Raw genomic sequence first — 140,782 nt, forward strand, 5'->3', positions numbered from 1 at the left:
ACTCCTTGTTTATTCTACGTTCATTCCGGCAAAAACCCTAATAGCTCTTATAAAGAAAAACAAGCTTTTTTTTTTTATCGATAGATGGTAATTTTGAAGTTTTGAATACTCCAACTAAGGTATAAATCAATTGTATAAAAAAAACAAGTTTTTTTTATTTTTTATCGATAGATGGTAATTTTGAAGTTTTGAATACTCCAACTAAGGTATAAATCAATTGTGAAAAAAAAAATCGTTTTATTTCAATTTTTTAGAGTTTAGAAGATGAGTATTTGGATTTCATTTTTTTTCGTCAATCCAGGTTGCGCATAGTTTGTTAAACTTTCTATGGGAAATAGTGCAGATGTTACAAAAGATGTTGCAGACACCAAATTTACTTGATATGAAATCATGTCTGCAACAACCATAGTGAAAGTATTAATAATTTGTTGCAGACATCAAATTTCTTGGATGCTAAACCCTTTCAATGGAAAGTAGAAGTATTAATAATTTGTTTGGCATATTAGAAAGATTTTTTTTTTTTTTTTTTTTTTTTTTGCATTACAATTTGTTGCCGTACTAGTTTGTCCTCCCATATTAAGCAAGCATTAGTTATCATGCTATCATTGACCTTTCATGAATAGGTTGATAGTCCATGAAAATTGAGGGGCCTTTGTTTTACTAGGAAGATTATACAAAAAAGATCAAATAAGATGCACATATAGGAGATGCCATAGTATTGTAAAAAAGCTCCAGTTGGAAATTTGAAACTCAACAAAAAATCAAATAAGATGCAGTGAAGCAATTGATATAAAAATTCAGAGAGAAATTTCAAAAAGCTCAATCACTAGCTAAAAGCTTAAGAGGAGACAAAGGGCTAAAAGCTCTGTTTCAAGGAGCTCAAGGTGGGAGGGGAGACAAAGGACCCAAAAGATTTTTTATTTCGAGTTTCTTTGAATACACAACCTTCGAAGCATCTTCTTTTGCTCAAGAAAATCTATTATTCCTGCATGCAAATAAAATCACGGGTACATGACTATCAAGAAAACAAGAAATTGAAAAGTGTTAGGTACATGGAAGATTCATAAACAAGTAGAAACTTCACCAAATTATTTAATTTTAGATTGTATTTTCTAAATGGGTGTAAAGATAAATTTACATTTTTAATTGGGTTTAGGAGGGTAATTTAGGTAATAATTTTGGGTTTAAAGAGATATTAATTCTGTAATTAAAAATAATAAGGAATTAAAGAGTAAGTTGGGTGTAGAACAAGGTTACATGGGTTCAAATAAAATTTTCCTTATCTATAGGAATTGGATAAGTGTCGGTACATATGTATATGTACATACGTGCACATAGGTACAGAATTATCGGTATGCAAGTGCTGGTACATACGTACACATATAGGTACGAAAGTATTGATACGTTAGCATCGGTACAGAAGTGTCGGTGCGGAAGTGTCGGTGCATACGTACATACAGGTACAAAAGTATTGATACATTAACATCAAAATAAAAAATCGGTAGATTCAATGTATAAGAAGGTAAAAATAAATCATCAACACAAGAAAAAAATGGTAAAAATTAATCATGCGCTATTAGATGTATAAGAAGAAGAAATATTGGATGTGGACGGTAGCCCTAGCCCTCTCTTCTTACATGGTTGAAGATAATTTTTTGAGTTGGACAAAAAGTTTAATTTTTAAGTAGAATCATTTATGTTAGCAATGAAATGAAAAGTTATAAATAAATTAAATATGAGACATTATAATTCACTCAAGGATAATATAGGAAGAATGAAATTACATAAAAGGAATTACGTCTGGCATTAAATATAAGGCAAAATCAGATAAATGATCTCTGTGGTCATAAGGTATTCGGAAGATAGCCCATGTGCTAAAAAAACTCGGATTTAAACCCATATGGTGTACTCCGTTAGCAAATTTAATCTAAAAGTGATTTTTTCCGTTATCTATATGTTAAAAGTGATTTTTTAGGCGCTCTCTCTCCTAAAAAAGTAAGGAGAGAGAAATGAACAGACTCAGAGATGGATATGGGCATGAGCTCAACCCTATCTCTCTCCCTTGTTCTTTTTGTGTAATGACCAAAGTCTCTTCTTCTCCGAAGAAGATGGCTCTGCAAGAAGAACCCTAAGAGCTCCAAAACCCTCCAATGGCGTTCGATCCTTTATTATTCTGCGAAGAAGGATTTGAGGAATATTTGGGAGACAATGGTAGTGAGGAGGAGAGTGAGAACTGTGATGGGTTTTCAAAAAAGCAATCATCTTTCCCTTTGATTTTCCTAGAAAGTGATATGTTCTGGGAAAATGATGAACTTTCCTCTCTAATCTCCAAAGAGGAACAAACCCATGTGCATTTCAGTGGAGAAATCTCAGATAGGTCTTTGATGGCGGCTTGGAATGAGGTGATTAAGTGGATTCTAAGTGTAAAGGCACACTATGGCTTCTCCTCTTTGACAGCCATTTTGGCTGTGAACTACTTTGATAGGTTCATTGCTAGCCGGCCATTTCAAAGAGGCAAGCCGTGGATGAGTTAGCTCATCGCCGTCGCATGCGTCTCGTTGGCCGCCAAAGTGGAGGAGACCCATATGCCTCTTCTCTTAGATTTGCAAGTACGTGTAAATTTCCATTTGTAATTTGAGTGTTTGTGAAATTGTTGGACTGATGTGTTTATTGGATTTCTCGTGATTGTGATTAGGTGGAGGAAACAAAGTGTGTTTTCGGAATGGAGCTTTTGGTGCTATCGACTCTGGGGTGGCGGATGAATTCAATGACCCCAAATTCATACTTTGATAACGGAAAAAAATAACTTTTGAACTAAATTTGCTAACGGAGTACATCACAGGGGTTTAAATCCGAGTTTTTTTAGCACATGGGCTATTTTTCGAATACTTTATGACCACATGGATCATTTATCCGATTTGACCTAAATATAATGCTAACTTGGACATAAGTCAAAGGACTATAATTAGTTTTTTTTTTAATCTTGGTTAAGGTTTTAGTCTAAAGATAATCTTTTTCAAGGATTAATATCTAGGTTTATATATAAGGAAAACTAATGAAAATGGCTTAAAAACTTTGAGTTTTAATGATAAGGACAAAATAAAGGGTAAAGTGAATAGTACCAGGATTGACTTTTTAGTGTAAAAATGTGGTTTTTCATTAAAGTGAACAGTACCGGGAGCTTTTCGTTAAAGTTCCCTTATATATATCATATTGCCATGCCAATCCCCTCATATCATTCGACAACTATTCTAAAAATCCCCGCCTAGCGCCACCTAGGCCCTAAACGGTTGGCCAACGCCCCAATTAATGCCTAGGCGTTTGAAAATTAAGAAATGACGCGCTAGGCCTACTGAGACGCCCGTCTAGCCAACCCAAACCCGCATAGACACATGCCTAGGTTGCGATTCACTTAGACAAAAAATAAATAACTTTCATTTTGCATTTTATTTTTTCAATAAATTGTAAGAGACTTGTAGAATATACTTGTTTCCTATGTTTTCATTATGTTCCAATAGCTCATAATTTATATGTCATTCCATTTTGTAGTTTATGATGAAATCATATATATTTTAAATATAAACAAACACTTATTTACACGAAATATAATAGATTTAATTAAATCCGCCTAATCCGCTTAGACGCCTGCTTAGACCCCGCCTAGACGCTAGGTCCCAACCCACCGCCTAACTAATACTTAGCGTCTTTTAAAACCTTAATCGTACCCCACAAACCAATTTCGCTTGCTTTATAAAAGGCCATCTTCACCATACCCTTTGGTTTGTGGCAACTACACATATATATCCAGGAGAGAAGAAAAGAAAAAGAAAAGAGAGATTAGGTTTTGATTCTTGAAGACAGAAAAATCTATATATATCTATACACACACAGAGATGATGTACCATCATCAGCTGCAGCACCACCACCAAAACGAACACCAACACCAACACCAGCACCAGCACCAAGGAAAGAACATCATCCACTCTTCTGCTTCTTCAAGCAGAATATCGATGCCTAACATCCCTTCTGAAAGGCATTTGTTTCTACAGCAAGGTGACCAAAATAGCCCTGCAGGAGATTCAGGCCTTGTCCTCTCAACCGATGCCAAACCTCGACTCAAATGGACCCTCGATCTCCATGAGCGATTTATCGAAGCAGTTAACCAGCTTGGAGGAGCAGACAGTGAGTACTACGCTATAACTATATATATAACTCTCCCTAAATAATATATTATCTAATACTACATATATAACTCTCCCTAGCTAGCTCCCAGCTGAGAGAGCTGAGCTGATCATTAAATTAATTCGAATTAATTAATTAATGTTATGATGATTTCCCCATGTTATGCAGAGGCTACTCCGAAAACAGTTATGAAACTTATGGGGATTCCAGGGCTTACATTATACCACTTAAAGAGTCATCTTCAGGTACTGTACTCGAATGTTTTTCTAACACCATTAAGTTTAATTGATTTCAAAATCCCCATTTAGTTCTAATTAGAATGCAATTTAAGTGAATCGCAAAATGAAAATGTAACAATCAAGTGGCCATTTTAAAAATAAAAATGTAACAATCAAGTATTAGTTTCATTTTCTTCATCTCCAAGCAACAAAGTGAAACGAATTTTAATCCAGCCATTATAATTGAAATCAATTTTAAGCCAGTCATTTTTTGGTTTATGTCAAACAGAAGTACAGGCTTAGCAAGAATCTGCATGGAGGACATGTTACTAGTGGCCCCACCAAAATTGGTAAGCAGAGACGACTAATCATTTGTTCAATTCCTCCTCTTAAGATATATGTATGTACTTTGACTGGTTTACACTTAATTTACAGCCAATTTTATTTGATACTTTTAATAATTTGGACAATGATATTGTATAGGTACAGGTACAGTTCCAGTTTCAGAGGCAGGAGAAAGATTAATATCCGAAGCAAATGGAAGTCAGATGAGCACTATGAGCATTGGCATTGCACCCCAATCAAACAAGTAAGCTAGCTAGCTGCTACTCATTTCCTCACTTGATCATCTGTTAATTTTTCATTTATTTATCATCTTATAGATTACCTTAATATATGTATGAGATTTAGGCTCACAATGACAATTCTTAATTAATTCCAGAGGCTTACATTTAAATGAAACACTAGAGATGCAAATTGAAGTCCAGAGAAGGCTACATGAGCAACTTGAGGTGAGGGCGTGCGCTTGGTATCACTCAGTCGAGCAAAAGCACTTTCCCATTATAACAGCATTCTGACAATTTGTCCCGATCGAAAACCATGCAGGTTCAGCGGCACTTGCAACTTCGTATAGAGGCTCAAGGAAAATACCTACAGTCTGTGCTGGAGAAAGCCCAGGAGACACTAGGAAGACAAAACTTAGGTACAGTGGGACTTGAAGCTGCCAAAGTTCAACTCTCTGAGCTGGTGTCCAAAGTATCCTTGAACTCTGCTTTCACAGAGCTCAAAGAACTACAGGGATTGTGCCCTCAGAAAACGCAAACAAACCAGCAGCCCACCGATTGCTCAATCGACAGTTGCCTAACTTCCTGCGAAGGATTGAGAAGGGACCAGGACCAGATACACAGCAGTGGAATGCCTCTAAGACCTAATTACAGTGGCAGGGCAGCAGCACTCTTGGAACATAAAGAGGCTGCACAAGATCAGCTGCCAATGCTCCAAAACACCCAACTTAATTTGTGTGATGATCTGAAAGAGAACATGCTTCTTTCCTCCATAAGTAAGGATGCAGAAAAAAGAATGTTCCCTGCCGCAACAAGGTCTAGTGACTTATCCATGAGCATTGGACTACAAGGAGAAAACTGGAATATCGATAGCAAAGGAAGAGACACAGATGGAAGCTTTCTAGGCCGTACGAACAGCAGGGCTGATTCAGCTAAAGTCGAGGGTGCGAAAGTTTCTCAAGGATATAGATCAGTGCCTTACTTTGCAGCAAAACTAGACCTAAATGCTCGTGATGATAATGATACTTCTTCAAGTTGCAGACAGTTTGACTTGAATGGCTTCAGCTGGAGCTAAGTAGGCTTACATTGGGTGAATCAAAGGGATAAAAACACAGCAATTTTCAGCTTCATAACGAAGGATAGACAGAGCATGATAGCATGCTGCGAACAATTTTTTAGATCGAGCTGAAAGGAATAAGTTGCAGGATAAAGATATTCACCTATTAATTTAGATCAATTACATAACAAATAGCTCGGGCAAGCAGGATGTAACATCTTTATATATATGATTGAGAGTTCCAGGACTAGAAAGCAGAATATGTCTTCGATCTCACGTTGGTTCAGTAAGCTCTTATATATGTTCATCCACCCACTCTCCCTGCAGGCTGCAGCATCAAGATGCATCGCCAATACAAATTTGAACTTATTAAAACATACATTCTGCATCAACAGATTCAACACATAACTAGTAAATAATCAAATTCACTGTTTAACATAGATAATTGAAATTGACCAAATTAAGCTAGCTAGGACTATATATAAATACACACACACGCAACATGATATATACTTGTTATCACTTACTTGCAAACTACTGTTATCTTTAGAACTAGCTAGGGTTTAAGTTTTAATTTGTGGTTTATATTGACTGATTAGTGATCAATTGGTGTTCAATTCACTACTTTGGGCTCAAATTAACGTTAGGATTCAAACCATACTACATCTCTCGATAAGAGACCAATTTTGTTGTTTCCGTTCTTCCAAAAGGCCGGTAATGAAAACGCAGTTGGATGGTACACAAGTACAAGACTCCATACGAATATCAATCATATACTACACACAGTACAATACTGCATACGAATATCAAGCATATGCCACATACATCAGTAAACAAAAGCAACAAATTACTCAGAGTGCACATCTTTCGAGCCGGGGGGCAGGGTGGGGATATTCCTATTCCTATTCCTATTCCTATTCCTATTCCAATTCAAATTGCTTGCTAATTAGGATAGAGCAAAGTAAGCACTAATAATGTTTTATGCAATGTTTTATGCTACTAGTTATGATTATTAATAGACAAAAGTGACGGAAAAAGACTAACACTATATTTGGATGATGGAAATAAACTTGGAATTTTGGTAAAAGTCTGAATTTATAAATTAACATGCATCAATTCCCTTATTTGGATTCATAAACAGAGAAATTTAGAATTTCCACGTGAAAAAAAAACTTGGAATTTGGGACCTCCAATTCCCAAGTTCAAATTCCATGTAAATAGGTGTCATTTCCTAATTTTTATGATTTAGAGTTTAAAAATAACAAATTCAGTATTCAATTCCATTATTCTTTTAGATTAACCAAACAAGAAAATTTACAAATTCTTGAAAATAAAATCTTGTCATTTCAATTTCCGTCATTTTAAAATTCCTTAGTAATCTTAAATTTCTTCATCCAAACATAATGTAAATATAACGCATGGCAAAGTTTGAGAAGATCAAATTCAAGGATCAAAATTAGCAAGATATTCAGTATTTTTTTTTAATGTTTTTTGGATTGGTTTGGATTGGATTGGGCCTCTGATCGCATTGGTCTTTTAACATTCTTCGTTTGGACCTTTTTCTCCCATTTTATTTTGGAAGAACATTAATTTAATTCTTTGTTTAGAAATTAGAACGCATCTGAAGTATCGTGAGAAGGACGCCACTGCTAAACAACCTGCCGTTGAAAATTGAAAGCAGACCGGCTGTCTCCGTCTCCGAACAACCCCCACTTGCTCAATCCTCTCAAAATCTGAAACAAGCGAACAAGAAGAAGAAGAAGAAGTTTTTGTTTCTGTTTGTGGTGAAACGTAAACGACAACTGATTTGATTTTCAATTTTGGAAGATCGGTCTCTCTGTTTGTGTTTTTGTTTGTGGTGTCGGTGGAGATGGAGGTGCCGAGCTCATGGGACGCTCTTCGCAAACAGGTACTCCTTTTTCCTCTTCTGCGATGATCAATAATTTCTGTATGATTTCTTCCTTCTCAATTCTCGACTTTCAACTTTCTCGGGTAGCTGACGATTTCCTGATTTCTGTTTTGTTTGCCTTAGATATTAGATATTTCGATTACAGCTTTGAATTCTGCAACTAGACTCGTGCTTATTGCTTTGGTCTTTTCTTTTTGTTCGAGTTGTCGGTAGGTTGTCTTGTATGAGATCAGCTTTTGTTTTTTCCTTCAAAGTTTTATCGTCACTACTGGATTTGTTTGTGATTGGTGAGTTAAATTGATAAATTTCCTTTGTTCTAGCAACAAATTGTTATGTTTTAGCTTCGATCGGAACTGTAATTGCTAGGTGGAGAAATCTGATTGAAGAAAAGAATATGTAAAGTTACAAGACTTGTAATTGAGTGATGCTCAATTGCCCGCGGCAAATAGTTCAATTTGGTTAAAAGAAATCCTTTCAGAAATTTCAAATACCTTAGCATGGGACTCAAAGTTCCTATAGCATTCCTCTTCTGCCACCTGTGTCATTACTTCAATCAGAACGACGATTAGAACTGTGCCGTAATAGATGACCCTCTTCTTGACACTTTCTCTCTGCATACAACTATTCAAAATAATGATATTCCTCTATGGACATCATATAAGAACATCATCTTCAAAGCATAGCCCCAAAATGAAGAGCTACTTTAGTACGGGCCTTTGAATTCCAAACAGACCTAGGAAGCCAACATGAAATCACTACTATGATTTCACCACCACCTCAATTTTCAATCTTGCACACTTTAACAAAAATAGTAGATCATTGAATGTGAGCATCATACTGGTGAGTAATGATGTAATCCTCAGCTAAAGAATATTAAATATGTGCAATTTGAAAAAGTCCCAGGATATGAAAAAACAACAAAGTTTAACTGTGGTAACTAAATCTATTCATCCAGGGATTGCTTATTAATTATTATTAAGCTTGTCTCTTCTAACTTCTAAGTCACGATACTATATTCAAAAATGCTAAGGACTTTGTGAGAAAATTTCAAGATTCAGTTTGTGCAGCTCTTCTTTTCCTATATGCTTCTTGAACTTCTGAATTTGACTCCCTTATTGTGTTGTGAGGTTGAACATTTTGCTATCAGAAAGATACTAGTATTAGGTGAAGCACGAATTTTCACTTGGCTTTCTGATTCCCAGTGTCACTTTTTGAGCATGAATTCTGAAAATTTGGTTTAAGCTACTGGTTTTCTGAATCTTTTAAGCGAAGGTACTTCAGCAAGACATATAGTTTGTTTACATATCATATAATATAATCACATTGGCTTAATCTAAATGAGAATATTAATTTCTGCTTGTCCGTAAAGTGCATGATCATGGATGTGCAATGCTAATTGTTTTCATTTGTTTCCTCTTACATGCAGTTCCCTTGATACTAAATCTGGATAGCTGGGAATTTTGCTTTCTTAAAATGATAATTTTAATCTATTTTAATTTCAGGCAAGGAAACTTGAAGCTCAGTTGGATGAGCAGATGAATTCTTATCGTAAGTTTGTGTCTGCAAAGGGTTCTACAAAAGTTGGTACTGCCGAGAATGATCTTGAATCTGGGATAGATCGACTATTAAAGCAACTCCAACAAGTAAATTCACAAATGCAAGCATGGGTATCATCAGGAGGATCAGAAATGGTTTCTCATACCTTGACTAGACATCAAGAAATTTTCCAAGATATCACTCAGGTATTCTGGCAATCTGGCCTCTATGCTAAGGGGAACATGGGATGATAGTTTTTATTTCTTTGACCCATATATAGTTAAGGTGTCTTGAATCTGCTTTGGGTTGCTCCATAGTTCAACTGGCATGGATGACATGTGTTCTATGCGCTCTCATGCCATCTTATAATTCTCTCGAAGGGAAGACCCCTATGTTTTTAAGATGGAATTTGTATTACAGATCATTATCCAATTCCTTGTTTTTCATTTTTCGTTACTGTTCCAAATTCTCTCTGAAGTTGAAATTGAGAGTTTGAACAGTCAAAATATGGATGAACATGCTCTACTTTAAGTTACAGGTATATTGTTACTATTCCTTTTTTCAGTAAGATGCCTTCAGATTTCGCCTCATGCTATATTCTGGTGAAGAGACTAAAATCTTCAATTCTGTTGAAATTTTTTGTACTTTCTTTGAATCATTTCTGCAGTCTTTGCTATAAAACATATAATTCCTAAGATTAAACCCAGCAGATTTCAACTTTTTGTTAGACATGATTGAAGTGCAGGAGTTCTATCGTCTCCGAAACAGTCTTAGAGCTAAGCAAGAGCATGCTTCACTCCTTGAGGATTTTAGGGAGTTTGATCGAACAAGAGTAGACTTGGAAGATGGTGTTGGCTCTGCGGAAAACGCCCTCCTGAAAGAGCATGTTGCTGTTAGCCGAAGTACAGGACAGGTACGCAAATTAAAGTGATACATTTTTTTGTGCATAGAGATTGTGTTGGGTGATGATGTGTTTTATTAGGACCCAGTCCTCTCCTACATGGCATCTTTTGAGTAAAACCGAATTAATGATTATTTTAGTAAAGAATTAAAGATATATATCATATGGCCTTGACGGAAGGGAAATGGAAACTACCTGCAGCTTTTTTTTGCCTTTATGGTTAGGAAGTAAAACAGAATTTTATTGTACAGGGTAGAACGTCTCTTAGCTGATGATGGTTTAGAGTCCTTGGCCAGGCATTTTGATTTGTTTACATCCCTTTTCTGAGTGTGGCAAATGGAAGAATACAAATTGTGATTTATATTGAATAATATATTCTGTTTCTGCAGGTGGATACTGTGATCTCTCAAGCTCAAGCAACCCTTGGTGCACTTGTCATTCAACGCTCCACTTTTGGTGGTATTAATTCAAAGCTCAGCAATATTGGCAGCCGCCTTCCAACGGTATAAAACTAGTAATTGTGGTCCTTGATGTTTTAGTTATTTCTTTGGCGTTTTGGTGTTACATAGGTCCCTCTTGAATGGAATTGACTGTTTCTCTTTTGTTCTATGAATAAGAGTTAATGCATGCAATAGGTTAATTGCAGAAAAGTATATCACCAGTACAAAGTTCACTGAATTTTTTATGCCAAAACTAGAATGAGTTCTAATATTGCAGTCGTATTGTCGTGTAGACTAAGAAAGTAACCGGTCCGAAATTCTACTGTAAAAAAGATGACTTATATGAAGGGCAATGCAAGAGTGAATAAAAGAAATTAAGGATTTTAATCCCTCGAAATGTGTAAATCGGTCATCTTATTATGTCTGTACTCTGTAGTTCCCTTGATTGACATTCAAAGATTTGATGGTGCAGGTAAATCAAATGCTTTCTGCTATAAAGCGTAAAAAGTCTATGGATACCATCATTCTTTCTCTCGTTGCATCTGTATGCACATTTCTCATATTTATCTACTGGTTGTCAAAGTGAGAATCTATGAGGATCAGGCATTTGTGTGGGGAGTACCATCTGTAAGTGAGAAAGAGAAACAGATGCCATTTTTTCTTTAATTTTTCTCGAACGAACCTGTATTACTGCAAGTGATTTGTTTCATAGGAGTACAAAATACAATGGATGCAGGCATTCCAAGCTATTTCATGTTCTTTCATTGAGCTTGAGTGTCAATTTTAATTTCAAAATTTCAGCAGGGTTACAGCACGCCACCAGCGTAATGATGTAAGTGATTTTGATGTATTAATACATGGTTTGTTTGTTTAATGCATAACCGATCAAAAGAGATGGAAACCACATACTTGTCTCAACTTCTCTTAAATATGTTTTTCTTCACTTTACTAAGACATTTCACGATTAATGATGACCACCAAAAGACTAGAAGTGAATTACAGGCACGGGAAGTTTGATACCATTGTTCGTAATATGTTCTTTTGTTCACAAATCACGTATCTATGTCGATTATCTGTTTTCTTTTTCTCCACATGACACTCCCCTCTTTGGGTGCTGCAACCATGGCAGCGACCGCACCCCCCCCCCCGGGCATCTCTAGTTAAAGTCACACAATCACTTTTGACATAAATGAATTAAGTGAAATTTCGGAAGGGTAGAATGCTATGACGAAGCCATCGGCTGGTCTCCTTCTATAAAAATAAAAATAAAAAACCTAAAAAAAAGTAAAATTTTGGTCTTAGAAATATTTTGTAGATTTTGTTTCCAAGTTATAGAGAGAACTCCCCCAATCATGCCACATTTTATTTCCGCCTTGTGTTTGTCTTGTTTGTTGGCTCCAAACTAAGAACGGCACCATCATCAGTGGGAGTCTGGGAGTGACGACTGAGTGAAAAATTAGGTCCATAATTAACAAAGCCAAGACAAGCAATCTACATGCTGTAATTCCTGAATTAAGCACACCAATGATAGATGGAATATATTAGTGCCTCATCAGTTCAGTTGTTGCAATATTTGGACTAATATTAGACATAAATTTTTTTTTTAAAAAAAACACGTATCTGGATACAAATTTGAATCATTCATGTACAATTGTGAATCAATAAAGAACCTCCAGGCTCCAATATGCTTTTACTGAAATTATCACATCAAACAGCAACTTCATTCTACACTCCTGCTTGTATACCAAAACCCGGGGCTGGCTGAATTCTGGGAACAATGGCACCGCTTGCGTGGTACTCTGCACTCCGTTTTAAGAAACACACGCCGTATGTGTGGCCTAAAGCTGAGTTAACCAACTTTACCTTCACATGACCTGGTTTTGTTGGTTGTGGCCGCGCTAGAAAGGGATGAGACAAGAGCTCTTCAGCAGTTAATCGTTTCCCAGGTTTCGTGGCCAGGCAACTCTTGAGGAAATCCATGGCCATAAATGAGATTCCAGCCGGAATTTTGGAAGTATGCAGATGATCCAACATCTTCACGTCGTAGGAATCGACAAGATCATCAAAACCTGGCTTCAATTCCCAGGGCGACTTGCCCGCTAGCATCTCAAACACTATACAACCAAGAGACCATATATCAGAGGACTGATCTTGCTTCTCATCTTTAAAAGCTTCTGGGGATAGATACCAAGGAGTGCCTCTCCATCCACTGAATTTCTCCTTGCTTTTCTTTGCCAATCCAAAATCTGCAATCTTGGCTACAAAACCAGAACTAGAACAAGTTGCAGCAACAGGCACAAGCAAGATGTTCTCGGGCTTTAGATCGCAGTGAACATATCCACATTTGTGAACATGTTTAACCCCTTCAAGAATCGACCTTGCATACCTTTTAACCTCAGCTTCAGGCAATCCATGACCATTGGATCGTTGGATGAGACCATCAAGGGTTCCTCCTGCAGCAAATTCTAGCAACAAGTTGTAGACCTTGTGACCCTTTTCGGTTATTGTGGTCTCCTCGCCAAAGCGCTCAATAATGAAAGGGCAGCCCTTAATCTCAAAGAGAACCGCAGCCTCGTGCTGAATGGACTCCGAAGCGGAGAGCTCTGCCGATTTCACGGCCATAACTGCAGGCAAATTACCAGTTAACAGACCCCTTGTTCGTTTATTTGGAGTAGCAAGAAAAACAGAAGCAAAGCTACCTTGTCCAATCAACGCTCCTCTCAACCAGCGCTCTCCGTGATTCCACATGCTCTGACTCTGACTTTCTCCTTGTATTTCTTCTTCGGCCTTTCTTTTCGTCATTCCAACTGTCTAACCAGTTGCTTGCTTTATTCACAAGATAATAAGCTAGTAATTAATATTATTCTGAAGAAATTAGCGACTGGAATTTGCCAAATAGGAAGCCCTAATTAACAATCATAGTCCTACTAGGAATTGGATATTTCAAATTACCACAGCAGAATTCTGAATCAAATAGGAAAAATCAAACCAAACCCTAAAACGGAAGAAGCCCTAAATATTTCATAAAGAAAATTCAAACGTATCTGAGTCGACCGTTGCGGAGGGCTCGTATTTCTCTGCACGGAGGGCAGCAACAGTGGAAGCGAGAACCGGCGGCCGGAACTGAAGACGACGTCGTCGCTTTGGAGGAGAGGGAAAACACCAAGTGGAAGAACGGAATAGAAGAGACTACAGAATTGATGTTGATTGTTGAGGAAGGAAGAAGAAAGAGAACAGCAATATGGGGGGAAACACAAATGCGATTTGGTGGAGTAAAGCTCACGCAAAGCTCTATGTATATTCCCAAAAACGAATGGGAAGCGAACCAAAGCAAATGGCCGATAAATACATTTGCTGCAGGTACGAAGCAAAAAATTATTCGACCAAAAAACAGAAAATTAAGACTTGTATTTTTTATCAATAAGAAATAAATACGTTAATGAATATTTAATAATTTAATTATTAAGAAATACATCATTGTTGTGGTCTATTTTTATCTAACAAAATAGAGAGGGCCGGCTACATTGTGCCTCCTACATTGTTATCCCTCCTACATTGTGCCCTTTATTTATAGTAGTAAAGGGAGAGAAGATATTCCTTCTCCTCCAAGTAATACAAGTTGTAATAGGAAATGATAACTAGAATCAAATCTAATCTAGGATTTACACAATCGTACTTATTCTAGGAATGTTTACAACACTCCCCCTTGAGTGTGCAAATACTTAAGGTAGATTTAGCATCATGCAGAAGTTAAGGAAGTCGACTCGTCGGCACTGATTCCAAGGAACAACGCTTATTCTCAATAAGGTAGGAATTTGCATAAGTAGTAAGTCTCACTAAAAAAAAACCCTAAGGCTATGGCAAAAACCCAAGTAGGGACAAAATCCATAGTCTAAGGAAAAAAGCGTGAGAAATGCAAAGTCAAAAGAAACGTCTACAGGACGTCATCAGGGATATGACCAGCCCAAGGTGGGTGCCTCGTTAAAACCTAGTTAGGTAGCAAAAACCCAGTGGGGAAAATGCTCCTAATCGTAGGGAAAAAGAGTACATTAAGATCAAGCAAGTATCCAGAAGATACTCCCCCTGAGTTTGACATAATTCCAAAGAGAAATAGCAAAGTTACAACTCAGAATGTTTACGCATACCAATTCCATGAACAAGCTTTTGAAACGTCGCCTTCGGTAGTGATTTGGTGAAGAGGTCGGCCAGATTGTCTTGTGATCGGATTTGCGTGACTTCAATCTTCTGATGCTCTTGTTGTTGATGTGTAAAGAAGAACTTCGGCGCAATATGCTTGGTGTTGTCTCCTTTGATGTAACCCTTCTTGAGCTGTTCGATGCAAGCTGCGTTGTCTTCAAAAATCGTCGTCGGGGCATTAACGGCGGGATGAAGATCACAGGAGCTTCGAATATGGCCCATTACTGCTCTCAACCAAAAGCATTCCCGAGTTGCTTCATGTAAGGCGAGAATTTCAGCATGGTTAGACGAAGTGGCAACTAAGGTCTGTTTAGTTGACCTCCAAGATATTGCGGTGCCTCCAACAGTAAAGACATAACCCGTTTGAGAACGCGTCTTGTGCGGATCAGATAAGTATCCAGCGTCGGCATAACCAATAAGGCGAGAATCAACCCAATGAGCATAGGGTGCGGCATCATTCGAGGATTCGTATGGATAGAATAAGCCCAAATCCGTAGTACCCTTAAGGTAACGGAAAATGTCTTTCACGCCAGTCCAATGTCTGCGTGTTGGTGCATTGCTGTATCTTGCCAAAAGATTAACAACGAAGGAGATGTCGGGTCTAGTGCATTGAGCTAAGTACAATAAAGCGCCTATCGCACTTAGATAAGGAACTTCAGGCTCCAAAATCTCTTCATCATCCTCCTTCGGATGGAAGGGATCTTGTTTTGCATCTAGCGTACGAACGACCATAGGAGTACTCGAAGACTTCACTTTATCCTCATTAAAACGGCGCAACACCTTCTGGGTGTAGTTCGATTGATGTACTAAGATTCCATCCGAACAATGCTCTATCTCGAGACCGAGACAGTATCTAGTCTTTCCTAGATCTTTCATCTCAAATTCCGACTTGAGGTGCGAAGCAGTTCTCGCGAGCTCTTCAGGAGTTCCGATGAGATTCATGTCATCGACATATACTGCAACAATCGCAAATCCGGAATGTGACTTCTTAATGAACACACAAGGGCATAGTTCGTTGTTCACATATCCCTGACTAGTCAAATACTCACTCAGACGGTTATACCACATTCTTCCGGATTGTTTCAAACCGTATAGTGAACGCCTCAGCCGAATTGAGAGCGTGTACCAGGGTTTGGAAATATTTGAACCAGTCAATGTAAGTCCTTCGGGAACTTTCATATAAATTTCCGTATCAAGATCCTCATAGAGATACGCGGTTACTACGTCCATCAGCTGCATATCCAGTTTTGCAGAAACTACCAAACTGATAAGGTATCGAAAAGTAATCACATCCATAACGGGTGAGTAAGTTTCATCATAGTCAATCCCGGGGCGTTGTGAGAAACCTTGTGCTACAAGACGAGCTTTGTAACGCACAATTTCGTTCTTCTCATTACGCTTCCGAACGAAAACCCACTTGTAGCCAACGGGTTTCACATGTGGAGGAGTAGGAACTACAGGTCCAAACACCTTACGTTTCGCAAGTGAATCAAGTTCGACTTGGATTGCTTGTTTCCAGTTTAACCAATCAGCTCTACGTCGACATTCATCAACGGAACGCGGTTCAATGTCATCGCTCAACATGATCTCAGTAGCTACTGCAAATGCTAATGCATCGTCGACAATCATCTCATTTCTACGCCACACATCATCTAAGCTAGCATAATAGACCGAAATCTCACGATTCTCGGGAGGAGGATTCGTCTCTTCAAGGATGCTTCCATAATCTAGAATTTCCTCATGAGTTGGGTAAAATGAGTAAGCGATAGTCGGATTCACGGTAGGCTCTTCAGGACCTTGTGCCGTGGTTTTCCTCTTCCGGGGGTGTGAATCCTTTGAACCAAGGGGTTTGCCACGCTTTTGTGTAGGGGTAGATGATTGGCTAGCCGCTAATGTACGTGGATCACCAGAATTGACGTCCCGGGCTTCCAGGAGGGTAGTCCGTCGTACATTTGATACATCTATCTTTGCAGGCGTATTCACAGCTGGAATATGTGATCTTGTCACGCGCGCTAGATCGGTGAAAGCATCTGGCATGCTCTGAGCTATGCTCTGGAGATCTAATATGCGTTGTACTTCAGCTTCAGACTGAGCAGTGCAGGGATCTAAATGAGACAAAGTGGGAGTCGTCCACGATAATTGGCGTCGTTCATTCAGAACGTTGACGTTCTTATCTCCCCCTAACAGCGGGAAGACTGTCTCATAGAAGTGACAATCCGCGAAACGAGCGGTAAACAGATCGCCTGTCAAAGGTTCTAAGTAACGAATAATCGAAGGAGAATCATATCCGACATAGATTCTCATCCTTCGCTGATGCCCCATTTTTGTACGTAAGGGCGGCGAAATCGGCACATAGACCGCACAACCAAAAACGCGCAGATGCGATATGTCGGGTTCGCATCCGGTGACCAACTAAAGGGCACTAAATGGTTGTGTCGCAACAGGCCTCAAGCAGACCAACTTTGCTGCGTGCAATATTGCATGGCCCCAAGCAGCGATCGGGAGCTTGGTACGTATGACCAATGATCGAGCAATCATTTGTAAACGCTTAATGAAAGCCTCTGCCAGGCCGTTCTGGGTGTGAACATGGGGTATAGGATGTTCAACTTCAACCCCAACCGACATGCAATAGTCATCAAAAGTTTTAGATGTGAATTCTCCAGCATTATCCAATCGAATAGATTTGATCGGATAATCAGGATGGTGAGCCTTGAGCTTGATAACCTGAGCCAACAGTTTGGAGAATGCAGCATTCCTTGTGGACAACAAACACACGTGTGACCAACGTGTAGAAGCGTCAACCAAAACCATAAAATATCTAAATGGTCCGCAGGGAGGTTAAATCGGTCCACAAATGTCCCCCTGAATCCGTTGTAGAAAAATGGGAGGATTCAAACGAATCTTGTCATAAGAAGGCTTAGTAATAAGTTTTCTCATAGAACATGTTTGACATGCGATTTCATGGATCGAACCTAAGCTTCGGGTTAGTGGATGCCCGTGTGAAGTTTTGAGGATACGGTGCATCGCTATTCGTCCAGGATGTCCCAAACGATCATGCCAAAGTGTAATTTCGTGCGCGGTCCCTGTGGTAGGGCCGGCCACATAGTGGCATTCGATGGGGCGTATGGTCGTAGTATACAGACCACTCGGGTGACGCTCCATCTTCTCTAGAATACGCTTTTGGCCATATTCGTAGAAAGTTACGCACATAAATTCAACTCCGTTTTCTACGTGGGTTTCAGCGTGGTAATTGTTATCTCTAATGTCCTTGAAACTTAGTAACGTTTTTCCGGAACGTGGAGAATAGAGTGCCTCAGCAATGGTCAAAATTGTACCATTGGACAACATTATACGTGCCTTACCGTATCCTTCTATCAGGTTGGATGGGCCTAAGAGGGTTGTCAGAGGTGCATTCTTAGGTACGAAGTTAGTGAAATAGATGCGTTCACGCAAAACAGTATGCGTGGTTGCACTATCTGCCAGACAACTAACTTTCCCACTAGTCATACCTAGAATGAAAAATTAATTTGAATTGGTCACATGCATAAAAGTTTATAAAAACAAGTATCAATTCAAAATAATTTCATTTATTCAAGGATTAAAACTGAATATCCAAAATAAATCGCCAACTAATAATCCAAAACATGAAGGAAAATTGTTCAAAATCAACCAAAAAAACAAGGTGGGGTGCGGCCACTATGTGGAATTCGGCCCCAATTGTCTTATTTCAACTAAAAAAAAGTCTATGTCTAAGATTCTAATCTTCCATAGGAGTGGTATCATCCTGAAAGTCAGAAACCTCCATCTTTGTAGTCTCCGGTTCGTCCACTTGCATGAAGTTTGATTCAAACTTCTTACGATGAGAATGATATTCATCTACAACCTTCTTGAGAGCACGGCAAATACGGGACCAATGGTCCTTTGAACCACAACGATAGCACATATCGTCATTCATTGTGGCAAGTGCTTTGCCCTTATTCTTGAAGTTCGGGGCCTTAGGAGCGAGGTTTGGGCGCTTCTGGGCTTTGTTTCCTCCCTTGGATAAGCCTTGACTCTGTTGACCTTGGTGGGATGGCTTCTGGCCGCCCTTACCACGCCTCTTTTGGCGTTTTTGGTGCTGATTAGTGCTATATTGTGTTTCAGGCACAGCAGTAGCCCCAGTAGGTCGAGCTTGATGATTCTTCATCAACAGCTGGTTCTGCTTTTCAGCAAGAAGTAAAACAGAGATCAAATCTGATAACTTAGTGAACTTCTGAGCTCTATATTGTTGCTGCAGGACAATATTAGAAGCAGAGAAGGTCGAGTAGGTATTCTCCAGGAGATCCTCTTCAGTCAAAGTTTCATTGCAAAACTTGAGAAGTGATCGGATTCGACAAACTTCAGAATTATATTCATTCATAGACTTAAAGTCTTGGAAGCGCAAGTGCTGCCAGTTGTGTCTTGCTTCAGGCAAGAATATGTCCTTTTGGTGATCGAAACGATCAGCCAAAGCGACCCATAATGCACGTGGATCCTCCTCAGCAAGGTACTCAGTTTGCAGAGCGTCATGAATATGTCTTCGAATGAAGATCATAGCAGTGGCTTTTTCAGCTTCGCCAACAGGTTCAGTTGTTGCTTCTTCAATAGCAGGACGCAAGTTCTTGGCAGTGAGGTGGAGCTTCATATCTTGAACCCACTTGAGGTAGTTCCTTCCAGAGACCTCCAAAGCGGTGAAGTCGAGTTTGTTCAAATTCGACATGTTCCTATCACAAATAGATGGACAAGATGTGGTTAGTGTAATGGAGAAAAATCAATCCATTCACATAGAAGTAGAACATACAGGTTCTAATAGACATGTATTGGTTTAATTTTGCATGAAAAACTTCGGGTTTTCATGGGTGATATGTTTAAGAGAAAACTTCAGGTTTTCAAACAAGGCATGTTTATAAGAAACTTCGGGTTTCAAAGTAATTATGAACTTCAGGTTCATATATTCCTGCAGGCAAACACAAATATATATGCAAACAAATATGCAACAAATATATGCAAAAATATTGTATAATGATAATTGAATTAATTTATTTGGTCTTCGGGGCCAAATTAAAGTGTGGGTGAAAATATAAAAACCCATATTATTTAAAAATATTAAATAATAAAATCTCGGGGCCTAAAAATATAGGCAAAGCCCACAGGTGGCACATGGAGCTCACGGGGAGACATGGGCAAGGGGAATGGGCTGCTGTGTGCAGCCCCAAAAAAAAATTTCTTTTTTTTTTCTCACGGGTCGCTTCAGGCGAGCCAAAAAAAAATTTGTTTTTTTTTTTTCTTTTCTCGCATGGGCTGGGCCGTGACATCTCAGAGCAGCAGCAAGCCCAAAGGGCGCTGATGCAGGCCGAAGGACAGGAGCCCACTAGGGCTCGGGTTTTTGGGATCAAACACCCCATCGAGTGCTGGGTGTGTGTCGCCGGAGAATAACACCGGACCTGGCGCTTCTGGCGTCGATCGGGGTGTTGTTTAAGACTCGACTTGAGTCATGGTGACCATGGGGGTGACCGAAGATTTGAAAAAATCTCGATATTCATTGTAAAACCCTAGAAATTCGATTGTAATTTCAAAAAAAATTGAATTTTCAGACAAAAATTCGTCGGGGACGACTGCAGGTCGTCGGGGGTAACTGGGCATGACTGCAGGCCATGTTGGTTGACGATTTCATGGGTGGCGACGCCTTCTAGGCGTCGGGTCTGGGTGTTGGGCCTGGAGCCGTGGCTCCAGGATTGGTTCTCGGCTCGGGAAAGCATGGGGGATGAGTTGGGCCATCGCAGGCTGCGGGCCTGGTGGCTTGTGGCTTGCATGGTGCAAGTGCACGGGTTCAAACAAAACCCTAATTCCCCAATCGCAATTTTTTTTTTTTAATTTTTAATTCAATTATATTATATGCATGTATAATTCTAATGAATCACATATTTACGTTGATGCATATGCAAATAATAGTTTCAATGCATGTACATATGTAAGATTCAATTCATGGCAAATATCAAATTCACATAATTGTAGCAATTTTGGTTATGAAGCATACACAATTTATGTAGAATCTAAAATACGTTAAACGTAAAGTTGGGTCATGCATCATGGTGAATGTTCATGCTATCAGGGCTTGCAAAATATCGAGTTAAAAGCCGTTGTTTGGAAAGAACCTGATTGCGTGATGATATGGATGAACTGGTTTGATGCAGAAAAAATCTCCAACGTCAGATTCCTAAGCGCAGCGGTAGGAGTGTGCTGATAACGTGTTGTGGTCTATTTTTATCTAACAAAATAGAGAGGGCCGGCGGTAGTGGGAGAGAGAAGAGAGATGTGTGTTTGTAGAATTGTAGGGGAATGTGTGTGTTTTGTTATCCCTCCTATATTGTGCCTTTATTTATAGTAGTAAAGGGAGAGAAGATATTCCTTCTCCTCCAAGTAATACAAGTTGTAATAGGAAAGGATAACTAGAATCAAATCTAATCTAGGATTTACACAATCATACTTATTCTAGGAATGTTTACAACAATCATTTAGTTTACAAAGTTGATTTAAAATTTTGATCTCCTTCCATTATCCTCGCACTAAATAATACTAAAACACATATTTCACTATAATATAGTACTTTTGAATCCAAGTATCAATTCATCAATTTCCTCACGATCATGAATGTTTTTTAGTGTTTGAATATTGGTTAATTGTTTTTAGTGTTCATTAATGATTTTCAATTTGTCCGGTGTTTTAATATCATAAACCTTTTTATGGATAAGAATTACGTTGGTATATTGCTCGATCTGCAATTCGAGACAATATTTGTCTTAGTCGGACCAGACTGATGAGCGGTCCAGTATAGCACTCAGACATGCCTCCTTTTAATTGCATTGGGCCTTGGGCTCCTTGTTCTTCTTTGGGCTTTGACCTTTCTTGAGCTTATCGAGGATTTTTTTCAGGCCTAAACTATCTTGAGGGTCAAAATAGACCCTAAGTTAACAAGTGTAAAGAGCCAATATCATATCAACTGTTATGAGGCGGTGTTGATTGAATCTGGCAAGAACAACAATTGAGATTACTACTCGAGAGTAATGCATGCAATCATGTAAGATTTTTAAGCAATCATTTTCGGACCAAAAATTTATTTTCAAGTTTTGATTGATTGCTTTCCTTCTTGTCTTGCGGGCAAGATAGATGGTGAAGAAAAGAAAAGGAAAACAATCTTCACTCTTGGCCCTGATAAAGAGATATTTTTATTTATAATAAGGCCCATAACCATACCAAAAAGGAATATCGTTTATCCTAAATATTGTGATTCTTCACCCAGATAATACCAAAAAGGAAAATTTCAATCCAACTTTTGTTCTGTCAAGTGTCAACACACACGCCACACACCACACGCCTTTATCATTTTCTTTTGACTGGAATTGCGAGAGAAGCAGAAAAGTCGCAACACTTATTATCGTGTCGACTTGAGATAGAAATTTCACAAGCTACTAAATCATGTTTTTATTTCAATCCTTTCTCAAGTTGTCCATGAAAATTAAGAAAGTAAAAAGTGCTCCATAATTGTTTTAATATAGAGTATTCTTAGTATTTCTCGTGAATGAGTTTTATAAATACGAAATATTATCTTAATATTGAAACATGTTATGTTACATTGTTATCTTTTACAATGTTGTGTTCAAAATCGTGAAGATAGATTTTTAAAACGGAACCTCAAAAATTATCTTACTGGATTGTGATGTTTATTTTTTATATACTGGCCCAAATTGAAATTGAAGTTTTCTTAATGTTTGCTAAAAATTATTTTATAGAATTATTATATGAACATTTTACTGTGACCATAGAAAAATAAAAGAAAACAGTAGTTTCTATCAGGGTTTATCCCAATCTCAAAAAGATTGGAAGGCATCTTATTATCGCAATGACCGACCAAGACCATGTAAAGTTAAAATGGCCAATTACTTCCTTCAACTTCACGTTCACATTTTTAAATGACGGTACTATCCTCCACGTTGGGACTTGCCCTTTGGATTAGCGGCTTGGCCAAGGGTCGTGATCATGAGAAGTTTTTAGTGTTGCAAAACTTGGATACAGTAAATATCATAATACAATTAATTATTTAAAAAAAAAATTTAAACTAATTTTAGGGATGTACTATCCACATATCCCAAATTACTTCTCACACATTTCTTGTTAATTTTTGTCTATTGATCTTCTTTAATTTATCCGATCCGATGATCGAAAATTAGAAGAGTATGTGAGAAATAAAATGGGATGTGTAGATATCACATCTCTAATTTTATTACCTAACTATGTTTCCGTACCTCTGTGAGCATAACAGAAAATTGGTAGTGGTAGTGCGAAACAACGTGGATGTCGGCCGGAGTCAAAATAAGTGGACCACGTCATCACTGACCTGTAACTTAACTTTTAGATTTCACGAAATTTAATTTGTATGACATGAAAAAAATGAAATTTAATTTAATTGACGTTTTTTTCCCTTTGTATTTTGTTTATCTTAATTGATACTAGTATTTACCTACACATTTTATGTGTATGAACCTATTTTTTTAGAAAATGAGAAGAAGAGAGGGAGAGAGAGAGAACGTGGGCGAGTGAGAGGTTTTTGTTTTTGTTTTTTAAATATTGGAGGTATTTTTAATATCATTTGTAGGTGATGCTTTAATAAAAAACAGTAAAATTTGAACATGTGAAATTATATTATTGCCAATTATTTTTTTTATGACGGAATATTAAGTTGTATTTTCACTCTCTTTTAATTGACAAAGACGATTTTATTATTTAGTAGAGATCAGTGACTTTTTTTATTCTTTTTTTAGAAGATTAGGATATTTTATCTTGATAAAGAACATTACAAATACATAAATATTATTAAGAAACTCAATCTCGAAAAGATTCTATAGCAAACTAGACCAAAAACATTACAGTAAAGAGTCATTAATCGCAAAATAATAAATAGCGCAGGTCCGGGCTTATCGAGAACAAAAGAAAAAGGGTTAACTTGTTCGGATTCTGACAGGAGTTTGAAAGTTGCAATTCCTGGAATCGAAAAGCCAAAAGAAAGAGAAGAAGACAAGAGCTTATTGTTCTGAATTCTGATACATCAAAAGGTCGCTTTGCTAATGAGAAACGAAAGAAGAAAGAAAGAAACGAAAGAAAGAAACCCAAGAGACGGACACGTTGCAACTCACTATTATTAAAGAAACTCAACCCAAGAGACAGACACGTTGCAACGCACTATTATTTCCTTCAAAATCTCTTCAGGACTTTATTGACTTTTTTGAAGATATTGATTACTAGTAATAATTTATTCTAGTGCTCTGAAAGTCTGGGGAGGAGTTTGTAGGGGAGGTTTTCACTTTTCACAAATCAAAATCAATTTCTAGCCGTTAGAATTGCGAATTTGAAATTGAGAAGTGTGACAGAGACAGACTGACACACTCTCCCGGGGCTCATAACCAGAAATTGGGTTTTTGTCCTTGTCGTTTCATCATGCATTGATTGCGATACATAATACATCAGCTGCATAAGGGGAGAGAGAAGAGAGAGAATATAACGTCGGCCTCTAAAAGTGAGGTTGGTCGACTAGGCAGACAAGCCAAAGCCAGAGTCGGTGGTGGTGGCTGGTGGGTGTTATCTGGATTGGCAGTCACTTTACTGAAACGTGTGGAGTGGTGACTTACCTTTATATACCCTCCCTCCCTCCCTCCTCACTAATTTTATTATTGTTATTATTATTCTCAATTCCTATTCCTCTTCAGCTTTCCTTTGTTTTATTCCTTGCTAATATTTGTATTTGATCGGATTGGATTACCCCTCTTTCTCCACTATCCCCATCTCATTTTCGTGGGAAAAATGAAAGCACTGGAATATCGCTGATTCTCCGACCCACCTGCAACTCTGTCCCTCTTTTTGCTCTTCAGTTAGCATAAAGGAAACTCATTTTTTCCCTCTTAATCTTTCTTCTCTTATTTATCTTCCTATTTACACTATAAAGCCTTTTGCTTTTGTTCCCCTCCCTCCTCCCCGCCTTTTCCCGGCAAAAGAAACATGGAAAGGATGATGTGGGTTTTGGTTGGGGTGGCTGTGTTGTGTGTTTACGGCGGTGGTGGTGGTGTGGAAGGTCTTGGTGTGAATTGGGGAACGATGGCAACCCACGAGTTGCCGCCGGATACGGTGATTCAGATTCTAAAGGACAATGGGATTCCGAAGGTGAAGCTTTTTGATGCAGACGAGTCGACCATGAGTGCCTTAACTGGCAGTGGTCTTGAGGTCATGGTTGCTATTCCTAATGATCAGCTTGCTGTCATGACCAGCTACAAACGTGCCAAAGAATGGGTCCGCCGCAACGTCACTCGCTACAATTTCAACGGAGGAGTTAACATCAAGTATGACTTCAATTTGCTTTCGATCCTTTTGTAGTCCTGATTGATTTCATTGCTCTTGCTATCAAATTTGCTTTTGTGACCAACACTTACATGATACGACTGTCCTACTCTGTTTTTAGATATATTATTTTCACAGCACACGAAAAGAAAATAATTTGCATCTAAAGTTTGTCACTTGTATGCACTTAGAAATACTTTGGAATTGCTTGTTGGTTGACTTGAAATTTCTGAATAGGATTTGTTCATGGGCCCTTTTGAATTGATGATTCCACAATTTATGTTCGTCGAATGTGTTTTGATTTTCTTCTTATAAGTTTCTATGGAAATCCTATCCGATATCCGGTTAGTTTAGTTGATTCATCTTTCTGTTTCGGTCCAGTTTGTAGCTTTTCTTTTTTCTTGTCTGCTGTTATCTTTGAATGATGGGTGAAATTTGTTAGACATGTATCCCTTCTTGGAGGCAAGTTGACCGGAACTACTAAAACAGCACAATAACTTAGCGGTAACTTTTTGCAAGGATCTAAGAAGTTAAACAAGGAAATTGTTGTTTTAAGTTTTCTCTTCTTTTCTGCATTACTATGTCATTGGAGTGAGGAATTATCATACTGATGTGCTGTATCAATGTTCTTACTACTGTGTGACCGGGCTTCATTTCAAGGTTGCGGCTTTGTTGAAAACAAAGTCCTGCTACAAGCTCTTCTGTTATCTTATTGTTTTTGTTACGTTTTCACAGATATGTAGCAGTTGGGAATGAGCCTTTCCTCTCATCGTACAATGGTTCATTCCTGAATGTTACGTTCCCAGCACTTCAGAACATTCAAAATGCCCTTAATGAAGCCGGAGTTGGAGATTCGGTAAAGGCTACTGTGCCCTTAAATGCTGATGTCTACGACTCACCAGTAGACAACCCTGTGCCATCTGCAGGAAGGTTCCGGACTGATATTCTTCAACTGATGACCGAGATTGTCCAGTTCCTAGACAAAAATAAGGCGCCTTTCACCATAAACATCTACCCTTTCCTGAGTTTATATGGCAATGACGGCTTCCCATTCAACTATGCCTTCTTTGATGGGGATACCACTCCCATTGTTGACACAGGCACTGGGATTCAGTACACCAATGTTTTCGATGCTAATTTTGATACCTTGGTCTCTTCCTTGAAAGCAGTGGGATTTGGGAATATGCCCATTGTGGTTGGGGAGGTGGGATGGCCGACAGACGGGGACAAGAATGCCAATGTAGGGAATGCTTTTAGATTTTATAACGGGCTTCTAACAAGACTTGGAACCAACAAAGGCACCCCACTGCGAACTGGATACATTGAAGTTTACTTGTTTGGACTTATTGATGAGGATGCAAAGAGCATTGCTCCCGGAAGTTTTGAGCGTCATTGGGGAATTTTCAGTTACGATGGACAGCCCAAGTTCCCGGTCGATCTTTCTGGTCAGGGTCAAAACAAGTTACTAGTGCCTGCAAAGAATGTGCTGTATCTTTCGAAAAAATGGTGCATGTTTAACCCGAACGCCAAAGATGTGAGCAATCTGGCAGATAAAATAAATTATGCTTGCACCTATGCGGATTGCACGGCATTGGAATATGGTTCTTCTTGCAACAATTTGGATGCGAACGGGAATGCTTCGTATGCGTTTAATATGTACTACCAGGTTCAGGATCAGGATGATCAGTCGTGTAGCTTCCAAGGTTTGGCTACGTTGACGACACAGAACATCTCACAAGGGAATTGCAATTTCATAATTCAGATGGCAACAACTTCATCTGCATTTTCTCTAAGACCCTCTGCCGCCGCCGCCTCACTGGTAACCTTGCTGGTTTTGTTACCGTCCGCTTTGCTGTTGCTATAGGATTTTGTAGATAGCTCGGATGTACTACTTTGTTTTTCTTTTGGCTTGGTGCATTCTTATGTGGCCTTGTGGGATTATTTTAGTTTACAGATCAATTTAATAAAATTGATATCTTAAAAGCTTCAAATTCTGCCTTGTACTTCCACACCCATAATAATGCATATGTTATTGGATTTTCTGTTATCTTCCTTCCTTTATTTCCACAAATACTCTTGTTTAGGCCCTTTTAGGCGATATCCGATAACATGAACCAACAAAACAAATACAAAGTTAAGCAACCAGCACCACCGTCCATAGCCGTTGCAATTTCGTCATTCACAACCATGGATTTCATGGATTTTGGGAGCAATTCAAGAGAAAAGGATTGAGATGTTGGCTGCTATAAATCTAATTTACATTATTGGGTGTGTAATTATCAAGAAGTAAAGTGGGCAATTTTTTACGCATTCAGTTTTGCCGATGTGCCTCTTAATTTTATGATCACTTTCAACTTGTGTCCTAAATTAATTTGTTGACCATTTTGGTACATGAACCATGCAAATTGTGTTAGATACATCAAATTTAAAAGTCTCACACTACATATTGGTGTTGGATTTTATTTTATGGCTAACATTGGTACGAAAAAGGTTAATTTCATATGTGTCTAACACTTGACATTGTTATATAAAAAATTAGATGAAATTCGTACAAATTTAACAAGAAAAATAAATTTGTTTAATTAAAATAGTTCCAAGTCCCAAATCTTTCAAAAATTTTGAAATTCACCAATCCAAACTTTTTTGGTCGGTTTATTTTGATTTTTAAAAACCAAATCGACCATATATTTTTCAGTTATTAATTTTATTTATTTAACACATCTCAACATATTTTAGGTTATTTGGTGATTATTATACACATATTTTTTAGTTGTAGTTACCATTAACAATTATGATATTTGTTTGTACATTTTGCCTAGATTGTAACTAATAAGTCGCTTACCAACATGAAATTTTATTTAATTGAAACTTTTAAAAATTTGTTAAATAAAAACTTTTAAAAGTTTGGACGCTTTTATTGATATGTTGGATAGACATAAATTGACCAAACCAAACTATAATTTTAAGGGAGTTTTAACGAAAAGTTCACAGTACTGTTTACTTTAACGAAAAATCATATTTTTACACTAAAAGTCAAATATGGTACTATTTACTTTACCTTTTATTTTGTCCTTATCATTAAAACTCAAAGTTTTCAAACCCTTTTCATTAGTTTTCATTAATTTTAATCATGGTATTGCTAATACCAAATCAAACTGAACTATTAAATACTAATTGGTTTGATTATGAGCTCGTTTGGATATGTTTTTAAAATGACTGAAAACGCTTTTGATGAATATTTTTTTGGGAAAAATCCTTAGTAAAAATGCTAATAAATCATGGAAAAACATTTAAAGTGCTTCATGGAAGAAGCATATAACTGATACTTCTTGTAAAAAGCACTTAAAGTATTTTTGGAACCCAAGAACCTTTTCTCAAAACGCTTTAAAGATTCACCAATGGAATTGGGGTGAAAATTGAAACCATACAATATTAGGAAAACTAATGAAAAAGGCTTGAAAACTTTGAATTTTAATGATAAGGACAAAATAAAGGGTAAAGTGAATAGTAACAGGATTGACTTTTTAGTGTAAAAAATATGATTTTTCGTTAAAGTAAACAGTACCGGTGCTTAGTTCCCTACAATATTAGAACATAAAGGCAAATTAGAAGATTCGCCAATGGAATTGGGTTGAAAATTGAAATGTGAAAAAATGGTATCTCACTCCATTGCTCACTTCCTGCTTTTTGGTCCCAAAGAAAAGAACTTCCTCTCAGCTCACCTCAATCACTCCACCACCACCTGCGTCGCGCACGGCCACCGTACCTCCTCAACTGACCCCACAAGACACCCTGATGGTGAAGAGTCTTGGTCCCAGTCCAAATACCAGAGTTTCAATGTTGTTTACTTACTGTGCTGCTTGAGTTTTCTCAATCTTGTTCGTCTTCCCTGATCATTTTACTGCCGCTTCCACGATGGCGAAGAAGTATGTGACAACAGAGAATGCGCCCCTCTCTCAGTTCGGTGTACTGGTAGCGCAATTGGAGTCCATAGTCGCCTCAGCATCCCATAAGCCTCCGGAGCCACTTCTATGCTTTGATCTCCTCTCCGATCTCATCTCCGCCATTAACGAAGAGCCCAAGGTCCCTCTCACTCCATTCTCTTTCCACTTTTACTCAGTTTTTAGTACATTCTATTCTGCACCCCAATTACGATTTGATTTGGTATATATGTAGAGCTTCCTTCGGAATTAGACTTGATATTTTCCTTCCTTGTTTGCCCATAGTACTGGCGACTGATGAGTCCGCTTCTTAATTAGATTGTTTAGATCCTGAATTCTTGTAAATAGTTCAAATTGTAGGGGCTGAGTTATACATATCAGCACTTGGATTGATTAGATCCTTAGTACATTATAGTATTTGTAATGAGTAATGGATAAATTTCTGTACGTGTAAACTGTTAACGGTCGGCGTGGAAATGATGACTTGCAGGAATCCATTTTGTTGTGGCAAAGGAGATGCGAGGACGCATTATATTCCTTGCTTATTCTTGGTGCTCGGCGACCTGTCCGCCATCTGGCTTCAGTTGCTATGGCGAGGGTTATATCTAAGGGAGATGGCATTTCTATATATTCTAGAGCGAGCAGTCTCCAAGGCTTTCTCTCTGATGGGAGGAGGAGTGAACCGCAAAGACTTGCTGGTTAGTCGAAATGACCGGCAGTTTCCACTTTTATGTGTATTTTGTGTAAACTGGTAATGGACCTCTTTGGTACGTAGGTTATCTGGTCTAACTCATAACCTGCTTCTATTTGTTTATATTTATGGTTTAACTCAGGCATTTTCCTGATTTAGTGCACTTAACATTTTCCTTTTTCTGTTTTGTGTGTGTTTTGTTTTAACATTAATAATTATCGTTTTGAAAACTATGATGTAGGTGCTGCACAATGCTTAGGAGAATTATATAGACATTTTGGGAGGCGAATCACATCGGGTTTACTTGAAACGACTATCATTGCCATGAAACTTTTCAAGTTTAATGAGGTAGTTTCATTGTATCTGCAATTTTGCTCTAATATTTTTAGCTTTTTTCCTTGTATTCTGTAAACTTTCATTATGAAAGAAGTGGAAAGGATGAAGTGTCTTTGTCATTTTCTGCACCAACTGAACAATGCTGCTTTCGGGAACTCTATGTTCACACTAACATTTTTTCTGCTTCAACTAGTATATAGGACCCTAGAGGTCGCACTTGGTGCGATGGCAAGTGCCTTTGCCCATGAGCGGTAGGTCTCGGGTTCGAGACTTGGGAGCAGCCTCTCCATAAATGGGGGTAAGGTTAGCCGACATTCACCTCTCCCAGACCCTGCGTAAAGCGGGAGCCTTGTGCACTGGGTACGACCTTTTTAACTAGTATATAGGACCCTATGGTCATTCCAAAATAGTTGGAAGTACTGGTCAAGACTCAAAATACTTTGAATAAGTATTCTCCCCCAAGTATCTCGTAGGCTTACCATATGATTGAATATTGAATATACCTTATGTTTTCTTTTTGGGTTCTTGTTTTTTCTTGTTTGTTGCGCCTCTAAGTTGAACTGCATGTAACTCAGGAATTTGTGAGACAAGAAGCTTTATATATGCTTCAAAATGCTTTGGAAGGCTCTGGTGGAAATGCAACAGCTTCAGCATATACAGAGGCATTTCGTCTCATCATGCGGTTTGCTGTTGGTGATAAATCATTTCTTGTTAGAATTGCTGCTGCCAGATGTCTGAAGGCATTTGCCATTATCGGAGGACCGGGTCTAGGGGTGGGAGAACTAGACAGTTCAGCTTCTTATTGTGTCAAGGTAGATGCTTTTTATTGCCAAGTTTTCCTTGTTGGTCTTGTACTTCTGAGTGTTTCAAATTTCAGTCTTAAAGATGCCAATGTTATAGTTCTTTGCTTACCCATTTGGCCGGTATAGTAGGCCCTTGAAGATCCTGTTTCATCTGTCCGTGATGCATTTGCTGAAGCATTGGGTTCGTTGCTTGCTCTTGGAATGAATCCTCATGCACTGGTTTGCATATGTTTCTGTGATATTTTTCCTTTTCTCTTTGAAGTTTCATCTACCTAGGTCAACAATCTAACTGTGATGTGTTAAATTGCTCCTAGGTTCAACCAAGGGGGAAAGGACCTTTTCCTCCAGCAAAGAAACTGGAAGGTGGTTTGCATAGGCATTTAGCTTTGCCTTTCACAAAAGGTATTTTTGTAGTTTTCCTGCCAGTGTGAGTGCCCACTGCCCCTACATTAAGACTTTTCCTGCTACTGAACTTGAAAGATGTTCATAATTCATGGGATTAGTGAAACAACAATTTTTCCAATGTGTAGTTGGAGCACGGTCAAAGGACGTGCGAGTTGGCATAACCTTGTCTTGGGTATTCTTTTTACAGGTAGATGCTGATATTGATTTCCTCTCCTCTTTCTTTCCCATCTCCTTTTGTTGTTCTGGTGAATCTTGAGTTGAATTCCATGGAACAAAACCATCTTGAATAAGGATAATTTATTTGACAAAAAAGTGTTATCATTTAACAATATTTCTGCTGTTATCTTGGTTTCACTGCATTTAACATCTGTTTTGTCTGGTGTTTTCCCCCTAAACCAGTCTGCCCTCTGACAGCCCTAGGTTGGAGTGGAGTATGCAGTTATTGTACATTTTGCCTGGGTAGTAGTGCGTGCTTATCTATTATTGGATTGTATATTGCAGGCTATTCGTCTAAAATACATGCATCCAGATAATGAGCTACAAAACTATGCAATTCAGGTTATGGAAATGCTTTGTTCTGATAATTCTGTTGATGCCTATGCACTGGTATTCTTCTACAAATTCATGGCCTTCCAACTCTTTAACATTATGTAGATTCTCTTTTAAGCTGTCTTTGTAAAAAAAATGATAAAATTGTTTCTCAAAAAAAAAAAAAAAAAAAAAAACCAAAAACCAAAGCTTAGAGGCTACATTCTTTGCATGAGTTCAATAACTTCAATTACAGGCTGCTTTATGCTGCCAGCATGAACAATGTGATATGTTTTCTTTAGCATTTTTGAGAAATAATTACCAGTGCATGCCTAGATGTTCTGGAACTTGAAGGATGAAAGTATACTCAGGTTCCAAGGCTGTGATGCTATTTTTTTCTCTTTAGCTGCTGAATAAGGATGAACTTATCAGTATATGAAGCATTACAAGTTTGATGCATCATGCATTGAAAAATAAGACAGTTAATCCGTTATGTACATGACCAAGCTTGTTATTACCTAAATCTGATGGATCCATAGTATGAGTTACTGTAACAACTTCATTGATTGCTAATGTTGTCATGAATCTTCTTATTCTCTAATTTAAAGAACTGACCATTATCCCTCATTTGCTTTACTCAAGGCTTGTGTTCTTTATATCCTTCGTGTTGGTGTTACTGATCAAATGACAGAGCCTACGCAAAGGAGTTTTTTGGGTTTTCTTGGGAATCAGGTTATCTAAAATTATTTCCATTTTTGTTGTCATGGAGGTTTTCCTTCAATTAAATCATCTGATGGCTACCCGTTGTTCTATGCTATCTGTTGGTAATTGAATGTTTTTATGAAACTTGCAGCTTATGTCTCTAGATGCCAGTCCTTCCATGAAAATTGCTGCCCTACGTACTGCATCATATACCCTGAAAACGCTGGGAGAGGTAAGTGTCTCTTCAATGATATATATAATCAATGATGACTTTTAATTTTTGTGTGGTCATACCGTTATTAACATATTGATCATCTGAGGAATTATTCCATTAAAATATTAATGTGGTATGTTCACATTATCAGTTATATCCATGGAAGAAAATGCCGATAATATCGGCGAAATATCGCCGATATTATCGGTTTTTCGGGGTATGGATATTCTAAGTGGTATCCGAGTGGTTTTCGGCCAAATATCGCGATAATATCGCTAATATCGATAATATCGCGATATTAGCCATAATATCGTCGAGGATCCTCCGTCGTCGTCGTCGCAACGACAGCCGAAGAAGAAATGGGGGGGGGGGGAGAACCGAAGAAGAAACAAGGAGAAGTCGGCTTCCGGAGGCAGAACGTCGACGAGGGCTTCCGGAGGCAGAACGTCGGCTTCAGATTCTTGAGGCGGCTGTACAGATCGTCCTCGTCGGAGGCCTGGATCTGTTTGGTGTAGCCCTGGAGGTCGGATCTGATGGAGGGGATCGATGCCGGTGGCTCCGGCGAGGGCTTCGTGTCTTCGTGTGTGTGTGTGGTCTGTGTGGTCTGCGTGTGTCGTCGGAGAGGGAGAGGGTATGGATGTTGCTCACGGGTAGAGAGGGAGAGGGTGAGGGCGACTTGAGGGAGAGAGAGCTCGGGGAGCTTCGAAGAGCAGAAGAGGGAGTGAAGGGAGAAAGGAAGAGAGATGAGAGAGGGAGTACGGGAGAAAGGGCGCGTGGGTCCTTAGGCTCAAGAATTAAGACCCAAAAACTATTTTTAATTAGGAGTGGGGTGTGACATCACGTGTAGACTTGTTTTTATTAATACATTATGAACGTTGTAACTTGTTTGTATTAATACATTACGAACGACACTTAAATTTTTTACTATATAAAAGGATTTTGTTGTCTACATATTGTATTAATTCATTATATATAAATGATTACGGTGTGTTTAAATTTCTTTTATTAATTACTACATATTTTCTACACTCACAATGTTTGCCAGCTCTCTATATAATCAACTTGATAATGTTAAATCCATCATGCAATGCATTTCCTTTCAATTTTTTGTGATAAACTAATAGATAATTGACTAAATAAACATCCTGCAAAGTTTCAATAAAAATTTCCAAGTTTTTCTTACAATTTCCGTAGTTTCCATGTAATTTTTATCGATATCGATATTATCCCGATATTTCCATCGATATTTCCGTGATTTCGGACTACCGATATTTCCGATATTACCGATATTTAATACCTTGGTTATATCTTGAACATTTTTCTTGCTGATTAACATCATAGAATGGAAGAACACCATAATGTTAGTTGTTTCTCTTGTAGTTAACTAGGTACGTTGTGCTTGCTCCATCTATTTGCAGGTTCCTGTTGAATTCAAGGAAGTTCTTGACAACACTGTTGTTGCAGCAGTATCTCATTCTTCACAACTTGTAAGCTCATGATTTCTTTCTTACTTGAAGGCAAACGTCTTTGGTAGATTAAAAATTATTATGCTCCTTTCATTTCTCTTAGTTGAATTTTGATTGATAATCTTTTGTCAGGTTCGAATTGAGGCTGCTTTGACATTACATGCACTGGCTGAAGTTGATCCCACCTGTGTTGGTGGGTTAATTTCTTATGGAGTGACCATGCTAAATGCTTTGAGAGAAAATTTGGCATTTGAGAAGGTGCGGTTTGATGTTGACTGTTATGCCTTCTCGACTTCATTTTATTGATTTCTGGTCAATTTATTTGTCTTATGATAATATACGTAGCTTATGCATTCATTTGCAAGTTTTGAAAGCTTTTGTTGGTGGTAGTAGTAGCTGTTGTTGCTTGTTTGTTTTGTTTTGTTTGTTCTTTTACCAGCATGCCTATGTCAGTCATAGTGCCTTATCAAACTGTTCCTGTTTATCTTGATGGTAATTGCCCGGATTTTCTCGCTTCCTGTTTTCTGCTTTCCAGTAGTGGCTTCATATTCTAGCTGCTATATGTTCTTTTTGCCTATGCCACAGTTTCTCATGCTGTCATCAAGTGCAATTGGCTTTATTGGCATTGTCCAATGGGGATGGGTTAATAGAGTCCAGAATTGCGGGTAGCCAGATAAACTGATACCAGCAAATATTTAGGAAATAGAGCCAGCAAGGAAAAGGAAGAGGCAACTATGGTCTCAAATCCTCAATTATTTGGAAGTGCCGATTGTATTGCTTAATTTTTGACCTTTGACATATTTTGTGATTACCATTTGAAGACAAGGGTCTGGTAACCTGAGCTGGTGGTATCTCTTCCGGTTGATGCTTCTACATATAGTCTCCCACGTAAATTACTTCTTTTTGCCATGTTTTATTGGTCCTTCTCATGAAGCATCCAACTTTTTGCAATTTCTTTTTTGAAATATGAATGTTTTTTAGAGCACAGTTTGAGGTTAGCAAACCACTTTTAGGAATCTTGGGCCAGTGGAATGATGACAAACTTTTCATTGTCATTTTCTGTTTGTTGATTGTAAGCATTCTGTGGAATGTTTCCTATTAACTATGGCATCTGTTAAGTAAATTGCTCTTATTTATGTTTCTCAGGGGAGCACTTTGCAATTAGAGCTTGATTCTTTGCATGGACAAGCTACTGTCTTGGCAGCTCTGGTGTCCATTTCCCCAAAATTACCTCTCGGTTTTCCTGCCAGGTAATGGTGTAATCTTATTTTGTGTGTCCACAAGGAACAAATAAGATTTAGATATCTATAGGAGATACCAGTCATTGGTGGTGTAGTTTAGCTGTAATAGAAGAAAAAGTAGTAGATACGTTGGTTATTTATCACTTTTTTTCTTAGCATCACTTGTTAGAGCAAATTCATTCTTTTTGTTTCCTTATCTCTACTTTGTTTTCTTTATGTCATATGTGCCACTGGGGGCTGTTGGATTCCACTGTTTTGTATTTGGCGTAAATTTATGTTGTTATGGCCATTGTTACATTCAACCTGTTTTTTTTTTTTTTCCGGTCACTGTGAACTGTTGGTTTCTTAAAGCTAGTTTTTACATGTTACTATCCCAGATTGCCCAGGTCAATCCTTGAAGTTTCAAAGAAGATGCTGACTGAATCTAGTCGGAACCCTCAGGCAGCTACAATTGAAAAAGAAGCTGGGTGGTTACTTTTGTCATCCCTGTTAGCTTCTATGCCAAAGGAGGTAGAAGATAATCCCTGTTTCTTTTAATCTACTTTTACCTTTCAAGTCACAGGCCAAGGAGCTTGTATTATTGAATTAAAAGAGAGATTATTTCTATGTTAAGGGATTTTCTTCATGCAAGCAGGAACTTGAAGACCAGGTTTTTGATATTCTTTCCTTGTGGGCTTCCCTCTTTACTGGAAATCCAGAAGATGAAACTAACCATACTGGAAATTTGATAAGTAGGATTTGGTTAGTATGTACTGTATGATTTCTGTAAACAGGCTTATGTTCTTATTTTCCTCAAACTCTCAGTTTACTGCACTTTCCTGCTTCTGTTTTTAAACTTTTGAGATTCTCTAGGTATTTAATGCATCAGTCATTGCAGTACTATTGAACTATCTGATAAAAGTTAGGGCTAGAGCATACATGACTAATGTCTTTTTCGGTGGTTAACACTTTCATCTTGCTGCCTTGCAGCATGTGGTCTGCGGCAGTTGATGCACTTACTGCATTTTTAAGATGCTTTCTTTCTCCTAATGATGGGAATAATGGGATTTTGCTTCAACCTGTACTTGTATACCTGAGTAGGTAAGTTTGTTCTATCTTGATTTTGTTCTCTAATTTGTTCAATTCATGGTTGGTTCTAGTCGCTGCGTGTCTTGCTGTTACAAGGACAAGTTTCATATGCTCAGTTTAAGTCAGAAGCTGTGGTACTTTAGATCATGCTCAAAACTATTTTCTGAGATGAGATGGAATGCAGGGCTTTATCGTATATATCACTGATAGCCGCCAAGCAACTGCCAAATGTGAAGCCTGCTTTGGATATATTTATCGTCAGGACATTAATAGCTTACCAGTCTCTTCCTGATCCAACAGCATATAAGAAAGACCACCGCATGGTTCTTCAAATTTGCACAAGTCCATTCATGTAAAGTTAGCTGCCTATTTTACTGTCCCATCACCTTGCATTCGACTTTTATTTTCTTTGTGTCATAAAGAAAAGGGCATTAAATCAACTGTCAAGTCTTATTTAAATGTTATTTTGTGTCTGACTTGGATGTTTTTTTCCTTGTTGCTGACATGAAAGAGAGGCTTCTGGATGTGAAGAAAGTACATGCTTGAGGTTTCTGTTAGACAAAAGAGATGCATGGTTGGGTCCCTGGATTCCTGGAAGGTGTCTACCTTTCCACCGGCTTTGTCTTAAACTATTACTGAACATTGTACTTTAATTTGGTCAGAGCTTCAGAGCTTTCAGTCGTTTTCTCAGCTTCTTTTTCAATTCTGGTGATATATGTTTATTGGTAATTGTGTTTATTCAGAGATTGGTTTGAAGATGAACTTCGTGCTTTTCAAGGTGGAAAAGATGGCCTTATTCCTTGTGTCTGGGAGAATGAAATTTGTAGCTTTCCTCAGGTACAGTTTTTTAACTGTTGTAAGTCAGATATGTTTATTTTAGCTTCTGCTAATGTGTTGAAGCTATTTAAGTCAGCTCCTGTACTTCATGTTAATAGAGACATGCTTCTGTCAATATTGATGTTTACTTTTTAACTTGCCAATGAAGCCGGAACCAGTAAACAAGACATTGGTGAACCAGATGCTCCTCTGCTTTGGCGTCTTGTTTGCCTCGCAGGTAGGGAAATTTGTCATATTTGGACTTCTCTTACAAGTGACTGGTAGTTAACATCAGTTGGGTCTAACATCCCAGGATAGTGGTGGGATGCTCTCACTTCTTGGAACGATTGAGCAGTGCCTGAAAGCTGGAAAAAAGCAACCATGGCATGCAGGGAGCATAACTAATATATGTGTGGGGTTACTTTCAGGATTTAAGGTGCTGGATTTTCTTTTCTTATCGACTATATCTTGTTTTGCAATGTCTGACATCAACTCATATTTAAATGCTTTCCCCAGGCTTTGCTTTCCTTGCGTCCCCAACCATTATCACTTGAGATACTAAACTCAGCACAGGCTATATTTCAGGTGTCTAATTTTATAAAGATGTGTTATTTTTCAGGAAGTGTGGTTCTCACACACCATGTGTACTGACATTTGTTGTCCTAATTTAACAGAGCATTCTGGCAGAGGGAGATATCTGTCCTTCACAGCGTAGGGCTTCATCAGAATGTCTGGGTCTTTTAGCTCGTCTTGGAAATGATATCTTTACAGCAAGAATGGTAGTTCAAACATATCAATGTCAAACATCACCTTTGTTCTTTGAATTTCAGTCGTGCTGCTGACTCTGCAGCTTTCCTTTTCTCGTTCTCCCTCTGCCCACGTCTTTCCTTCCCACTCTGATTCATTGTTTGGGTGACACACAGACTAGATCTCTGCTTGGTGACTTAACTGGGGCAACAGATTCAAACTATGCTGGATCAATTGCTTTTGCTCTTGGCTGCATTCATCGCAGGTGACATATTGAACTTCCTTTCAAGTTTGTTATGAATATTTACAGGAATATTCTTAGTGGTACTCTTGAATCTTAAGTAGCATATAGAAAGTCTATTATATAGCTCTCTTTTGCTACCTCTTTCTATAAAGCAGATACATGCCTGAAGGCGGGTGTTGTAGTGTCACACTTGCATTGCACCTCCCTTGGTATTGAATTTAAAATTTTCCTCAGGATCAGGTTGCAAGTCACAACTCATGAATCATTTGCAGTTGATATCTAGTTCATATCCAGGGGAGACAAGTCTGATAATCACTTGAATTAAGTCTTTATATAGTTAAACTATTGTCTGTTTATCACATCACATGCAGATTTTAGGATGAGTTGTTCACTCGTGGAGTCCTGCTATCATCTGATATCTTTGCTAATCTATTTTTTTCCTTTGATTTTTAAATTTTCAATTAGTGATCCTTTTGATGGGGATCTTAAGTAGATGTTATACTTTATCTCAATGTCCTTGCATATTATGCCTGCAGTGCTGGAGGCATGGCATTGTCAACTTTAGTGCCTTCAACTGTGAGCTCAATCTCGCTGCTTTCTAAAAGTTCAATAGCTGGTTTACAGATCTGGTCTTTGCATGGGCTTCTGTTAACCATTGAAGCTGCTGGCTTGTCCTATGTATCTCAAGTCCAGGTAACTCATGTTTTTAATGGTTGTAGTGTGTTAAGTAATGCTGTTTACATTGGCATAATCGGAATACAAATCTTGGCAATAGATGAAAAGAAATTTGCAACTGTTGTGGTATCTTTTTATGTTAGATTCACTTCGGCGCTCTTGTGAGATGGTAATGTCTTTGTTACTAATTGCTTTGTTAACTTGGATAAGTATGTTGTCATTGATTTAGACCTTGAAGTGATTTTAAAGAAACTGTTGGCATTCTTTGACCTTTGTATCTCTGAGGTAACGTGATACTATCAGGCCCTATGACTGATTAATTTGTAGACTATCAAGGGTATTGGTTATGGATAAATGACATTTGTTTGAATTAAGCTGTTGCCTTGTTTAACTGATACATTTGTGAGCAGTATTGATCTTTCTTGTATTGTGTACTGAAAAGTAATTGCCCTTGTATGAAGTATATAACTGATAGTGTTTTCACTGATAACCTCGAAGTTCTAACTCTGCATATTTTGGTAGGTTTTGTTGTTAGAGCAGACTATCATCTTAGATTTGTACCTCTTAGCAGATGAATTATTAGTTTTTACTTGACTGAACAACGTTCTCTCGTCACATTTCTTCTCTGTAGGCAACACTTGGCCTTGCTCTGGACATTCTTTTGTCCGAGGAGAATGGATGGGTTGCACTTCAGCAAGGTGTTGGCCGTCTTATAAATGCTATTGTTGCTGTTCTTGGTCCTGAACTTGCCCCTGGCAGTATTTTCTTTTCACGTTGCAAGGTATTGTTATCGAAGTTTTCCACTGCCTCTGAGCTTCTGCTGTAATACTAATATGTTTTATCATGTTAAGAATTGGCATATTTCAGTACTTACTTATTAAGTTTTTAATTATTTTTTGATGAAATTTCAACAGACTTACTTTCATCTCTTTCCATTTATATTATAGTTAATTGAATTCACAGACTGGTGTCCATTTGTTGATTTTTTTTTCTAATTTTGATTTTTGTAGTCTGTTGTTTCCGAGATAAGCTCTGGGCAAGAAACAGCAACGATGCTTGAGTACGTATTCCAATTTATTCAACCCTTGTTTAGTTTTCATGTAATATGTTCTCTTCTACAATTGTTTGTTTTGTTTTTGTGTTAGAAAATAGAAATTGGCTCCATTCAAAAGCTATTATTGTTGCAGGAGTGTACGCTTTACCCAGCAACTTGTTCTTTTTGCACCACAAGCTGTATCCGTGCACACCCATGTGCAAACTCTTCTACCTACTTTGTCCTCAAGACAGGTTTTGTTTCTGTGACTGGAGAAGTTCATATACTTATATATTTCTGCTCCTTTCCATAATATGAAGTTACCCTTTTTTTTCTTTCCATTTTCAAGCAGCCAGTGTTAAGGCATCTAGCTGTTTCCACTCTACAACATCTGATTGAAAAAGATCCGGTATGCCCTTTTGTTACTTTCCATCTTCAAATATAAGTCTCATCACAATAAATCAGATCATTCACTGATTTTCTATCATACAGGTTTCCATTGTTGTCGAGCAAATAGAAGAGAAGTTATTTCACATGCTGGATGAAGAAACAGATTCCGAGTATTTACTTCACTTTTAGCCTGGTTTCTTGTTGACATTTATCTTCAGAGAGAGAGAGAGAGAGAGAGATGCAAGATAACTTATCTCCCCTTATTTTTATCCTTGTAGGATAGGGGATCTGGTGCGCACCACAATCATGCGATTGCTCTATGCATCATGCCCTTCCTGTCCATCCCATTGGATATCAATTTGTCGTAATGTGGTAAGCTTGTTTAGTCTGTTCTCTTTTCATCCAGAATGTTATACAGATAGTATGTTTTGGATGTAAATTTTGAAAGAAAAAAAAAAGACAAACTATTTGGAATACTTGAATACTTCTATCCATTGAGCTTGGTTTCTTCTTGTTAATAGAATTATAGTACTTTGTAAATCAGTTTAATCCCCAATTTTCTGATAGATAAGCATGTTTTTGTTGATGGAAGAAGGCTTTGTATATGCTTATTATACGCATTAACTGTCCTGTCTTGGAAAGGACAATTACTAATTCAGTGAATTGTCAAAATCTTTCTCAGATTCTTGCCACATCAATGCGAAGAAATGCTGATAGTAGTAACAGCTTAGAAAATTATCCCTCAAAGAGTACAGAGGGTGACCCAAGTGTAAATTTTGGAGAAGACGATGAGAACATGGTTTCTAGCACCATAGGCCCCCATGGTATTCTGAATAGAGATAAACACCTCAGATACCGAACCAGAGTTTTTGCTGCTGAGTATGTGATGATATTTTCCATGCATGACCTGAAATGATGCATTAAATCTACTGCACACAGGCACACCCACAAAAGTGCCCAGAGTTCACATGTGTTGAAGACTGCAGCCTGTGTTTGTGTTGGGCAAGATTCCACAAGGCAGAACATAAACTTTGTATAAAAATGAAACAATCAAGTGCAAGATTATTATGTCATGGACCTCAAGAAAATAATAATCAATGAAGCTTGGGATTGATTTTTAAGTAGCAATTCAAATATCAGATGAAAGAAATTTCATTGAGCATAAAATTAGTTTTAGTATGCATACATTAGTGTACGAGCTAGAAGAAAGGTGTAAATGTGCATAGCCCGTGCCTTTAGAAACCCTTTTGTGTTTGACACTTACCAAGGCACAAGCGCCCTCATCCCTTTCAAAGAACTAGTCATGAACTTTTGTCTTAACTTGTGGTATTCTTCGTTTAATTGATTTAGTAATTTGTTGCTTTGTAGGTGTTTGAGTTACCTACCTAGAGCTGTTGGAAAGAATCCAGCTCATTTTGATCTTTGTACTGCTAGGAGCCAACCTACTAATGGACAGGCCTCTAGTGATTGGCTCGTCCTCCATATACAAGAACTTATAGCCCTTGCATACCAGGTGCGGATGTCAAGTTTGTTTGTTCTTTTAAATTTTTACTATATCCTATCAAATGCCTGAGGAATACATGTTAGAGCTGACATTTCTTGTTAATTTTCATAGATAAGCACGATCCAGTTGGAAAACTTGCAGCCAATTGGTGTGGGACTTCTGAGTACCATTACAGATAAGGTGAGTTTATATAAGACACGCTAATTCTACTAGTTTATATGATATCGCAGCCGCACCACTTGGTTGGGTAGATTTAGGACTTCTTTAAATGTTTTATTTTATTTTTCATTTTTTCATTATGTTTCTTAATTACTAATTGAGCAAAAACAGCTCAGTCCTTTCGACCGTACAAGTGCTACATGTACACTGTAAGACTAGAGAAATTTGTAAAATAGTGTCATGTGTCATGCTTGACCTCCTAAAATCCAAGCCTTGCTCGTATTCTTATATCTAATTGAATGTGATATGTTTCCTATATAGATCTTAATAGCTCTTCTTCACATCATATTTTCTTATACATACTTGACTTTTATTTTCATTTTACCTAAATCTTTGAAATGGGAAGTATAGTTTCTACTAATTACTACTCCCCTTTCATGTCTTGCTGCCTTTTAATTTACACCCCCTCTTTTTCTACTTCAACATACTCATTGGGCTGATACAGGTGAGCACCCTATTGTCCATTCTATACTGGTAGCTTATATGTCACTGCTATCTAGCTGGGCAAAGTCTTATAATTTAGATATTTCTTGATTCTTATATCATGTATTTCGTTTTGGTCATATATATTTCTGTCTTGTGATGCTGGGAACAGTTTGAAAAGATACCTGACCCGGAGCTTCCAGGGCACCTCCTACTGGAACAGTATCAGGTATGTCAGAAGTGCAGCAAGTGCTTGCGATTTTCTTTCACTTGCTTCTATTAGATTCCTTGACAGAGATTTGAAATTGCAAAAAGATGTCCATTATCTCTGTTAAAGCTCCTTGGAGGGATTTGACAGATAGTTTCAGTTTCAGTTTCGCTTTTACTGGTGGGAAATGGGGGTGTTTTTAATAATTGAGGCTGTATGAAATTCAGGCCCAGTTAGTATCTGCTGTCCGCACTGCCTTAGACTCGTCCTCTGGCCCTATTCTATTGGAAGCAGGCTTCCTGCTCGCTACAAAGGTTCTTTAATAAAGACAAATCTAACTTTATCTTTTCCTTGGTTTCTTCCTATTTATTTAGTTTTTTTTGCATGTAAGTGACAACGTGATATGAATTGTCATTACAGATACTGACTAGTGGAATTATTAAGGGCGATCAAATTTCTGTTAAACGCATATATTCATTGATTTCGCGACCACTGACTGAATTTAAGGACCTGTATTATCCTTCATTTGCAGAATGGGTCTCATGCAAGGTATATAAAAGTCATTGTTCAACTCTTGTTTTAATGTTTTCTTGATTAAAGGAATCCATTTTACTTTTTAAATGGAAAACTAATTTATTAATTGTGATGTAGATCAAGATAAGACTTCTTGCTGCTCATGCCTCTCTCAAATGTTATACATATGCATTCTTGAGGAGACACCATAGTGGGGTTCCCGATGAATATCTAGCATTGTTACCATTATTTTCAAAGAGTTCAAGTATGCTTGGGAAGTACTGGATTAATGTTTTGAAGGATTACAGTTATGTATTCTTGTGCTTGCATCTCAAGACAAAGGTCAGCTAAATGATAGGAAAACTGCTAGCTTTCGTCCCTTGCATTTGTGCTTTGTTTTCACTAATAATTTCTTTCTTCTTACAGTGGAATCCATTTCTTGATGGAATTCAGTCACCTCTGGTATCATCAAAGTTGCAACCTTGCTTAGAAGAATCCTGGCCAGTAATATTGCAGGCAATTGCATTGGATGCAGTTCCTGTGAATATTGAAGAGGAGGAGTATTCAAACTCCACTACTCAAAATAAATCAAGAAATAGCTTATTGTCCGGACATCGCATGGTTGAACTGGAATCCGAAGAATATCAGTTTCTTTGGGGATTTGCTCTACTTGTCTTATTTCAGGGCCAATATTCTACCCTTGGTGAACTGAAAAGTCCAATTTATTTCATTAAAGCTAGTAACGGTGGAGATTCAGCTAGTCAAGAATTATCTTTCCCAGGAATTAAGTTATATGAAATTGCATTACCGGTTTTCCAGTTTCTGGCGTCCAAAAGGTTTGCCAGTGCGGGATTTCTCACTGTGGACATATGCAGAGAACTGCTACAGGTGGCTATCCGTTTCCTTTTCTCTTTCTCTTATTAACTCCTTAATGCTCTAATGTGTGCATAGGCATCCTGTGAAAAGAGCCACATGTTGTCATATGCAGTTTTACGTAGGAAGTGATCATTTTCAATGCAGAAGCGTCTGAATGATTCATTTCACTAATCAACAACAACAACAACAACAAAGCCTTTTCCCACTAAGTGGGGTCGGTTATATGAATCCTAGAACGCCATTGCGCTCAGTTCTGTGTCGCATCTTCCGTTAGATCCAAGTACTCTAAGTCTTTTCTTAGAGTCTCTACCAAAGTCCTTCTAGGTCTTCCTCTACCCCTTCAGCCCTGAACCTCTGTCCCGTAATCGCATCTTCTAACCGGAGCGTCAGTGAACCTTCGTTTCACGTGTCCAAACCACCGTAATCGATTTTCTCTCATCTTTCCTTCAATTTCGGCTACTCCTACTTTACCTCGGATATCCTCATTCCTAGTCTTATCCTTTCTCGTGTGCCCACACATCCAATGAAGCATTCTCATCTCCGCTACACCCATTTTATGTACGTGTTGATGCTTCACTGCCCAACATTCCGTGCCATAAAGCATTGCTGACCTTATTGCCATCCTATAATTAAAAAAAGAAGACTGTCAGATAAAATTATTAATTGTTTCTTCAAATCCTTGGATCCCTATATTTCTGCTTATTATTGTTTTCTTTCCTTTTAAAGTCATCATCTAATTTTAATCTGTTTATCAGTTACAAGTAACGTAAGGGAGTTAAATGAGTTTGCAAGTCAAATAGAATAAGTTGTATTCTCTGCAATAGAAAATCTAGTGCATCACACATACATTGGACAACTGACATCTTTAATAAAAAATTCCTCTCTTTATATATTTATAATTTGTAACATTTTCTAAAGATGCAGCATTACAAAGTTTATCAGCGTGGTGCGATGTGGTAGATTGCTTTAAGAGTTAATTGATTTGTATTCATTATTTGTGCTGTTGAGTATTCACGATGCCATATGCTTCTTAACAATGAAACAAGTTTTTGTTAAGAGAAATTAAGCACCAATTCTGTGTCACCGTCTCTGAAATTCAAATTGTATAATTAAGAAAAGGAAAAGTTTTGGGATATGACATTGCTATCTGACATGTATCTTATGTTTTCCCTTTCCTTATTACTCGTGCAGTCACCAGTTTTGGTCTTTCTAGTACTACCCTAACCATGCACAGGGCACCTGTTGACTTTGATATTCGTGTAGTAATTCTTTATTTTATATTTGACTGGTGCAGGTTTTCTCATATTCTATGTGCATGGATAATTCTTGGGATAGTCTTTCAGTGTCTGTTATATCACAGGTAATTATAAAACAATGGATAATTTAAGGCCTTTTTTTAGGTATTATGATGAGTATCTATGCTGTTTTTTCACGTTGATCTTTCATATTCTAAGACAATACACGTGAAGAAGTTCTTACCAATTAATTGAGGCTGAATTATGTTTGGATTTTGAGTTGTTACCTCAGAATGTTATGATTCGTTCATTCAGTTACTAACTATTCCAGTTTCTTCAGTAGCGTCCACCTGCAGGCTGCAACAGCCAACATGCCTGTTTACACTCCTACTGATATTATGAGCCATTTGCACTTTGCTAAACTTAAGCTCTTTTATAAAAGATTGTATGTGGATTTGCAGAACAATAATTTGATCTGCATAACACTAAATTGCTTTTTATTTACTTATATTTTCTTTCATTTTAGTGCGTTAGTTTGGTAGGAATCATTTGGCTGCATATTTATGTGTTTAGAAAACTGTGGACCGGAGATTCCGAGTTGTAATGTCAAAAAGATTTCTGTATGTAAAGACCTTATAAGAGACTAGTTGTCTGTGTGTAATGTCAGTCATAGATTGTGAATTTTGGTTTTATTTTGATTATTCAATTGTGAAGAACTTCCCTGAATCTTTTCATGAAGTGGACAATTTTACTTCTTTGGCCAGGGAACCTTCCATTCAAAGGACTTTATAAGAGATTAGTTCTCTGTGCATATTGTCTTTGTCACAGATCCTGAATTGGTGTTTTATTTTAATTCTTTCAATAGATTGTGAAGAACTGCCCTGAATCTTTTTATGAAGTGGACAACTTTGCGTATTTGGCAATGGAACTTTGTTTGGCTTATCTTTACAAAGTATTTCAAAGGTAATGGAATCTATCAATCTACGAATTTATTTTACTTTTTTTATTTTTTTTATTTTAAACCTCTGATATCACTCTCAATCAGCTGAAGGGTCATATTTTTGTGTTCTGTAGTAAGGCAATATCTTTGGACAAACCCTCGGAGGATTTGATATCCACATTATTTATCACTGCTAAAACACTTGTAAACCGTTTTCAACCAAAGGTCAGTAAGGTGTGTTCATTGTTACTAGTTTATTTATATTGAATGGGAATTATTTCTAATTTATATAATTGCCGTGCAGTTTTTCATAACTATGCTTTTTACAAAATTCTGAACAACTGTATTAACCACTAATTTGTATCTTTTCGCTGAACTGCATGTTTTGGCACGCAGACACAGCTAATCTCTGCTGCATTGGCGTTTCTTTTAATTGGTTACAAGGGAATCAGAGAAGCCTCAACTGAGTTTTGTTTCTCCAAGGTGGATGATTTTTTCAAGTGCACAGGTCTATTATTGAAAAGATTTATTGGTGGTGAGCACTGTGACAATAAAACTGATCTGACCAGTCTATTTATCTAATTTGAATAAAAACCAAAATTCTTCCATAGCCTCCATTTTCTTAGTTGTCAACTTACCGTCCAGCATAATTTCTACACATATACATCCAGTTGAGGCCTATTTTGCTTCTTTCCTTCTATATTCATGTTAAAGATTATGCCAAATTTTATTAAAACAGTGGCTTCTTGATTAATAAATTTGGGCTAATCAAAATTCACTTTGCAGATAAATCCGGTGTTGGTGAAGATGGTCTTCTTCATATGCAAAAATTATTGGGAACTTGTCTGAATGTGATAACTGATTTGACCGGGGATTGCATTAAGTCCATTCATCTGCAGGAAAATAAGAGATCTGACTTGCACATACTACTGCAAACAAAGCTTGCTTTCTCTCTTGAACAAACTATATCATTTGCCAAGTTGGGTTACGAAATAAATTATCTTGAAGAGAATAGAGATGGTGATTCCGTCTATTATACTATGTTTAAATACTGCACAAAATGTGTCCAAACTGTACTTACCGATTCAAATATACAGGTACATTCATATGCATTCTCTGTACTATTATGGTCATTTTTTCCAAGAATGTGACAACTGATATAATATTTTTTTGTATTGTGCACAGGTTCAATCAATTGGCTTACAAGTGCTAAAAAGTTTGGTACAGAAAACCCCAAGTGTGGAAGGCAACAATTTTTTAATGCTCTTTGTTGGGGAGCTTACTGCAGATTTTTTTGTGATAATCCAGAATGCTTTAAAGGTGTTTCAGACTATCCTTTTAGATAATTATAACCCCGATTCCCTTTTTGTCTTTGGTATTTGTCGTTCTGAAGGTCTTTTGTTGACAGAAACCTGTAACTGAAAAATCAGCAACTGTTGCTGGCGAATGCTTAAGACTCTTAGTAGTGCTGCAGACACTTTCAAAACCTAGTGAATGTCAGAGAGGTTTTATGAATTTACTCCTGGAAGCCGTAATCGTGGTTTTCAAGGCTTCAGAAGAAGGTTCTTCACTGGTAATAAAATAAGCAGCCTCTAAAATTCAAAGTTTCAAACTGCCTTTTAATCACTTGTTTGACTGATGGTTTTATCATTGACAGGAAGTCGATACATTAAGAAGCACTGCTGTAAGGCTTGTTTCTCATCTTGCTCAGCTTCCTTCGTCAGCAGTTCACTTCAAGGATATATTGCTGTCTATGCCTGGAACACACCGACAGCAACTTCAGGTCTCTTTTTCTTCTCTTTGTTGGTTGCTCTTGCTATTGCAGATTCAAGAATGGTATTCTATGCCGTTTATTGGATATGTCTTTCAAAAGTATTTTGCTATTGTTTTGGAACGAACTGGAATACTTGGGAGTCTCAGGCTCTACTTTTTATGGATGCTTACAAACAGAACTTTAAATCCCTTTGTCTTTTCAGGGGTTCATCCGTGCGTCTGTGACACAAGAGTCTGTGACACAAGAGCATAATGCAACCCAGCTGAAGCCCACAACTCCATCATTAGAGATAAAATTACCAGTTCCAACAGAGGCAAGCAAAGAGAAACCTCCACCACCAGCCACCACAGCGCATTCTCTTTCTGATGACCAAGAAATCGAAGAGGATGAAGATGATTGGGATGCTTTCCAATCTTTTCCTGCCACTTTAAAAGCAGCTGAAAGTGAATCAAAAGGAGAAAGCACAGCGGAAGAACCTGACTTGGAAGTAAATACACAGAGTGATTACACTCATGGAGATTCTATTTCGCAACCTATCAACAACGTAGATGCAGTCGACGATACAGACCATCAAGAGGCTGGTGAAAGGGAGGTGATATCAGATGCCCCTGATGGTCTAAAATCCCCACAGGGTAACGTACCAACCAACAGTACTGAGGCTGAAGAACCCCATGATCTCCAAACTAAGAGCGGTGTTAGTGGACCATGTGATGATCAGCAATTGGAGAGAGACGAGGAAGTGGTTTCCAGACAGGTGGGAATGACATCAGGGTCGAACCAAGTTACTGTGTGCATGCCATCCGAACTTCATCCTACTGATACAGAGGCTGAAGAAACCCATGATCTCCAAACTAATAGCGGCTTTGTCCCACCATGTGATGATCAGCATTTGAAGAGAAACAAGGAAGTCGTTTCCAGACAAGAGGGAATGGCAGCAGGGTTGAACCAAGTGAATGCTGAGCGTATGCCATCTGAACATCCTACTGGAGATGCTGAACATATGCCAGTTGAAGTGAATTTAGACCATCATTTGCAGGGGAAAAAAGAGAACCCTGGCAATAAACCAGGCCAGGTATCATCGGATCCTCTACCACTTGATGAGGAAGTATCTGATAAAAGACAAGACAAGGAAGAGGCAGCTATCGAAAAGTCTTGCCTCGAGCTGCCTGGAGAGAGCAGTAAGGTTAAAGATTCATCGGAAACCTGGACTGATGGCGCCAAGATAAATTGAGAATTGTAATACTCTCTTTAAGTTAATGACAGTATCGTACTACTTGTGAGGAGTGCAGAATAAGATTTTTGAAATGCTAATAACAGTTTCCATAATTTTAATCATATTTCAAATATCATAAACATTCAAACTCATAGCGAAATTGGTACCATTTAGTTTGAACGTTAAGCTGTTATTGTTCAACTATAACATAATACCTTAAGGGCGTGTTTGTTTGACCTTCTTAGGGGGGACTGGACTGGACTACACTAATTGGTATTGTAGTCTGATGTTTGGTAGGGGCAAGGATTAGGTTTAATGGGATTAGATCCGACTCGCACGGATTAAACCCCTCGCTAGGAGTTCTTAGCGAACCACCCCAAAAACGTCCGGATTCGTAAGACCTCCTCCCTCACGTCGTCCTCCTTATCCGATTGCGCTCTTGCGAGAAAGAACCTCGGTCATCCTAGGAGAGAGTGTCGTCGACGTCCTCCTCCCTCACGTCGTCCTCCTCATCCTCATCTCTGCGTCCTGCTCGCCGTCAGCTGCATCCTGGTCGCCCTCATCTGCATCCTGCTCCTCATCTGTTCCTCTCGTCGTCCGCTCCCTCGTCTTCACGTAACAGATTTGCTCGCCCTCATCTGCCTCCAGTTGTCTGGTAAGCTTCGATTGTTCGATTTTTTTCGTCGATTTGGGTCGATTTGGGTGGATTTTTTTCGTCGATTTGGGCGGATTTGTTTTGGGTTTGAGCTTTATTTGATTCTGTAGTTGAACAAATTTTAGGGTTTTGATATTTAGGTGAAATTGAGATTAGAAATTGGGGTTTTCATAAAGCTTGGAATTTGGGGTTTGAAATTGAGATTAGAAATTTGGAATTTGGGGTTTGAAATTTGGAATTTGGGGTTTTCATAAAGCAGTGTGTGTGTGTGTATGTAAGTATGCAGTTGAAATTTGGAATTTGGGGTTTGGAATTTGGGGTTTTCATAAAGCTTGGAATTTGAGGTTTGAAATTGAGATTAGAAATTTGGAATTTGGGGTTTCAAATTTGGAATTTAGGGTTTTCATAAAGCAGTGTGTGTGTGTGTGTATGCAGTGTGTGTGCGTGTGTATGTATGTATGCAGTGTGTGTGTGTGTGTGTATGCAGTGTGTGTGTGTGTGTATGTATGCAGGGTGTGTGTGTATGTATGCAGGGTGTGTGTGAGTGTATGTCAGTGTGTGAGAGTGTGTATGTCCGTGTGAGTGCAGTGTGTGCATCTGACCAGTGTGTGTGTGTGTGTGTGTATGTATGCCATGTGTGTGTGTATGTATGCAGTGTGTGTGTGTGTGTGTGTATGTATGCAGTGTGTGTGTGTGTGTATGTATGCAGTGTGTGTGTGTGTGTGTGTGTATGTATGTATGTATGCAGGGTGTGTGTGAGTGTATGTCCGTGTGTGAGAGTGTGTATGTCCGTGTGAGTATGTGTGTGAGTGTGTATGCAGTGTGTGAGTGTGTATGCAGTGTGTGAGTGTGTATGCAGTGTGTGTGTGTGTATGCAGTGTGTGCATCTGACCAGTATGTGTGCAGTGTGTGCATCTGACCAGTGTGTGTGTGTGTGTATGTATGTCGTGTGTGTGTGTGTGTATGTATGCAGTGTGTGTGTGTGTGTGTGTATGTATGCAGTGTGTGTGTGTGTGTGTGTGTATGTATGCAGTGTGTGTGTGTGTGTGTGTGTGTGTGTGTGTGTGTGTGTGTATGTATGCAGGGTGTGTGTGAGTGTATGTCCGTGTGTGAGAGTGTGTATGTCCGTGTGAGTATGTGTGTGAGTGTGTATGCAGTGTGTGTGTGTGTGTGTATGTATGCAGTGTGTGTGTGTGTGTGTATGTCCGTGTGTGAGAGTGTGTATGTCCGTGTGAGTATGTGTGTGAGTGTGTATGCAGTGTGTGAGTGTGTATGCAGTGTGTGCATCTGACCAGTATGTGTGCAGTGTGTGGATCTGACCAGTGTGTGTGTGTGTGTGTATGTATGCCGTGTGTGTGTGTGTGTATGTATGCAGTGTGTGTGTGTGTGTGTGTGTATGTATGTATGCAGTGTGTGTGTGTGTGTATGTATGTATGCAGTGTGTGTGTGTGTGTGTGTGTGTGTGTGTGTGTGTGTGTATGCAGGGTGTGTGTGAGTGTATGTCCGTGTGTGAGAGTGTGTATGTCCGTGTGAGTATGTGTGTGAGTGTGTATGCAGTGTGTGTGTGTGTGTGTATGCAGTGTGTGTGTGTGAGTGTATGTCCGTGTGTGAGTGTGAGTATGTCCGTGTGTGTGTGTTAGTGTGAGTGTGAGTGTGAGTATGTATGTGTATTTTGCACATTTGTCCATGAGTGTGTGTGTGTGTACTTGGTTTATAACCATGATATTACAATGTGAATGTTTTGTATTGTGTGGGGTTGATGCTGAATTGCAATTTTTTGTGGTTGTTGGTTGCAGAGAAGAGGAGCATAAACGGAAGGCTAAGGCTAAGGCTACTGCATTACAGGTGTCCTTTAATTTCCCTCTTCACATGCAATGCCTAGCAATGATAGCAATCCTCATACTAGTGTTCTTAGACACATGTTTATAGATGTATAAGAGTAGAACATTTTGAATATGATGCCTCGGGTTAATGATAACTTTTTTCTTTTCAACGCCACCTGTATATTTGTTGCCTCGGGTTAATGATAACTTTTTTTTTTTCCAACACCACCCGTATATTTGATGCCTCGGATTGTGACTTCGCTAGTTACTTTGATCTAGTTCATTTCGTATCATAATCACTTCATTTCCATCACCCTTAATAACAGTAAATATTACATATATAATGTCCTTAATTTGTTTTTTGTTTTTTTTTTTGTTTGGATAGATATGGATTGAAGGAAGCTTTTATTGATCTTATTGTTAGAGATGTCTTATTTGGAGACAATTTGCATTTGTACGATTCTTGTGTTGATGATGCTACGTGGCAAACAGAGACATGTTGAACGACCCACATTGACTAACCGTTCACTTATTAGACGAGAGATTAGTTTGTGTTATCTGAATGGTATAATAGGTTCATATCCTATTTTATTTATACATTAGTTATATTATTGCTGCTATATTTGTTACGCATGCTAAATTTTAGTTTTGCTATGTTGATATAATCTTAGAGAAATAAAGAAGCCGATGGATGGAGAAGCAAACCTTTTCCACTGTTTGATAGATTTGCATATATATTTGGAAAAGATCGGGCTACGGGTAATGTAGCCGAAACCCCTGCTTAAAGGAACAAAGTCATGATCATGTTGGTGAAAGTGATATTGGAGGTGAAAATTTTGTTTCTTCAATGACCCAACAAAGCCAACAAAGCACCCCATCTGAAAATAGCCAAAGAAAGAGGAAAAGAGCTGTGGGAAGTTCAAGTGATGGAACCGAGGCAATTATCAGTGGACTGAAAGATTTTTATGTTGAAAGTGGGAAGAGGATGCAAATGGTAACTGAAGCTTTAGTTCAAGGTACTGCAGATCATACTGACATAGCTAATGAACTTGAAGCAATGGGTCTCTCTCCTATGGATCAAATTGATGCATTGTCTCTTATTTTGGATAAACCAAAAAATGTGGGAGTGTTCAGGGCAATCAAACCGGAACTCAAGAAAGTGTTCGTCCAAAGGCTTTTAAGCGACAACGCAAGCGAATGAGGATTTTGGCTAATGTTAACATGGATGTATTTTATTAATGTTAACATGGATGTATTTTATTAATCATACAATCTTATGTTATGGCTTATAACTTAGCTTTGCACTAGTATTTTGGCTTATGTTAACTAGCCATTTTGTAAATTATGGAGATCTATTTTGGCTAATGTTAACTAATGTTAACTAGGATTTTCTAAATTATGGAGATCTTCTTATGTACTTGTATTTGTTGAAGTTGCATGTATTGGGCACTATTATTTTTCTTCTGTTGGGTGATAGAGTTTAAACCAAGCTACATTTGCAAATTAAACCCAATTCTATTAGCAGGTAATAGAAACAAAACAATTGTCAATTTTTTTTAAGATTCATAATATACATGGCAAACATATGCTCCAATTAACCCATATCATGAGATTTGTAGCATTACTCTATTACACAATGGCAAAAATTTGTAGTCCTAGTCTAAGCAAACACAAATCTGGTGAACAGTACTGTTTTTCTTATCCTGCTTCTTAGTCCGACATTACACCAAACGCTTCACTAAGTTAGTCCAGCTTAGTCCAATCTAAGCCAGTCTAGCTTAGTCCCGGCAGCTAGTCCAGTCCGAGACAGTCCGGCGAACAAACGCACCCTAATAGTGTAATCTAACGTCTACATCGTAAAGGGTAACAATGGTATAACGTTAAGGTAATTATGTATAATATTCAGATAATTAATTAACTTTGGAGTGTAAATTTGAATGATCACGGTGTAACCTAATGTCCACAATGTAAAGGGCAGCCTTGGTATAGTAATACTAGCGTCCTTTGGTGTAATTAAATATAAAGTTAAGATAACTATGTAACCTTAGAGTCTAAATTTGAATGATTACAATGTAACCTTATTTAGACATTGTATGTTGACGTCTTGTTGTAACCAAATTAAGACGTCATGTAAAGTCATAATGTTTCATAGTAGTAACATACGTATATGTTGTTTTTGTATGTGAATGATGTAATAATAAACGTTAATATTGTAATTCAATTATGTTGAAGTACAAAAAGTTACCTTGATAATGTAATAGAACGTCCACAATGTAACTGTCAACCTTGTTATAATAATAATCACGTCATTCTTTATTATTAACATGAATCTTATCATAATTATGTAACATTGGAGTGTAATTCTAAATAATTATAGTGTATGCTAAATGATACCGATGCCTTATTTTTTTTTAATAAGGCAATCTCTCTAAATTCAAACTTATAGTTATGGGAGATAATATAAGTGGATTGTATTTAACAATATATCATAAAATGGGACATGTTAATTATGTTTATTTATAATGACACATGGTACAACACATTATGTTCCAGTTACAAATTTCTTGTTGGGTAGTGTTTTGTTCATGCAAATCTTGTTGCAATTATTTTTTATGGAAATTTTTAAACAAAAAAAAAATGTTAGAAATAAAATTATAAAAGGTGGGTGAATTTTTTTTTTGTAACACATGATTAAATTAATCCGGGCAAAGATGCCAAAGGAAAACAAGAAGGCCTACAGAGAGGCAAACAACCAAACATGGCAGCAGAAAATAGGTAGAGGAAGGAATTACAAGGAGATCGACGCCGCACCTAATGCAAAACATCCCTCCTCACACTACCCAAACAAACCTAGTGTGGACAAGGAAGTCCATCATTACAAAGAACATGAACTAGGAAAGATGGAGGTCTGTCCATCCAAACCACATTGCACATTTCCCTACTTCGCCGTAACGCCAAGAGATGTGTAGCTTTGTTGGCCGATCTTGGAATCCAAGACCAACGACAGTCATGGAAAGTCTCTCCCAATCTAGCACACTATGAAAGTATAGGGAAAGCGTCCCACCTGCCCTTTGAGAGCGAATCTCGCAGACATGAGATTGCAAAAGAGGAATCAGATTCAATTATCACTGAATTGCAACCCAACTGGTGACCCAACTTGCAGCCAAGCTTAATAGTCAGCGCCTCCACCATAACCACACTCCCAGCCTTCACAGGATACCTACCTGCACCCAAAAAATGCTCCACATGGTCCAGTGCAACCACCCCAGCAAAACCCCCAAATTTGCATCTCAACTAGCATCCACATTAATCTTAATGACCCCCGAGTTTGGAGGAATCCAAGTCATGGGAATCGTCGGTGCTCGAGAACCAGGTATTATACAAGTGTTGGATGACTGGGTAGCTACCAAGAAAGCCCCCATGGAAGTGGAAATGGTTAGGAGTACCTGCCTAGGATTAATTGGTTGATGGTTGAAAAGAAAGTTGCACCGTGGCTTCCAAATGTACCAACATGTAAAAGCAATATAAGAAAAAACCCGTCGCTTATCAGACTTCAACCCAGGAATCGCCTCAAGGCAAGAAATTAGCCAAGCCAGCCATGTTGTGACTTCACACCACTATAGCTTTATACCCAAATCTCCCCCAAACCACACCAATTCCACCCACGGACAAAGTAAGAGAAGATGCTCAATTGATTCTTCCTGAGCATTGCAAATAGGACACATAGGAGATGGAGAAGATCATTTGAGAAATAAATGTGCCATGGTGGGAACAGCCACATTAAGAGTCTTCCACAGAAAGCACTTGATTTTGGGTAAAGCCTTCATACTCCACACCCATTTCCAAATAGACTTTGGAATAGTAGCTGAAGTCGATGCACTCACAATCCTTGGTGGTCCCTGGCGGGCATGAGCCCAATGGTAACCCGAGCGAACTGTATAGGTGCCATGTTTCTCAAAAGGCGAGACCAATCGATCATGACACAATAGGTCACCAATGGGTGTATCCAAGATCGCCTCATAGTCTCGCTACGACACAAAAGATTTCAAGAATTCAATATCCCATTGCCGAGTCACCGAATTAATCAAAGAGCTCACCATCAATGTTCTAGTGACAGGCACCACACTCATTGGTTCCGGTCTACCCAGTGGGACGTGTGGGAGCCATCGATCTTTCCAAACCTGGAAGCTCGTCCTCCCCGCTTAGTTTCAAGGAAAGAACAATTGAGAAAATATCAAGCTTTAAGAACTTGTGCCCACAATGTATGCGGCTTCTGTATCAGTCTCCAACATTGTTTGGCCAGCAGAGCGTCATTAAAAAATTCAAAATTCCTAAAACCAAGTCCACCTTCAGCCTTAGCGCTACATAACCTCAACTTGGAGACCCAATGGATGCGGTTTTCTCCACTCCTTTGCCCCCACCAAAATTTAGAAGTCATGACATCAAATTCATTACATAATGTCTTAGGGAATTTAAACAAGTTCATCGGGTATGTTGGGATTGCTTGTGCCACGGCCTTGATCAAGACCCCCCGCCCCGCTTGTGAGAGCGTTGATTGTTGCCAACCTTGCAGTTTCCCCAAAAGTCGTCCTATAAAAGGTGGGTGATTGGTCCAGTAATGGCACCCAAATTGTTTTTCAAACACCCAATTCTTTTCCCAGTGTCTCCATCCTCATCAATACCTCTTCAACCACCAGTCTCCTCCGGTATTCTGATTAACAGAGCAAACGCACAAGAAGAAAAAAAGGCTAAAGATTCAATCTTGAAAGAAGCATAACCTTGGCGGGACTCCCAATCAACCCCGTTGGCGGGGGAGTGGAGCTCTAGTTTTGGAAGACATAGGCGTATGTCGGTCTAGAGGAGTCTGGTGATTGACGGGTGCCCAGTCTTGGACGGTCGAGATACTAACTTTCTAGGATTTCAGCTCCACCCACCTTTTAATTTGTTTACTTTTCGCGCGACGAATATCCTGTTGTGGTTGTAGCATGCATTCGGACAATACCACTTTCCCTTGAATCTCGTCTCCGGTGTCAGCCCAACACACGCATAATGGAACCATTCACCTCCTTGGCACTGTCAGCAAATAAAAATCACCATAATAAAGAAATATAACATTGCATAATTAAGATTAACCTTGCTTATTTTTAGTTTTAGTAGGGCTATTGACAACCAATACGGTCTTTGTAGCCAAGCCGGAAAAGGATATGCAACTAGCAAACCACCAGAATTCTCAGAGTTACTAGTTTTAAATCTAGGATCTTCTCCATTAATTTCCCAGGGAGGGGGAATTCATAGGCACTCTTAAAGAATCATAAGGCATAGAGAACCCTAAGAAATTAATGCATAGATGCATTCCATTCAAAATAAAAACATGAAGGATAATTAACCAGATAATGAAGAGAGAAAAGGAAGAAAAAAACAATCAAGCCAGAAGGACTTGCGTTTCATTGTCACAAGCAATCGTGTCTCTGAAAGAGACCTGAAAAATCACGATAGTTCCTTTACTTCAAAACATGCGGCAGAGATTTTCAACATAACTGAAGAATGTAGCACAAACTGAAAATAAAGGTGTAAATAAACAGGCAAAACCTGATGGCAAACGCAGTAGGTAGGTTTGTTTGGATATTCCTTTTTATAGCTTCCTGCATGAGCTCATTGTCCCTACGATAATCAAGCCTTTTTTATTGAGGTGTTCGGTGTTCCATAGATATATAGACTTGCGCTTTTCATTTTTAGGAAATATCGATAATGGAGGAAGAATTCATCTGGTGTTATATATTTTTCGTTCTGAGAATATCAGAAAGCACATATTCAAAATCAACGAGTCAAAACATTTATTAACTACTGTCGAGCAGTATGGCTTAAACGAGTTCAACTCATTTCAGCTTTGATATTGTTCAAATTTCTAACCATTGTCTTCATATCCGTGCTCTATTTAGCCTTCAAGTGGCTAAATATACTCTAGTTCCAAAATTCATTAAATGGTTTACAATCCCTTCAAAATATATTGCACACTAGACTTTTACAGACTGCTGTACCATGCTTCAAATCTTCCGCAAAGTAATTCAGATCCGCATTTGCAGACGTTTGATTGCAGAAATGGTTTTATATAAAATGGTTGTATAAATTTCATTGTTTAACTTTTGTTTTAATATTTTCTTGATTGAAGGAATCCATTTTACTTCTTAAATGGCAAACTAATTTATTGATTGTAATGTAGATCGAGATAAGACTTCTTGCTGCTCATGCCTCTCTCAAATGTTAATTATGTTATACGTATGCATTCTCGAGGAGACACCACGGTGGGGTTCCAGATGAATATCTAGCATTGTTACCATTATTTCAAAGAGTTCAAGCATGCTTGGGAAGTACTGGATTAGTGTGTTGAAGGATTACGGTGAAATCCATTTCTTGATGGAATTCAGTCACCTCTGGTACCATCAAAGTTGCAACCTTGCTTAGAAGAATCCTGGCCAGTAATATTGCAGGCAATTGCATTGGATGCAGTTCCTGTGAATATTGAAGAGAACGAGTATTCAAACTCCACTCCTCAAAATAAATCAAGAAGTAGCTTATTGTCCGGACATCGCATGGTTGAACTGGAATCCGAAGAATATCAGTTTCTTTGGGGATTTGCTCTACTTGTCTTATTTCAGGGCCAAATTCTACCCTTGGTGAACTGAAAAGTTTAATTTTTTTCATTAAAGCTAGTAACGGTGAAGATTCAGCTAGTGAAGAATTATCTTCTCCTAATTACTTTCTTAGTAATTTGAAAGAGAATCTGAGAAGAGGGAGAGAGATTTTAAAACGTGACTGACGTCTGGGCCTTCATGGTTAGCCCTCTATACTAGATTTGTCCGGATTGATCCTGGGCTGGGGTTTTTGATTTTTCACAAACATTATGCATTATTGTCATGGAGATTTGGGGCCAGATCTGTTGACAACAAAACAAAGCTTCTGGAGTTTGGTGAGTGTCACGACTTCACCTACTTAAAAGGTCTAGTAATTTTTTTTTTTACCTATAAATGAGAGGTCTTAGGTTCAAGTCTCGTAATTGCATTTATCATCAACAAAGATGCTGCAAATATAGGTTGTTGACCTTTCATGTTTATGCAAATGAAGGCCTAAACCAAGGTAGAGATTATATACATGAAATGTGTTACAATGCATGATATGCATAGAAATAAGCACAATTAGTTAGTGCCTAGTGCCTAGTGATGGTGTCATGGCTCTGAAGAAGGCGGGGGCTTGGAATTTGATAGATATTGGAGCCACTCTTCTGGAGTTCCCTTTCTCATTTTCAGCATTTTAATTGCTGCACTTGTTAGTGGTATTGCAAGTATGTCATAGTCTTTTGGAGCCTGCGAAATCAATTCAATTCAATTCAATTGTATGCATCTTAATTTGTAGCCAGGCTCACTCACTCATGCCATTAACATGTAAAAGAAAGAAAAAACAAACAAACAAATCGAAATAAATTACCTTGGGGACTTTCATCAGCTTCATATTTGCTTCTTCCAACGTCTTCTGACCTTTCTTCGAGTTGCACCTTGCACATGCGGTGACCTGCATGTTAAGCGTTCACAAGAGAATTCAACCACAACAGTACCTAAACACATGTACCTGCCATATATCCCAGTTTCATAATTGATGTTACAACTTGTATGGTAGCAGCATGACGAATGTATTTAGCACTTTCTGTGCAATAATTGCATTCAATTTATGCCATCAAGGTCTTATTTTCTCCTTCGAAGTAAAGGGTTTCCAGAGGAATCAGATGGACAATGAACAAAAAACAGCTACAGAATGCTACTCCATTTCAGTGATCATTCGTTCATGGAGCATCCATTATACAAGTCGATGGAAATGAGCATCCTTTCTCCTAATCTTAGTGAGGTTTTGGATAATCCCAACTGTTGTACATCTCTTTACTGAAAGTTGGAGCTATTTTATTCGATAGCTAATGCCCACATCGCATAATGATAATACTGCATCTTGCTATCATACTCAGGAAAGAGAATTAAGCACCGCTACGGAGTCTGATTTATGCATCAAGAAATCAAATCTTCAAATGGAACTGGTTATCTTACCAGATTATCCCACTTCCACTGTCCACCGCGTGCAATTGGGAAAACATGATCAATGGTCAAGTTTTCACGTGAAGAGCAGTATCTGTTAAGAGAATAGATATAGAAATAAGTCAGTATTCAATTCCAAATGAATAACCCTTGCCCTCGTGGAACTGGAACTGGAAATAAAAAAAATTATCTAGAATTTCATGGTCATTAAAGTTCTGTTGTTGGTTACTTCCCAGAGAACAGATCACTTAATTCTAAGCTACATACGTCAGTCAGGATGCAGACAGGTTTTCCAGACGTCCAAAGGCAAAACCAGTAGCGAAGATTCTGAAGCCTAATAATGTGTGCTATGAATTTCAACTGTTTGATATCAGATATTGTGAAAAATCGTCTCTAATACACAATAAAAAGAAAATACAATGAATACTTTTCTTTAAAGTGTAAGAACTTATAAAGATTTTAATTCCTCGGCTTTTACGCATTGTCCAAAACTGATTAATGCCACATTAATCAGTTTACCTGTCTAGATCTGTAACTCTTAAACCAGTACCTGCAGCTGGTGATCAAGTGATAATAAATTGTGTTGGTTGAGGGATGCAACTCCGAAACTCTTGGGTAACCCTGCATTACCTGATGCATCAGGTCTCCTGCAACTTTCTATTCCTCATCTTTACACTGCCTGATTGAATGGGGCCTTCTTCACTGAAATATGTTTGAAGATTCCCTCATTCTTACTACTTGATGAATTTTTCTCCTTTCATTATCACAGCCAACACAATTCTTTCACCTCTCAACCTTCTCTTTCCACAGTGTTAACAATGTAAATACCTCATGTTTACAGGCACAAGTAAAACCATGCCATTTTGGAGTATTTAATAGTATCAAGAAACTGATGAAATAAGTAAAACCGCCACCAGAAGAAACAAGAGATATGTCTCCACAAATTCATATAGACTTAATCCGAAACACCTTGCAAGATGTCATATCCTGCAACAAATCTCTTTGCGATACCATCATTGATATCTGAGATCAATGTAGACACATAACACTGTATTCCTTTTTCTCCTGAAGGTACACCACTAGAGGTCTATTGGTCCTATAGGCTACATAGAGAAAACCTATCTCATCTCATAACATCTCACATCCCTAGTTAAGGTGAGATTCAGTTCCAGGTCTTTGGTATGACTACAAGAGACTGTATGAGCCAATCTAGCTTGCAACGTTCATTAATTAGCCTCCTAAGACGCATGTGCTTAATCCAACTCTCATCTAATAAGAAGCAATTGTGTAATCAAACTAAGCACAAAAGAGATTATCTGTACTTAATTCAGCAACTTTAACTTGACTAAAAGGGTAATCTACTTACTGACAAGTGAAACTGTCCCGACATAGTATATTTTTACGACTGAGACTGTTCTTAATTCTTCTTCTCTTTACAATCTGCAGTAAATGGGGAACCTGGAACCAGAAGCAAACAAATGTACTCAGTCCAAATGGATAAGAAGAAACAAGGGGAAAATGCAAATGAGGATGTCAATCCCATGCAAAAACACAATGCAATGAGTTAACAAAGTACCCTTAGGACAGCCGGGATGTAGTAGGATCCGCTTGGGGAATTTACAGTCTGGTCATAGTATTCAAGTACATCAGCCTGGTACAAGAGAAAATTTGAACCCATTAAATCCATGTATTGTAATTTGTAAGCAGGCAGAATATTCAATAGGAGCCTGTCCTGAGAATGGCAGGTACATTTGGTTTTGAAGAATATTTCTCTGTTTTATCATCTTTGATGACAAATGCCATCACAAATTAATAACTGTAGAACAACTCATCCTTTTATTACTGTTGGAAAATTGCTAAGATGAACAACTGAGCAGCGGCAGTCCCACCTTCTCCATGAATTCCAAGCAAATAGCACGCTTCCAGCATACAACATTAACCGGCCTGCCACAGTAGAACAACAATCTCAATCAGAAGTATTGTAAAGTGGTAGAGAAGAAACAGGGAAAGAAACTCAAGAATCAACAGTTTTCGGCTTATGAATTTCTTACAGCATAAATACAAAGAAATCAAACACAAACTGAGAAACTGTTATCAAGGAATCTAATGAGAAGATAGTACTCCATGACAAGAGCAATGTCAGCAATGAAATTCAGGCCCTCAGGCCTCGATAATCGACATAGCCAACAAGACCACGAGATGGCTATTATATTGTACAATAAGCGTATCCTGTAGATGAGCTTGATGCTAAGCATCCACTAATCTTTCCCTTTGAAAGTATAAAGAAAACAAGCACGGGGACGCAGTAAATGTACAAGTATAATCCAATTCAAAAATACTTTGAGTTTAAAGCAATATCGTACATGTAATCACTGTACTGTAGCAGTAGCACTAATGAAATGAAATTCTTCCAGTTTAGACACAAGAAAGAAGAAACCAAAATTTAATTATTTATTAGCTTGAAAATTAAAAACAAAAACTTGGTATTACAGAATTAACCACGATATTAGTTAAATGCAAATGATGAACGTCAGTACCAAATAGTCCAGAGTGCAGTGCAGCTGTGCAGGTAAAGTGAAGTGAGAGGTGAGCAGACCTGTAGGAGATATCCAAGACGAGACCTCTGAAGCAAGACAAGTCATCGTCCCTTTCATAGTACTCAACATGACCACCATCGTCGTCACCGCCATAAACACCGTCTCCCTCATTATGATCACCACCACCGACAAACAAATGGGCCTCGGAGTTGAAGCGTTTCGCCTTGTTCCTAGAAGAAGAAGAAGAAGAAGAAGAAGAAGAAGACGAAGAGTAAAGCCTGGTAGAATCCAATGATCTGAGGCAGCGCCTGCGCCTGAGAAGCTTGTGGGGTTGGATTGATGTGAAGAGCTGCATGTTTTGATCCAACCCCAACCCCAGCCCCCAACCCCAACTACAGGCCAACTTCACTCGTCGTCCTCCTCCTCCTTGTGCTGTCGACGACAACTGTGCAGCCATTTCCAAATTAAGTAATTGATCAGTGGTTAATTCTGGTATTGCAAATGTTGTGTATTGGTTGGTTTATTTCTTCTCCTCCTCCTCCAAATGACGAGTCTAAATGAAAGTCTTTATTTCGCATTTTTCATGTTTTTGACGCTTACGCAAAAATGCGTCGCCACATATTTTTGCACACGCTCCCTGTCTTCCACTCGGAATATCTTCTTCTAGGGTCATGCAATTGACCAATCTGCCCTTACATTATTTGCTAGCCTTTGCTTCGTGCAACATGATTGCATACGTAATACATACATACATACATACATGCATACATGCATACGTAAATACATACATACATACATATTCTGGATTCCGAAGCAGAGAGACAGTCAGTCCTTGGCAAATTTCATTCAATTATCTAAACTACATATTAATGAAACTCACTGTGTCAACCAAAAGCGGATGAAAAGACATTTTTGCCTTCTATCACAACAAAAAAGTTAAAGACAACAACGTAATTTCACAAAACAAAATTTTATTGTTTTTATTTAAACCTTACTTACAAATGATTTTATCATCTCTAAATTAAAAAATAAAAAATATAAATATAAATCTCTCTCCCATTCTCCGCACTTGCCCGGTCTCTCCCACTCTCTTCCTCACTCCTTCAATTTTAAGAACAAAAGTAAAGAATTTCATACACATTTTGTGTGTGGGCATGTACTAGTATTAATAAACGAAAGGCATCTTATCACAAGTCACAATATCCGTCCCCAAAAGTCGACGTAGAACTAGAAGAGAATAGTACAAGAGTTTTGATTCGACACTCGAAACCAAACCTCCATCAAGCATTCAAGCCTTGATTTGTTTATCCGGAGAAGAAACTGTAAGAGTTTCATCCGAAAGCAATTGAGCTTCAAATTAGCAGAAAAGAAATTGCAAATAGAATTTGTCCACTATCACCACGTCTTTCTTTCTTTTACAATTGAATTCACAATGATTGAATCAAGATACAACCACAAACCAAACATACGTACAAGCAGTAAAATTACCAACAAACAATCAGCATTGAACAGTCTTTTGCTGTTTCATGCACTACTTATGTTCCACTTCTACCACAATAACACAATTCCTAATTCCCAAAAGCAGGTCCAAACTCTCTCTGATGTCTCAGAAATCGGAGAATCAGGACTCGTAGATCGAAGCTGTTATCCATGAGATTTCTCTCTCTTTTTCCATAAAGAATAGGAAAAGCTCCTCCTCATCCTCATGCTTATCAAATCCAATTGGTTTGATGGTCTCCAAGTGTTAAAGAACCCCTTGTCACAAAAGAAAAAATATGAAAATGAAAACTAATATTGTAGCTTTCAATACAAGAATGAAAAGTTAAAGAACCTTGAGAATCCGACTTACCTATCCACTATCCAGGGCTTCAATATTAAGAAAGGCAAAGGCAATCCTCACCTGGAGTAACCAATCGCTACCAAGTCCTTAAACATTCAAATTCCAGAAAGAAGCAGTAGCTACCAGAAATTGGACACGGCAGAGCAAGTGCACACTGCTGAAGTTTGGTTTTGGCCGCCTGAGAAAGTAAATGAAGAGCTAATGTGAGATTTCAGATGACAGATTTCTGCATATTACAAGGCTAGCTAACAGAGTCACATAAGATTAACAAGCCATGGTCCCTAAAATTCTGTACAAACAACAGTAAAAGGAAATTGCTGGTTTCAGTTCGTACCGGTAATTCTATAAAAGGAAACTTCAGTAGGGGGCTCAATCATATGAAGTGATTGAAATCCTCCGTGCAAACAATGATTTCCTCCTCATAACCTTTTGACCGTCTTACCAGTAATCTCTACAAGAACAAGCACCATCTTTGAAATGATGAAAACGATAAGCATCTCGTACTATGATAGTTCGATTACAAATCTTCGACGTGTACTTGATCCAATTATGGCAATCATTGCAAACACGAAGATTCTTCATTACACGTATAGGAACAGCATTAGATAAGTTGAGTAGGCCAAAAGAAATTGCCAATTTCTCACTGTGGATATATACTGTTGGATCCTTCTGCTTCTGTTCCATATCATTCCAAAGGTTGGAACGATCCTCAACATAACCAATTTCAGCTGCCCGCTCATTCAAATCCCCTAAGAATTCATAAATCGTATCTGCAAGTGGGTGCAGTCGGTCACCGACAAAGAAGGCATGAACTGAATTCTTGACCTCAATCCAGCTACGACCGGGCTCTTTCTTCACACCCCTTTCCTTCATCAATTGCCTCGTCTGATCCCTACGATCCCACATTCCTGACACTGCGTACATATTGGATAGCAGCACGTACGTTGCTGAGTCTTCAGGTTCCAGTTCTAGAAGATGGTTGGCAGAAAACTCTCCAATTTCAGTGTTCTTGCGAGTTATGCAAGCACTTAAAAGAGTCCTCCAAATCATTGCATCTGGTTTCACTGGCATCTCCTCTATAAACTTTCTGGCACGGCTCAGAGAACCAGCTCTACCTAGAAGATCAACAACGCAAGCATAGTGTTCAGGCTTAGGCACTAACCCATGCTCTTTTCTCATGGATTCAAAGTAGCCAAGCCCTTCATTTACCAAGCCTATATGGCTACAGGCTGTAAGTACCCCCACAAATGTGACATGGCTTGGTGCTATACCAAGTTGTTTCATCTGCTCAAATAGGTGTATTGATTCAATACCACGCCCATGTTGAGAATAGCCAGTGATCATGGCATTCCAAGAAATCTCATTTTTTTCAGGCATTTCAGAAAACTCTCTCTTGGCATCATCAATGCTACCACACTTTGAATACAATGTGATTAACGCATTGGAAACCTCCGTTTCGGAATTGCTGCCAGTTTTTATAATTGTGGCATGAATCTGCTGCCCTTGTTTTATATTTGTTAAGTTAGCAGCAGCGCTAACTGCAGAGCCAAATGTGAACATGTTAGCTTCTATTCCAGCTTTATTCATCCGCGTAAATACCTGCAGTGCTTCCTCATAGTTCCCACTCTGTGCAAACCCAGATATCAATCCATTCCATGACATATTATCTTTAGAATCAGTTGCCTCAAATGCTCGGTACGCTTCCTGTATTCTACCACATCTAGCGTAAAGGGTAACAAGTGCATTTCCAACTGAAAGATCATCTGAATAACCAAAGACACACGACTGAGCATGAATTTGTCTTCCTTGACGAAGTGCTTGAATACCAGCACATGCACTTATTGCACTTGAAAATCCTATGTTGTCAGACTGAATCCCTCGCCTTTGCATTTCTTCAAAAAGTATCAGAGATTCAGAAAATAGATCATGCTGTGCATACCCGGCTATCATAGCTGTCCATGAGACGACGTCATCTGCAGTGAGTCGTCTGAGAATTCTCAGGGCGGTATCCAGCTCCCCATGCTTAGCATACATATCAATGAGCACACTACAGACATAAACATTAAAATGAAAACCAGTTTTTATGACTTGAGTATGTATCTGCTCTCCCAAATTGAGAGCTCCAACAGAGGTACAGGTTCTTAGGATACTAGGGTAGGTGTACTGATTAGGAATCATGCCCTCAACATGCATTTGCCTAAATATCCGAAATGATTGATCCAGATCATCCAACTGACCATAAGCAACTAGCATTACATTCCACAGGACCACATTTTCTGTCTCTGTTGTAAGGAAAAAATCATAGGCAGTTTGCACATCTGAGCATTTCACATAAAGATCAAGCAGAGAACCTTCAAGGATAATATCTGATGACATTCCCGCTTTTATTGCAAGTGAGTGGAGTTGTTTTCCCTTCTGCAGAGCACCAATTTCGGCACATGCGCTCAAAAGACTAGCAATTGTAACACAGTCTGGTCTCAAACAATCAATCTGCATTCTTTTGAACAATTCCAATGCTCTATCACTAAATCCGCACTGAGCTAACCCAGAGATCAGTGAGTTATAAGATACTGCATCCCTGTGCCACATTGTTTTGAAAATTTGTTCAGCAGATATAAAGTTCCCTGAGCGGGAATATAACGTCACAAGTGCATTGCATACATATGTTTCACAAGAAAAACCCCCCTTGAAAATAAGTCCATGCAGTTGCTCTCCCATCTTAAATAACTCTATTTTGGCGCAGGCACTTAGCACGCTGGAGAACACATAAGGAGTGGGTAAAATATCTGACGTTTGCATCTCAATGAATAAGAGAATTGCTTCTTTTTCGCGTCCATTCTGAGATAAACCAGAAATCATGGCAACCCAGGAAACGCTATCCCTTATATACAATTTATCAAAGACCTTTTTAGCAGCATCTACAGACCCGTTTTTGGCATACAAATCAATCAAGGGATTACACACAAGCAAACTAGTACCAAAACCATGACAGATAACCCTAGCGTGAATCTGTTTGACATATTGAAGATGAACATTACTGCCACCACATGCCCTTAAAACCCTGGAAAACGTGGTCTCATCAGGATGCACATTATCTGCTAACATTCGGGAAAAGAAATCCAATACTTGACTGGTCAACTTGTTTGCAAGAAACACTTGAATTATGTTATTCCATGAAAACAAACTTCTGTAGGGCACATCATCAAAAACCCTAACTGCGCCATCTAAATCACCAGCGGCAAGGTAAGCATCAATAAGGCCATCGCATATTACATGTTCAGCATCAAAACCCAGCTTCAGAATCCTAGAGTGAAGCTTTTTAGAATCTAACAAGGAACCGGAATTGGAGCAGCCTTTTAAAAGCCAAATATATGTCTGACAATTAGCACGAACACTACGTGTTTCCATGGAATGCAGGAATTCAATCCCCTTTGGATTATTACCTTCATTTTGATGAAGTAGAGAGTCGTCGAGGACATGGGCATTGGCTGCTGCTGCATTACTAGTATATTCTTCTGGCGAGCTCAACCGGATGACACTCCCACGAAAGCGCTGCAGAAAATTTAAAGCATTAAAGAGCCAGAACAAATCAAGGTGGCGGTGCACAAGAGAAAGAGAATTAAGAAAGAGTGATTACTACAACCTTGTGAAGATTGAAACTTGAGGTGGGTTTGGGTTTGGTTGTGAAATGAAGCGGCGGGAAGCGATGGAAGAAGAGGGGGTCGGGGAATTGGTGGAGAGTCAGAGCGAGCATCAAAGATTTGAGACAGCCAGAGCCACTCATCTGTCGACAGTCTTTCACTGAACGGAACTCAACTGCTGATATCTGTTGAATTCCACTTGTGACTTGTCGGAGAAAAACAATCGGCCGGCGGGATTAGTTTACTTTTTGGCGGCGGCTCTGCAAGTCAAGTCACAGCGAGCGGCTATGTATGTATCGTATGTATGTATGTATGCTTGAGCGAGAGTGTGTGTTTTGGGGTCCTCACCTCAATAGTCAAAAGATAACAGGGAACTTGTTTGTTTTGGGCGGCGTGAAGAAGGCCCGGCCGTCGCAGCGAACTTGTTTGTTTGTTTCAGTTCAGCCTTCAGCCTTCAGCCTTCAGCCTTCAGCGGCAGCGGCCTAATTAATTGTAATTTAATTTGCACGTGGAATTGAGGAATTCTTCTAGGTCATTTTTATTTCTTACGATTACTTGCCAATTACCATCGACAGACATTATTTTGAATCATGCTTGCTTTATTAAACAAACTCAAATCATACTCTATCTAACCATTTTTTTTTTTTTTGAAAAAAAAGGAGACCAGATGGGCAGTCCAGCCTTCCAAGGGACGGAAAGACTCACAGAAACATTTCAACCTCACAACATGCCGCGTAAAATGCAAACTTAAAATTCATCCCAACCACTAATCCATCCCATAATGATTATGCTATAATATTATAGTTGATTACAACTTAAATAGTAGCAGCACTAGCCAGTCAGTCATTCATTCATTCTAAATTTGTTATTGAGTTGATTTGACAAGCAGAGCACGCTTGAATCACTGAATGGTGTTTCTCATTAACCAACCATTCATTCAAAATGACTTGTTCGACTCAAAAGTCGTTAGATTAGACACTGACTGAATCAGAAGGGTAAGAAACACAATACCATTGAGATTCAATCAAAATGTTTCTACTATCAAAACTGCAACGTTTTATTTATAAATTCCTCCGACATCACAAACAATCCCATCAACCCTGCCCTGGTGCATCATCTTGCCGCACCAAGTTACCAAACAACTACAACAACAACAAAGCTGCTTTTCCAGTTACATATTCACACCTAAGCGCTAACCCCTTCGCTACCCAACCAGAAATAACCAAAAATATGTCGCACCAGCACCACAAGGGATTGCCTACGACAGCACCGCAAGCTACCTTCAGAGATGCGTGTCTGCCTCCCAGCAAACGCTAACGTCGTCTGGTATAAGTAAGTAGGATCTAAAACAAGATATAACAGAAATCAATTAGCAATATGTTGCTGTTAAGAGAAACAACCACCCTAAATTAATTTGGGGAGTTACGGAGGGAAGGGAGGGCGCACCATTGCTGGACCTTCCTGAACTCTGTAAGGACAGGGTATATGTTTTCAAAGGCCTTGTATGTGTCATCCCTCACCTAACTCATCAAATTAAACAAAATGTTAGCAAATCGTCCAAACGCAAAAGCATGAGTAATTAAATAGCAACCGAACAACATAGACAAACAACAAATCACCTTTGCACCCGTAATAACAATTTTCCCCGACACAAATATAAGAAGAACAATCTTCGGCTGCTTCATTCGATATATCAGCCCCGGGAAAAGCTCTGGCTCATACTGCACCAGCATAACACAGGATAACACTATTTCTTTGCAAAAACCACTACGAAGCATACAAGTGGGCAGCCAGTACAATGTGTTCACAAGTCTTAGAAACAAAGGAAAGAGGACAAAATCCGTACAAGGCCTTACTTTGTACACCAAACTAAAAATTCAAAACTGCAGAATTTTGTTAATGCGCTCATACCCAAACTAAAATTTTAATCTCAATGAGCTCGATATTTTAGCCTAATAGGTCTATCCATTGTCCTATCACAATGTTCATACAAAGTAAGTGTTCTGTCTACGATTATTGCGTATATACGGCCCTTGTATTGGTCAAATGTATGTTCATAGCATTGATTAATTGAATGTGGGTCCATTGTATGTCTGGAGTCTTGAAGAAAGAAATACACCCAGTTTCAGCAAACTTTCTATGAAGTTCGCTTTGAGTTTAAAGTATTTTCCAGAAAGTATTTTAAGCAATGGACTCCTAGTTTCATAAAACCTTCGGAGGCATGCAAAATACGTGGATCTCGTTGACCATAAGCCCGTAAAATGAAAAACGCCCACATAAGAATTTAACTTGATCATATAAACATTGACATTAAATCATAAAACAAATCTAAAATCAATAAAAAAATATTATGAAACAGAAAAGAAAAAACAAAAAAACTATAATCATATTGAATCATATTAGGGTTATGAAATGCTAAAGCCTGGGATAAATGGTTCTCACTTACACTTGAAAAGGCACCGTGGGAGTATGCAAGACCCTCAAGTCTTATCGGAAATTTAACATCACAGGAGCCAACAATATTTTGAATCTTGAAATCCTGATGCCCAGAAAAGTATGTATTAAAAGAAGTAAGATACTCTTTAAGGGTTGAACACCTAATAGAGAGAGAGAGAGAGAGAGAGAGAGAGAGAGAGACCTTAAATTTAGCATTAAACCCAAGCTTTTGAATGATTCGAGCATACTGGGAACCAAAAATATCAAATCAGATGAAAGAACTCTTGACACTATTCCTTGCAACCTAATTAAGATTCACTTTTCTAACTAAATGAAAAGATAATTATGGAAAGAATAATCATCAATAGTAAAACCACCCCCACTCCTGATAGTGACCAATAACAATTGAAAAAATATTTAAGTTGCAATACTTAAGGCTGATGCTCCAAAGCATGGGTAAAAGTCCACTTACACTCTACTCCAGAATTAAAATGCCTAAGATCGGGTCAAAACTTGTGAAACTCACATATAAAACTATGTTTGAATTAAAATGCCTAAAATTGGATCAAAACTTACGAAACTCACATATACCACTATGTTTTGCTATGTTAATAACAATCTGTAAGCATTCAACAGATACCTTCCTCGCTGCCAGTTTTGATTGATGTTCACTTTTTGCACCTGTGCATACCTGAAGTACCATAGACATTCAAAATTTAAATCTCTTAACCAGATGCCTCCAAGGTATGATGGGTGCATAACTCAAGATTTAAAATCATAAATAAGGGAGAGCGGGGAAAGTAGACGGTTATATCAAGTTGAAAAAGGATCGTCAAAATGCAATGCAATGCTTACCAGGGTTGTGGCATGAGGTAAACTTAAAAAGGTCGTACCCAGTGCATAAGGCTCCCGCTTTACGCAGGGTCTGGGAGAGGTCAATGTCGGCTAGCCTTACCCCCATTTATGGAGAGGCTGCTCCCAAGTCTCGAACCCGAGACCTACCGCTCATGGGCGAAGGCACTTGCCATCGCACCAAGTGCGATGAGGTAAACTTAAAGCCAAATTTATTACCATAGAAGTTCAGTATATAAACATGCAATTCAGCCATCTATGAAAATAAAACTCATAAAAGGATCAGTCCGTCACCAAATATATATCTTGAGCATCAAAATTTGTGAATTTAAGCATCAACATACTGTACATTTTCGACAAGACAAGCAATTCAGAATGACCATAACCAATCAAACATACACTTTAATTCAGATTCAAATCATTCAATAGTCAAAACTAGCAAGAAAAAAACATGCTCCCCTTCTAAGGATATTCTCTGAATTAAGCAATATCATTACTTGACTGCACCCGACAATTGACACACTCATGGATGTAGGATTCCAAACACATTTCGACAAATACATAATCATCTTTGAATATGATGCCAACAGCGGCATCACCAGATAACAGAGCCATCAATTGGAGTACAATTCAAGTAAGATAAACTGTTTTATCAAATCTCACTAACAGGCATAGATTTAAAGAACAAAGTCATTTTCCACAAAAGAAGGGACCAAACAGGAGCAAAAAGATTCAAAAGCAAATTGCTTTCAATAATGATATTACAACAATACAAACAGCTGAAATGAAATCATATCATTGTCAGCAAATAGAATCCCAAAAATTTTTGGGAGGGCTCACCATCTTCCCAGAGGCAAAAATCAAAGCTGTAGTTTTTGGCTCCCTTATTCTCATAATTACAGCAGCAAAACGCTGAAAGACCATTGAATTAAAAAGAAGTTAGTATTCAGTACTCCAAAATGTCTAAAGAGACAGAAAATATGCTAACAAAGCCAGACTTTATTGTCAGTATAGTTTCAGGTAAAAACAATGGCCCAAGCAAGACCATTTTGGTAAAGTGAGCTAGCACCACTAAGAACCCTCTATAAAGTATTTTAGAAAAGTGAGCAAGCACCACTAAGATTACCAACATACTACAACAACAACAACAACAAAGCCTTTTCCCACTAAGTGGGGTCGGCTATATGAATCCTAGAACGCCATTGCGCTCGGTTTTGTGTCATGTTCTCCGTTAGATCCAAGTACATTACCAACATACTACTGAAATAAATTATAGTCAAGCTTACAAAAAGCCTTGCATACCTTGGGGTTGTATTCTGCATTTCGAGCTTGCAACGCAATTTGCTTAAGATCCAATTTACAATCCAAGTTAACTGTAGATACGATATTCCTACAAACACAACCAAAACAAGAATAAAGCATGAAACTTCGAAAAACAGAACGTTATTGCTCACAGAACGTTATTGCTCACAGAAGGGAGGCCTATAGGGTTGATTAAAATGTCTTGATATTATGCATGGGAATAGTCCAAGTTTTATTTTCTTAGGAAAAGAGAACTACTTTAGCTAACAAACAATAGAACTGCAAAAAGAAGACCAGTGATCAAGAAGACCACCATAGAACAAACAAAAAAGAGACTTAACTAAAAACTCTCCAAAATGCAAAGACTACCAAACAGCAGCTTCTGATGACAAGCTCTAACCATAGCTTCATTTCCAATAAGAGACTAATATTTAATGAAATGTTTCTTAGCAAATAAAACTCCAGTCCTACAAGCTTTAGACAAAGAACACAAACACACACAACAAAAAATTCATATAGGTTTGGCTTAAAAAAGAGTCAACTTCCACCTCAAAATTTGAAGAATTTCAATTTTTCAAAAACACAAAAACATCTCACGGATAGAAATGAAACAGTTGAACCCATAAATTTTCATCTCCCCTACCGAAAACCACCATAACCCCATAAAGTGATGATCCGAACATAAGCTTGCGAAACCAATCAGATCGAAACAAACCCACTACGCAAAACTCAATTCAGAAGCCTTGGACATGGATATTGACACGAGAAAACGAAATTAGAACTTCAAACGAAAGGGGGGAGAGAGAGAGAGAGAGAGAGAGAGAGAGAGACTTACTGGAGAGTGGGAACGATGCCAGAGGGGTGAATGGAAAGATCTACAGGTTGGCTCTCTTCTAATCCACTTTGATCCCCCATTTCCAGTATCCCACTATAAAGGGCTCCGTCGATTTCACAAAAATACTACTTTACAATAAGCAAATAAATCAAATCAAAGTTTAATTCTTTAATTATTCTTGCGGGTTCCAGGCAATTGGTCTATTGATCATCCTGAATCAGATCTGCACAACCTCCTTTGCTCACAATTTCTGAGCTTTAAACAATCTAGGGTTTCGAAAATACTCGGGAAAGAAAATGAGAAGTTGGGAAATTGAAATCGGAGAGAAGTCGCGGGAAAGTTGGGAAATGGGGGTGGGAAATTTTCAAAACAGATGTTCTTTTATAGGTTTTGATAGAAGAAATTGGGGAGAGATGGGTTTGGTTTTGTATCTCTGAGGAGGAAATGCGAATGCGGGATCATGTGAGAGTTGTGAGAGGAAGGCCTTTCCCTTTTGTTGTCTGGCTCGGCTTCGCCACTTTTTGTCGTTTTCCTATATATAAGGTCCACAGGCTGATTCTTACATTGCCAGTCAATCCCTTGCCATTACCGGAAATTGCCGGTTTGGTCTTGTCCTTGTCTAAGCAAGATAACTGGATAAGGGGTGGCAATTTGAATTATCGAAAATGTTATTCACACATCGATTTTTACATCTCAGGCTCTCACATATTTTTTTTTAATTTTTGATATTAATCTTCTTCAATCTATTCAATCTTGATGGCCGAAAATAAAGAAGAATATGTGAGAAATATAAATAGGTGTGCATATAGTACAAATAGGGTTGGCCATTTGAATTATCGAAACTGTTATTCACACATTTATTTTTAATCTCATATTTTCACATTTTTTTTTAATTTTTGATACTGATCTTCTTTAATCTATTCAATCCAATGACTGAAAGTTAAGAAGAATATGCGAGAAATGATCTTCTTTAATCTATTCAATCCGATAGCTAAAAGTTAAGAAGAATATGCGAGAAATCATATTGTTCACAAGTTAGCAAGGTTTGGTCTTTAGCAGCACTCAGTTAATGCCATTTGGTTCAAAGAGCCATAGGATGTCATAACAGATGTCTAAATGACAGATAGGTCTAGTGGTTAACGCTATATATTGTGTTTCTTTGTAGCAAGACACTCTTTTTTTTTACCTTAAACTCGGGTTGAATGTCCGACAAGATTTATTTCGCATAGTCACTCTATTTTGTAGTATTTACCTTCTTTTTCGCATAGTACTCCCATAACCTTTCCTTTTTATCCCTCATTTTTATGTGTACTTAGTTTGCTCATATCTAAAACTTAAAAAGTAAAAATGAAAATGAAAAAACGAAATGGTAATGAACCGAGCACTTACAAATTACAATCAATTTCAATTACGTTAACACTTAAGAATGAATCCAATACATTAGCACTTAGAAGTTACCCCCTTAATAAAGTCTCTTACAAAATGTGACCAATTGTATACAGCAAGAACTTGCCTCGTCTCTTTTATTTAGTCATTGACTCAAACACCACATGCCTTACAGTTGTTAACTTGTTATTATAAACATAAAAAAAACATAACACCAAGTCTTTGTTTATAACTATGTCAATAGCTATTATATAGGATGCGCGTATCTTCTGCTTCCTTGTTCCTTCTTATAATCTCCTCCTCTTTTTTTCCATCCTCACACATCCATCTTCTGCTCTTCATTCAATCTGCTCTTCTTATATTTTCAGGTTTCTAATTGCTTCCATATATATGAGCATGGATAATACTTTTATACGCAATTTATTGGGGGGGGCCGCTGCTAAGATTGCTTCCCAGATGCCATTGGCTGCCGGGTTTCTTACTTTTGTGTGCATTGAGTGCTTTGTGGATCAACTGGTTGCTCCGATCAAACCCTTAATCGGCCAGTACTTGGCCAAGTATTTACTTGCCTGCAGTGGCCCCGTGGTCTCGAGATACTTGGACATTTACGTTGTTTACATCCTAAGCTACAAATCCAACGTCGACAACCTACTGAAACAGCTCAAGAAGCTTAAGGCCACACGAGATATGGTGATCCAAGTCGTCGAAGATGCAAAAAGGAAGGGAGAAGTGGCGGTCACAGCTGAAGTCGAGAAGTGGTTGAGCAGTGTCGATAGGCTGACCGAAGAAGCCGCCCGGTTTTTCGTATACAAAGGGGACGAAAACAGCGGGTGGTTCCGTTGGTTGTACGGTCTGTTGATGTCGAGATTCCAATTGAGCAAGAAAGCAAAGAAGATGATAGAGCTTCTCGTTCAGCTTCAAGCAGATGGAATTTTTGCTACTGTTTCTAATTAATTGCTTGAATTATTATTTTTGTTTGTAGTAGTGATTGCCCAAAACAATTTGAATTTAAGCGTTTGTGGATGTGATTCAACAAATAATATTCAGTCTCGAGAAATTATAATGGCGTGTTTACTAATCCGTAATAAAAAAATCAAAATCTGATTCCGAAATTCACAAAAGTTATTGGAATCACAAGACAAGCAGCCAATAAACACAAAATGCTTGAGTTGATATGACAAATCCACAGTTGATCCGCACAGCATCCTTATCACCTTTTTCTCCTGCTAAACACATGGATTATTCATCTTCTAATTACCCTACTTCTTGTTGTAGTTTGCTGCAGCACTAGTACAAAACTATTAGTGTTCGGGTGAAGATTTCTCAGACGGCTCCTTGGCTCTCAGCACAGCTCCACAAGGGTTCGTTACTTTGGATGTGTAGTCGGGCTCTTGTTTGTTAATGTGCTACAAGAAGATGACAAAGTTAGTTCCAAAATGTGCCTTTGTCGAGCCTTAAGTGTAGGCATTGAGGTTCACAATCAAAACTAACTAAGAGCTAGGCGTACCATTGCTATCTTAGTATAGCAGATGTACAACAAGAGTGTGTTTAGTCAATTACTTGCGCCCCAAGTTACTCGGACTTCTTGTTATCAAAGGATTGTCGTGGATGGGTTAAGTTCACATTAAGTTCTTTTTCTTGCCTTGTGACCAAGGACTTTTAGTTCATAGTCTTGTATGTTTGAATGAAGGGAGTCCATATCTGCTTTAAACCATTTAGCCATTTGCTTGGTTCTTGATTGATTTTAAGGATAACATATCTATTAAACTAACCAGATCTAGACATAATTGACACTCTTAAAGTAGGAAAATAGGTGGATATGACTTGAATACATACTGAAGAATGCATTACGTAATAGATCTATAAATTCATAAAACAAACAAAGAGTTTCGGGCAAGATTTCACCTTGTCTGTCAAGGTTGAACTTCTTATAGTCACTTCTCTTTGTGATTACAAAGGTTTATATGTTAAAAAGGGATGGATGGTAAACAAGTTTACACAAGGGAATCGATACTACACTATTGAGGGAGGTAGCAGAGTTTTTAAATTAGAGAAAGATAGGCTTTCTAAGGAGATCTAAACAAGAGATAGCGTGTTGCTAAAAAATCTAAGATTTGGGCTGATTATAGCTTTTGGATGCAAATCTAGCTTGAGAGCAAAGTTTGTAAGTTTGTTGTTTGATTGGTTGAGTGTTCTTGTCTATGTGCCTTTTCCTCCTTTGATAGGCGAATTAGCCCGACTGCTGTGACCTTGCTCTTGTCCGAAAGCATTTGGAGGGTAGTGACTCATCATATTTTTACTTGTATTGCCACTAAAAAATGTTTTTTGGTTGATTGTGAGTTAGTTTTCATCACTTGACATTTAAATCATAGATACATGGTCTATGCATTAATGGGGAGGCGCCAATTTATCTCTGGACTTGGTGCTAAGCTTCGGGCAAGTCTTCCTTTAATTGGCATCTCTGTGCTTCCTCACACTTGCAGCTCAAAGTTCAAATATTAACCCAAACAATTAGTAATAGTAATAATAATAGCCGCAAGAACAAGGAGAGAATTCCTAGTTGCAGTAGTGGCTTCAAGTTCAATCTCACTCCCCTACCAATTACTATCATCGGATGCAACTTATGCTATTGGTTTGGAAAGATCAGATTTCTTTACCAGGTTGCCAAATTTTGTCAAGTTTAGGGATCATTCCTCCCGACTTTAGTGTGAAAAACGAATCTCAAATCAGTAAATTATGGCAGCAAGTGGCTGGCTGGAGACCGAAAAATCAAAACATTGGCAACCAAGCAGATACAACTCAGAGAAAATATTGAAGAAGAAATGGAGGGTGAAGAAGATGACAACTATAGGCATTTAAGAGACCAAATGAGTCGAATATACATCAGTGCACCTACCGATTTCACAATCATTGACAGGGTACTACTTTCACTAGCTAAATTCCTCCTATATTTCACTTATTCAGTTTTTGGTAGCAAGTTCATATATTTATGAATTGTGATGAAGCAGAGTAGAAGAAACTCAGTTGTAGTAGGAACAGATGGGTTTGATTAACTATACATGTTCAGTCCTTCCTCAAGCCATGAAGACTATGGCAAGTAGGCCTACATGTGTCGACCAATCTGCAGTGCTCAAACTAGTAATCGAGCGTCCTAATGAATCATGGAGGGGCGGACAGCGCTTACACAACCCCAGTCTGCATATTTTCTTGGTATGACTATGCTCTCATATTCTAAGCTTTGGTGTAACAAACGAATATGCTAGGGACTCTTGAGATTGTGTATTAAACATATAAAAAGTAGCTCTTGCTTATGTTGGTTTGAATTTCGAAACTCCAATTTGTCTCAGAATGCGAAAGATTACAACTTTCAAATACCCTCATGAAAGACATTGCTAGCCACAAAAATATAGGCTTAATTGGAAGAAAAGAACACAATTTTCAAAAGCAATCAAGTATACAAGCAAAAGCAATGAATAAGCATTTCCTCAATAACAAAAATTCTTCAGTTCTCTTCTGTACATTAATCATCCACATCTGGCTGGAATGGTTAAATTCTAGGGTTACAGAACATACAGAGAGATTCTCCTGTCTACAACCATTTTTCACTTCATCAAAAGAAATTGATCCGTCAGATTGTTTAGACTAAGTTCGAACAAGAGAATGAGTACATTAAACTGGAACTAGATGGTAACCATGTCATTCGCCTTGATCATTAATCCAAAGGAGTGGCATAGCTACTGCAAGTAGAGCAAAAGAAACACCACAAAACAATTTAACAGCAGCCTTTTGACAGGGACTTTTTATGTTTTATTTTCTGGAACCGCCTCATGAGATATTTTGTTTTCTGGAACCACCTCATGAGACACCTGCAAATCAGCATCTGCTGGAATGCCATCTGTTGATGACACTGATTCAGGACCACCTTCAAACTTCTCACCGCTGCCATAGAAGCTACCATGCTTTCCGTCATCATAATTTGCACCATATGAATAACCATTTTGACCGTATCTGGCATTTGGGCTCCAATCAAACTCGTTCATGGATAAACTTCTAGATCTTCTCGCTGGTTTCTTGGAGAACTTTGAGTCGGCATTATTTGGTTCCTGAAGAGAGTGAACAAGCCTTCTCGGAGTATTGAAGATGATGCTGTCCACATTGAGTGGAGTGCGAGACCTCTGAGAGTCTGAAGCATAGGAGAGGCAATATTGGTCAAAATCAAGACCATAACATGCAATACCATCCCAAGATTAATAACAAACAAGAAAATCATAAAATTGGCAGATTTGAATAAAAGTAAAGTTTCAGTCGAGTAAGCACCATTCCTTTGTCGGAAATAAAACATTCATTGGACAAATTAACTACTTAAGCTGTTACGAATAGCGGTAACCAACACATTTTATGGAATTAGATCAGGAAATTATGAGTTTGAATCCCTATAATTTCCTCCTCTCAGCATAAGTTGAATTCCACATCTTGGGCTCTAATGGCGAGAAGCGAACCACCTGTGAGGGGGAAGACATAAAACGAGTGCTGGTTCATGTCCTTTGCTTAAGGTTTTGGGATATAAATTCCCCCAACAAACTTTGTCGACTATGACATACCATGCCATCCCAAAGATTGGCACTCTTTTCTGAAATGCAAAGCTTTTTAGCAGAGATAAGTTTCCAAAGAGTTAAACACGATAAGCATTTTGGGCTATCAATACTACTTTTACAATCCAGCAAGCAATTTATTCACTCTGTTGCTGCATTACTTTTAGTTAAACTTTTTACCCATACTCCAAATTTAGTTGGTAACTACTTCTACCCCATAACAATCAAATCAGAAATTGCAACTTCAAATCAGAAGAAAAATAATACCAAATGTACATGTGAAACTTACCCAAAGACTAGTTGTGGTGCTTCTTGATACTCCATTTTTAGGATTTGTTTGCTGGAACCCGTAAATTCCTCATTGCTATCTCCTTCACATTTCACGAATTCATTAATCCCAGGGTTACCTGGATATCCATTTGAGTAGGCACTACCCTGAGCAATCTCCGAGAAGAAACCATCCTTGAGAGACACATCAACTCCTCCATTCTCATGACTCCAAAGCTTCCGGTTTACACTTCTACAATCATAAATTGAGTTTCGGCTACACTGACAACTCATTGTTATAGGTGTCTCAACAAATGAGTCGTATTCAGCAAAGGAATCTAAAGTCTGTGATTCGGATGACATTGATGCAGGAGAATGGTCGCTGGCACTTGATAAGTTTCGCTTCCTGCTATGGTCTCTCCAACTAAAATTTGACCCACTGGTCGAACCAGGAGCCTTTTCAAGTTTTGAACCTTTACCTGCAGCTATTCGCCTTGCCGTTTGCAGAGCTTCAAAGGCAGCCCTTGAGACATAAGCCATCCGAACAGACTGACACTTCCCCATTTCTTCAATTATCAACTCATAAAAAATCAGAGATAATGCTCCAAGGATCCAGGCACTTCATCAAGAAATTCACCATTTCGATAGCTGACAGCCGTTTCTAAGAATTCCCCTCCTCTACACCAGTATCCAATATCCGGATTCCAGCTTGAATCCTCAACATAGCATATGGTTCAACAATTACTGCATTATGCTTCGCAAGGGACATGACCACACGGTCCAGACCCATGTGTGCATTTGTCTGAGTGGACTTCTCCTCCAAAGCTCCAGAAACATTCTGACAGACCCTATTTACCATCTCATCCAAAGAAAAACGCCAATTATCTGAATCAACAAGGGCCCTCTTAAGCAAAGGGCAGCTCCAGAAGTGAAGCTCTCTTGAGAATCCAAGAGGGAATCCGAAAGAGGAGTGCAAAGTGAATGAATAATGTGCCTCTTCCTGTCTTCAGGGTTGGTTGGGTCAATCCCATATAGAGCAATAGCTCGGACAACCTTTGAGCATGCCTGTTGAAGAGGGAAAGACCCTGCACTTGAAGCCAAGGTCTTCATTATGGTGGTCATGATGCTATTTATTAGAGGGACTTGTAGACATCGAAATTTCGGTAAGTAAATGTTGACCGATAAATCAAAGTTTCAACGCTCATGTATTACATAAATTTTACACGTAGCGAGTGTCTAAACAAAAAAATCAAAATAAGTTGGAAAAGTCATCAAACAGGACACGTGTCAACACCTGGCAGAAACGACTTATTTCATCTGGAATATTATATTCAAAATTAGGCCTTGAAAATTTCTATAAATAGAAGGCTAAATCATTCATTTGAGAGAACCAAAATCATTAAGCAAGCTCTGAAGCTCTGAAACTCCGAAGCTCTCAAGCATCCAGGTTCCCGAAGAATCAAGAAAGCTCTCTTCGTTCTTCATGCTTCGTTCATCGTTCATCCTAAGATCAAGCCCCAACGGCCCTTTGGATCAACAATCATCCACCAATTCAAGATCAAGCCCCGACGGCCCTTGAAGAAAGTGTTCTTCGTTCTTCGTTCTTCGTTCTTCGTTCTTCGTTCATCGTTCTTCGTTCATCGTTCTTCCAAGATCAAGCCCCGACGACCCTTAGATCAACCATCCACCAATTCAAGATCAAGCCCCAAAGGCCCTTGAAGAACTTCCACCAATTCAAGATCAAGCCCCGACGGCCCTTAAAGAAAGCACCATCGTTCATCATCCGTTCATCCAAGATCAAGCCCCAACGGCCCTTTGGATCAACAACGTTGACAAATCCACACATCCAACCGTTCTTCAAGATTAAGCCCAAAAGCCCTTGAAGATCCGTTCATCACTGTTCTTCAAGATCAAGCCCAAAAGCCTTTGAAAATCCGTTCATCACCGTTATTCAAGATCAAGCTTTAACGGCCCTTCAAGAAACATTCGTCCTCAAGATCAAGCCCCAACGGCTCCTTGAAGATCCACTCAAATCCACCTTCAAAGATCAAGCCCACGGCCCCTTGAAGAAACTTCCAACAGTTCATCCAAGATCAAGCCTCAACGGCCCTTGGATCAACGAAACATCCACAAATCAACACCTTACAGAGATCGAATCAGAGGATCAAAATAGAGAGAGATTGTAACCCAAAATCATCAAATACAAATATTTGTTTGTGCACGTTGTTCTTGTCTCTTTCGTTTCAGGAATTTTCAGTGTTCACAAGACTATTTTAACACCGTGAACATGAGCAAGAACTTCTTACAGTGAAATAGTGCAGTCTCCAGATAAAGAACCAGTAAATCTAGCCTCCACAAGAAATAGATCAACACCTACAAATATTTTACGACCGTAAATAGCTATACGCGATGTATAAATGACCATGGTGAAAATAAATCACCAATATGGATAAAGCAATTATAAGTGTTAAAGGAAAGAAAATCCCATGATCTGATTGTGAGCTATTCTAGCATTTGGTGATTGGTCAACTCTTGGGCTAGAGCAATTGTAGGATGTAAATACAATTAGCTTGATTGTATACTCTGTTTACCTAATATAGCTTATAGCTTCTGTATAAATCGATCTCCATATATCTCAATATTTATATCAATGAAATATACAATTCCACAATTTATCTTGGCATCAGAGAACCGATCTTGGTGACTCTATTACGCTTCCGCCACAATAAGCTTTCCTCAAACACCATAGCCACCACAATGGCAGAACCAACCAAACCTGAAATCAAATCAGCCGAGAATTCCATGGAGTTCTCAGACCCGTATACCTTACACCACTCGGATCATCCGGGACTGATCCTAGTTTCCAAAACACTTGACGGAAACAATTACGGACAATGGAGCCGTGCTATGCGCATGGGTCTTAGCGCAAAGAACAAGATCGGATTTATCAATGGAACCATTAAGGCTCCAGCACCCTCAGACGCGAAACATGCAGCCTGGAAGAGATCTAATGACATGGTCACACTGTGGATTGTAAACTCAGTCCACTCAGACATAGCAGGCAGCATCATGTACACTGAAACCGCAGTTGCAGTTTGGAACGATCTGAGGGACAGATTCTCACAAAGCAGCGACTCAAGAATCTATCAAATTCGACAAGAAATTGTCGAGAACCGCCAAGGGCAGCTCACTGTTTCTGCCTATTACACCAAGATGAAAGCATTATGGGACGAGTTAGCGTCCTACCATGACCCATTCACCTGCACTTGTGAAGGTTTGAAAGGGCTTGCTGAGCGAGAAGAGAAGGAAAAAGTTATGCAATTCCTAATGGGATTGAATGACTCTTACTCAGTCGTACGAGGCTCGATTTTGATGATGAGTCCACTTCCGGATACACGCCGAGTTCATGGCCTAATTCTCCAACACGAACGACAAATGGATGTGGCAAGCCGTCGTGAATTGGGGACGAGTTCTCATGCAATGCAAGTTCAGCGCCCTCCAGCGCCGTCATCATCTAATGACAGGTTTCCTAGCCCTTCTGCAGGTTCATTCTCACGCAAATCACTTAAGTGCACTTACTGTGATGGAGATGGGCACTTGGTGGACAGATGCTATTACATCATTGGGTTTCCAGTGGGCCACAAGTGGCATGGCAAAAATGTGAAGCCTAAGAACAGGAAAGCAGCAGCCCATAATGCCGAGATCACCAAGCCTGCTGCGACCACCGAACCAACCACTTCCAACGGTCCAACTTTCACTACCGAGGAATATAATCAGATAATTGCCATGCTCCGCAACGGTAATGGTCAACCACTCGCAAATGCGAAAGGTATTTACTCACCCAAATGCAATATAGCACAAAAGGATGCACACTCAACTTTATATTGGATTGTTGATAGCGGAGCTACCGACCATATATCTCATTCACCACCAACTCACAATATCATTGCTACTCAGCATGACTTTGTCGGTTTACCAAATGGGGGGCAAGCGGAAATACAAAATATTGGCTCAATAAAATTGTCGCATGACTTATCCCTTGATAAAGTTCTTTATGTACCAAAGTTCCGCGTCAATTTGTTGTCTGTTAGTAAGTTGACAAGAGCTTTGCGGTGTATAGTGACATTTTATCCTGATTTTTGTGTTGTGCAGGACATGGATACGAAGAGGATGATTGGCCTGGGCAAGCATTTTGATGGGCTATACTACCTTACACCAAGTCAAAATCCTCACCTCGCCAACCATATTACTCACACCACAAGTCTTTGGCATCGGCGCCTCGGGCATCCCTCATCCGCACCCTTACTCTCGCTAGCTAAGAATAATACTGAAATAATGTTTGATTCCAAACACCTTTGTGAAGTTTGTCCTTTAGCCAAACAAACTCGATTACCTTTTTCTACTAGTACTATTAAATCTACTGCACCGTTTGATTTAATTCATTGCGACATTTGGGGACCTCACAAAATTCAAACACATTCCGGGGCACGCTATTTCCTTACTATTGTGGATGATTTCACTCGTTTCACGTGGGTACATCTTATGAATTTTAAGTCAGACACACAAATGTTATTGCAATCATTTTTTTCTTGGGTGAAGACTCAGTTCCACACCAACATTAAGGCTCTTCGTGCCGATAATGGTGGTGAATTCCTTTCCATGCGTTCTTACCTAGACTCTTGTGGCACTATTTTACAACATTCTTGTCCTTACGCACCACAACAAAACGGGGTAGTCGAACGTAAACATAGGCATCTTTTAAATGTAGGTCGTGCTCTCCGTTTTCAGGCCAACTTACCTTTAAAATTTTGGGGGGAAAGTATTCAAACCGCTTGTTATCTCATAAATCGCCTACCTACACCCTTGCTTTCTCACAAGTCTCCCCACGAGATTTTACATGGCAAACCACCCTCTTATGAGCACTTGCGAGTTTTTGGATGCCTTTGTTACGCCACCAACCTCACACCCACCCACAAATTCGACATTCGTGCTAGACGTTGTGTTTTCATTGGATACCCTCTTAACCACAAGGGTTATACAGTATATGATCTAGCCACCCAGAAATTTTTCGTGTCCCGCGACGTTACATTCCATGAACACATTTTCCCTTATACCACTTCACCACCCACGGACCAAAATGATTTTCCCATTTTACCAATCCTTTATTCACCACATTACCCAAATGAACCCATCCTTCCCAATGCACCTGAATCTCACGGCCCACATGCAACCAATGGCCCATCTGACCCACATGCAAACCATGGCCCATCTGACACCACAAATACCACCCCTTTACCTGCTACCCCCACTGCCCCGATTCCCATTACCCTTAGCCTTCCAGCAAATCCTGATCCCTTATCTGTTCCTGCTACCGCCGACCTACCTTCTGACACTGTGCCCACACCGACCCACCCCCCACCACCTCTCCGTCACTCTAATCGCTCCACGCACCCACCCGCTCATTTCAAAGACTATGTGGCTCATCATTCCGTCTTGCTCACGCCCCCGGCTTCCTCTCGCTCCATGTCCAGCACTCGGTATCCTTTACATCAGTACGTCTCTTATTCATGTTTATCTCCTGGATATCGACAATTTGTTTCTCACATTTCCCATCTAGTGGAGCCAAATACTTATGAACAGGCCTGTCAAGATCCTCAGTGGGTTGCGGCAATGCAAGCTGAAATTATTGCTCTCGAGAACAACAAAACTTGGAGTTTTGTCCCTCTTCCGCCTGGACAACGTCCCATTGGCTGCAAATGGGTTTTCAAACTCAAGTACCACTCCGATGGCACCTTGGAGCGTTACAAGGCCCGGCTCGTCGCCAAGGGCTTCACCCAACGCGAAGGCATCGACTACAAAGAGACTTTCGCACCGGTCGCTAAACTTATCACTGTGCGCTGCTTATTAACTGTGGCTGCTGTTCGACACTGGCCTTTACATCAAATGGACGTCCAAAACGCCTTCTTACATGGCGCACTTCAGGAGGAGGTATATATGCTGCCACCTCCGGGTTTTAGTCGACAGGGGGAGAACGTCGTGTGTCGACTTCACAAATCCTTATATGGTCTCAAACAGGCATCGAGAAGTTGGTTTCGTGAATTCTCCACAGCTATATGTGACATTGGTTTTTGTCAATCTAAGGCAGATTACTCTTTGTTCACTCAAGTCAAGGGCAATTCTCTCACTATTGTGCTGTTATATGTTGATGATATGGTCATTACAGGAAACAATGAGGTTGAAATCAACAACCTGAAGGCATTTCTCAGCAGTCGATTTCGAATTAAGGATCTCGGACCCTTGAAATATTTTCTTGGAGTTGAGGTTGCGCGTTCGAAAGCCGGAGTCACGATTTGCCAAAGAAAATATACACTAGACATATTGGAGGAGGCTGGATTACTTGGTGCTAAGCCTGCGAAGGTCCCCATGGAACCTGAGTTGGTGTTAACACCCACAGGTAGTGCTTCACTTCATGAACCTGCTCGATATAGACGCTTGGTTGGAAAATTAATTTATCTAACAATCACGCGGCCAGAAATTGCATATACCGTCAACACCTTGAGCCAGTTTATGCAAGATCCTCAACGACACCACCTTGATGCAGCATATCGACTTCTTCGATATCTCAAAGAGGCTCCTGGACAAGGTTTGATGTTTTCTTCACAAAGCAACTTACAATTAACTGGTTATTGTGACGCAGATTGGGCTCGTTGTCCCACTACGCGTCGATCAGTGACCGGTTATTGTATCTTTCTTGGTAAATCACTAGTGTCCTGGAAGAGTAAGAAGCAAGTCACGGTGGCTCGTTCATCTGCAGAAGCAGAGTATCGATCGATGGCTACAGTCACTTGTGAATTAAGCTGGTTGCGGTATTTGTTGGAGGATTTACATGTTAAGCATCCCCAACCAGCAAAGTTATTTTGTGACAATCAAGCAGCCTTATACATTGCTGCAAATCCTGTGTACCACGAGCGTACAAAGCACATTGAGATCGATTGTCACACTGTTCATGAACGAATCCAAAAAGGAGAAATCAAGACTGCCCATGTTCGAACAGGGGAACAAGTCGCTGACTTGTTTACTAAACCACTACGCGTGTCTGTTTTCCATTCGCATCTAGGCAAGTTGGGTGTCATCGACATCCACACTCCAACTTGAGGGGGAGTGTTAAAGGAAAGAAAATCCCATGATCTGATTGTGAGCTATTCTAGCATTTGGTGATTGGTCAACTCTTGGGCTAGAGCAATTGTAGGATGTAAATACAATTAGCTTGATTGTATACTCTGTTTACCTAATATAGCTTATAGCTTCTGTATAAATCGATCTCCATATATCTCAATATTTATATCAATGAAATATACAATTCCACAATTTATCTATAAGGTTACCTAACCAATTTCTACTTAAGTCTCATGCAAGACTACTTAAAAACAGTTTAATAAAAAAAAGTTGAGCTTTGAAGGGATCCTCACAGAGATCATGAGTGCATGTCTCTATTAATTAAATAGGAGCATTGCCTTTGTCCAAGTTGTTCAGTAGGTGGTGGTGGTTGGTCACGGTGGAGTTAGAGAGCGTGAGAGATCTCTAGAGTTAGAGAGAAGGAGAGCATGCAGAAATGAGGAAGGAGGACGAAAGTGCAACCGTGAGTGGGATGTTAACCTACTTAAAAATTCCCCCATGGAAATTACCATTTTCCATTCGCTTCTCAAAATTTATAACTCTGACTCTCGTTACTCCGAATTCGATTCTGCTTTCGCCTATGCATTCGTGAGTATGAAAACTAATTTAGTAAAATAGAAAAGCATGAGAAATTGAAGTTAAACTCAGAGGTCACCATGATAGGGGCATTTTGGTCATTTCACACTCTTGAACAAATACAACATGTATAAATAGGACCTCACTCTTCCATCCACAAAACCCCCGACCTAAATACAAAGGAAGATCATCGTAGCCAAAATGTCATGGCAGGCCTTCACTTACCTGACCTTGTTACGCACAAAATCATCCAAATTCTCCCCACCAAAGCAGCGGTTCGAATGAGTTTTATTTCCAAGCAATGGGCAGGTGTGTGGTGTTCAAGCTCCGTATTAGATTTCAACGAGGGTGGTTATGAGGAAAGCCTTGATTGTCAAGACAACCTAGGTGATCAACATAGAAAGTTCATCAACAACATCTTGAAAAGATATTTGAAATTTTGCGGGCATGATTAGCAAAAGAAACTGAGGTTAGATAAATTGAGGCTTCATATGACGGGGTACTTGGTAACAGAAGACACTACCATTGTAGATGAGTTATTGAGTTGTTCGTTTGAGAGAAATGTCAAAGAGTTAGATATCAACCTTCGGCTTTGTAGATTAGTTCAGAGGAATTGGCATGAGAAGAAAAACTACTATTGCTTATCTCAAACGACCTTTCTTGATGCAAAATCTATAACTACCCTTTGTTTGGAGGCCACGATCAATACTCCGAATCTGAATTCTGTACATTTCATTGGTTACTTAATGTCCAAGATTTCTTTGAAAGCTCCAAATTTATGCAAGGCTACCATCTTACTGTGTGACTTTTGGGACGTACAATTTCCGACCGCCTTTAATGGGGCATGGAAACATTTACCTGTACTGGCAGGGTTTTTTTAAAGAATTTGGTCGCTCCAAGAATCTAGACCTCATTGTTGCTGCTTTTAAGAATGTTATATTTCCAACAGAATTCAGAAGCACCAGCTCTTGTGCAATATTGCCTGGTCTCAACAACAATCTTGCGCTCAAGGTATCAAATTATCTTGAAACGGATTAGATATTTCTGAATTGGAGGACTCTTTGGCTTGGATTGCACCTTCTGCATGGGATATTTCTGTCAACAAAATCTTTGGAACGATACTTTTTGAATAGTGAATAGATAGAAAACATGAGTTGCCTCAGAGTTCTCGTGAGTGCAGCTTCACCAAGGACAATTAAGATGTTTAGACCTGATTTTGTTGGAGCAATATTAGAAAATATGAAAAATAACAATATAATTCCAATGATAATAATCATAAAGAAATTCACAACATCAATTATATATGAGATTAATATAAACAACTAGAGTGAAAGTTAGAAAAACTGACAAACTTAGAGATTGAGGCTTGCATAAATGCAATGTCCCAAAGATAGAATTTCGCCCCTACTCTTGTGCTTGTAGTTCAATAGGCGTCTATCTCCCAGGATTCAACAATCTATAATCCGAAGTCAAAGCACTTCAATCTTCGGACTCTGGCGAACTTCATATATTCCATACTCTCAAGACACGACTCGGAATTTGACACACGGAGCATGAAAGAAACAAAGTGGGGAAACCCTATTTCTCAAGAGTAAAAATTAACTCTAATTTTTCTATCTAATGATGATGGTTTCGTAAGTTTATATAGAACCCAAGTACTTCTTGTTAAAGTGATGTAACTTTTCATCTATAAGTATACATCATTTAACAAGGGAATGCACCTAAATAACATAACCTTTCTAAAAAATATGGTTAACACTTTTTCATTCAATTATTAAAATTATATATTACAATATTTCATATTATAATATATAATTTCTAACAATCCCCCACATGAATGAAAAATTAGGAAGAATTTGAGAGTACAGGCGGACAAGAGATGCATCGGGAGAGGTGTCTTTTGGACTTGAACCTACCCTAGTGAATACTTATCGGATTTACTTGGTGACGCAGTGAATATAGAATCTTGAACTGTTCACTGCAGCAGTAAACCGAGACAATAAGCAACACACATCACTAATCCTAATATATTACAGTTCATACGGTTGTGTTCATTTTGGTCCTGAACAAATCCCGGATTCATAAGAGCTTTAGAGAATTTAGCCATCTCATTCTCATAGAAGCGACCCACTTCTACTCTCACATAGGTGACCACTGATTAAGAATAGTCTGCTCTATTCCTCTTATTTATAAGATATCATTGTCATTAAGTATAAATATACAACCTAAAACTTCTGCAGACAACACATTTCTTCCACCATAGGAATGAGGTATATAGTGTGTTAATTTCTTTGAATCATGCCCAACCAGTTTGCCTATTGAACTTAGACTATGGGATCTCCAATCAACTAAGTTAGGTTTCCGCTCGGCTGATTCATTAGTTATGTTGGCTTTAGCCTCATTTCCCTCGATGATCAACTTACTCTCTAGTCTAACCTTTAAAAATTGGATCCACCACTAGGTTGACTGTCATTAATGGTGTGCACAATTCATCTTATGAAATTATATTTCATACGAGAGTAGTTGTTTGACATTGTTTGAAAATGTCAAGTCCTCAAAATTATATTAGGACTTAATTACTGAGTAATTCACTAACACTTGGGTAAATGCCCCCACATTTAAGGTACTTTCCAGAAGGTCTCTAACCTTTCAATGCCTTAAAATACCATTGTAAGAGATAATCTTTATCTCTCTCTATATGCAAATTACTTTGTCATTCTTCTTAAGTTGACATATTATCCAAAGATGACTATGTCATTCCCCCACAATTTACTTACATTGGGTTCTGTCACTAGCCCTTATGTAGAATATTTAAAGTTCTTTTGGCTAGTGCCTTACTATAGGATGCTTTATCCTTACGAAGTAGGTCTTGACGTCCACGATTCAATCGTCAATGTTTCAAGTCAAACTCTATGATTGACAAAGAACCACAACCTTTTTTGTTATGCAACTCAAGTCAAATTCATTGACTTTCCGATTACTAACATAGATCAGGACTTTCAGTCTACGGGCATTGCATACTTTTTATTAGAAAATATAGATAACTATATTTCTGTCAATTGAATATGAATGTGTGTAACTGCAATGTTGTGCAATTACTTGCACCATCTCAGAAAGCAATGTACTCGGGATTTATGCAGACCTTGATTTCTGCAAACAGAGTGGCAATTCTTTGCACTTTCTGGAACAGCTACCATGTAGTGGCCTGATCACACCACTCTCTTCCGAACAGCACCACATTTGTGATGGAATGGTTACACTATGGAAATCGCACCAAATGATACATACGAAGTGATCATGCCTTTTCGTTAAATCATTACGAACCCACCGCTCCTTGATACTTTCAGTTACATGAGTATCAAAGAGTCTATGCATCTGCACGTGCACTTTGGAACATACATGATTGTTCTTTACAAACTAAATCCAAAAATTTATGCGTTTGCTTATGACGAATAAACTTTTCTGGAAAACTGAAATTTCCAAAACTTGGTGCAGGAATCCCAACAACACTTATGTGGCTAAGACAATTTTAATGTCTAAAACAGTATAACAAACTGATTTCACAAGCCATGGTTGCAGCCTTCCAAGGGACAGATCTTTCCAAATAAAGAATTCCAATAACCGTATCCGGTGTCCCACCAATTATCCCATTAGTTTCATGTTGATATTAAATCACATATAATAACAAACTCAAAGATATATACGGATCATTATATTGATCACAACAGAAATAGATGAAAACTACATCTCACTGCAGCCAAACATGTTGCATATGCAGATTAATCATCAATCCATTTGATTGGTTCAAAAATTTCGTTTTCTAAACTTGACAATAGTGCTTCGCAACAGATATTCTTTCAAATAAACCACGTGTGGTTTCGATCAACCACCAAAACTCACCAATCAGAACTGATTGTCTTGGTAACTGATTGTCTTGGTTAAAGGCACCGAATCCCATTTCATTTTCTTTTCCAGTAAAAATTAAACATCAGCCAAACATTAGCCTGGAATATCAAGCCCATATATGGCTTCGTCAAAATATATGCAATGTTTTGCATCTCCCAATCAAGACATGCCTTTCCTGATCATAAAGCCACTTCATCTTCCATTTTTAAACAAATGGGATATAATCATACTAATAAACTAATGAAATACTGCATATCAATTAAATGCAATTCAAATGAATTTCCTTCCTTATAAAGGAACTAATCCCACGAACTAGTACTAGTAGTCTGCACTATGAACTATTATACCATATGGCGCATATTTATGTTCAGTTTTATCATGTTCATCTGTGTCTCTTAGTCATTCTTTGACAGGAGGCACTTACTTTTGCCATAATTACTGTCAAGTTTTAAACATCCTACAATGCAAAAGGCACGAATCAAGTAAACACTAATGCTTACGTTTTCCCTCTGCTTTTCTCCTATACTGCATAAACATCTTACAAACACATCATCACATTTTCTAATTATTGCATTGAGATAAAATTCTATCTTTAGATTGTTGGAGCAATATTAGAAAATATGAAAAATAACAATATAATTCCAATGATAATAATCATAAAGAAATTCACAACATCAATTATATATGAGATTAATATAAACAACTAGAGTGAAAGTTAGAAAAACTGACAAACTTGGAGATTGAGGCTTGCATAAATGCAATGTCCTAAAGATAGAATTTCGCCCCTACTCTTGTGCTTGTAGTTCAATAGGCGTCTATCTCCCAGGATTCAACAATCTATAATCCGAAGTCAAAGCACTTCAATCTTCGGACTCTGGCGAACTTCATATATTCCATACTCTCAAGACACGACTCGGAATTTGACACACGGAGCATGAAAGAAACAAAGTGGGGAAACCCTATTTCTCAAGAGTAAAAATTAACTCTAATTTTTCTATCTAATGATGATGGTTTCGTAAGTTTATATAGAACCCAAGTACTTCTTGTTAAAGTGATGTAACTTTTCATCTATAAGTATACATCATTTAACAAGGGAATGCACCTAAATAACATAACCTTTCTAAAAAATATGGTTAACACTTTTTCATTCAATTATTAAAATTATATATTACAATATTTCATATTATAATATATAATTTCTAACAATTTCATATATATATATATATGTATATATATATATATATACATATATATATATATGTATATATATATGTAGGAATTGCTTAAGGGGAGGGATCCCCATTTTTTCAAAAAAATGGGGACACGCTCCCCACCGTTGAATTTGAATTAAATGAAATCCTGTGGTTGAGATTCTATGGCCTGTGTTTTAATCTCAACCACACAATTTCATTAAAGTCAATCTAACGGTGGGGAGCGTGTCCCCATTTTTTTAAAAAAAATGGGGATCCCTCCCCTTAAGCTCCCTGTATATATGTATATGTATATATATGTATATGTATATGTATATGTATATATATATATATGTATATGTATATGTATATATATATATGTATATATATATATAGGGATCCCCATTTTTTCAAAAAAATTGGGACACGCTCCCCACCGTTGGATTTGAATTAAATGAAATCCTGTGGTTGAGATTTTATGGCCTGTGTTTTAATCTCAACCACACAATTTCATTAAAGTCAATCTAACGGTGGGGAGCGTGTCCCCATTTTTTTTGAAAAAATAGGGATCCCTCCCCTTAAGCTCCCTGTATGTGTATATATATATATATATATATATATATGTATGTATGTATGTATGTTTATTTAATAATTTTAAGACACTAGCTAGTCAGTGTTTCCGTTTGATATTACAGTATTTTGCTCCCTTTCGTTGTTATATGTATTACTAGAAAATGTGCCCGCGCTTTGCTACGGGTGTTGAATATATTATCCATGACAGGCATGAGTAATTTTCGCACATGTCCTCATTAAGATACGATGAGGCCTAAATTTAGAAATTCATATTCAAAGTCATAAAAAATGAAACAATCTTCTATTCTTCTTGGACTATTTGAATAGAATAAGGAGTAACAAAAAAGATACCTCAACAGTTGCAAATTTCTTTCCTTCTATTGCCAAGATTGGTATTCAGATTATGCCAATGTAAACAGAGGTACTCAAAGAGTCCGAACAAACATTTATTAACCGTCCTTGACTATGTCCTAAACTCTTTAAAACCATCTCCAACCCCTGGCCTAAAACCTAAAATTTTTAGCTCAGAAAATTTAGGTTTTAATTCAAAAATAGCTTTTCTAGTCCAACTCTTCTAGCCTAAAATTTTAGACCCCTATTATTAAAGAATGAATTTAAGCTTTTTTTTTTATAATTAACTTTTAAAAAAAAATTATGTAGACTATCCTAAATTAATTTTATGAACATTTTAACTTAAAAATATTTAAATTTCGATAAATATTGAAAAATCATTATATCAATACATGAAACTCATGAAACGCTATGGAAGAATATGAATATCATGATAGAGATGTATAAACACAAAATACATGAAACACACAAGACACACAGAACACATATGAAACACATACAAAACACATGATAGAGATGTATAACACACCAAACACGTGACACACACGAAACACATACCAAATACATACAAAACACATGAAACGCATGAAACACAAACCTACACACATGAAACGCAAATCGTCAATCATCCTCTATATAATCATATGTTGAATATATGGGTGCGTTTGGTACGTGGGACAGGACGGGACGGAACGGGACGAGGCGTTCCGTCCCGCGTTTGGTGCGCCAAAAATGGGTGGAACGGGCTGTTCCACGGGACAGATTTTGGGTGTTTTTGCATCCCACCTGCCCCCCCTGGAACGGGTTTGTTCCACGTCTGTGGAACACAATGTTTTACCATTTTAAGACAAATATACCCCATGTCTTTTTCAAAAATTACACCTTCGTTCCGTCCCGTCCCGTCCCGTCCCGTTCCGTCCCGTCTGCGTACCAAACGCACCCTATAACTATCACACAACATATTCACCAATCTTCCAACTTTCAAAGTGTTTTTGTTTCCTCAAAATCATCAATATCTCATCGATAGGTAATAAAAGAAGGCGTCATTTGGCAATGCAGATGGCACAATTCCAAGCAAGCCTTGCAACTGCGGATGCAAAAATGAACAACGAAGAAACCAAATTTGCTAACTCATTTATGCAATATGAGGACCATGCCGAATCTAGTTATCGTGGTTCTGTCCCGGGGCGTTCATTTGTGCAGCGTGATAGAGAAGAGTGTCATGATCGGATGATGAAAGATTATTTCATCGAACGTCCGACATATCCTCCTCATGATTTTCGGAGGTGGTATTGGATGAGGAGAGAGCTTTTTTTGAAAGCAACGCAGTTGTCCATCATGATCACTACTTTGCAAGGAAGATAGATGTCGTAAGCCGACAAAGTCTATCATCTCATCAGCAGCTCACAGTTGCATTTCGGATGCTAGCTAATGGGTGTTATTTTATTGCATCCAAATTCATCCCTTTTTTATGGTTAAACCTGTTTTAATGAAAAGTTGTTCCCTTTTTATTTTCAGCTTAATTGGAGTACGAGGTGTTGTTACATATGTTTTTATGCAAGGCAAGGGCACTGGAACCAGTATTGACAGATATATTGAGGCGTTTGTGATGTTCAGAGAAGATGGAATGGTTGATTTCATAATGGGGGACAAACTGGTAGTAGAGTTACTCATCTTCAAAACCAAGATCCATGCGAAGAGGTCCAGACATGCTTAGAGTTTAGGACATAGTCGAGACTTCCTGTCATGCCAGGGAAGCCTCTTTTGTCTGCCTTGTGTAGAAGCCTCTTCAAGTTTTCACGATTTTCCTTGCGGACGTATGTGGCTCCATATATGTCTTCAATTGCCTCCAGCTTAATTGGATCAAAATTTAATCAAAATTTATACATGGAATCTCTATAAATCAGTTAAACTCCATAAAAATCCATAGATTTATAAATTCATTAAAATCTCTTAAACTTCCAATTGAATACACCCCTTGAGGGCCTCAACGTCCAGACTCCGTCGGCGATAAGACGTTCGTACGCGCCTGTTGTCAAAAGCTTGGGCTCCCCTCTACACCAAGGTATGGTTCATTTCTAGGAAATTCCAGCACTCCACCTCTATCATATGAATCTGCTGTCAAATGCTCGGGCTCCCCCTCTACACCGACGAGCACTCCCTCTCGTTTTTCTCTACCTGACACTCCCCTTGCAACGTCCAACCACACTCGTCCCGTCACAACATCCAGCTAAAGTCCCCCCGGTTGTGAGTCCGGTTACTTTTATTTTTTTATCTCCATTAATCTTTGATTATTAAGGCTAATTTGGGATTTTGGGAGTTTGCCTGAGGATTTGGCAAATTTGGGGTTTTAACATTTTACTGTCTTTTTCAGGGCAAAGAAAAGCAAAAGATTGGAAAAGCATGCATTTAGTACTGTAGTTTCTCATACTGGGGTCCGGGGATTGGTTCCGCTGAAATTCAAGAATACTTTAATACGTATTTGACTGAATCCAAATTCATCCCTTTTTATGGTTAAACATGTTTTAATTAGAAGTTGTTCCCTAATTTTTAGCTTAATTGGAGTACGAGGTGTTGTTACAGATGTTTTTATGCAAGGCAGGGGCACTGAAACCAATATTGACGGATATATTGAGGCGTTTGTGACGTTTAAAGAAGATGGAATGGTCAATTTCATAATGGGGGACAAGCTAGTAGTAGAGTTACTCATCTTCAAAATTGAGGTCCATGAGAAGAGGTCCAGACATGCTTAGAGTTTAGGACATAGTCAAGGACGAAAGCACATAGTCGAGACTTCCTATCATGCCAGCGAATCCTCTTTTGTCTACCCTGGCATGATAGGAAGTCTCGACTTTGTGCTTTCGTCCTTGACTATATACTAAACTCTAAGCATGTCTGGACCTCTTCGCATGGACCTCAGTTTTGAAGATGAGTAACTCTACTACCAGCTTGTCCCCCATTATGAAATTGACCATTTCATCTTCTCTAAACGTCACAAACGCCTCAATATATCCGTCAATACTGGTTCCAGTGCCCCTGCCTTGCATAAAAACATCTGTAACAACACCTCGTACTCCAATTAAGCTAAAAATTAGGGAACAACTTTTAATTAAAACATGTTTAACCATAAAAAAAGGGATGGATTTGGATTCAATCAAATACCTATTAAAGTATTCTTGAATTTCAGCGGAACCAATCTGCGGACCCCAGTATGAGAAACTACAGTACAAAATGCATGCTTTTCCAATCTTTTGCTTTTCTTTGCCCTGAAAAAGATAGTAAAATGTTAAAACCCCAAAACTACCAAATCCCCATGCAAACTCCCAAAATCCCAAATTAACCCTAATAATCAAAGATTAACGAAGATAAAAAAAATAAAAGTAACCGGACTCACAACCGGGGGACTGTAGCTGGACGTTGCGACGGGACGAGTGTGGTTGGACGTTGCAAGGGGAGTGTCAGGCAGAGAAAAACGAGAGGGAGTGCTCGTCGGTGTAGAGGGGGAGCCCGAGCATTTGACAGCAGATGCATATGATAGAGGTGGAGTGCTGGAATTTCCCAGAATTGAACCATACCTCGGTGTAGAGGGGAGCCCAAGCTTTTGACAACAGGCGTGTACGAATGTATTATCGCCAGCGGAGTCTGGACGTTAAGGCCCTCAATGGGTGTATTCAATTGGAAATTTGAGAGATTTTAATGAATGTATAAATCCATGGATTTTTATGGAGTTTAACTGATTGTAGAGATTCCATGTATAAATTTTGATTCAATTCCCTTGAAATCTCATGAGGAGATGTGAGATTTATGGATGCTTAAAATACACTACAAAATCTCTCAAATTCTCTATAATTCCTCAACTTTTCCAAATTCTTTAAATTAAAATTTTAATTGAATATACCTTGAATGTTATAAACTCCTTTAAAATTCTAATTTAATACACCCGATTTATAGGGATTTTAATAAACTATCTTAAAATCCTGATTGAATACACATTGAATTTTAGAGAATCACTTAAAATCCTAATTGAATACCCTTTGATTTATTAAAAGAATTAAAATCCCTCAAAATCCCAATTGAATACACCCATTTGGTCTTGGGCAGTCTAAATATAAGCCAAAAATTAAAGAATAAAAAAATAATAAATAATAAAGCATGAAAACAATTAATTTTAAAGAAATACCTCCGCAGCCGCTCCAACCGACCCCGTTGCCGGACGAGTCTGGAGGTTGAGGCCCTTGAGGATACTCGGCAAGTCTTGTGACAGGGAAGCTTGGGCTTGGGCTTGGGCCAGCACGTCCGTTGAGTCTTGGGACTCTTGAGCTTGGATGATCTAATATCACAAAACAATAAAAAAAGAATCGTTATTGGCACTTTAAAATTCACATTTTACACTTCTAACCTTCTATATTTAGTAAGAAAAATACACTTGTGAGGAGTGTAGAATGAGATTTTTAATGTGCCAACAACACTTCCCTAAAAAAATTATTAAAAAAACATTAAAAGACAAAAAAATAATCAAGTTGAGCATGTAAGTTTTTTGGAGTTACCTCTGGGGCCGATGCCGGAGAAGAACGAAGGCAGGTGGAGCGGCTGTTTTGCATGTCATACCAGTATCTCGATGCCTTCTAGCGGTTGAGGTGGGAGTTTGTTGGGGACTGGGAGTCCATTTCTTATTTTGGAAACGGAGGAGGGTGGAGTGTCACCGGTTGGCAATAGGGGTAGTTGATGCCTGGTGATCACTTTCTTATTTGAACTGAAAGGGATATTGGAGTGAGGGCTTTATAGGGGTTTACATAAACTATTGGGGCAACCAATTCAGTTACATTGGGGTCAGAGGGGGGCGTTGGGGGTGTGCAAAAGGTGCAGTGGCACATGATCCCGAATTTTTTAGGGTCCCAAAATTTATTACTCTCCTATATATTACATGTAAGTATAAATTTTCTAATTAAAAGGTTTTTAGAAAATTATCATTATATGATTTTATATGTATTACAATTGATTAACTAGAGCTTAAACTTAATATATTAATTTTCTACTTTTTTCTAGCAAAAAAATAACATTGTGTATTACTTTCTTTCACTTTTCTTTAGCAATAAAAAACTGATTTGTGTATTATTTTCTTTCACAAACACAAGCATATTTTCATATCTCTCTTTCAGTTGTGTTCCATTTTTTATGGGCGAACCCGAAATCATAAGTTCATGGCAATTGAACATTTTTCAATTAGTAAGAGTGAAATGTTGATTTTTATTAAATTCGCACAGAGCCCCTAAAATGTTAGAGACGGCCTTGATTGGCGCCAATTTCTATTACTTGGAGGCCTATTTGGTTCTGTTAGTTGAAGGTCTGTTTGGTTAGTGGATTAGTGGGAGAGCCTGTGTTTGATTACTGCTCCACCTGCAATGTTTACTATTGATCATATGCTCCTAACCCCAAGTGAAAATGCTCTTAGTGACCTGCTCAACGACAGGACTTCATTCACCAACTTATGCCAATTTGCCAATTTTGTTGAGTTTCGAAATCATTCCTCCCGACTTTGACACGAAAAACGAAATTTAAATTAACAAACTGTGGCAGCAAATGGCTGCCTGGGACCAAAAATAAAAACATTGGGAACCAAGCAGATACAAATGAGAGAGGGTACTTTTAACATAGAAAATGAGTCGAAAATACACCAGGGCACCTACCGACTTCACAATCATTGACAGGGTACTTTCATTATGGGTTTGATGATACATGAGATTGTGTAAAACAGTCGGAAACTTAGAGGTAGCACTTGCTTGTGTTGGTTTGAATTTCGAAACTCCAATCTATCTCAGCATGAGAAAGATTACAACTTTCAAATACCCTCACAAAAGACATTGCTAGCCACAAAAATATAGGATTAATTGGAAGAAAAGAACACAATTCAAAAGCAATCAAGGATATAAGCAAAAGCAATGAATAAGCATTTCCACAAGAACACAAATGCTTCAATTCTCTTCAGTAAATTAATAATCCACATCTGGCTAGGATGGTTAAATTCTAGTGTTAGAAAACGTACAGAGAGATTCTCCTGTCTACTACGATTGTTCATTGTGGATGCAAATTTCCGCCTTCTTCTTCTTAGACAAAATTGCACCTACAAAACAATTAACACCTTAGGTCAAGGCCAAGATCCTCACGCGCCCACAATGAATGGGGGGGCTTTAACCGAAAAAGCTCTGATGCCAAAGTTAGAATTTAGAGAGAAAGAGTGTTTAGAGAATTTTGGGATTTTTGCCAAAGTGTTGGAATTGGCTTTTTGGTGAGAATGAGAGTATTTTATAGGGATAAGAGGTGGCTAGGGTTTTTTGGGTTTAATTTAGATTTAATTAGGAGTTACAAAATAATTAGCCAATAACTCCCTAATTAACTTGGCTAATTATTTGTCATACAAAGGAAAAAAGGTAGAAGGAAAGGCTGATTTCTTTTGGGGATGAAAGTTAACCAGCCTTTTTGTGGGAGTTAGGGTAAAGTGAATGGTCTAAATGCTAATTAAGGGAATAATTAGCTAATTAACCCATTAATTAGCTATTTATCATTATTTTAGAAGGAATGTTTTAGGAATTATGGAATAAGTATAGTATTTAGCTAATTGATTAGCTAAATAATGAAATAGGAAATATATGAATAAATTAGGTTTTAAGTTGATACCTATTTTGGGCACTTTTGACTTGGTTGAGGGATAATTGCCCGCTGCTTGCGCGTAGGAATCCTGGTATGCCCCAAGGGTAGTTTTGTCTTCTTATGTCAAAAATCCACGTGTCGCCTTATGAATATTTTTAGCTCCACAAATGCCCCCACACATGTTGGGCTGCTCGCAAAAAATGGCAGCAGGTGTAGAGATCTTCTTGCTTTAGGAAACTTAGGACTGCTTCCTATTTTGATGTAGATTTTCTCTTTAATAGGAAATTAGATCCTTCTAGGAAAGGGAAATAAATTTCTCTCAAAGCCTATTTAAGTCCACCTTAAGTGGGTTATTAAATCAACTTTGGAGAGCGATTTATTCTACCCTACAAGAGAGAGATAGCTTAGAGGATATTTGTTCCCTCTCCTCTAGCAATTTTCTACATCTTGCCCGTGCAAAGGACCGTCTTTCGTTGCTTTCTTCGTCTTTTTCGTGCCGCACTGAGGTAAGAAAAAATTAATTTTCCTTATCTTCTTCTTGGATGGTGCTACCTCGGGGCAGCCGTCGGGGTGGTGCGGCATGTCGGCTCGGCATAGGCCGAGGAGGTATTGTGGCAAGGACCACTGCTTTAAGCTGCTCGACTTGGCTAGAACCAAGGGCAGCTTGTTTGGATGGGGCCACGGATTGTGACGCTGTGGCGCAGTGCTAGGCGAGTCACATGGCTCATGTCCTTTTGGGCTTTTGGACATAACGCGAGCTAGGCCAGTGATTGAAAGAAATGAAGAGGTTGCGAGCCTCATGAGCTGCTGGAATGTTGGGTTGAACTCACCTGCTAGGTACCACGAATGGCTTTGGCTACTTTAACTCTCTTCGTCAGGAGAAACGTGGGCTGCTTCCAAAATAAGAGGTGAATAGGAACAAGGCGGATGCATTGGCTTGTCCAATCACCGTTGTGGATCCTGCTGCAAGTGAAGGTGGGAAAAGGGATCTTCCCTGCCTGCTCAAGAGATGCCGGCTGAGAAAAAACCAAAGACTTCTTTCGCTGCTTATGCAAAGGATGAAAAGTTAAGTGCTGCTTATAATCAGGTGATCCACTTCAAGAGAATCATCGATAGGCTTAAACCCCAAGTGTTGGAACTTCAAGGTGTACTGAAGATCAACGAAAGTTTGAAGAAAGAAGTGGATGAGATGCAGCGCGTCCATGTTGGTATTGGTGAAGTAGTTGGAGAAGTTGGTGCCCAGGCTGGAGCAGTCGAGGGTGATGCCGCTGCTAAGAGCTTTGTGGCTACTGAAGGTGTGGCGACCGAATAGTCGTGGGATGTCCAGGCTGCTAAAGTGTAGTCATCTAGGTAACCTTTAAGATTTTCTTTGTTTTTCCTTATAGCTCTTGTTTTGCTTGAACTCATTCGGCCTTTGCTAGTTGTTTATAAACATGTTTTCCTTAGCTTTTCTTCATTTTTGCTTCTTTTGTTCATGCCCTAACCTTTAGACTTGATAGACCAGTGGCAAGTATGCTACTTTTTTATAAGCAAACAAGCTCGCGTAGCCTATGCAGCCGTAGGTGTTAGTGTAGAACTTTGCAAAGTTGTTAGCCATTGGGTTGGCAGCCGGATGCCTTACTTACAGAAGCAGAAACGTCTGCGTAACCACTAGGTTGTTAACCTTGACTTTCTCCAATTCCGTAGGTTGCGTAGCAAGTATCATAACACTTTAGGACTTGGTGTAGGTTGTTCCGCGCTTGGCAGATGTGAAGCTTATCGACTACGTAGCATGTCGACAGTGGATAAAACTTCGTATATGTGTGCTAGCTTGTTTAACCTTTCACAAGAATGTGCAGTTGTATAAGTCTAGTGTGGCTTTACTGCTCGAAGGGCAAGCCGTAGGCAGTTTTCCGGAATCCGTAGGCTACCTTAGTGCACTCGGTAGCAGCTTTAGGATTCCTGGACAGCCGTCCATCGGATGTACTGCGTAATGTGCCCTCTCCGTCTCTAGGGCCCGGTTCCCCACGGATTAGGCCAAGAGACCAAAAATCCTTTAGTTAGCTAAGCCTTGAAAAAGACTATTGCGGCTACTTCTAGGAATCCCAGCGCAAGCCATCGTGCATCTAGTTATACTAGGGCAACCCAGCTCATCCACGTCTGGATATTCGGAGTGTAGAGTTTATCCTCCCGTTCTTGGAGAGCTGACCCATGTAGGTGTTGGGGAATTGGTTTACCCTCTCGCGTTGGAGAGCAATTAGTTTACCCTCTCGCACTAGAGAGCATGGTTGGTTCCTCGGGGGGGCGCAATTCCTGCGGTAAGTCCCTAAGAATGGCGCAGTCTTCTTTTGAAGTGCAGAAGTGATCAGTTGTTATAAGCATGCAGCCAAGCCAAGTCGTGATTACTTCTGAATTCCTCATTGAAAAACGAGTTAAACGAATGAGAACTTAGATGTAAGGTAAGAACTGCATAACAACTAGATAATCCTCGGTTGGTGAGGTAGTGCCTGTCAAGCTGCTTGAGTCTTCAGGCTTTGATGTAGCGAGAGGTCACACATGGTACTTCCTCAGATTGTAGGCGTTCCACTATTTTTCGATCTTTTTGTCGTTTTATGGTGGCGAGGGTGTAATTGTTCTTGCCACCTACTATACTGATCTTGTACGAACTTTCCCATATGGGATCCATATTTTTGGAGCCTTTTCTGCTGGCAGTGATGAAGGTTTTTCTTATGACCAGATCTCCGGGCTGGAACTGTCGGATCTTGGTCCTTTTGTTGTAGCTGGAGAGGAGCTGATGCTGGTAGGCTGCGATGCGAGTGATAGTCTGTTCGCGCCTCTCTTCTGCTAGATCTAAGCTTGTGGCCATCTCCTTTCGGTTGCTCATCTTTTGGTTGTGCGATATGCCCATAGACATCATTGGAGTTCGTCTGGCCATTTTCTTTTCTTATTGGTGGGGGATTTCTTGTGGCAGTTGACGATCATCTTAGTGGATGCTTTGGCCCGCCTATTACCTTGAGGATATCTTGGCGTAGACATGTGCTGCTTGATGCCATATTTTTGGAAGAACTTCGCCAAATCTTTACCTACGAATTACGGGCCGTTGTCGGTGACGATGGATTAAGGAATGCCAAATCGAAAAATGATACTCCTTCATATGAAGCGCTCTATGTCCATCTGAACCATGATCATCATGGGCTCTGCTTCTACTTATTTGGTGAAGTAGTCGGTTGTCACGATCATCATACCTTTGCCCCTAGTAGTCTAGCTGGTGATTAGCTAGGACTCGGAATGAATTGAAAGCTTTTTCGCCACCAAGTCTTTTGTCATTCGAAGGCCTGCTAGTGGGGTTTCGTACTCTGCTTCGTTGTTAGATGCTTTGAAGCTTAGAGTGATCGCCTGCTTGAGCATTGAAACGTTTGGCTAAAGTGTGCTCGGCTGCCTTAGAGGCGTCGTTGGGCCGAGTTGTTGCGTTCGTCAGAAAACTTTGCATCTGCCAGGGTCTACGCTTTTATCGTCGCCAATTTGGATTCAGGGAATAGTGCGTCATGATGATGACTGCGTGCATTTGAAGGTAAAACTTAAGCTTTTGGGTTACAACAATTATCGCCAAAGTTAGCTTTTGAATTTTTAATAGCATCGAGAAGAGCTTTTGAACTGTAGAATACAGGTAGTTGGGCCCCTAGCTCTTCTCACATGATGGTAGAGCTCATTGGTACTTTAGATACCGTCAAACATACGAATAAGTCATCCGTTGCTTCTAGAGAGGTGATGTCAGGTACTTCTTCAAGTCCTTAAATGTGCATTAGCGAGCCTCATCCCAAAGTGCATGCTTCTCTGCCAAAGAAAAAGAGTCTGCCAGAGTTAGATCTTCTTTCATGATCAATTTTCCGAATAGCGGGTGGCCTGCTGGAAGTCCTTTTTGGAAGGCTGCTCTAGCTATCGAGTCGTTGCATTCGACTATTTTTGCCTTCTCTACTTTGAACCTCCACACATAGTCGCCAAGCGACTCCTTTGGGTTCTTCTTGACGTCGAACAAATGGTCAGACTTCTTTTTAATCGAGCGATATGATGAATATTCTTTGGTGAAAACTAAAGAAAGTTCGTAGAAATTCCGGATGGATTGTGGCGGCAGGGTGTAGAACCAATCTTGCGCCTCGCCTTGTACAGTGGTGGCGAATATCTTGCACATGAGATCATCGTTGTTTCGATAAAGGATCATTGCGCTTCGGTAGCACTTTAAGTGTCTATCCGGGTCTTCATCCCCTTTGAAAGATGTGAAATGTGGCATGCTAAACTCGCGTAGAGGCTCTGCCTGCTCGATCTCGTCTGTGAATGATGACCTGCTTATGTTGGTCATGTTCCGTCGTAGTGCCTCGTCGGTGACCTGGTTACGTTGGAAATCATGCAATCGCTTGGTCAAAAGTCTCTATACTTCTTCCTGAATTTACCTTTGTTGAGGTAGCGGAGCTCTCGGCTGCCCCCAGCCATGACTTGCTTGTCTAGGCTGCTCTTCCATGTGTTTGGCTCGTCTATGCCGCGGATACAGTGCATGTGGTGCGTTCCTAGCAGGCGAGCGAGTTCTTCGCAGGCTGCTGGTTGAACTTGAGCTGGATTGAGTGACTGCTTCTCTCCGTCCGTCATGCTGCCTACTTTGATATGAAGTGGATGATGCTCCTTGTGGGCTTAGCTACGAATGGACACTTTGCCCGGAATGTTGCTCATGTTGACTATCGGAGTATGACCCCAACCGTGAATGTATGCTCATCCGTGGGCCTAGTCGAGAGTGCATGCTCCTCCGCGCGCTAAGACGGGAATGTACACTGCCCAAACGTTCAACTTGTAGCTGGTCGAGTGGCTGCTTGCCGAGACGTTGCTGGAAAGGTTCGTCTGCCCTTATCCTACTTCGGGATACCTCGTCTGGGGCACATTGGATCCCGATGTGTTGCAAAAGTTGATTCACCAAGGTTGTCTGTTGTGCAAGGGCGCTCGTCAACTCTATGACTTGTCGAGACAAGTGTTGTTCGCCATTTGGATTAGAAGAGCTTGGAAGGAATGCGCCTCATTTGGCAGTGGAATGGTGGTAGACTACGAGCGCTAGATTTGAGTTGGGAAATGTTAAATCCACGAAAAATGTGGTGAGAATGCCCCCAGCTCGATGGTAGGTCCAGATGGTTGAGATAATCTTGGGCCGACTTGGGCTGCTTGGAAAGCCACAGGATCAGGCTGGGCCACGAGAGCAGGCTGGGCCGTGAGAGTGGGCTACTCGACTGAAGTTGGCTGGGCCACGGGAGTGGGCTGCTCGTATGGAGCAGGCTGGGTCACGAGAGCAGGCTGCTCGGCAGGAGCAAGTTGGGCCGTGAGAGTGGACTGCTCGACGGGAGCAGGCTGGGCCACGAGAGTGGGCTGCTCGACGAAAGCAGGCTGGACCACGGGAATGGGCTGCTCGTCGGGAGCAGGCTGGGTCACGAGAGTAGGCTGCTTGGCTGGAACAGGCTGGGCCGCGAGAGCAGGTTGCTTGGCGAGGCTTGGGTCACGAGAGTGGGCTGCTCGACGGAAGCAGGCTGCTTAGTATGTGATGCATGCGAATGCGAGGCTTGGGCCTGGGCCCGTGCAAACTTGGATGGCACGACTTGGGCCGTGGCCTTGGTGCCGTGAGCCTTGGATGGCATGGCTCGAGCCGTGGTGAAGGCACCATGGACCTCGCCACGGGTGGCTACCGAGGTAGCCACCGTGGTGGTTCCCATGGTGGAAACTCGTGGTGGTGGTGCTGCTCCATTTATTGTCGCATTTAGCCTCACGGATCTCCGCAATCACATTTCTTGAACATTAGAATTTTCACTTGTGGAATTTTCTAAATTTCTAGCCATTATATTTTGCTTATACGTTTTATCAAAAAACCTTTGCAAATAATAAATTCTAATAATAAGAACGTATGAAAAATATTCAAATGGACTAGAAAATAAAGAAAAAACCTTTTTGTGCGAGAGTCTTCTACGAGTATGGATTTCAACTCTCAATGAAAGCACCAATTTGTGGATGCAAATTTCCGCCTTCTTCTTCTTGGACAAAATTGCACCTACAAAACAATTAACACCTTAGGTCAAGGCCAAAAGCCTCACGCGCCCACAATGAATGGGGGGCTTTAGCCGAAGAACCTCCGATGCCAAAGTTAGAATTTAGAGAGAAAGAGTGTTTAGAGAATTTTGAGATTTTTGCCAAAGTGTTGGAATTGGCTTTTTGGTGAGAATGAGAGTATATTTATAGGGATAGGAGGTGGCTAGGGTTTTTTGGGTTTAATTTAGATTTAATTAGGAGTTACAAAATAATTAGCCAATAACTCCCTAATTAACTTGGCTAATTATTTGTCATACAAAGGAAAAAAGGTAGAAGGAAAAGCTGATTTCTTTTGGGGATGAAAGTTAACCGGCCTTTTTGTGGGAGTTAAGGTAAAGTGAATGGTCTAAATGCTAATTAAGGGAATAATTAGCTAATTAACCCATTAATTAGCTATTTATCATTATTTTAGAAGGAATGTTTTCGGAATTATGGAATAAGTATAGTATTTAGCTAATTGATTAGCTAAATAATGAAATAGGAAATATATGAATAAATTAGGTTTTAAGTTGATACCTATTTTGGGCACTTTTGACTTGGTTAAGGGATAATTGCCCGTTGCTTGCGCGTAGGAATCTCGGTATGCCCCAAGGGTAGTTTTGTCTTCTTTTGTCAAAAATCCACGTGTCGCCTTGTGAATATTTTTAGCTCCACATTCATTTCATCAAAAGAAATTGATCCATCAGAATGATTAGACTAACCCTATTGACCATCTGAGTAGACTTCTCCTCCAAAGCTCCAGAAACGTTCTGACAGACCCTATTAACCATCTCATCTGAAGAAAATCGCCAATTATCTGAATCAACAAGGGCCATCTTAAGAAAAAGGCAGCTTCAGAAGTGAAGCTCTCTTGAGAGTCCAAGAGAGAATCCGAGAGAGGAGTGCAAAGTGAATGAATAATGTGCCTCTTCTTGTCTTCAGGGGTGGTTGGGTCAATCCCATATAGAACAATAGATGGGACAACCTTTGAGCATGCCTGTTGAAGAGGGAAAGACCATGCACTCGAAGCCAAGGACCAAGGTCTTCATTATGGTGATCATGATGCTATTTATCAGATGGATTATTTTAACACTGTCAACACGTGCAAGAACTTCGTACAGCGAAATAATGCATTCTTCAGACAAAGAACCAGTTTCTTTAGTCTGAGAAACTTGAGCAAGAAACATGAGAATTGCAGTGGAATCCAAATCCTTTACATTAGATTTCAACACTTTCATTGCTGATCTACGACTGTCAGCATCTTTATCCAGATTTTCCAACTCACGCCGCAGTATCGGGCTTAAACTTGTACCCATTGTTGGCCTGCATCCAATTCACCAAAGGTTTATAGAAATGATTAGTGCCTAATAAATATGGTTTCATGAGATGGATTTTTCAAGTTTTGCAAGAGAAACATAGAATGAAACACACAATCCATGAAAATCCTAGACTTTGGAAATGTTTGGAACTTTCCCAAGTCACAAGAATTGAAAAAAAATATGAGTTTTTGAGCATTTTGGACGGCTATAATTGATAGAAAAGTTATATTTTCATATCTTTATCAATAAGATTACAACCTTTGGTATTTATACATTTTCATCACCACACAGATGATTAACAGCTCACTTATAACCAATCCTAACTGTTCAAACAATATTAACAAAGACTCTAATTGACTATAGCAACATTTACAAACTAATACTTCTATGTCCTATCTTTTACACTATAGTCCTTAATATCCCCCTTCAAACTGATCTGAGGGAACCGAAGAGAGAGTTTGTCTCGGATAAGCAGAAATTTGGGCTTCGGCAAGGACTTTGTACAGATATCTGCAACTTGGTCTTGAGAACAGATGAAATGAACAGAAATAGCACGACAAAGCACTTTCTCCCGAATATAGTGATAATCGATTTCAACATGCTTAGTCCTAGCATGGAATATAGGATTTTTAGCTAAAGACAAAGCAGAAATATTATCACACCACAGTTGGGGAGAACAAGGAAGAACCAAGTGAACATCAACCAAAAGTTTACACAACCAGGTAAGCTCAGCTGCCGTATTGGCTAAAGATCGGTACTCAGCTTCAGTGGATGACCGAGCCACTGTGGGTTGTTTCTTTACACTCCAGCTAAGGAGAGAAGTGCCCAGAAAGATGCAATATCCACCGGTTGATCGTCGGTCTAAAGCACAGCCAACCCAATCGGCCTCAGAGAATGCATTAAGACTAAGAGGTGTGGCACATTTGGAGAACCATAGCCCCAAATCAATAGAGCCCTTAAGATATCTCAGAATTCGTTTGACAGCTTGAAGATGAGATTCTCTAGGACTGTGCATATATTGACAGACAAGATTAACCGCAAAGGACAGATCAGGACGTGTCCAGGTTAAGTATTGCAAACCACCCACAAGAGACCTATATTCTTCGGGATTAGATAACAGATGAGAAGTGTGATCCAATGTGGAAGTGCTCAAATGTGTGGGACAAGGCTTGGCACCATCCAATTTAGCCTTCTTGAGTAATTCCAGTATATACTTGGTCTGAGAAAGCAGAATGCCAGAGGATGACCTTTTGACTTCGATGCCAAGAAAGAAGTGTAATGGGCCAAGATCTTTGATCGAGAATAAGGCACTGAGTTGAGCAATATTATCCTTACAGGTCTGTGAAGATGGTCATGTAACCAGGATGTCATCTACATAAACCAAAACAAATACCAAGGTAGGAGCTTTCCTAACAAACAAAGAATGGTCATTTTGAGAACCAACGAAACCTATAGAAGAGAGGGCAGCTTGCAGCTTTTCATACCAAGCTCGAGGAGCCTATTTTACACCATAAAGTGACTTATGAAGATGACAAACATGTGTAGGCCGAGTAGGATCCTGAAACTAGTTGGTTGTTGCATGAAAACATTTTTAAACAGAGATCCATGAAGAAAAGCATTGCTGACATCTAATTGGTTAAGAAACCAATCAAACTGGACAGCTAAAGTAAGAAGAAGCCGAATGGTAACAGGCTTGGCAACAGAACTGAAAGTATCAGTATAATCTAAGCCTGCTTGCTGATGAAACCCCTTAGCAATCAGCCGAGCTTTATACCGATCTATAGTGCCATAAGCTTTTCTTTTAATCCGAAAAACCCATTTGCAACCCACAAGATTCTGTGAATGATGGGAAGGAACAAGAGACCAAGTGCCAGTAGTGAGAAGAGCATTATATTCCTCTTGCATAGCCTGTCTCCAATGAGAGTGTTTTGAAGCCTGTAAGTAGGTAGTAAGTAGGAAATCCGCAGTGAGATGAGAAGGAAGGGGATGTTTAGTGGCTGCATAAGCGTTGGGTTTGAATATACCTGACTTAGATCTAGTTTGCATAGCATGAGTGTTTGTGGGAGGAACAGAGAGTGCAGGACTAGATGAACTGACAGGGTGTAATAGAGGTTCAGAAGACAGTACATCGGCAGAATTAGAAGAAGTAGCAGGGTATAATATAGGTGCAAGAAGAGATGAAGAAAATGGAGATGGTGGGGAAGAACCTAGAATAGGAAATACTAAGGTAGATGGGATTGAAGAGGGTGAGGAGGCTGGGGAAGTAGATGGAGAAGAGATGGCAGTAATGTGCTGAAAAGGGAAATTGGATTCATCAAAGATAACATGGCAAGATATGTAAACTCGATTGGTTACAAGATCAAGACATCTATATCCTTTATGGTTCAAACTATAACCAAGAAAGACACAAGGTTTACTTCGAGGTTCTAATTTGGATGTGGTATAGGGTTTAAGCCAGGGAAAGCATCGGCAACCAAACACTTTGAGAGTGACATATGATGGCGGTTTGTGAAATAACTGTTCCCAAGGAAAAGACCTGAGCATAGTAGGCAGTCGGTTAATAAGATACACTGCTGTGGAAAAAGCTTCAACCCAATAAATGTGAGGGACATGAGATGCAGTCAGAAGAGTCCGAGCAATCTGAACCAAATGACGATGTTTGCGTTCAACACAGCCATTTTGCTCTAGTATGTGAGGGTAACTGAGTTGGTGATAAATGTCATGAGTTTTGAGAAACTGAGTAAAGTCAGAACTTAAAAACTCTCCACCAGAATCTGATCTCAAAACAGCAATAGAAGTATGCAACATATTCTCAACCAATGCTTTGAATTCAATAAAGGTTTGAAAAACCTTAGATTTACACTTGAGAGGAAAAAACCAGCAATACTTTGTATAATCAGCAACAACAATGAGATAGTATCTATAACCTGATACAGACATAACAGATGAAGGCCCCCATACATCTGTATGTAAAAGTTGCAGAGGTCGAGTGGTGGTAGGAGAACTAGATACAAAAGGAAGTTTGGTACTTTTGCCCATTGCACAATTTGAACAAAAAGACTTAGTCATGCTAGTAGAAACAGGAAGACTAGACTTAGAGACTATTTTATTTAAAAGCTGAAAGGATGGATGGCCCAGCCGTTGGTGCCATATTTGAGAAGAAGCTTTGATTGTTGTAGCAAAAAGGTGATGATGACCAGTGGTTGGACTAGAGGCAGTGAAGGGATAAAAGCCATTCCTCACAGGGCCTTTAAAAAGCATCATCCCCGAAGAAAGATCCTTCACAGTAAAGTGAAAAGGATAGAGAGTAATTGAGCACCAGTTATCAATGGTAAATTGATTTGCAGATAATAGATCTTGTTTTAAATCAGGAACATGTAAAACATTGCGAAGAGCAAAGTCATGTTGAGTAGTAGAAAGTGTAGAAGAACCAGAATGAAAAATAGGTAAACCTTTGCCATCACCGACGTAGACTTGCTCAGGGCCAGTGTAAGGTTCTGAACTTTGCAAGTTTGCAACATAATTAGTCATATGAGAGCTTGCACCAGAATCGAGAAGCCAAGTAGGAGGAGCAGAGGAAGTTGCAGCATTGGCACACATTGCAGATGGAGAAGTCTTTGAACCAAATTGAGGATTCATGCGATAAGGACACTCAGCAGCCTCATAATCATTTTGACGACAGATTTGGCAAGTAAGTTTGCGGCCAGAAAAGGTTGAACCAAATCGTCCACCACGATTGTTCCTTGAATAATTGTTCCTCTGATTATTTCTCTGATAATTGTTGGAGTAATTCGGACGCTGGTTGTTGGACCTAGGAATTAAGAAATTTCGATTGAAAGTATGATCTTGACCACAACCTTGAGACTGATTGAAATTGGGAAAATTCTGAGCAAGAAACGCCTGAGAATTAGGGTTCTGAGATGGTAGAGGAAGAATTCCAACAAAAGATCCAAGAGACGAATGAAATGCTTGAAAAGATCCTGATGCGGTTGGTTTCTTGCGATTGGCAAGTTGAATTTCTTTGCTCTCGAGAAGAATTAACACCAACCGTATATGGAATCACAGAATCAGAGAGAGTCGAATTGATCCAAATGAGAATATTTTGATCATTCTTATACCAAGCAACATAATCAGGATTCAAGATTGCATTTCCAAAAGAGTCGCGAAGAAGTTTGGGCGGAGCAGCCACATAGTCGTCAATAATTCCAGTGAGATTGTAACGACGGAAGATCGGAGCAAATAACGCACTCCATGTGAGGTAATTGGTGGTTGTGAGCTTGATTGGCACCATTGAACCAATATTTTGGATCGTAATCGATGCAATTGGAGAAGTGCCAAAAGAATTAGAGCACGAATTTGGAAAGGGAAGAATGGAGCCAGAGGTAGGAGATGCATCAGTCACCATGGTTTAGGGTTTGAAGAAAGGAAGAAAGAGGGGAAGCGAGAGAAGATGATCGGAAGAGGATAGGTCGTTAGACAGAGGCGAGAGATACCATGATAGAAAAGTTATATTTTCATATCTTTATCAATAAGATTACAACCGTTGGTATTTATACATTTTCATCACCACACAGATGATTGACAGCTCACTTGTAACCAATCCTAACTGTTCAAACAATATTAACAAAGACTCTAACTGACTGTAGCGACATTTCAAACTAATACTTCTATGTCCTATCTTTTACACTATAGTCCTTAATAATAATAACCGTAAATGTCAAAACTTTTCTACATCTCTTAGTCCTCAATGTTGAAATTCAAAATTGAGCACAAAAGTTGGTTTCTTTCCTCACATTTGCATAGAAATCAAACAGACAAATATTCATTTGCTGCAGGAAACGATAAAATTCCTAGGGCAAAGCAGCACAAGAACTGAACATAGAACATGGGTTTTTCAGATTTAACACCAACAAACATTAAAAATCAAAACAAGAAGTGAAATTAAGAATAATGTAGTGTCCTTAATATCGAGAACTGAGAAATACCTTCAAAGCTGCTCTTTCCTTATGCTTAGGTTTTGACACTGAGCTGAAACGGAGACTTTTGAGAGGGAGAGAGAGAGAGAGAGAGAGAGAGAGAGAGAGAGAGAGGAGGAGAAGGAGGAGGAGGAGGAGGAGGAGAGGGAGTTTGGTTACTTTGGTATTTGAGAATTTGTAATTTAGGGGGTTGAATAAGAATTCGTGTAATAAACGTATTATTGGGGAGGGCTGTATGTATTGATGAGCTTCCTTTTTGGGAGCAGACAGTTTACACAGAGAGAGTGGGTGAGTAGCCAGATTTTCAAGTCTTCCTTGTAAATTCCACCGCTCTCCCAACTCCACTGGATCACGCAATGAAACTTTCCTCGAGGACGAAAATGTCCTTTTATTTTTAACAAACAATATTATTTGCATTGACATTTTATTAATCAATTAAAGTTTCAAGTTCTAACTTCAATACTTTAAAACATTATTTTTTGCGCATGATTTAAATCATATTGAAGTTGAAGCTGTGAATCTTTGATTCTCTTAAATTGGGCTCTTTTTGCATCGCATGCATGAGCAACAAAATTGGTTTTGCTACTTGTGGAGCGCTTACAAATTTGGATTTGGACATCGATTTTGTAGACAGATGGTTTGAAGGCTTGAGCCGGAGTCATAGTCCGTATTTAAAACGCATAGTTATCAACTTTGAGATGCGCAATTGATGCTCCGAATACTTGTTAATTTTGGTTCCAGAGTAATTTGACTTTAATTCTAAAACGATTTTGTGATGGGGCGAGTGCAAAATGTGTATAAACGCTCCACATTCATAAGAGGCTACAACCCAGCTTCAAAACTTGTACTATCAGTGCGTGCCATCCCGGTACTACAGTTTCATCTTCCAAGAGTTACATAGCCAAAGCTCTTGACAAGGATGCGATCGGTGTCTCTTAAGTTGATTTCTACGGAGCGAGAAATATTATTAGACCATAATGGTAATTGCTGAAGACGAAGAATAAAAACCGTTGTAATTACATAAATCAAGTATCTTCAATATGAAAGTGGTGGGGTTTCCCTTTGGAGAAGAATTGCAACACTAATTATTCTTTGATTTGAGCTCCATTTTTTAACAAATAAAAACTCGGCTTTTTAGTCAAAATGGTTCTATAGTCATTGACATTGACGTAACTCCTAAATTTGGTCCCTAAGATTTGAAATCGATAGAAGTAGTCCTTGAGTTTATCCATCATCAATCATTTTGGTCTTTCCGTAAAAAATCTTCATTAAATAAGAACAAAATGACAAAAATACATCATTTTGACTCATTATTTATTAAATTGAAGGTATTTTTGTCATTTGGATCCTAATTGAACAAAAAATTTCGCAAAAGAACCAAAATGATTGATATTGGACAAACTTGGAACTACTTTTATCGATTTCAAATATCAGTGACCAAAATGAGAAGTTGAACCATTTTGGCTAAGAAAATCCTCACACACCTTAATATACACAAATATACATTTTTCGTCATTATTCTTTATAAGACAAAATAAAATAAGGGTTATTACCAACGTGTTTTGATCAAATAGACAAATACCATAAGCTTCTCATACAATTAGATAACACATTGGTTTTCTCGTAGAAATTAGTAATGGTTCTCACATTCAATTTCTTCTGAAAAGAAGGTATGAATATGATATTACCAAACTTCTTAGACCTTCATACCGAAGGTGAGACTTCTACTTCCCTCAAAACTTTTGCAGCATCTTCGGGGAATACCGGGTTTATGTAACACCCAGTTCCAATTTCAAACCCTGCCGCAACACTTAATTGAGGTACGATCTGCAAAAACCAATGGGAGTGAGATAACTGTGAAGCACTATCCCGAAGAGGAGAAGTCTGAACCATGAAATTGAACGGCGGATTGTTCAACTGCAAAGCCATCTTCCTAAGCATGAGTTTTAGGAGCCCTCCAAGGTCAACTGCCTGCAAAGTTGCGTATAGCTATTAAGCAAACAATAAATGTGTTTAAAGGAAAATATTTACATCATCAGATGCGCTGAATGTGCCATCCATGAGTGTATGACAATACAAGTTTTTACATTACGGTAGCGCACACATATTAAACATACAAGCAAATGTTTTACCAATTATTTAGTACTGCAATATCAATATGCAGATTTCTAAGTGATACAAATTTATACAATTCCAGCTAAAATAATAACCTTGAGCGCATCTCTAAAGATCTAATTTCCTTTGGCCTCCTTCAGATCAATTCTTTTCAGGTTTGTTTTCTAGTCAAAGACAGTCCTAAACCCTTAAAATTAGAACGTCATGCTATCCCTATTATAGTCCCTACTACAATACCGGAAGCAACTCCCGGCCATTGATGTTTAATTCACAGAATATGTTCTTTTCTCAAAACTTGGCTGTTCTAACATAATACCCCTCCGTGTATACAGATGGCCATGGGGCCCATATTGTGTAAATAACTGTTGCAAACAAGAAACCCAGCTAACAGTTTATCCACATTGCAGGATGAAAGTAGCAGAATTTAAGTGATGATCACCCAAATTTACACTTAGATTTTCACTTTTACCAAAATTATACCTATGCTCTGTAATTAATATTTAAGAATAAAAAGGATGCTAACTCGGTTTAAGTACCTTGTCAGCGTCTAGTTCATGGAAATGAGGAGAGTGATCGAGAGGAATAACCCATATCTCAAATGGAAATGTAGCAGCAAACGGTACAATTGAAACAAAATGGGCTGAAACATCAACCAACAGATCCTTTGAAGATTTGAATTCACAAACGCTGCAGTTCCCAGTCTGATCAAAATACTCCTTCATACTGTCAAGTCGGGCAGCAACTGCAGTTGGAACAATTGGAAGTGCCATTATCTGACTGTGAGAGTGGCTCATTGATGCCCCAGCTGAAGCACCATGGTTCTTAAACACCTTCAAACATAAACAACAAATCAGCTTAAATGGAAAACGGACTGAGATACACTTTCTCTTTTAAGTACACTAAATTATTCTAAACAACGGGGGGAGAGATTCGATTGCTCTAACCAACTCGGCTAAACCCCTGCCTGCAAAAGCACATTTACTTAACTTAAAGGCTTATGCTTTTAGAAAGACCCAAATCTCCAAATGCAAACCAGGCAGTAAAGTCCATATGGAACTAGAATTCTACTGATTAATAAGAAATAAATTAAACCGGAAACCAACCTGGACGTATCTGATGACATCGTGGATCATAAGCTGCCGGATCCTCGTCGTGTACGTAACAAGAATCTCGCCGATCTGTCTCGCCGACAAATCGGAAAGCTGAACGGAGTGAACAGGGGTCTCAATCACCACGTCGTGGAACCCAAACCCACTTATCACGACCCGACCCGGACCCGAATCGGAGTTCTGGTGTAACGGGTCTTGAGCAGAGACGACGTCCATGTCTCTGCTCAGGGCGGGGTAGAGGTTCTGGATGACCCGGATTGTCCAGTCTGGACTGTCGGGCGGGAGCCGGAAGATTTCGGGAGCGCACTCGTGCTCGTGGCCGATGCAGAAGGGGCACTGTTGTTGTTGGTCGGAGTTGGGGTTGATGGGGGACTTGGATTTGAAGTCGGAAGGTCGCTTGGCTCTGGCGGGTGAGAATATCACCCACCGCTTCGTCACTGAGTCTTTCCTCAGTTGCGGGGTTCGAGCTGCTGAATCTGATGCCATTGCCTTCCCTTTGTGTCAGTTAGATGCCTCTTCCTTAATCAAGCTTTTCCCCTTGATGAAGATGATATTTCACTATGATGAACAAACAACGCGTTGATTCGGTCTCGTTGTTTTTCTAAACCGCAACCCACATTTCCTAAACCATCTCCCATTCGCTTTTTAAATTATAATTTATCTTAATATACCTCATTTACATTTTCCAATAGGGGTGTGATATCCACACACCCCTTTTTACTTCTCTCACACCCTTTTAATTTTCAACCGTCGGATCGGATGAATTAAAGAAGATCAAAGAACAGAGATTAACAAGGGGTGTGAAAGAAGTAAAAAAGGGTGTGTAGATAGCACACCCCTTTCCAATATTACTTTGCACCCCGTACACATTGGGTCAATTATGGCTGTTTGGTTTCGTTTTCTAAAGATTTTGGGATTTCTCCAATTGGGGATCATTTTTCTCTCTTGCTGTGTAGTTGCATAATACCTTGAATTTTTCAAATCTTTTTTTTGGATGAATCCAGGGTATTCCCATACGTAGGCGATGACTAATCCCTCGAGCCGGATCAGACCCCATTTGGGAGGGCAAGCTCTCTCCATTCACAAGGCTCGAACTCGAGACCTTGCTAAGGAAAACAAACTCCTTACCACTTTCAAATCCTTTTCAATCACATGGTAAGCAAAGTAATTGGAAATAAGATAATTGTATGAGTTCCTTCGTCTTTTGGTTGGTTTAAGAGCCCATTGGAACGATTGCAGTAATGTCATTTGGTGCTGAACATTAGGTTTTCTCATCCACCATGATGGCTTCCTTAAGCTTCATCTACGAGTCACATAAAATAATTCAACAATTGTTACTATTTAAGATTGATGTTAGACTGCCTCGTGATAAATCATTTTTCTTAGGAAACTTTAACGAACAACTTTTGGTACTATTCACTTTAACGAAAAACCACATTTTTAAACTAAAAAGTCAATCATAGTACTATTCACTTTACACTTTATTTTGTTATTATCGTTAAAACTTAAAGTTTTCAAACAATTTTCATTAGTTTTTTTTTTCTTAATGATTTTCTCTTTTAAAATTTCGTTAGACTTAAATAGTCATTTGGTATGTAAGTTATTTAATAAACAAAATTTAATTTTAACTTCATCAATGATGTAGGATCATCTTATAAAATGACGGGCCTTCTTGCAAGCTCTCCCTCCACGTTGCATGACCGTTGGTCGTGGATCAAGGGTGCAACTGGCTCAGGATTGCAAGGTTCCAATACAAAGCTTAACTCGAATTTAAGTAAAAAACTGCGATCTCTGTTTCATATTGGGCACTATTCAATTTGACATCGTTATGGAGGACATAACTTAGCTTTATCATGTGTTGCAAGTTACAATCACTAGTTAAGGCTTAGTGAGTAACAACTAGTATTTTATTTAGCTTATTCAAGTTAGTTAAAACAGCGTACTGTCTCTCTCTTTCAAAGTCAGCCCTGAGATTTTAGGGGCCCTATGAAAAAGTGAATTAGAGGTCCTCAAATTGTGAATTTAACTTTCTTTTTTTCCATTTTCAGTTTTGCTTTCTATAAATTCTAATAGCACAAACAAATATAACAAATCAACTGACAAAAAGGTGATTTTTTTTTTCTTAATTACTTAAAGGTCCAGCCACTTAGTACTACAATCTAGTGGTATTTAGCTTCACTTATAAGTGAGAGGTCTTAGGTTCGATTCTCGCCAAAGACTAGTTTGAACCACATCATTGTTAGCCCATTGTGAGGTTAAGCTCACCCTGTTACACCTCACCCCTAATTTAATTTGTATTTACACTAAGGTTGAGGATATATTGCTTTTAAAATTGTTTTTGGGTCTTAATAGGTGTGCCCAGGGGGCCCACCTTGCTTTTGTGTCCCCGGTCTCTCTCTCCTCTCTATTCTCCCTCGAGTCAACCTCTTCTCTTTCTCTCCCTCTTCTTCTTCTCTCCCTTATCTTGCTCTCGGCTTTCTCTGCAACTTTCTTTTTCTCCCTGAGGACCAACCCACACACACATGTGCCCATACCTCATCAACGACGACAGCATCACCATCACTACCGCGTTAGCTATCTCTTTTTCCCTCTCTCAGTTCGTCTCTGTGGAGCACAGAGGAACTTCGACGAGTCTCTCGTATTGCCAACGACTGGTAAGCCTTGGTAACACTCCAAAAACTCTTCCTTATGTCCTTGTAGTTCGTTCTTTGACCATGTTTATGTGTGGTGGACGTCGAGGCATTGCAGAAACTCCTTGAGAAGGCTTTCCTAGATTCTGGCGAGAAATCCGTCACTTTCGAGCCAATTTCCTGCCAAACCACGATGAGTTGGTCAATGTGTAAGGTATCAATCTCTTCATCTCCCTGAGTACTACAACTTTCCTTTTTGAATCACCCAATTTCGTTAAGTATTGAAGAAGTTATATCCATTTGAATCTTACCCAATTTCTAGCGACCTCCGAGGCTTTCGAAGCATTTTTTTACCAAACCACGGCTAGTTAGATGTCGTGTGAGGTACCATTCTCTTCGTATCATCAAGAGCTATGATTTCTATTTTTGAATCACTCGATTTCGTTAAGTATTGACAAAGTTATGAACGTTTAAAATTTGTCTAAGATTCTGGCCAAAATCCGGCCTTTTCCTTCAATTGGGTCCGGTGACCCATGTTGTGAACTCAAGCCGAGCTTTCAAGCCCAGATCCTTTTGAACCAGGCCCTTTGGGCCGTGCCAAACCTAGGGCCTTAAGCCCGTTATCATTTTAAACCCAACCCAAATCCTTTAATCTATTTATATTTATTTATTTAGTTTTATAAAAACCCAAAAGAACTGGGCCGAGCCTTTAAGCCCAAGCCCCTTTTGTGCAGCCTAGGGCCTTCGGCCCATTGACCCAAAACCCATCAGATATGACATTTGGGCCTTGGAACCCTTTTATTTATTTATGTATTTTATTTGTTTGAAACTAAACCCAACCCACCTAAAAGTCTAAGCCTAAACCCTTTAACCTTTCAAACCCTAAACCCTAACCTGCCAAACCCTTTATGGGAAATATTCCATTAGGGAATATTCCGTCACGGAATATTCTAGAATATTATTTGTGTTGACTTTTACGAAATTTATCATGAACCCTCGTAGCGTAATTTGACGTCATGAATCCGTTTCCGACATCCGTTTTCCTAATTTCAATTGTTATAATAGAGTTTTATTAATTTGATCATTTATGTGCTTAGGGGTAATTATTTGTGATGATTCTATGTTCGTTAGTTTGCGTGGCTCTTTGACGGCTAAGTATCTGTAAGTGGACCCCTTCTAAAAATGCATGTTTTAATAGTAGAAATGCATACATGGAAAAACATGATTTAACAATTATGTTCTATTAAACGCTTTGAGATAACATGCTTAATGAGACTATTTTGAACTATTATTATTGTTCCTATAACTCATGTTCTTATAGAATATCTGATGGATGACGATATGATATTTAGAACATGTTTTGAACACCTCTTTATAGTATAGATGATGGATGACTTTATATTATGAAGTTGTATTTCAATATATATATGTTCAATGGTTTTGTACTTACCTAGTGGTCCCTATTCCACTACGGGACGAAGGGATAGATTCCGTTCCGTCCCGGGCGACGGTTAAGGTGTTAGCATAGGGCCTGAAATGTTTTTCCTCTGGCTATTAGCATAGGGACGGAAAGCCGGCATGAGGCATAAAGTGTATTTTCCTCTGACTGTCTGCTCAGAGACGGGGAGTCGGCATGGGGCTTGAGGGTTATTTGACATTCACTAGTGATTATTATATATACAAGTTATGGTTTGAGACATTGCACAGCATGCTAGGTTTCGTAAAACCTATGTTTATCGTGATATATATGTGTTTTCATAAAACCTGAGGGTTAGTACGTTGATAATTGTTTTAGTATATATATATATATATATATATATATATATATATTAACTTGGTCCACTCATGTTTGTTTTGCACCCCCTTCAAGACTTAGAATCGAGGCATACAATCTCGGTGTCCAGGCACTTCCATCGGCATCTTCGAGTCCTCTCGGTGTTGGACCCACTCATTTGTTCATTCAATTTTTATATTAATTCTTTTAGTGTTCTAGATTAGATGTGTGCTCTAAACACGTTCCTTAAATGCATATTCCTTATTCTTTTACATTTATAAGCTTTATCTATCCCTTGTTTTCAGCATTTGCACTCAATAAATGGTTTTCGTCATCTTCGGGTGTCAGCCAGCACGTGCCTATCCTGGTATTCGGAGAATATCGGGATCGGGACGTGTCACACCCCCTTCCCCTTAGCTTAAATAATATTGTTGGTTCAAAGAAAAAAAAAACTTAAAGGTCCAGGGTTAGAAATTTTATTTTAGTTTTGTGGAATTTTTATATTATTTTTATGGAAATTTATGCATTTAATAATAATAAAGTAAAAAATGATGGAGGCAAAGCCTCGAACCCATTCTCAAATGGATACAGAGAAACATAAGTACCACTTGTGCTAACAGTTGATTTTATATTTTTTTTTACACATATTGGTATATATACGTATATTCATGTAAAATTGAAAAATTGGGGGCCATCCAATTTGGGGGCCTTGTGCGGTGGCACCACTTGCACACCCACAGGGTCGCCCCTGCTCTCTTAAACATCTAAGTTCAAATCCTTCATCTGTTATTTAGATAAATTTAGTGTATACTATCTTATCATGTATTGAAAAAAAAAAACAATTGGATAAATTGTAATTTTTGGTACAACTATAAAAAGTGTTTGAGAAGGAAACCATGTGAACATTGAGAACATTTGACCAAGAGATTTTTATGCTCTTGATGGTGATGGCTTGATAATCACCTTTAACATTTAGCTCTACTTTATACCGGTGTATTTGTGCTACCTCCAGTCAAACCAACTAATTTTACATTTGGGACTTTTTTATTGAAATTATTTACTGGGGAATTTGGGAAAGGCAGGGAAATTACTTCTCAATCCTACAACTCATATCATATGTGTGAGGTTGGCAAAAAAATAAAATAAAGGAATATCACCAATCAAATATGATTTATGAAATAAATAAATAAAAAGTAGGTCAAGCAATGCAAGGAATATTGTGTAAACTCACAAACACTCATGTAATTGTACAGTCTTGCTTTCCTCTCATTTTGATGACCAAATGTGTATTAGCCATAAAATTATATTAGTTTAGATTCAAAGATTTAAAAATTTGACAACTTAATAAAGCAAAACTAACTTAAAATCCATGATTAGAAAACTAGTTTCTTGTTTTGATTTATTAAATTGTCAAATATTTTATATTTTTGATCTAAACTAATTTATTTTTACGGTAAATATACATTCGGTCTTCACACATCTTCAAAATAAAAACTTTAGAAGAACACGACTTTGTAATTGTAATTTTGGAATTTGATCAGGTCAAACTGTGTCTAACTCACAAATACTCATATTTTCTTATAATAATAATAATAACATATAATTTGGAAAAAGGAAAAGAAAATAATTTTAAAAATGAGCTTTTGGTTATTACAAGGCCACATTTTCATGTTCCATGTCCTTGTCTTTCCCATATAAAATATAAAACCGCACAAGAAGCTTATTCGGACACCATTTCACACCTTCACTCATTTTTAGACACATCAGTTTTGAAATTTAGTTTTGGAACGCCACCCTTTTTTACATACTAGGGCATCCACGATGCTCTACTACCTTTTATTTTCTAGAGATCGAGAGAAAAAAAAAACACAATTATGATCGGAACTCTACTGTAACAGTGTACCGTGAATCTGTGATCTACATTTAGGTTTAAGTTGCTCCACTCAACTAGAAGTCTAGAACGCACTACCACCATCAACAAAATATGTTATTTAATTTTCTGAGGGAAAAAACATAAATGAAATGAAATGAAATTTTAAATAATTATAATTTGTTAAGAGAAAAAGAAGAAAGAAAAGTACTTAAGGCAAGGCAGGGTGAGGGCTTCAGCTCTATTTATAGCCCTCAAAGCATCCAAATCTCTCATTACCAAAAAAAACAAAAATCTTTTTGAGCTTGTTTCTGATAAGAGAAGGGAGAAGAAGGGAAAATGTGTGTGCCTCTGTCGCTTTGTTTTCACTGAACAACACCACCACGACGATGACGACGACGACGACGACGATCTGCTCCCTAAACCGATCATCGCCCTTCTGAATCCGTTTCGGCCTCTCATCCTCCTCCTGCTTTCTCCGTTTTCTGGAGCCGATCGGTGAGCAATCTTCATTTTTTGTGTGCTTTTTATTTTGCCTTTTCATTTCTTCAACTGTTTCGATGATCGCTTTGTATTCAAAGTTTCCTGCTTTGTTTCGATGATCGGAGTGCTGATTGCTCACAAATCGATCTGATTCGGATGTTTATTCGTTTTGTTCATTTGATTCATTCGTTGAATGTGTAGCTGAATATGTATTTTTGGTCAGAGTCATCGTTGTCGGAATGCTGAGTTTGGTGAAGTTTCGTGCTTTAGGTTGAAGCTAATGACTGGTTAGGAATTGACCAAAGAAAAATGACCGATTAGGATAAAGAAACAAAAGATATCACAGAACTGGAAAATCGGAACGGATTCATTTTATTAACATTATTTGGGCATTTGCCTTTCATTTGTTGCTTGGCTTTTGGAACTTAGATCTTTCAAGCGATATAAACATGCCCATTAATAGTATATTTGCTGTTTCAGTACCCTACTTTTCCTCTATAGGAACCAACTGAGGCAAGCTTCACAGGATTTTTTTTCTTATTGTGTTTGTTTTGATTTTCCTGATCGATCAATGTTGTTGCGATCTTCTTCTTGTTCTTATTATATTATTGTATGATACAGCAAAATTATATGGTCTGGATGTGCCTGCAATGGGGTTTAAAATTCCATTCATGGTATTGTTTCAGTTATATGCTTGTAACAATAAATTGTGTTTTGTTTAAGAATTTTAGTGATTTCTTTCCTGTTGTTTATGTTCCAGAGTATCCTGAAGGGATTATTGGGTGGAATGTGATTTGCATGGGCTGAGGATGCCAGAGTTGCGAAGCGGAGTGCGCAGATCAAAACGGCTTGATGATCTTCAGCCTTCCTCACAACCACCAATTGGTCAGGCCGAAAATTGTGTACTACCTGCCCAGAATAAACCTCGGAGAAGAGCAGGTGGTGGTAGGGGAAGAGGTGGTAATGCTGTAGCAAAAGGTCCTTCACCGGCAATACCCACTAGGCAGACTGCAGCTGGTAGAGGTCGGGGCGTTAGGTTGATAGATTTAGACCCTGAACCTTGCGAGGTCCGTCCTGAAGCTGCTGCTTTAGGAGCTGCTGAACCCATTTACAATCGTGCGGACGTTGTAGCAGATAAAGATATTGCGATGGAGGGTGGTGGAAGTGCGGACAAAATAGTGGGAGGTGAAGAAGAAGCAGGCGGGACTCCTGTTCCTGATAGGGTATATAGCCTGTACTTAATACTTTTGATTGGGTCCGTTTTTGTCTCTTTAGAGTTATAAACACACATTATTAATTCCATTGATGTGGGACTACTAATTGTAGAACCAGCTTTTATGACTAAATACTCTGGTGATTATACTCTATTTGGCTGATTATCAGCGTTACAAAAAAACAGTTCTATGTTTCCAAATCTAATTGTTCCAGTGACGTGGATGGCCAAATAAGAATATAACCGTTCTCTTTGAAAGGAATGGTACCTTTAATAAATGTCTTGTTGCGTATACAGAAATTAAGAGTTTCCGTTGCTTGCTGCAGGTACAAGTTGGTAACTCTCCTGTGTACAAGGTAGAAAGGAAGTTGGGTAAGGGTGGTTTTGGGCAAGTTTATGTTGGCAGAAGGGTTAGTGGTGGCACTGATAGGACAGGACCTGACGCTATTGAGGTACCTAATCTGATTAATTGAACTTCTATTTTCTTTTTGGTTACAACTTTTATTTTCAGAATCACAAATATATGATCTTTTTTTATTCTTTTTACAGGTTGCTTTGAAGTTTGAACACCGAAATAGTAAAGGTTGCAATTACGGCCCTCCTTATGAGTGGCAAGTTTACAAGTGAGTTTTGTATTCCTTGTTTTTTTTTCCCCTAGTATTTTACTACAAGATTACATATAACTATCTTTAAGTTTATCTGCATTACTCTTGAAATGTTTCGAATATTTCTTCTGATTCTTGTGGTTATTTTCATCTCTTAATAGTAATCTAAATGGATGTTATGGAATTCCTTGGGTTCATTACAAGGGTCGCCAGGGAGACTTTTACATTCTGGTAAGATTTGATTTGGAGTTCCTTACTATCTGATTGGAGTCCGTACTCATTTACATTGTCTGATGGGTCTATTATATTTCAGGTCATGGACATTCTTGGACCCAGTCTTTGGGATGTTTGGAATTCTCTTGGGCAATCGTAGGATTCACTCTCTCTCTCTCTCTCTCTCTCTCTCTCACTCTCTCTCACATGCACACAATTGACACCCTGCAAAACCTATATGAATATATGCCCCAACGTCTCTTGTGTACATCAAAGTTTATGCAGCCCTATAATTCATTATTATGTCTGCAACAGGATGTCTCCAAATATGGTGGCATGCATTGCCGTAGAGGCAATATCAATTCTTGAAAAGCTTCACTTAAAAGGGTAAGGTTTATTGGAAACTTTAACTTATAATCTTACGTGTATGCAACTTTTCAACCCTCCCCAGGCTTTGCTACCAGTTCTTATCATGGATTTTTCATTTCAAACCAGGTTTGTGCATGGCGATGTAAAACCAGAGAATTTTTTACTTGGTCAACCTGCTACACCTGATGAGAAGAAGCTATATCTTATTGATCTTGGATTGGGTATGCCGCTCTTGTGCTTCCTTATCTCAACTTCACGCAAACTATTTGTGTACTTTGCATGGTCATATATGATTAGCCAACCCCACTTAGTGGGAAAAGGCTTTGTTGTTGTTGTTGTTGCATGGTCATATATGATGTGTTTCCTATTTATTGTAAGTCCTATTTCCAAATTTAGTGTTTAATACGTATGTTATATAAATATTCTAATTTTGTTTTCAGCGTCTAAATGGAAGGAAGCATCTGGTCAACATGTTGAATATGATCAGAGGCCTGACATATTCAGGTTTGTAATGTTAGAACAATGGTCTTACATGTGCTCAGTCATCTTCTGGATGGCCTTTAAATATTGAAATTTCTACTTTTGGCAGAGGAACAATAAGGTATGCAAGTGTACATGCACATTTAGGTCGGACTGGAAGTCGAAGGGATGATCTTGAGTCATTGGCATACACATTAATATTTCTCATAAAAGGAAGGTTACCCTGGCAGGGTTATCAGGTGAGTCATTGGCATACACATTAATATTTAAATGCGTTTTGCTCTCTGTATTCTGGTCTCATATAAAGCTGACAACCTATATTCTTGTTTTTTCTTGAAATTACAGGGGGATAACAAGAGTTTTCTTGTTTGTAAGAAAAAGATGGCCACCTCTCCAGAGTTGATGTGCTGCTTCTGCCCTCCCCCATTCAAACAGTTTCTTGAAGCTATTACAATTATGAAGTTTGATGAAGAACCAAATTATGCAAAGTTGATATCCTTCTTTGAAAGCTTGATCGAGCCATGCCTGCCACTAAGACCAATTAGAATTGATGGAGCTCTTAAGGTGCTTTTGGTTACTTTTCCAACTTTGTACTTTAATCTTTTTTTGGATATTCTTCGAACTTTCTATTTATTCAACGTTCTGCATAAATAGGTAGGACAAAAACGGGGAAGAATGTCTATAAATTTGGAAGAAGATGAACAGCCAAAGAAGAAAGTTCGACTGGGTAGTCCTGCTACCCAGTGGATTTCAGTGTACAATGCGCGTCGTCCAATGAAGCAAAGGTGAATTATACATTTGTTCAGTCTGATTTCCCCTAATATGTGATTGTGCAGTGGAATTCTCCTACATTATTTTTTTTATAATTCTCATTTTCATATGAACATGCATTATTTCCATATTGTAACATTGATAAATGGTACCAGCAGCAGTTGAAGTATTTTTAATGTTTGATTTTCGTTGAGAAGGTTGTTATACAGTTTATCAGTCCCAAACGGGGTATGAATTTTGGATTAGTTTTCATTATCTTGACTGCTAGTTGTGCATAAGCAAATTAGCTAACTAATGGAGACTGGCAGTGATATTCCTTTTTTGTTTCCCTGGCTCAAGTGGTGGTGGTCTGTTACTAGAAATATCTTAAATATCAGTTTAACTGACCTTTTTCTGAAATTTGATCTGAATCATAATGCTGCCTACCTAATTGGAAAACATTATTGCTCTTAAATAAATTATTCTTTATTGGTTTCTAGTTATGGTTTAAATTTTAATCATGTATAAAGTGAATATAAAATACGAGATTTCAATTAATGAAAGCATGCGTAAATTACTATTTTCATCTTTTACCAAATGTTGATATCCTCTCATACTTGTTTATTTATTTGGTATCTTTTGTTTCTGTTTGTCATGGTTCTTAAAAACCGGTTTCCTATGTCTTCTGACCTGTATGACTTTAATCAATTTTGTGGATAAGCTGCACTTGTTTTTGGTTAGAGGGAAACAGTAGCTTTTATGCCCTTGTATACTGTCACAATTTGTATCAGGTCCCTGTATTTTAGGTTTCAACAAAGACAAATACGGGGAAAAATGGAAAAAGATAAGATACGTGTATGTTGAGTGTAGTTCCATAAAATGTAAATGATACATGGACTTCTCTTAAACTACATTAAATTGTTTTGATTTTGGTTTCTTGAGATGCATGATAATGATGATTCTGATGTGTCTGTATATAAGAATTACTTAGTTGTCTACATTGCAATTGTTGTGTACATTGTGTAATTGCTCAATGCCCATTTGTTGTGTACATTGTAATTGTTTTCTTGCATGGTATTTTTCACTCTTTGTAAGGAAACCAAGAGGCATGGCTTGGACTTGAACCTAGGATGGCCTGGGCTTGAACCTAGAATGAAGTGGTGTGTCACCAGGGAGGTGCCCCACATAAAATTTTCTTGCATAATATTAAGTAAGCCTCTTACTGGACATGTAGGTATCACTACAATGTGGCGGACTCAAGGCTGCATCAGCATGTCGATAAGGGTAATGAAGATGGCTTGTATATCAGCTGTGTAGCGTCTTCATCAAGTCTATGGGCCTTAATCATGGATGCAGGGACAAGTTTCACTGCCCAGGTTTATGAGCTGTCAACTGTCTTCCTGCATAAGGTTAGCATATGAAATAAGTATATTCGATCATCTTGTATTAGTAATGTATGCACTTCTTGAAGTATTTCTTATCTTTGTTATTTTGTTTGGTTCTGGACAGGATTGGATCATGGAACAGTGGGAAAACAACTTCTATATTAGTTCAATAGCTGGTGCGGCTAATGGGAGTTCCTTGGTTGTTATGTCCAAAGGTTTGCATTTATTTATACCATTGAAATTAATATTTAAATGATTATGAGATTGATTTTTTTATTAATATTTAAATTATTATGAGATTGATTTTTTGTATGGAAATGTGTTGTGTGCTTCTATTATACACGTTTGTGGCACTGGTTAATCGTGAAATATGTGATGTTTCTTATTTTTTCCAAATCCCTAATCTCTGTTTCTCTGATGTTTTCCTCTACTGGTTTTTGGATCCATTGTGGTTTGTGGATCGGAATGCCTTGATTAGTCAAAGGTTCTATATCTCTAGAATTGCCATTGGATCCATTATTGTAATGTCTGAACCTTAGTTTTAAATTGTTTGAAAGAAAACACATTGAATGAAACATAGAATAAGTGCTGTACTTGATTTTAATGAACATTGATATGCGTTTTGAAATCCTCATCCTCCTGGTTGGGGCAAGCTGGCTAGCTACCTACACGTGACAAGTTATATTTATGTTCATCCCCACCTTTATAGTTGTTTATAACCTGCTTATTTCGGCAATGCAAGTGTCTTATGAGAACCCGTGAACAGAGTTGCATCTGAAGCTCGATGATTTTTTTTTTTTTTTTTTTTTGCTATAGAACTTCAAAAAAAAAAAAAAACATTAGGAGTCTTTTGCATCCGTGGCCCAATACTGGTGTTGAAAATTTCAATATTAATCTTTTTAAATTTAAGTTGGCATAGTAATGAGCACATGGGAATGTATGTTTTTGCGTGTCACGCTTGTGTATGGATTTTGATCATCTGCATGTTATGCTGGTAAATGAAACATTCAAATGGGAGACTGTTATATTTTTATGTAATACGGACCATGTCCTAAGCACTGATTTATGCTGTATGGTGTTGTATATAGGTACTCCATACACCCAGCAGTCGTACAAGGTAAGCGAATCTTTTCCCTTCAAGTGGATAAATAAGAAGTGGAAAGAAGGTTTCCATGTAACATCCATGACAACCGCTGGCAATCGCTGGGGTGTTGTTATGTCCAGGAATGCTGGATTTTCGGACCAGGTATATTATTACTCAGAGTCAACTCTGTAGAATTCTTGAATTTCTAAATTATGTTCTTTCTTTTTTTGATGATTGCTCATTTGCCCCCTTTTGCATTTGATTTGAAAATACAAGGTTGTGGAGCTTGATTTTGTATACCCAAGTGAAGGCATCCACAGGCGATGGGAAAGTGGCTACAGAATAACATCCATGGCTGCCACCGCTGATCAAGCAGCCTTCATTTTGAGCATACCAAAACGCAAGTTGATGGATGAAACCCAAGAAACTCTGCGTACCTCCGCCTTCCCAAGCAGCCATGTAAAGGTAAGAAACTGAGTGTCTCGTGTTAGTTTTAGTTTTCTGTTATTCTTTATAATCTGGGGCTCAAATGTCTCGGCTTGCCACACCAGAGATGAGAGGTATTACTATTGAGGCATATACATGACAATTTTCACTGACGCTGGATTCTGCGTAACTTGGGATGTTTGTTTGGTTTGTTTATGCAGGAAAAATGGTCAAAAAATCTCTATATTGCATCGATTTGTTACGGACGGACCGTTTGCTAATTTGTTGAGTGTATATGTGGTTTATACCTGAAAAATGCAAGTGAAGCTTTTGAGAGCTTTTTACAAGTTGGTCTTTGAGTAGTTGGATAATCCTTCCATTCCCTGCAAGTAGGAGCGAAATGATGGAATTATATTTGGAAAACATGTGGCCGCAACCAACAAGCATGATGTTATGTTTGTATTGCTTAATCTGTTTTGTGTTGGATTCAAACTCGAAAGGTGGTAAATAGAAACATAACAAACTTGTTTAGGACTTGCCTGCAAACCAATTTATGGATACAATCTGGTTGGCAATTCCTATGAATTTTAAGTACCTGATAGTTTTTAATTAATCTTAAGAAAAGAGGTTAAGTAATCAGATTTGATGTTCCAAATTTAATCATTCAAGTTCAACCCAAACAGAGCAATTCCTTCCACAACACATCAAACAGTGTTCGAATCCGTCCAAGACAAACTTATAGGTAGACCCAGCATATACTGATATGATAACTTGGTACAAGCAATTTAGTATTGTTGCTTAAATTGATTTACAGTCTGATTCCAAAAGATTTTAATAAACAATTTAAACCGGAATTCAATTCTGACTCCTCTCCGTTGGAACTCCTTATCAATTCATTTTCTTCCAATTTGATTACGGATTAGTAAACGAGTCATTAGAATTATTAAATTCTTTTTAAGATGTTAATATTGGCATTGCAAAAAATAAATTTCGACACTATTCTAAATATAGATAGTTTGAAGTGCACATAAGAATTTGAGTCCCAATGATAACTCTTTTCCTTTCGGCTGCCAACAAAGTTAAAAAAAAAAATTATTTGTTAATTTCAGGCCCAAAACAAAACCACCTAAATCAAACCTTGTAAATTGAAAAATGCTAGGCATATCACATCTTGTGTCTCATTTAATGTGGCAAGTGACGTGTACATGTCACGTCATATAATGAATTTATATTATTGGATGTTGATTGTATGCATCACTTGCCACATGAGATGGTAAACCAATGTGGTATAAAGATGTGGGTTCCCTAGTATTTACTTCATAAATTTCACCGATTAGTTCTATTTTCTCTCATCTTATAGCTAAAAGACAAATAAAATATCAATGTAAGATGGTCGGGAAAATAGAACAAGTGGTGGGTGAGTATAACATTACTCTACAATTATTTCGGCAGTATGAACCAAACCGAATCATTATATTGTAATTAGTTTAATTATAATTTTGGGTAAAAACCGATATAATCCGACTAAATTTACAGGCCTTGGATATTGAGGACTCAATACAAAACTGGGCTGTGAATTTGACAAAAGGCTTGAAAATGGACCACGATATTATCCGACCCAAAGTCCAAAATAATTCATCACGGGTTGCCAGACCAGACCAGACCAGAGTCCAGACACACTGGTGTGGTGTAGCAGCTTCACAATCGCACCAGAAGAGCCGAGTGTTGTCTCCGTCTTCGTCATCTCTCTCCAGCAAAACCAAAACCCAAGAATTCCAGCGGCATCGCATTCTCAATCTACAGGTACATACATGAGATGAAACGATTCCTTTCCTTTGATGCTTACACTGATTCAATTTCCTTACTTGTTTCTCGTTGAATTTTCTTTCTTTGTATGAGTTCCCAAATTAGCGAACAAACTGTAGCCCTTAGATTGTATATGTTCCAATCAACAAGGAGAACCCAAAATTTTAGTCTTGAATTTTGGGCGTCGACTAGGTTCACTTTGATTAGTAAACTCAGATGGTTGTCCGATCCAACTCAGCCCCATTTTTGTTTGGACCAGAGGTGGTTCTGTGATTTTGGGGTTAGGAAGATAAAATAATTTTGCTATTTGTTAATTTTGGTAGAGAAATTAAAACGGGGTTTTGATTTTATTTTGACAAGTGAAAATATGGAGCCCGAGGTGGTTGATGCAGAGCTAGTGTTGCCAACCCACTTGAGCTTCAAGCGCATTCAGATGTACGAGAAGTATCCAAAAGGCCAATCAAGAGGGAGACATTGGAAACATCTCAAGCAGATCATTCAGGCTGAGAATTATCAGAATTACCCACCCGATGAACCAAATTGTAAGTTATACTGATATAATTAGTTTCAAGCTTCTACCTTTACCCCCTTGCGCAAATTGTTATTCAAACTGAAAATCTCTTTGCCATTGAAGAACTAAGTATGTTTTTTACTATGACCGTAATAGCGCTTAAGAAATTACTTAGTTTGTAACTTTGTATGGATAAATGTATGTATTTTAGCTTTGTATTTTAAGCATATTACTGTCAAGTGTTGTTCTCATTTTGTTTTTCTTAATGTCCCATGCTTGCAGATGTTAATATAGAATCCCCACCCTCTATGCATCCAAGCAAGAAAATTTGTGATATAACAGGATATGAGGTATGTAAAACTTATTCCAAATTTTGAAATTTTGATTTAACAGTACCAAGGTTGGATTTTTTTTTTTTGTATATATATCATAAATTTCAGATACTCATACGAGTTTCGTTCGTTGATTCAGTGTCCTAGAAACCTGTCCTTTCATTCACTATAGCTACATAGTTGCTAGTTAATTACTTTCCAGACTTTCATTCTGTTAAAAAAAAAACCTCCATGCTACCCAATCTGTTTATTTAAATATTTGAGAGTGAATTTCATGACCAAGGCAGGCCAAACTGTTGGACTTTCCTGTTATGCAGTGATGTATTTTAGAAATGTGTAGGAAGAAGAAGTTTAGAGAGAAAGTGAAGAGGCAGAGAGAGTTCTCAAAATATCTCAGTGAGAGCCAAAAATGCTCTACTGCATATATTCATTCTTTCCTCAACATTTACATGACACTAGGGAGAGAGAAGCTACGTGAGCCTATGAGCTCATCATACCATTCATTACAAGACCCTATGAGATCTTGACACATGCTTACATCTGAGCCTAGCACAATATTATCTAATCTCAGCCCTTGATCACAAACTGATTTATTTACACTTGCTAAGGTAAGGAAAATACAGTTTAGACCTTAATCAACTAACACTCCCTTCTAAGGTCTTAACTGAGATTACCCCAAGCTTATCCCTCAGAGCACAGAATCTGTCTTTAGCAAGTGCTTTGGTGAAAATGTCAGCTAGTTGCTCCTCACTTTTGCAGTATTGCAGGTCAATTGTTCCTTCCTGAATTGCATCTCTGATGAAATGAAACTTCCTCTTGATATGTTTAGACCTCTGATGGAATACCGGATTCTTTGACATTGCAATTGCTGATGTGTTATCACACATCAAAGGAGTTGGTTCGATCAATTCTTCACCAAAATCATGCAGCACAAATCTCAGCCATGTAGCTTGAGTGGTGGCTTCTGAGGCACTCATATACTCGGCTTCAGCAGTTGAGAGTGCAACACTCTGTTGCTTTACAGAAGCCCAAGAAAATGCACCACTGCCAAAGCTGAAAGCATACCCTGATGTGGACTTCATGTCATCTTCATCTCCACTCCAATCACTGTCACAAAATCCTATGAGTAGAGCTGCATTTCCCTTTTCATACTTAATTCCATAGTCAACAGTTCCTTGCACATATCTGAGTATCCTCCTTGCAGTGCCAAGATGTTTAATGGAAGGACAGTGCATGTACCTGGCAAGTACACATGCTGAGTACAAGATATCAGGCCTTGTTGCAGTTAAGTATAGAAGGCTGCCGACAATTTTCCTATACAATTCTTCATCTGCAGCTTCACTCCCATCACCTTTCCTTAGTTTATCCGTGGGAGGTAAGGGTATTGAGACAGATTTGCAGCTCTTCAAACCAAACTTGTCCAGTAAACTCAGTGCATACTTTTTCTGGTGAATAAAGATACTCCCTTCTTGTTGGATTACTCCAATTCCAAGAAAATGATGCAACAAGCCTAAGTCGGACATCTCATACTTGTTCATCATATCACATTTGAAATCTTCAATCATTTCTAAACAGCTTCCAGTATAAACTATGTCATCCACATATATAGAGACAATCAGAGTTCCCTGTCCATCCACATGTTTCACATATAAGGTGGCCTCACTTGGACTCTTTTTAAATCCACTCTGCAGCAAATGAGTATCAATATTGCTGTACCAAGCTCTGGGAGCTTGTTTTAGACCGTATAAGGCATTTTTTAACTTATATACTTTGTGTTCTTCTCCCTTGACAATATACCCATCTGGCTGATCTGTATACACTTCCTCTTCAAGGATCCCATTCAGGAAAGCAGACTTTACAGGTACAGTTTCCACCCTTTCTGTGCTGCCAAAGCAATGAGTGTTCTTATAGTGTCCAATCTAGCCACAGGTGCAAACGTCTCATTAAAATCAATTCCGGGCTTTTGAGTGTACCCTTTGGCAACTAATCTTGCCTTGTGTTTTGGTACAGTGCCATCCAAATTCAATTTGGTTTTGAAGATCCATTTTACCCCAACAATTGGTTTGTCACTTGGCCTATCAACCAATCTCCAAGTGTCATTCTTCTCAATCATAGTAATCTCCTCATCCATTGCTTTCTTCCAAGCTTCATCTTGAGAAGCTTCAATGTAGTTCTCAGGTTCAATGACACTGAGTCTACACTGAGCAAACACTTCATTCAGATCTCTCCACTTCTTTGGTGTGTTGTCATAAGTTTCTGTGAGTGGAATTTCACTCTCCATATTCACAGTGTTAGGAGCATCATTGTGTACACTGGAAACATACTCACTTCTTGTATTTGGGCAAGATAAATCAGAGGAACTAATATTAGTTTCTTCACACACACCATTTTCTATCTCAGTTATGCTTATACCCTCATTAGCTTCTGAGAAAGGTACTGAGAAATGCACAGTTTCCATATTCTCCCAGTTAAGAGCAGCATCTTCATCAAAAATAACTCCTTGAGACAATGATCTTCTTGTGTTTCAAATCATACACCCTGTAACCCTTTTCTCTTGTCCCATATCCAACAAATACACCTTTCTGTCCAGTTTCATCCAGTTTCTGTCTTAACTGGGTTGGCACATGAGTGTAGCAAACAGAACCAAAGATTCTCAAGTGTTTTACCCCTGGTTTTCTACCACAGAATTCTTCACAAGGAGTCTTGTTCTCTAGTGCTTTGGTAGGACACCTGTTAAGCAAGTAGACAGCAGTGTGAACTGCTTCACCCCAGAACTTGAGTGGTAATTTTTTTTCATAGAGCATGGTTCTTGCCATCTCTACTATGGTACGATTCTTCCTCTCAGCAATACCATTTTGCTGGGGAGAATAAGCAGCAGTGAGTTGCTTTTCAATACCAACATCTTCACAAAATTTTTCAAATTCTAGAGATGTGTACTCTCCTCCTCTGTCACTTCTGAGTTTCTTCAGTTTGTAACCAGTTTGTAATTCAGTCATGGCCTTGAACATTTTAAAAATTCTGAATACCTCAGATTTGCACTTCAGAAAATAGACCCAACACATTCTGGACTTGTCATCTATGAAGGTAAGAAAATACCTGCTACCTCCAAGTGTCTCACTCATGGGTCCACACACATCTGTGTGTACAAGTTCTAAAGGCAACTTTGCTCTCCATTTCTGTTCTTTGCTAAAAGCCTCTCTGTGAGCCTTTCCAGTAGCACACCCTTCACACACCTGATTGTACTCCTTTAGATATGGCAGACCATACACCATACTCCTTTCTTGTAGCATTCTCAGGCTGTCATAGTTTAGGTGCCCAAATCTTCTGTGCCATTTCCATGTGTTACCTTCAGTGGTAGCAATATTTGCTACAATATGATCCACATGATTAAACATTAGTGGAAAGCATCTATTTCCCTTCATTTTCACAGTGACTATATGATCTTGCAGTTCACGATCTCTAAATATGCAGGCCATGAAATCACCAAACACCAACCAATAGCCATGTTCAACCATTTGTCCTACACTGAGAAGATTTTCATCCAAACCAGGTACAATCATTACTTCTGGTATGAACCGAGTGCCTCTTTTGGTCTCCACAATCAGTGTGCCTTTGCCAACTGAGTCAACCAATTCCCCTGTGCCCATTTTCACCTTACACCTTATACTTCTGTCAATGTTGATCAGCAATGATTCAGTACTGGTCATGTGGTTACTGCAACCACTGTCCAGATACCAAACTCCACTATTTTCTTGCACAGAAGCCTTATGACAGGCATAGAACATCATCGCATTATCTTGAACATGATTCAAATAATTTGCAGTATGATTTTTCTTTGGCTGGTGACAATCTCTCACTACATGTCCAAATCTGTTGCAGTTATGACACTTAGGTTTTCCTTTGAACCAACACTCTCCATGATGAGCCTTATCACAGATCTTGCACTTTTGTTTAACACCCTCAGTGATCTCACCCTGTCTCTCAGGCTGTCGAGTGTTGTTTTCCCACTTCCTAGACATAGACTTCCAATTCTTCTTTCCCTTACTGTGATTTCCCTGTGTGAGTGGCCTATTCTGTGCTTTAGGTACAAGACCCATAGTGGAGAAAGCATGCTCTGTGCTTGTAATTTCATCAACATGTCTACTCAATCTAAGCTCATAACTCTTAAGAGATCCTACCACTTCTTGCACAGTCACAGTATTCAAATCAGAAGTTCTTTCAATCACAACACAGATTGGATCATATTTACTGGACAAACTAATCAAAACCTTTTGCACTTCTCTTTGATGAGTGAGGTTCTCACCATAAGATTTCATTTGATTAATTAATTCAAATAGTCTAGTAAGATAGACAGATAGAGATTCATTCTCCTTCATTCTCATATACTCAAATTCACGACGTAAACTTTGAAGTTTAACAGATCTTGCCTGTTCATCGCCGCGAAACTCCTCCTAGAGTAGATCCCAGGCACCCTTTGAGGTCTCTTGATTCACAATCCGAGGGAAGATCTCCTTCGAGACAGCACTCTGAATAATGCCCAGTGCCTTAGCATCTTTCATGAGCAGATCTTCCATGTGTGCGTCCAACTCGTCATCATCTCCTTCATCATCATCCGATGAGGATGAATCTTCCTCGTCTTTCTCCTTCTTTGTTTTCTTCTTTTCTCCTTTCTTCTTCGATTCTGGAATAGCAATCCCTTTGTCAACCAATTTCCATATCCCATACGATTTGAAAATGGTGACCATTCTCACTTTCCAGAACTCGAACTCCGTTCCATCAAAAACGGGAGCTCGTAAATCACCGCTTCCAGATCCAGCCATTTAGCTTGAATCGGAATGAAATTGAGAGATTTCACGTTGGATTCTCTCACACAATTTCACAGAATTCAACGCCCAGTCCGAAATCGAACCTAGGCTCTGGATACCATGTTGGACTTTCCTGTTATGCAGTGATGTATTTTAGAAATGTGTAGGAAGAAGAAGTTTAGAGAGAAAGTGAAGAGGCAGAGAGAGTTCTCAAAATATCTCAGTGAGAGCCAAAAATGCTCTACTGCATATATTCATTCTTTCCTCAACATTTACATGACACTAGGGAGAGAGAAGCTACGTGAGCCTATGAGCTCATCATACCATTCATTACAAGACCCTATGAGATCTTGACACATGCTTACATCTGAGCCTAGCACAATATTATCTAATCTCAGCCCTTGATCACAAACTGATTTATTTACACTTGCTAAGGTAAGGAAAATACAGTTTAGACCTTAATCAACTAACACAAACTTGTTCAGGTTGCCATCTGGTCTGCCGTCAGGCATCAATTAAATGTAAAATTAATGGCCCAAGTTTGATGAAAATATCTTTGGACTGCTAAACTTATAATAGTTGATCAAACTTGGTTGATTTGAGATCCAGCCAGACATTCATATATGTTGCCTGTTATTTTTCCTTGTTGTATAGGGTTGATATGATCAAAGGTTCTGAAGAGATATTCTCTGTGAGACGCATTCCTATTGATGTTAAGATAAACTGATTAGTAAATGTTTAAAGCTTTCCTATTCATTCTTTACCACTTTCGTCATCTTCACAGTGGAGATTGATGCTTTTTTCCATCATGCAGGCACCTTATTATGATCCAAGGACCAACCTCCGCTATGCCAATGCTGATATCTTCAAGCTCATAAGATCACTTCCAAATGAATATGTCCAAAGATATCTGGCTCTTAGAAATGCTGCTGTGGTTTTGAAGTGAACAACACTTTCCAGCTTCCAAAGGCAGGATTCACTTTTTCTCCACTTCTATTATATAGAAAGCATATATATACAGATGATGGCACTTGGGCATAAAAATGCAAATTAATTCATTTTCATGGTCTTAATTTCAGGAAGAGGGGCATGGGGAGATTATAGAGTAGTGTTTTGGGATATTTCTTGCGTTGTCATTTCAATATTTCCAGTTTCTTAAAAATCAATTTCTTGAGAGAGAGAGAGAGAGAGGTTTGAACGTTGTTGTTAACTAACGGAACTTGAGATTGGTTGGGTGTAAAAAGAGATGGGAGAATTAATTGGTTTGAGTTCACCATGAGTGAGGATATTTTGGACATAAATATTGGGTCTAGAAACAAAAACTAAATTCACCAAGAAAACATAGGGATGCAGAGAAAATATTGGTGGTAAAGAAACAAAATTGCTCATTAACTTACTAGTGACTAGTGAGCGCTTAGACACTTGTTTAAAGATTGAAGTGACTGATGAGAGGGATGGTCTTAAGCCTTCCTCAGTCCATTTTTACTCCCTGTAAGAACAGGGGTGGAATAATAAGAAGAGTTATCCATTTATCTCTAGTATTATTATCTAATATTTACTAGGATACCCGTGTAAAATGATAGATGTAGTAGATTCTCATCGCTGTTCGTTTAGATTTCATCCAGTGTGCGATAGTCTTTGTGGAACCACATAAGTTGTTGCATACTACTTTAATATCTACATGAAGTCAAATTAGTGATGAATGTTCAAAATGTGTTTTGGGTTTTGCAATAACCTTGGTTAGGAACTTAGGAACTTGAAAATGTCATTTAACATGATGCAAATGAATCATGGTTTACTTGTTGGAAACTTGTTATGGAACTGGGGTTATCTTGGTTAGTTGCACTATCTGTGGCTGATTGCTGATGTGGAGGGCTGATGTTAGTTTGATGTGGTTAGCATCTTGCTCCTATGTCACACACTTTTGATTTTGTTTGTGACTGTTTTGCAAGCAAGTGATACGTTGTTGCCAGTATTTTGCACCACCTCATCTTGAGGGCATTGATGTGGGCAAATCTTTGAAATCTGATGTTGCTTTTTTGGCTACTGGCTTCTATACTCAAGTCGAGCATCATCAATTCTTGCTATTTGGTTTTTCTTTTTTAATTGCTGCATTGTCTTTGCAAGATTAGTTTCTCTCAAGCTGACATTACAAGTTAAAACACAACTTCAGATCAGAAACATTGCACCCGCAGTATATCGTTTTTTACGTTTTCATGGTTCTTTGTTGTAGGTGGCTGAAGCACCCAACTATATCCAAAGAACCACCTCAACATAAGAAGATCAAGTACTGGGTGTCATGGAATTCTATCATCTTCCAAGTACTGGGTATCATGGAATTCTATCATCTTCTAAGCCGTGTAGATTTCCTTTGTCGTATTAATTACTAAGAACAAGGCCCTTTCTATTCCCTCCCTACTTGTTTCTAATATTCCGTTTTATTTGGTACACATTGACCATGTATCCGCAATATACTGATTGAATTAATGATGAGGTAGTCCAAGGTTTCAATAGTTACTACATTTTGTTTTGTACAGATGGTGGCCTCAACCGGCCTAAGAGTAGGAAATACTGGTAGAAAATTTCAAATAGGACTCTTGTTTTAGTTTTGAAGATTCTTTTGGAAGAACAACATGTAACTTGGCCGTTGTCTCGGCATGCTAGAAATTTAGTTTGGTAGGGTTTCTGTATAGCCGACTTCACTTAGTGGGAAAAGGCTTTGTTGTTGTTGTTGTTGTAGGGTTTCTGTAAAGCTATGCGTGTGTAATGTGTGAGCAAAAACAGCCGCAAATATGTACAAGAAAGAGATACGAGGCATTATTTTAAATTGTAATATATGAGTTTACACAAGTCACTCAAGGTAGTTCAGCCAGTGGCAAGTAGCAAACAAATTAACTACTTGCTATGTTGCCAATTGGGAGGCAACAGCAATGGCAGTTGAAGTTATTTAAATGCGACGTACGTACGGTATCAAAATACCAAATAAGTAAAAACGAAACGGAGTCTCATCAGAGATCCCTCATCTTTATTCAGTGTCTCGGGCTCGGGTTCAGCCTCAGGCCTCCCACCCTCTGAGGACAGTCGCCCTTGCAACGCGGTTAACTCCGAGCGTGAAGGCTCCCATCCGGAGGTCGCAGTTATGGGTTTTGCACATCTCCTTCACACCTTTGAAGCCTTTGGTCATGTATGTCTTGAGCTCATTGTTCACCTTCTCTTCATCCCACAAGAATCCTTGAATGTTCTGCAATTTATATATGCACCACCAAATTAGGTAGCATGGCATGAAAAGTTAAAACGTTGTGAAAATATGTATGTGGTGTATATGGTATATACCTGCACCCACTCAAAGTAACTAACAGTAACTCCTCCAGAGTTTGCATATATATCAGGAAGAATTACAACACCCTTCTTTGACAGGATCTGCAAAAAATTCATTTTTAATAATTAGACATTACTGGTGTTTTAGTTGTCCCCTCTTAAATCTAATTGTCATCCAATTAGCGAAGCACCGACCTCATCAGCCTCAGGGTCAGTGGGATGATTAGCCGCTTCGATTATAAACTTAGCCTTTATGTCATTTGCATTTTCCCTACATTCAAAAACAACGGTTGGAATTTCATTATGTTTCGTAAATCTTGATGTAGTTTTGGACTGCCTATTAGAATTAAGCAGTACGTACTTGTTGATGACACCTCCTAGGGCTGCTGGAATGAGAATGTCACAGTCTTCAACCAAGATTGAGCAGGGTTCTATTGGATCCCCACCATGGAAGCCCTTGACCCCCCTGTTGTCCTTGACATGCTTGACCAGGCTTGGAATGTCAATTCCTTCGCTGTTCTTTAGGGCTCCAGTGATGTCACTCACTGCAACTATTTTGCCACCACTCTCATGGATTAGCTGGGCAGCCCACGAGCCTACGTTCCCGAAACCCTGAGATCGATAGAATTGAACTTAGACAACAAGTTAAATCAATAGAAATCTAATCTAGGTTCAAGTCTCTGACTCTCAACCTCATAACCCTTTCGTGATCAGTATAAGTTCACCTGTATAACAAACCGTTGCCCAGAGATGCTCTTTCCATACTCATTGAGTAAAGCCTCAGTCGCAAAAAGTACTCCTCTTCCGGTTGCTGCGTCTCTTCCTAGTGATCCACCAAGATCCTGATTTGCAAGAATAAAA

General features: G+C 38.7%; 12 protein-coding genes and 1 pseudogene across 24 annotated transcripts in view; 6 read left to right on the forward strand and 7 right to left on the reverse strand.

The window, feature by feature from the left end:
• The first annotated feature begins 3,783 nt into the window (after nt 1–3,783).
• Nucleotides 3,784–6,274, forward strand: LOC103449296 (myb-related protein 2). Of its 2 annotated transcripts, none has more exons than XM_008388581.4 (6): nt 3,784–4,182; nt 4,351–4,427; nt 4,690–4,750; nt 4,884–4,989; nt 5,122–5,191; nt 5,286–6,274. In XM_008388581.4, the coding sequence occupies exons 1-6, from the start codon at nt 3,894–3,896 to the stop codon at nt 6,036–6,038; spliced, it is 1,356 nt and encodes a 451-aa protein (XP_008386803.3). In that variant the 5' UTR covers nt 3,784–3,893; the 3' UTR covers nt 6,039–6,274. The 2 variants fall into 2 exon arrangements, with proteins under 2 accessions (XP_008386803.3, XP_008386804.3); XM_008388582.4 differs by having other exon boundaries at nt 3,790–4,182; nt 4,890–4,989.
• Nucleotides 6,275–7,560: 1,286 nt separating this feature from the next.
• On the forward strand, nt 7,561–11,555 carry LOC103449295 (Golgi SNAP receptor complex member 1-1). Its single transcript, XM_008388580.4, has 5 exons — nt 7,561–7,929; nt 9,432–9,671; nt 10,211–10,378; nt 10,756–10,869; nt 11,279–11,555. Exons 1-5 carry the CDS (start codon nt 7,891–7,893, stop codon nt 11,390–11,392), a joined length of 675 nt encoding a protein of 224 aa, XP_008386802.3. The 5' UTR covers nt 7,561–7,890; the 3' UTR covers nt 11,393–11,555.
• Nucleotides 11,556–12,390: 835 nt separating this feature from the next.
• LOC103449298 (mitogen-activated protein kinase kinase kinase 20-like) lies at nt 12,391–14,182 on the reverse strand. Its single transcript, XM_008388584.4, has 2 exons — nt 13,506–14,182; nt 12,391–13,430 (listed from the first exon to the last, which is right to left on the reverse strand). Exons 1-2 carry the CDS (start codon nt 13,606–13,608, stop codon nt 12,532–12,534), a joined length of 1,002 nt encoding a protein of 333 aa, XP_008386806.3. The 5' UTR covers nt 13,609–14,182; the 3' UTR covers nt 12,391–12,531.
• Nucleotides 14,183–24,163: 9,981 nt separating this feature from the next.
• On the forward strand, nt 24,164–27,454 carry LOC103449300 (glucan endo-1,3-beta-glucosidase 8). The gene is made up of 2 exons (XM_008388588.4): nt 24,164–25,409; nt 26,143–27,454. Exons 1-2 carry the CDS (start codon nt 25,072–25,074, stop codon nt 27,269–27,271), a joined length of 1,467 nt encoding a protein of 488 aa, XP_008386810.3. The 5' UTR covers nt 24,164–25,071; the 3' UTR covers nt 27,272–27,454.
• A 1,560-nt stretch (nt 27,455–29,014) lies between these two features.
• LOC103423175 (protein SWEETIE-like) lies at nt 29,015–49,764 on the forward strand. Of its 4 annotated transcripts, none has more exons than XM_070809239.1 (48): nt 29,015–29,490; nt 29,839–30,046; nt 30,281–30,387; nt 30,951–31,187; nt 31,305–31,397; nt 31,493–31,580; nt 31,709–31,770; nt 32,085–32,189; nt 32,754–32,843; nt 32,965–33,045; nt 34,446–34,514; nt 34,626–34,751; nt 35,640–35,743; nt 36,112–36,244; nt 36,369–36,475; nt 36,704–36,814; nt 36,987–37,154; nt 37,314–37,400; nt 37,546–37,639; nt 37,788–37,856; nt 37,932–38,054; nt 38,135–38,203; nt 38,293–38,397; nt 38,542–38,630; nt 39,146–39,302; nt 39,916–40,065; nt 40,295–40,344; nt 40,472–40,571; nt 40,670–40,726; nt 40,810–40,877; nt 40,986–41,079; nt 41,390–41,586; nt 42,076–42,220; nt 42,323–42,391; nt 43,026–43,082; nt 43,289–43,375; nt 43,482–43,610; nt 43,713–43,916; nt 44,001–44,462; nt 45,745–45,810; nt 46,551–46,648; nt 46,760–46,850; nt 47,022–47,160; nt 47,412–47,722; nt 47,811–47,945; nt 48,034–48,198; nt 48,283–48,408; nt 48,602–49,764. In XM_070809239.1, the coding sequence occupies exons 5-48, from the start codon at nt 31,380–31,382 to the stop codon at nt 49,628–49,630; spliced, it is 6,084 nt and encodes a 2,027-aa protein (XP_070665340.1). In that variant the 5' UTR covers nt 29,015–29,490; nt 29,839–30,046; nt 30,281–30,387; nt 30,951–31,187; nt 31,305–31,379; the 3' UTR covers nt 49,631–49,764. The 4 variants fall into 4 exon arrangements, with proteins under 4 accessions (XP_070665340.1, XP_070665338.1, XP_070665339.1 ...); XM_070809237.1 differs by having other exon boundaries at nt 31,308–31,397; XM_070809238.1 differs by lacking the exons at nt 29,015–29,490; nt 29,839–30,046 and adding an exon at nt 30,081–30,099 and having other exon boundaries at nt 31,308–31,397.
• Nucleotides 49,765–59,125: 9,361 nt separating this feature from the next.
• Nucleotides 59,126–63,343, reverse strand: LOC103449301 (uncharacterized). Of its 2 annotated transcripts, none has more exons than XM_008388589.4 (7): nt 62,765–63,343; nt 62,058–62,112; nt 61,745–61,819; nt 61,535–61,626; nt 60,181–60,262; nt 59,573–59,656; nt 59,126–59,451 (listed from the first exon to the last, which is right to left on the reverse strand). In XM_008388589.4, exons 1-7 carry the CDS (start codon nt 63,160–63,162, stop codon nt 59,314–59,316), a joined length of 924 nt encoding a protein of 307 aa, XP_008386811.3. In that variant the 5' UTR covers nt 63,163–63,343; the 3' UTR covers nt 59,126–59,313. The 2 variants fall into 2 exon arrangements, with proteins under 2 accessions (XP_008386811.3, XP_070666005.1); XM_070809904.1 differs by having other exon boundaries at nt 62,012–62,112; nt 62,765–63,335.
• Nucleotides 63,344–64,077: 734 nt separating this feature from the next.
• On the reverse strand, nt 64,078–68,743 carry LOC103449303 (pentatricopeptide repeat-containing protein At4g13650). 5 transcript variants are annotated; one of them, XM_070809816.1, is made up of 5 exons: nt 68,189–68,656; nt 67,989–68,097; nt 64,880–67,849; nt 64,555–64,723; nt 64,078–64,460 (listed from the first exon to the last, which is right to left on the reverse strand). In XM_070809816.1, exon 3 carries the CDS (start codon nt 67,648–67,650, stop codon nt 64,984–64,986), a length of 2,667 nt encoding a protein of 888 aa, XP_070665917.1. In that variant the 5' UTR covers nt 67,651–67,849; nt 67,989–68,097; nt 68,189–68,656; the 3' UTR covers nt 64,078–64,460; nt 64,555–64,723; nt 64,880–64,983. The 5 variants fall into 5 exon arrangements, with proteins under 5 accessions (XP_070665917.1, XP_028946084.2, XP_070665916.1 ...); XM_029090251.2 differs by having other exon boundaries at nt 64,880–68,097; nt 68,189–68,743; XM_070809815.1 differs by having other exon boundaries at nt 64,606–64,723; nt 64,880–68,097; nt 68,189–68,694.
• Nucleotides 68,744–69,182: 439 nt separating this feature from the next.
• On the reverse strand, nt 69,183–74,122 carry LOC103449304 (TATA-box-binding protein 1). Its single transcript, XM_008388593.4, has 9 exons — nt 73,612–74,122; nt 72,777–72,864; nt 72,315–72,386; nt 71,263–71,313; nt 70,825–70,869; nt 70,633–70,725; nt 69,806–69,907; nt 69,633–69,706; nt 69,183–69,529 (listed from the first exon to the last, which is right to left on the reverse strand). Coding segments are annotated over exons 1-9 (606 nt in total). The 5' UTR covers nt 73,692–74,122; the 3' UTR covers nt 69,183–69,528.
• Nucleotides 74,123–78,452: 4,330 nt separating this feature from the next.
• Nucleotides 78,453–80,994, reverse strand: LOC103449408 (protein SINE1-like; annotated as a pseudogene).
• Nucleotides 80,995–114,101: 33,107 nt separating this feature from the next.
• Nucleotides 114,102–116,558, reverse strand: LOC103413438 (ADP-glucose phosphorylase). Its single transcript, XM_008351902.4, has 3 exons — nt 115,862–116,558; nt 115,295–115,588; nt 114,102–114,614 (listed from the first exon to the last, which is right to left on the reverse strand). Exons 1-3 carry the CDS (start codon nt 116,351–116,353, stop codon nt 114,348–114,350), a joined length of 1,053 nt encoding a protein of 350 aa, XP_008350124.3. The 5' UTR covers nt 116,354–116,558; the 3' UTR covers nt 114,102–114,347.
• Nucleotides 116,559–122,296: 5,738 nt separating this feature from the next.
• On the forward strand, nt 122,297–129,724 carry LOC114820087 (casein kinase 1-like protein HD16). The gene is made up of 17 exons (XM_029090256.2): nt 122,297–122,639; nt 123,385–123,847; nt 124,164–124,289; nt 124,387–124,460; nt 124,604–124,673; nt 124,756–124,811; nt 124,971–125,042; nt 125,151–125,245; nt 125,465–125,528; nt 125,614–125,743; nt 125,850–126,068; nt 126,159–126,289; nt 127,489–127,663; nt 127,764–127,854; nt 128,728–128,885; nt 129,000–129,188; nt 129,371–129,724. Exons 2-17 carry the CDS (start codon nt 123,434–123,436, stop codon nt 129,428–129,430), a joined length of 2,124 nt encoding a protein of 707 aa, XP_028946089.1. The 5' UTR covers nt 122,297–122,639; nt 123,385–123,433; the 3' UTR covers nt 129,431–129,724.
• Nucleotides 129,725–130,685: 961 nt separating this feature from the next.
• On the forward strand, nt 130,686–139,120 carry LOC114820088 (protein EIN6 ENHANCER). Its single transcript, XM_029090264.2, has 5 exons — nt 130,686–130,952; nt 131,316–131,497; nt 131,749–131,816; nt 137,418–137,572; nt 138,837–139,120. Exons 2-4 carry the CDS (start codon nt 131,323–131,325, stop codon nt 137,547–137,549), a joined length of 375 nt encoding a protein of 124 aa, XP_028946097.1. The 5' UTR covers nt 130,686–130,952; nt 131,316–131,322; the 3' UTR covers nt 137,550–137,572; nt 138,837–139,120.
• A 278-nt stretch (nt 139,121–139,398) lies between these two features.
• The window catches only part of LOC103449307 (glutamate dehydrogenase 1), a 5,409-nt gene continuing 4,025 nt past the window's right edge, over nt 139,399–140,782 (reverse strand). For all 4 annotated transcript variants that reach the window (XM_029090262.2, XM_070809905.1, XM_017336527.3 and 1 more), the window contains 5 exons: nt 140,647–140,763; nt 140,283–140,533; nt 140,117–140,192; nt 139,937–140,023; nt 139,399–139,844 (listed from right to left, as the gene is read on the reverse strand). In XM_029090262.2, the coding sequence (XP_028946095.2) occupies nt 139,659–139,844; nt 139,937–140,023; nt 140,117–140,192; nt 140,283–140,533; nt 140,647–140,763 (717 nt within the window). In that variant the 3' untranslated portion in view covers nt 139,399–139,658. The remainder of the gene's footprint in view (nt 139,845–139,936; nt 140,024–140,116; nt 140,193–140,282; nt 140,534–140,646; nt 140,764–140,782) is intronic.

Source organism: Malus domestica, chromosome 12 (assembly GCF_042453785.1).
Source record: "Malus domestica chromosome 12, GDT2T_hap1".
In the NCBI taxonomy this organism is placed as follows: Eukaryota; Viridiplantae; Streptophyta; class Magnoliopsida; order Rosales; family Rosaceae; genus Malus; species Malus domestica.

Excerpts from the sequence above, each read along its gene's own strand:
- LOC103413438 (XM_008351902.4), bottom strand. The coding sequence starts at position 116,353 with ATGGCATCAGATTCAGCAGCTCGAACCCCGCAACTGAGGAAAGACTCA. Across the intron at positions 115,589-115,861 it reads ATGTCATCAGATACGTCCAG|GTGTTTAAGAACCATGGTGC; the intron begins GTTGGTTTCCGG and ends TTATGTTTGAAG. Across the intron at positions 114,615-115,294 it reads ATGAACTAGACGCTGACAAG|GCAGTTGACCTTGGAGGGCT; the intron begins GTACTTAAACCG and ends GCAACTTTGCAG.
- LOC103449298 (XM_008388584.4), bottom strand. The coding sequence starts at position 13,608 with ATGACGAAAAGAAAGGCCGAAGAAGAAATACAAGGAGAAAGTCAGAGT. Across the intron at positions 13,431-13,505 it reads AGGAGCGTTGATTGGACAAG|TTATGGCCGTGAAATCGGCA; the intron begins GTAGCTTTGCTT and ends ATTTGCCTGCAG.
- LOC103449300 (XM_008388588.4), top strand. The coding sequence starts at position 25,072 with ATGGAAAGGATGATGTGGGTTTTGGTTGGGGTGGCTGTGTTGTGTGTT. Across the intron at positions 25,410-26,142 it reads AACGGAGGAGTTAACATCAA|ATATGTAGCAGTTGGGAATG; the intron begins GTATGACTTCAA and ends ACGTTTTCACAG.
- LOC114820088 (XM_029090264.2), top strand. The coding sequence starts at position 131,323 with ATGGAGCCCGAGGTGGTTGATGCAGAGCTAGTGTTGCCAACCCACTTG. Across the intron at positions 131,498-131,748 it reads CCCACCCGATGAACCAAATT|ATGTTAATATAGAATCCCCA; the intron begins GTAAGTTATACT and ends CCATGCTTGCAG. Across the intron at positions 131,817-137,417 it reads GTGATATAACAGGATATGAG|GCACCTTATTATGATCCAAG; the intron begins GTATGTAAAACT and ends TCCATCATGCAG.
- LOC103449295 (XM_008388580.4), top strand. The coding sequence starts at position 7,891 with ATGGAGGTGCCGAGCTCATGGGACGCTCTTCGCAAACAG. Across the intron at positions 7,930-9,431 it reads GGGACGCTCTTCGCAAACAG|GCAAGGAAACTTGAAGCTCA; the intron begins GTACTCCTTTTT and ends TTTTAATTTCAG. Across the intron at positions 9,672-10,210 it reads TTTTCCAAGATATCACTCAG|GAGTTCTATCGTCTCCGAAA; the intron begins GTATTCTGGCAA and ends ATTGAAGTGCAG.
- LOC103449296 (XM_008388581.4), top strand. The coding sequence starts at position 3,894 with ATGATGTACCATCATCAGCTGCAGCACCACCACCAAAACGAACACCAA. Across the intron at positions 4,990-5,121 it reads ATTGCACCCCAATCAAACAA|AGGCTTACATTTAAATGAAA; the intron begins GTAAGCTAGCTA and ends AATTAATTCCAG. Across the intron at positions 5,192-5,285 it reads GGCTACATGAGCAACTTGAG|GTTCAGCGGCACTTGCAACT; the intron begins GTGAGGGCGTGC and ends AAAACCATGCAG.
- LOC114820087 (XM_029090256.2), top strand. The coding sequence starts at position 123,434 with ATGCCAGAGTTGCGAAGCGGAGTGCGCAGATCAAAACGGCTTGATGAT. Across the intron at positions 125,744-125,849 it reads TACCCTGGCAGGGTTATCAG|GGGGATAACAAGAGTTTTCT; the intron begins GTGAGTCATTGG and ends TTGAAATTACAG. Across the intron at positions 128,886-128,999 it reads ATGCTGGATTTTCGGACCAG|GTTGTGGAGCTTGATTTTGT; the intron begins GTATATTATTAC and ends TGAAAATACAAG.
- LOC103449301 (XM_008388589.4), bottom strand. The coding sequence starts at position 63,162 with ATGGCTGCACAGTTGTCGTCGACAGCACAAGGAGGAGGAGGACGACGA. Across the intron at positions 62,113-62,764 it reads GTCTTGGATATCTCCTACAG|GCCGGTTAATGTTGTATGCT; the intron begins GTCTGCTCACCT and ends CTACTGTGGCAG. Across the intron at positions 59,452-59,572 it reads AGCTGATGAAAGTCCCCAAG|GCTCCAAAAGACTATGACAT; the intron begins GTAATTTATTTC and ends TTGATTTCGCAG.
- LOC103449304 (XM_008388593.4), bottom strand. The coding sequence starts at position 73,691 with ATGGGGGATCAAAGTGGATTAGAAGAGAGCCAACCTGTAGATCTTTCC. Across the intron at positions 72,387-72,776 it reads ATGCAGAATACAACCCCAAG|CGTTTTGCTGCTGTAATTAT; the intron begins GTATGCAAGGCT and ends ATGGTCTTTCAG. Across the intron at positions 70,870-71,262 it reads CAAAACTGGCAGCGAGGAAG|TATGCTCGAATCATTCAAAA; the intron begins GTATCTGTTGAA and ends TTTGGTTCCCAG.
- LOC103423175 (XM_070809237.1), top strand. The coding sequence starts at position 29,323 with ATGGCGAAGAAGTATGTGACAACAGAGAATGCGCCCCTCTCTCAGTTC. Across the intron at positions 38,055-38,134 it reads GGTTACTTTCAGGATTTAAG|GCTTTGCTTTCCTTGCGTCC; the intron begins GTGCTGGATTTT and ends TGCTTTCCCCAG. Across the intron at positions 47,946-48,033 it reads TAATCCAGAATGCTTTAAAG|AAACCTGTAACTGAAAAATC; the intron begins GTGTTTCAGACT and ends TTTTGTTGACAG.
- LOC103449303 (XM_029090250.2), bottom strand. The coding sequence starts at position 68,329 with ATGAGTGGCTCTGGCTGTCTCAAATCTTTGATGCTCGCTCTGACTCTC. Across the intron at positions 68,098-68,185 it reads GTTTCAATCTTCACAAGGTT|CGCTTTCGTGGGAGTGTCAT; the intron begins GTAGTAATCACT and ends AATTTTCTGCAG.